Source organism: Dasypus novemcinctus, chromosome 15, assembly GCF_030445035.2.
Source record: "Dasypus novemcinctus isolate mDasNov1 chromosome 15, mDasNov1.1.hap2, whole genome shotgun sequence".
NCBI classification, from domain to species: Eukaryota; Metazoa; Chordata; class Mammalia; order Cingulata; family Dasypodidae; genus Dasypus; species Dasypus novemcinctus.
Window position 1 is genome coordinate 44,440,691 of NC_080687.1, and position 144,179 is coordinate 44,584,869.

Here is a 144,179-nt window from a genome sequence, read left to right on the forward strand (position 1 = left end):
AAGGCAGAATTCCTTTTATTCACAAGACAGCAGCCTGAGGAGGCTGGGGCTCCAGACAAAGGGGATGACTAGACAAGTGCAGAAAAGCAGTCGAGATCACTGGATGCAGAAGTTTTACATCAGGATTCTCCTCAGCTCTTTGAGGAAGAGAAATGAAAAGATTAAGAATTCATTCAGAGTAGCTTCTGCTGTAATGCATATCTTGGCACCCAGGTAGGAGTGAAGTGCAGCCACACAAGCCAAGTGGTAATGTAACTGACGTTTTATGAGTACTTGTGATGTCCCAGGCCACAGAGTTGGCAACTGGCATGTGTTTTCTCATTCCATCAGACTAATTCTATGAGATGAGATTAAAGTATTTTTATTCCCATTTTAACTGTCACCAATATGAGGCTATAACAAATTTATCCAAGTTCAAAGACAGTAAATATTATAACTTTGATTTGAATCCTGGACTTGACTACTGCACATTATTGTATCACAACATCCCCACTCCCTATGCCCACTTTGTTTTTGATCAATCAGAAAAACTGAATTTTAGTTATTTCCATTTATCAATCTAACTAAGCTAAATTGATTACAACATGAAATCTTTAGTATTTTTGGTGGCCATTTGATGTGCTTTATTTTTGGGGTGGGGGAAAAAAAGGGGCTTCTACCTTTGAGGAAATTCCCGCCTTCTTCCCCCATAGTTTATGAGCCATGGTAGAAACGGAGCCAGTTGTTCTCTCCCCCATTCCCTACAAGTAGCCATGAGGCCCAAGCTGAGCCAACGAGATGCTCTTCCGTGGGTCTTTGAACTTTTGACTCTTAAGGGGAAAAGTGACTGGTGAGAAATTTTTCACAGTAGAGATCGAAGCATTGGAAGAATTGAATATATATTGAGTGCCCAGTGTTAGTACTGTTAATATAAGAGCCTCCTAATCAGGGTTACAGTGGTGAGACTTTAGCTACCTCTCCTTTGCGGGCTGTCCACTGCCAAGAATCATTCTCCAGCCTCTTCTCCCCACATCAATGCTATCAGCTACTAGATTCTTCACTAATCTGTTCTTTGATTAATTAAAAGTTTATCTCTGTTGCTTGCCACCAAATACTGAATGCTACACTTTAGAACAACTTATAAACAGACTAATAATTATAAAAATATACAGACTCATAGACTCTTGATGCATATATAAATATATTTTTTTCTTTAATGGTTGTTATACATTTTAGCTCTCTCAAAATTTTGGTCATACTGTAGAAAAGATTTTTTCTTCTCTTTTAATCCACTTACATTGATCACACTCTTAAACTTTCTTTTTGATGTACTTTTCTGATTTATTCATTTCAGTGCTTCTCCAGATTTCTTTCCCAGCCAGGTGGGCCACATATGGAGTCTTTAATACTTCCGTTAGCTTTCTCTCTGGGTGTTCTGCAGCTCAGGTTCCCTAATCATAACCATGATTGCCTTGTACTTTTACAAAGCATTTGTTTATATAATTTATTTAGTGTACTGTTAGATTAGTGACTTAGTCACCATCTGCTTAAAAAGTTTCTGCAATTCTCTAACTTGGAAATAGAAAAAGAGACAGTATTTCTGGGAGTTTTTGTTTGTCTTGTTTATCACAGAATTGTTTTGATATAAACTGAAAATGAATACCTTAATTCTTTCATCATTTTTGTAGCTCCTATGACCCTGGGTTATGTTGTTATAAACCTTCTCTGGAAACAGCTTTAGGAAATTCATGAACTATTTTTAGTTATTCTGATACTGGCATAAAAGACTGCCTTAGTTATTATTGAATAAAATTAAGTAACAGGGAGGGAAAAAAAGAAGTGCTAGGTAAAACCATTTAACATAGATGCCTTGGCCCTCAGGAATTGGTATAACTTTTCTCCAGAGGCTTTTGTTTAAGAAAATAGTTAATGTTCCAACATTGGGAGTTAATGCTTATGTGATTTGGAAGGACATAGCAAAATGGTAAATTGGTAAACTGGCTCCAAGTAAAATGAAGAGATATCAGAGAGTGCGGAGTTGCCCAAAAGTAGGTGGGACAGATGAGGCCTTTTAATATCGTAGGTGGTGATCTGGTAGAAAGGACACAGTAAACAGTCTCTAGAGATAGGGATGGCCAAGGGACTTATAAGGGTGGAATATTCTTTGGTAAGGAATGTTACACATACCCTTGGTCTAATGACTTTTGGAGAGTGAATGGATGGGGGTGATTGCCAGCTAAGGAAGGAGAGGTATCAGATGGAGTAAAGAAATAGGCACAGAGTGAAATTGACTCAGAAGTGGACATGAAACAGCTTCTCTTTCCCAAAATTGGACAGAAGATGGGGAATTCTAAAGGAGGATGGGGGTGGGGTGGGGCTGAAAGCATTGTAATTGTTATTACACAGCTATAATTTTAGGGAAAGAAATTGGCCAACTGGGGACGCAGAAATGGAGATACTGAAGCAGTTATGGCAAAGGAAGAGTCAGCCTAATGAATAAAAACAGAAAGAAGAACTGGAGCTTCTCCTATTCCCCAACCCCCGCCGACACGCGCACAATCTTTACCAATGCTGCAATAGCAGAGCCTACTGCTCAGCAAGAACAGTGCGTAAGTATGTAACCAAGTGCAGTAACTCTGTTTAGCACCATAAAATGAGGTGAGCAGAGTAAAAGTGTTTTCTTCCAAGAGAATTATATGATTATAGCCATAAGTTTTTAATATAGCAGGATATGTAAATATCTTTAATATCAGAACAGCTTTCAAATTCAAAAAACTCCATGGAAACGAATAATTCTCCAGCTGGGAATTCTTCTGTCTAGAATAGAGAGATAAAATGGTTGTGAAGGGGTTTCTTAGAGAATTAGAATTGAAGAATCAAGACAAGGGTGGGAGGGAGCTGAGGTGGCGCAAGAGAATGATCGCCTTTCTCTCACTCCGGAAGGTCCTAGGATTGGTTTCTGGAGCCGCCTAATGAGAATACAAGCAGACACAGAAGAATACACAGCAAATGGACACAGAGAACAGACAATGGAGGGAGGGGGGAGAAATAAGTAAATAAATAAATCTTTAAAAAAATGGCAGGGTTGGGATAGAGAAGGAAAAGGTGTTGAAAAAAACTAAGTTAATGGGAGCTACTTTAAAAAGTATTGGAGAGAGGGAAGCGTACTTGGCCCAGGGGTTAAGGCATCCGCCTACCACATGGGAGGTCCATGGTTCAAACCCCAGGCCTCCTTGACCCGTGTGCAGCTGGCCCGTGCGCAGTGCTGATGCGCGCAAGGAGTGCCCTGCCACGCAGGGGTGTTTCCAGCGTAGGGGAACCCTATGTACAAGGAGTGCGCCCCATAAGGAAAGCCGCCCAGCGTGAAAGAAAGTGCAGCCTGCCTAAGAATGGCATTGCCCACACAGAGAGCTGACACAACAAGATGACACAACAAAAAGAAACACAGATTCCCGTGCCGCTGACAACAGAAGCGGACAAAGAAGACGCAGCAAATAGACACAGAGAACAGACAACCAGGCTGGGGGGCGGGGGGGAGGGGGGAGGGGAGAGAAATAAATAAATAAATCTTTTAAAAAATTATTGGAAATAATATATTCTTTCCAACTTGTATATTGTTTGAGATGAATTCTCACCTTTAGGAGGTACAAGAAACAAAATTTATATTTGAGAATTAAGAATGGCTATTGTATTCTGAGCTCAGCCATTACATTATGCAGTAACAGATCAATAATCATAAAAGGCTATGCTATAGTAATGGTATATAGCCACCATTGCAGAAAGTCAACATGTAGCTTATAGTAGTTTTGAAATAAATATTTCTGTTTAATATTGCTATATTTGAATATGGGAAGCTTAAAAAGCAATTCAGAATATGTAAAATATTCCTCACTCACTTCAGGGTTAAAATTTATAATTCAGATTTTGTCAGATTTTTAAGACCATGAAGATGGCTGTAGAATAGTGGTGGCTACCTAATCAGAGTCTTCCTACACATTCTCTGAAAAACCAGACATATCAAAATAAGAGCAAATAAACTACTCATCACCCATATCTAGAGCATTAGTAAGGGAAGGAAGATTATTAAAAATTTAAATTATATGCAAGAGAAGGGACAGAAATAAGTAGTTAAAGCCAGAAAAACCAGTCTCACAACCCACAGACAGACTTAGTGAAAAAGATGTCAGAGGCCTGACATAGATAAAGTCTTACCCAGAAAGAGAGAGTTACTTGAATATCTTTCTAAAAGAAGGAATTTAGACATTTTCAAAATAACGTTATTGTTCTGAAGCCAGGTTGTTATGTGGATTAGGTACTTGGTGAAAGGACAAACGACCTTTAAGCAGAAAATGATTGATCTGTATGAAACTGAAAGCTGTTCATCTTATTCAACATGCTGTTTTATTTCCTGTTTGTCATTTAAAAATAAATATAAAATGTGCAGAAAATAAACTAAAAAACAGCACATTAAAATGCAGGATTAAAATTTAAAGCAAGCAGATATTGTGAAAGGATAGAAATCCAAATTGGAGAGAAACACCAAAAAGGACCAGAGAAAAACTTGCGTATAAGTTAGACATAACTAAACAATGTGGGAAAGTGAGTGTGAATCAGGAAGAATTCTTGTAGGACAGGTAAGGTTTCCAAAGTTCACAGTTCAGGGATCCAGTCTAGTATTTCTGCTGAGAAATCAAAGGCTCTTAAAAAAATAAAATAAAATAAAATAAAGAGAGGAAGGAAGGAAGGAAATCCAATTGAAATGTAAGGCTCGAAAACTGTTGCTGATCATTTTGGTTGACAAAATTATAACTTCTGTAACCTGCAGGGCAAAATTGCTTGTTAGTTTCAGGTAAAAACAGTTGTTTCTTTCCCCAGAGGTAGCAGGGTCACTGTAATATTAGCACTCCAATTCCTAACTCTCAGATACCTGGACACAAACCTTGGTGATATCTCTCCTCACAGCCTTACCCTACACAGTCTCATAGGTCTTGTCTCCTGGGTCTCAGCTGTGACTTTCTCTAAGGAAGCTTTCCCAAAGCCCATTCTCACTCCCTCCTGTCCCCCATCCATTATCCACCATCCAAAACTGTTTTAGGTGACATTTCAGATATCTGGTGTCAATTGTGCCTACCCTGATCCTTACCCATTAATTCCATTATCGCTTCTCTCCCACTAGACTGTAAGCTCAACCTGTTCATGGTTATGAACCCAGTGCCTATCGTTGTACCTGGCACATTGTACATACTCAGTATCTGCTAAGTGAATCTCTATATTCTTCTCCATAGAAGAAATTTAGTATAAATTAAGGAATCTTCAGAGATATACAGTAAAATATGACTACACTTGTGATCATTCGCATGCATTGTACGCATGGATTAACCATCTACATTGTTCACCATGAGAGCCATTCCACTTGAGTTTCTTAGTCAACTTAGGCAGTATCATTCAATTATATGGGGAAATATCTGAAGTCATTATCTGCAAATTATACCCCTGCTGTAGATGGACTAGATGGTTTGATCTGAGTATATTATTTTTCTACTTCCTTTCCTCAATATCTGACAATTAGTCTGCCTTTTCATGCTAGTTACTAACTTTAGCCTAGTTTCACCTTCATAGACTCTTACAGAATTCTTTTTTGAGGTACAAGAAGGTAGTTCTGCTCCCTGTCTTCATCTAACCTCTACCACATGCTGTAGATGCATCAAACTTCCTACAGCACGGGGATGCTTAGGTCACTCTTCTAACCAAGAACTTTCAGTGACTCTTCCCAACATGCCCAACTTATCGGCAGTGAATAAAATGCCCACTTTTGTCTTTCCCTGTTCTTTTTATATCCTCTCTTATCCAGGTAAACAAAAATAAGTTTTATCCTAAGTAATTCTTTTCTCTAACCTTTATCTAGATTGTTTTTTATGTCTACAATGATCTTCCCCATCATCCCCACCTGGGCTTATGTTACCAGTCATCCAACATCCTGCACAAATGTCAGTTCTACATTGTATTTTCTTAAATCCCTGGATTCCCTCTCCAATTCCTACCCCATCTAAATTGTTAGAAATAATTTGTATTTTCTTTGAAATTCGATAACTTCCCTTATGGCACTAGTTTATTCATTCATTTCTACATTTATCCAAACAAATTTCCACACATTCATCCATTCAAAACAATTATTGGGCATCTTAGTGCCTGCTAAATACTCTATCCTTTTTAATCTCTAGCATATATTATTTATTTGGAAAGATGTCTTCTTTCCCCTTCTGGTGTGTAAGTTTTAATACTTGGGGACGTGCTCTCTCTATCCCTTACAGGTCCTAATGCACGGTACCCTGAAGGAATTAATGAACGCACAAATGCAAGCACTTTCTAAATATTCTACCATTGTTAATGTGGACAACTGCCTCTAACTCTTTGACCATCACACATCTTCAGCTAACATGAGGAACTGATCTCAGCTGAAGCCAGAAAGTTTACAGCTACATGTTTCCCCAAATGTATCAAATTTCCTATACCATCTCTCATTTGGCCCACTATTTTTCCTTTCCTCGTAAATAGGATTTTCAGTTTCTCTGGGTGGGAATTGTCGCAGCAAGATAACCATCAGCTATTTCTTGGCAGCAAAACCAGAAGAACACAGGACCATTTCAACTTACTTGCCAATAGATTTTATATAAATGCTTGTGCCAGACTCATTTGAAGTTTTAGTAAAGCCATTTAACAAAACGCCAATATAAGGAATGGTTTATTTCTTCACCAAATATTATTTAAAGACTAGAGAAAGTTGTAATACTCTTCTTTGTGTGTGTGTGTGATATGCTCCTTTTACCTCACTCATTGCTAACATTTTCAAAATTTTTTCCTAAATAGTCTTGAAGCAGTAAAAATAGCCATGGTGAATATAGGATTGATAGCTTCCAACATAGCATCTGACATTTTAATCACATCCCACATTGTATAAAGACACATTGTTGAATCTTTTCTAGGTCTTGGGTGTTTCTGAATTAATAGATTTCAATGACCTATTTTTTTCAAGCTCTAAAACAGGTAGAAAATTTCTTAATTTAAATGCTATTTGTTACACACTACTGATAAAATAAAAAACCTATTCTTTGAAAATGAGAAAAGATAGGGGTGGCAGGTATTCAGAAAATACTGTTAGTGTGCTGAAAAATAAGGTCCAGGAGCCATGATTTATTTAAATACTATATTCAGTTTAATTTAAAGTAAAATCCCGGTAACAGTTTTCCTAATTAGGTGGTTATTTTCAGTTTCTCTTGCTTTCCAGCATAACTTCTGCAGGCACTTGCCGATATTCAGCAATGCTTTAGATGGCAGTGTTCACATAGTTTACAGTGGCTCTCACTGCAGTCATTTTTATTGCAAAGAACCAAATATATACCTTCATTTTGGATTTTATACCACTCCAGCTCTGTCTCTAATACTGCTACTTTGCAGGACTCCTTTCAAACCGTTGGTGCAACCAAAAAAAAAAAAACCTTTTATAAGAATGTTAGTAACTGTGGATATCTCATGACAGACATAAAATCACATTCTATGTCTTTCTGAATCCTTTTAGATACATTATTTTAGCAATAAGGAAACATGGCAGATCATCGCTGTTTCTTATTCATGGCCATTCAAGTTTTGCAGAAATATACACGGCTACCGTTTGCTGATATAGAGCCTCCCATACTCCCCTAAAAGAAAAGAGATGTCTTTGTTATTAAGAAAAGTATAAGCTTTGAATCACATTCTTTATTTAAAAATTGTTCCTAATTTAAAGGCTTTATTAGATTTCACTATGTTTTGATTTTCCTTATTCCTCTTTCTTTTGCCCTTTAATTGGCCTTGACCTTTTGGCTTAGAAAAACAAAACAAAACAACAACAAAAAACTAACCGAACTTCTATTCTAACCCCCCTTACGATTCCATTTATTTTTATCCTTAAACCAATAAGGATAATTTGCCTGGTCCAAACCTGACTTAAATTTCTTGAGGTCTAGTCTATTTGGCACATGGACCAGTTATCATATAATTTAATGTATTAGATGCAATCAGGGAAATATCACAAAGGCCTAAATCAAGAAATACTTAAGTGACAAGCTTTTTAGCATTAGTGCAATGCTTCCTTTTAGAAATTAAGCTTAAGAAAAACAAATCTTCAAATCACTGTTTTTTCCCAAATAGCTGAATGGTCTGCCTTCTCCAGTTTCTACCACCCAGCAAAGTCTGTTTTCCAGTTTTCCAGAAACCCTGGGACCTCTTGACCCAGAAGGTATGATGCCATATGTTAAATCCACTTAGACTAAATTTAGAAACAAGTTTTCCCCCACTCCAAGTGAGATCAAGCAGTCTTCATGGAAAGATCGGCAGGACTTCAGAATCAAAGGCTGAAAGGTTGGAGGAATAAAGGGGGCTTTGTAATACCTGAGATTTAACCCTTCTTATTCTTTCAAGAAAAACCAGAGATTTTGGCTATAAGTAGTGATAATAAAGATCCAAATAGAATATAATGTTTTTTTGGGGGGAAAGAAATATCAAAATGTTTGTTAAAGGAATACAATCTGACTGGGTGTAATAATTTATATCTGATTATAATTACAAGGCTGTTATTCAAGGAAAGATAGGCACGATTCAGTCTGTTATCCTAAGTTATAAATGAGGAAGTTGAGGGTCAGAGAAGTACTGTCAAAGTTCCCAGTTCCAAGACTAAAACTCACCTCCTCAGATTCCTGGCCTATGTTCTTTCCCATCAGACTCTGAAAGTACAACCAAATTCAGTACATTTTTTTCTGCATAACAATCTGGGTTACATGTATGCTAGTTAAACATTGGCTTACATTTTTTTTAGAGTAATTATGCTTTCTTTTGGTCATGAAAAGATTTTGGGGGACAACTAGAAAGGATCTAGCGCTTCTTGGTTGGCTATTTGCCGGAAATAGCAAATCTAAGTACTTTAAGAACCACTTTCCTCTGGACTTAAGGAACTATTTTCCTCTGGACTTAAGGACTTTTGAAGAGCTTGACAAAGTATCTTAAAGAATTCATCTATTCAAGGATGTGTTAAGCAGAGAAATTCTCTTAAAGTGAGAGTTTCCATGCAAAACCAAACAAAAACTTAGGAAGTTGCGATAGACTACATTTGCTTTTTAATATCCACCATATGTCTGATTTTATTCAGGGACTAGTGGAGTGGGTTAGTGCTTATTTTCACAGATGATATAAATAACAGCCCTGCTATTGCTTATTCCTTCTAGGTGATAACATTTTGGATTGCATTAAATAAACAATGTGCTGGAAAAAAGTTAAAACCATCACTAATTATTAGTAGAGAGAGTCCACTAATAGGTCTTTGGTTAACATCTGTAATACTTTGGGCTATGGGTTTTTCGAGCATGGATATTGTGTCCCAGTCAGAGACAAGGGTGATTGCTTTTAAGGGTTCCAATATTAATTTTCTTATTCTTATCGTTTATATTTCCCTCTGATTTTTTTTTTTCTGGCTCTTTTTAATGGCCTATAAATCGAAAACTGAGTTTTAAAACAAGGATCTAGCAACATCCTTTCATATTTTTTTCTTCTGTATCTGTCCCCTTCTGTATAGGACCCCAAACACCAATTCCTTCCCACTCTTCTTTCCATCTGTCTCAGTGGTAGAAGTGCAAGTAGACCTTGCCTGGTCTTGTGCCCAGAGGGGAGAAAGCCACTAACATTTGTGGAGTGCTCTCCATGTCCAGGCTTTGTGCTAACCTGTTACATATGTGGTGGTATAATATTTCAAAGTGCTAATTGCCAGGCATAACTGCCAATTCTCCCCAGCCTGGCAGCTAAATGGAAGAGCAACATGGCCGTGGGGACAATTTACAGTGGAGAACAAAGTTCTTTAGCTTTTAAGTTCAAAGGGCACCATCTGGGTGTGAGACAGGAAAATTTTTGAAAAGGAATGCAGTCAGGGAGAACAGGTTTTTCTTTCTAATTTGTGACTAAAGAGATAAAGGAACCCATTGCTGGCAACCAAGTTATCCCCAAAGTCATCCAGTTTCTAAAACTCTGGACTTGCCATTATTTTCTACTTCCTCTCCTTGAAATGAGTTTGCTGCTGCTTTGTTTCACAGGCCACCCAGAATCAGCACTTTCTCAAAGGATAACAGACTGAAGCAACTTCTTTGGGATTTGTAAGAGAAAGGGAGTTAGTTCCAAGTAACCATCAAGTATAATGGACATTTACTGAAGAATTGATTAAGCGTTTTAGTTGAGGCATTTAACAGATATGCTGTTTGGTAGTGAGCCTAAATCCTTCTCTTCTTCCTTATTTGTTAATAAAGAAAAAAAAGGTCTTCCTTCAGCCCTACCCTTCTTGATCCTTCTTGCTTTTAGTTTCAGAGGTCTAATGTGCCTCTGCCATGATGACTTCATCTCCAAAGAGTATTGCTATTAGCTATTAGGGTTTTTTTGCCTTTGTGGCAAATCTTTCTAAAGTTCCTCTTTTTCATTAACTACATTCTTTTCTCAACTGCCTGCCATCTGGCTTTCAGTCTCTCCCTGCCCCCTTTCTTTTCTTCTTCCCTTTTCCTAGCAGGTGTGGCTTCTACAGCAAACTCCCCTGGGTTGCAATTCTTTCTCCATGTAGTTTTCTCGTAATATGCAGGATGGGAGGAGTCATTTATTTCCTGTAGAAAATTGTCATTTTGGAATGAAAAGTTGGACTTGCTGGAGTAAAAAGTTTGGCATAGCACTAGGAGAAACCCTCCTCACTTCCTCCTTCCCCAGAAAATAAGCCAAACAAACATTTCTCGTGACTTCCTGAGTTTCTAATTTTGAAGTGTTCCTGCATCAGCCATCTTCAGAAGGTCAGTGACCACCAGCCATTAGGATTAAAGGAGGGATATGGTCTTTAACACCCTATTGCACATGATAAGTTGATTATGTCAGTGGTGTGGCCACAGCAAGAAGGTGGGCCAGATGTTAGGGTCTTAGCTTCACATAGAGCACCTTGTGCTGATGTCACTTTTGGATAAATCATTTGCCTCTGTTTCAATTCTTCATCTGCACCATGAAGTTCTAACGCCACTGAATTTGTTAGGATAAAATGAGATAGAAGATACACAATCATTTTCAAGATAAAGACGCTTTTAAAAGGAAGAGTAGTGGTATTATTCTGTGAGTAAGGTGACAAAAAATACCCACTATCTCTTACTAAAGACTAAAAACCTCAAAATGATATGTGCTATTTAGATTGGATTTTAAAGCAAGTCTATTTTAGAAGACAGGTAAAATTTGAACTGTTTTTGACATTTTTATGCACATACATTATTTAAACCAAATAATTTTTGTAAAGTCGAGCCAATTGTGTTGATTACAAGTCAGATCCTTCCTTTTACTTTAAAAGCAGTGGCCAGAAAAATTAAAACTCACCGAGCAAAGAAAGTGAGTACAAAGAACAATGACTGTTAGATTCTTGCTACCGATTCTTGTTTGGTTCCATCCCTTAGAAAAAGTTACCGCTTTTTATATTCACTGGTGCCAATCAAGTGCAATTTTAAATAAAAAATCTAGATACATATTTTAAAACCTATATAGCTCCATTTTCATTTTCACAGATAGAAATATTGCAAAATTGGTTATAGTATAGTTTTTTAAAATTCAGAACAATCCCAGTTGAATCTTCTTTACAAAAAAACTGTAATTCAACTAAAATGAGAATGCTTTCACATCACGCTGATATCCTATGTGGCTTACATTTCAAAACTGATAAATGGTATACATAATCTTTCCTATCTTGTTAAAAACAAAAATCAAATTGTAAGTTTGTTTCTCTTCAAACATTGTGATGTGACAGGAAAAGAGTAGATTTAGTCAGGGATTAAAACTGAAAGATTGATATAGTCCAGATAGTTGCAGCATGAAAAGAGGTAAAAATGTGACTGAAGCAGATACCATCTTGCGTTTCCAAAGGGAAATGACAGAAAATAGACGAAAATCTCATTTGTCTCAAAAATGCAAAGAAACCTCAGGACTCCATAACTATGTTGCTGGAATGCAATTTAGAAAAGTCATATCTCTCATAACATCCTCTACCCACAAACATTTGCAAAACTGTGATGGAATTTTAAAGCTACCTGCATAATGTATCAATATTAAAGTTTGGAATTTTACATCTGGCTGAGGACCCAGCACTCCTTCCTTCTAATTTGTTCCACCTATGATGGTTCTTGGTGTGTGTGTGTGTGTGTGTGTGTGTGTTTGGTACATATGTCTATCTTTTGCACAGGATTTTGAATACTTTGTGTGAGGGACCACACCTTATTAATTCTATCTCTGGCAAGACTTAGCACAATGTAAGGCCTTAATAAATGCTTTTAATTAAAATTTAAGAAAAGCATCCAGTTTACATAGTGTTTGTTTACTGAACAAAAACTATAAACACATCTTCACAACAGATAGAATAATACTGATCATAGAACCAATTGGACAGAAACCTATAGTACAAATGAAAAAAATAAAGTGAAGATTTCAGAAAAGTCAATACAACTTTTAAAAGGAAAATCTAGCTCTGGAAAACATTAGAAGAAAGCGTTTGCATATAGCAAAGATGTGTAGTATTTGTCCATTTGCCTCCTGCTCCCCCATCTTCAGGGCTATTCTCTGCCCTGTCCTGTGCCCCAGGAGGCTGCCTATTATAAATACAGATTCTATGAGAATTCATGGACAGGTTTTTCTGTGACCATAAGTTTTGATTTCCTTGGGATAAATGCCTAAGATACAATTGCTGGGTTTATGTAAATGCATGTTCAATTTTATGTGTTGGCTCCATTTTAATCCTGACCCTAACTCTGTAAATATTCTCTTCGTGAAAACTATCTTCAGTTAAACCCTTTGAGTTAGCTCTCTCTTTCTGTTGGGATCGTGACTGAAGTCAGAAAAAAACAAAAGGTTGGAAATGTAGAAAATGTCTCAATCTTGTAGAAAATGTTTAGCCATGTGCTCTTTGCATATAGATATATATGTCACCATTTAATGACATGTTTAATTGTAAACAAAATAAAAAAAGAATGATAGACAAAGAATAATGCTTGTCTTCCACCACCTATCAGAAAATTCAAGATAACATTTTTTTAATAAAATATATGATCAAAAGCTTAATCTGGCTCTGGTTATATTTACTATTTATTGTCTCCCATAGGTCACACAGGACCTACATAATAAAAAATAAAACAAAAACATCAAAAGTCATAATAATTAAATTAAAAATTACATTGAGAATTGCCCACACATCTGAATGTGTTGCATAAGGGGTATATCTGACTTTGCCTAGCACAGCAACTGCATAAGCTGTTACAAAGAGCAGAAAAAAATACCTCATGTCCAAGGTACGAGTATGAAATCATGGATTACTCTGAGTCTTTCCCCAAATCAAAGTGCCACATGTCACTAATATGTCATTCATTAATACATTCTACAAATATTTTTGGCATTGGCTATGTAAAGTACATGGTACAAGAAAGCGTGTTATATTTCTGTGCTTCAAGATAATTCTCTGAGGATAGAGGAGTGCCTCAGGAGTAGCTTGGGATATCATTCAAACACTAGTAAATGTGTTAGCAAACTTTACAAGAGCAACTCAGTACTTCAATTTTAATAACTGCATGATTCTCCTGGCTCAATAGTAGAATCAGATAAATTCACTCTAAAATAAAAGTCTGATTTTATAAGATATAAAGGAGGCGATAGAACCAGACAGTTGCTTTTTGTAATTTTATTTTTCTTATTGTTTTTGCTGTATACAGATGACATAAACCCAGATTTTAAAAATTGCAAAAAATTTTGAATTAGTTTGAGGTAAGATCAGAAGCTTAGTATGCTCTATTCCATACTAGTGTCGATAAGGAAATAGCTCAAAGATAAAAGATAAAAAGAGATGCAAATGTCCATATAACTCTCCAGCATACACAGGGCAAGAGAAGTAAGCAGGAATCAGAAGACCTCAGGCCAAATTCAGCCACTAGCACTTCCTACCTGTGTGGGATAACCTCGGGGAAATCACTGTCTGGGTATCTACCCCTCTTCACCTCTCTCTTCCAAAACAATTAAAATGAAAAATTGGAGGATAATAATACCTACCTTCACAAATTAATTACAGTCCTTTCTGCACCAGAGTGTTGTGATGGCCAACATGAGTTAAAATATATGAAAACAGGTTGTTAAGTACACACATAAGTACTTATGTGAACAGATGGGCAAACAAATTTCACACAAATGAGTATTGCAAGGCAGACTGTCATACTGGTTTTCCATTGCTTCAAAGTTTTGGAAATAGATTTTTGAAATGATATTATTGTGACCACTTTCTGTGCCTCATAAAAGAATCACTCTTATGTTACAGCTGCATTTCCTTTTTCATCAGACCACCTTTACTTGGCTTAATCACCCACTCTGTTCATCAGATGGCTTCAAAATTACCTTTGCCTTTTCTCAAAACGTTGAATCAAATTCTCAAAGAAGGAACCATTTGCCCTTACAACGATATCTCATGCTTTTTTTTTTAAGTCAGCTTTTTAGTTTAAATAATATATACATAGGGAAGCTGCCTAAATCCTGTGAAAATTCACAAAGTAAACACACTGTTTAATCACAATCCAGATACAGAAATTGAACATTAGTAGCATCTCAGAAGCCCCTACAGTCATTAACCACTCCGTCCCCAAAGGTCACCACTATCCTGATAGCCATTAACTTAATTTATGTAGATGAACTTTACGTAGACAGAATCACAAAATATGTCTCCTTTACTCAAAATTGATAGTTATCCAAGTTTTTGCATATATTAGTAGTTCATTATTTTTAATATGCTGATATATTGAATGAATATGCCACCATTATCTTCTCTAATATTGATGATTTGAGGGGAATATTATCAGTTTGGCACTTTTTCAAATAGTGTCTCTGTAAACATTTTTGTTCCTGTCTTTTGGTGAACATATGTATACATTTCTGTTGGGTACATTCTTAGAAATGGAATTGCTTTATAATTGAACATGAATTTTTTTCAGTTTCTTTAGATGCTGCCAAGCAGTTTTCAATTGGTTGTACCAGTTTAGATGCCTACCATTAGTACAAGTTCCAGTTTCTTTTTGATGATATATTACTTTATTTCCAAACATGTGGGGGTTTCTGGTGATTTTGCTATTATTGATTTCTGGCTTATTTTCATGGCAGTCAGAGAAGCTATTCTGTCTGATTTAAATACTTTGATCTTTTTTTTTGTTTGCTTTATAGACCTGCATATGGTCAATTTCCCGCCCGCCTGCTGTTTTTGCTGTCTGCATCCGGTCGCTGTGTGATCTTCTGTATATATTTCTCTTTTTTTTGTCTTCTCTTCTCATCTTTCTCTTCTAAGATTCACCGGGATTCAATCCTGGGGACCTCTGATGTGGAGAGATGTTCCTTGTCAATTGCACCACCTCAATTCCTGGTCTCTGCAGTGCTTCACCTTGACTCTCCTCTTCATCTCTCTTTTTTTGTTGTTGTTTCATCATCTTGCTGTGTGACTCACTTGCATGAGCACTGGCTTGCCGCGTGAGCACTCGGCAGTTGCATGCATGGGCAGTTGGTTCACTGCATGAGCACTCAACTGGCCACATGGGCACTGGCTCACCGCTTGGGCACACTTTCTCTTCTTCTTTTTCACCAGGAGGCCCCAGGGATTGAACCTGGGTCCTCCCATGTGGTAGGCAGAGGCCTTAGTACTTGAGCCATAGTCGCTTCTCCATATGGTCAATTTTGATAAATGCTCAATGTTCTCTTGAAAAGTAATTCTGTGGTTATTGGACGCATTGTTCTTTATATATATCAATTAAGTAGGGTTAATTAAAAGTATTGTTGAAATTTTTTATAACCTTAATGAATTTTTCTTTTCATTACTGAGATAAGTATATTAAAATCTCTCACTATGTTTCTGGATATTCCTGTTTCTCCTTATAACCTAACAATTTCTGCTGTATATATTTTAAAGTTATAGTATTAGGTTCATACAAAGCTGGAATTGTTTTAATTTCCTGTAGAATGCCTCTTTTTATTTCTAGTAATGCCTTTTCTTCTCTTAAATTATGCTTTGATACTAATTAAATATCCAGCTTTCTTTGGATTAGTTTTTGCATGGGATATCATATTTTCATCTTTTTACTTTTGACTTCTGTCTTTTTAAAATATATATTTTTAATTTATTTTTAAAAGTTACTTAGATTACATAAAATGTTACATAAAAAATATAAGGCATTCCTATATGCCCCACTCCTCATACCTCCCATTTTCAGCCACATTAATAACTTCTTTCATTAGTGTGGTACATTCATTGCAATAGATGAACACATTTTGGAGCATTGCCACTAAGCATGGATTATAGTGTACATTGTAGTTTACACTCCCTGCCACTCAATTTTGTATGTTATGGCAGGATATAAAATGGCCTGTATCTGTCATTGCAATGTCATTCAAGTCAATTCCAAGTTCTGAAAATGCCCCCACATTGTATCTCTTTTTCCCCTCTCCCTGACTTCAGCACCTTCAGAGGCCACTGCCTCCACATTAGTGATGTAATTTCTTCCATTGCTAGAATCACAATAAGTCTATAGTAGAATACTAGTAAGTCCACTCAAGTTCATATTTTATTCCCCAATCCTGAGGATTCTGGGGTGGTGATGCCCACTCCACCTCTAATTGAGAGGGGGCTTTATCCCATATGGCTGATGGATGGGACTCTCTTGCTTGCAGTTGTAGACTTTCTCATTTCCTTGGTGTAGTGATTGTCCATCCTCACCTCCTTGTTGGTTGTCCTAGGTGAGTCCAATGAAGACTTCTGTTTTTTTTATTGTGTCTTCATAAATGTGTCTTAAAAGCAGGATATATTTGGTATTTTTTTTCCAGACTGGTAATTTTGTTTTTGTTTTGTTTTTAAATTTAGAGTAGTTAGCTCATTCACCTTTCCATGTGTGTTTTTGTTATTTGCTTTTTTTATTGAGACAAAATTTACACAAAGTAAAATGTATCTTGAGTGTATGATATGATGAGTTTGACAAATGCATACACCCATGCAAACAACACTTCAATCAAAATGTAAAACATTTCCATCCCCTGAGAAAGTTCTCTTGACGACTTTCCTGTCAATCTCCATTCCCATAGGCAATAATTATTCTGAGTTCTATCTTCCTAGGATAGCTTTACCTGTTTTGTACTCCATATAAATGAAATCACAGAGCATATAAGCTTTTCTGTATGGCTTCCTCTGATATATGTACTGTTTTATAGATTCATCCATATTGTCATCTATACCAGTAGTTTATTCTTTTTATTTATCTTTTTTAAAAATTGCTGGATCATCATTTGAGTTTGCTAAAGACTGACAATGTAAAATAACAGAAATTGGCTGGCTTTTATAATGAGAAATTATAAGGGTAAACTCTTACCATTCCAAGGCTCTGAAAATGTCCAAATCAAGGCATAATCAGAGATGTTGTCTTACCAAAGGCCAGCAGCTGGCAGATCCTAGACTCCTGCCACATGGCAAGGCAAAATGACAACCGGTTTCTGAGTTCTCCTCCAGCTTTTCTTTGTTCCTGAGCTCAGCTGTGGGCAATGGGCACATGGTCATCTCTCCCCTCTCCTCATTGCTTCAGGTTTAGCTGCTCTGCTGATTCCAGCTCCCTGCTTCTCTCTCATCCTCCCAGGGTTTCTCTTTTTGTACCTGCAGGCAATCCTGGAGTCTTTTCTCACAAGGCAGGGAAAAGTAGTGGCTTGCTTTCTCTGTGTGTTTCTTCATGCTGCCTCCACTTACATAAGACTCCAGCAAATGGGCTGAGACCCACCTGGGGTCATCCTCACTAAATAACTCCAATCAAAGACCCCCACCTGAATTCAATCCAATCAAAGGGCCCCATACCCACAGGAATGGATTAACTCCAAGAACATGATCTGTGCTGGGATTCACAAAAACTTAAAACTGTCACAGTCATCATATGACTATTTCACAATTCATATATCCACTCTCATTTCCTATTTTTCTATAGTGTGAAAAAAAGCTGCTATAAATATTTTTATGTGAGTCTTTGCATTTACATATATTTTTATTCATCTTGGGAGAAGTACAATGGAGTAGCCTTGCTGATTCATAGGATGGAAATGTGTTTACCTTTTTAAGAAACTACCAGAAAGCTTTCCAAAGCTGTTGAAACACTTTACACTTCTACTAAGGCCATTTATATGGATGTAATCACTGATATATTTGTGATTAAATTGATCATTTTACTCTTTTTCTATTTGTTCTCCTACTCTATGTTTCTTTTACTTGCTTTTTTGCATTCTTTGGGATTAATAATATATTTTAAACATTTCATTTCCTTTCTTTAGCTTTTTTATTACGTATTAGCTAGTTAGTTACATTAAATATCATAACTGGATTCTTGACCTGAGTCTAACACAAATCAATTTTGATCACTTTTTAGACAATATTAGAACCTTAGAATACTTTAATATCATTTATCATCACTCCTTGCTTTTTGGGTTGTCGTCATGACACATTTTTATTCTATAAATATTTTTTACCACATACAGTGAAATTATCATAATGTAATATTTATTTACATTAACCACATAATTAATATTTCATTTTTCAATATTTCCTTGCATTTTATGCTTCCATTAGTTATCATTTTTATTTTGCTGAAAAAATTATAATATTTCTTTTACTGCAGGTCTGTTGACAACAATTTGTTTATCTAGAAATGCCTTTATTTGCCTTCATTTTAGAAGGATATTTTCATTGGGTATATATTTCTAAGTTGAAAGTTTTCTTTAGAATCTGAAAGATGCCATTTCATTGTTTTCTGACTTTATATTTCTATTGAGCAGTCAACTATTGGAATTTCTTTTTCTTTTACTTTTACATTTACTTACTCTTATAAGTCAAAACTTACAATTTTTCTTTCACTGCTTTTAAGTTTATCTCTTATTTTCAACAGACTTTTATGATTTACTTGGTATGTTTTTATTTATCCTGCTTGGAGTTCATATTGCCTCTTGAATCTATGGCTTGATGTCTTTCATTGGTTTGCAAAATTATTTGGCTATTATATCTTTAAGTATTGCCTCTCTCTGTTTTATTCTTTTCCCCCCTTTTGGATTCTAATCATAGACATTAGCATCTTTTTTTTTTTTTAAGATTTTATTTATTTATTTTTAAAATTTTATTTTTCTCCCTTTCTCCCACCCCAGTTGTCTGCTCTCTGTGTCCATTCACTGTGTGTTCTTCTGTGTCCGCATGTATACTTGTCAGTGGCACTGGGAATCTGTGTCTCTTTTTGTTGTGTCATCTTGCTGCATCAGCTCTCCCTGTGTGAGGTACCACTCCTGGGCAGGCTGCACTTTTTTCGCATGAGGTGGCTCTCCATATAGGGCATACTCCTTGTGTGTGAGGCTCCCCTACGTGGGGGACACCCCTGCGTGGCACGACATTCCTTGTGTATATCAGCACTGTGCGTGGGCCAACCCACCACACCGATCAGGAGGCCCTGGGTTTGAAACTTGGACCTCCCATGTGGTAGGCAGATGCTCTATCTGTTGAGCCAAATCTGCTTCCCAACATTGGCATCTTGTCCTGCATTCTGTTAGACTGTTTTCTCTAATTTCTAGCTTTTTTTGGTATTCCTTTATATATTCTAGTCTTAATTTTTTTTCCATATCCCTATATCCCAGATCATTGTCCTTTCTTTAATTACGTCTACATGGACATTATAACTGTCTATTACATTCTTAATTCCAGTTCATTTTTCAATTCTTGAGATTTTATTTTGTGTGATTCCTTCATTGAAGAGATTTCAATTTCCTAATGGAATTCTTTATTTTGTCACAATTTTTCTTGAGTTATTTTAAAGTTTGTGCCTCATAATTCCATTATCTGGATTACATCTTCATCTGTTTCTTTTGCCTATTTTCTCTTCAGATATGGTCTCAGATCATTGGGTTCATTCCCCTGTGCTTATCTTCTCTCCAGAATCTTGGCCTCTGTGATTGGTTCAATTGTTTCCCCAAAAAAGACATGGTCTCAAGTCCCAGTACCTCAGAATGTGGCCTGATTTGGCAATAGAATCATTGCAGATAGAATAAGGTAAGTTAAATGAGTCCTTACTCAGGAAGGAGAGGGCCTTAAGGCAATATGACTAGTATACTTACAAGGAGGAGAGAGAAGACACAGTCAGGCACAAGTGGAGAAAATACCATGTGTTGTTGTTGTTGGAAGCAGAGATAGAAAAACTGCACCTGCAAGCCATGGAATGACCATCGCTGGATGTTCAGCAAATACCAGAAGTTAGACGGGTCAAGGAAGGATTCCCCCTACAAATTTCATAGGGAGTACAGCCTGATTTCAGATGTCCAGCCTCCAAAACTGCGAGATGAAAATTTTCTGTTGTTTTAAGCCACCTAGTTTGTGGTCCTTTGTTAAGGCAGCATTGGGAAACTAAGATAGCCTTTCAGCTCCTGAATTCCTGTTTTGGCTCTCTAGTCCTGTGAGACTGCAGAAAACTCTGCTCAGTTTCTCTGCCTCTCCACATCCACATTCTCCTAAACTTCTCAAACTTTTGGTCAGTGCTACTTTTGAAGGGCAAAAATAAAAGGCATGAAATGTCAGACTCACCTCAGTGAATTTGGCTCCTAAGTCTAGACTGCTTTGGTTGCTCTCCAAAACCTTCAAAACTAGAGAGCCAAAACAGGAATTCAGGAGCTGAAAGGCACGTTTTATTTTCTGAGGATTCAGGATTGTTTTAAGAGAATAAAAGCAAAAATGGAATTAGTATGACTGAACCACTAAATGTACAATTAAAAATAGTTGATTTCTATAATAAATCAGAATAACAGAATTAAACAATGTTCATAAAGAAAATATGGTTCACTCATTTACTTTCAGTTATAATGAACTTCATCCTTACACTAATACATTCTAACTTCTAAAATTTTTAATTTGCTAGATTCTTAAGATTAACTACACAATCCATAGAAAAAGAAAATGGATAGCTAAATTAAAATTTAAAACACTGTGACACTTTAAACTTTTAAATATGCTTTTGAAACAAGCGTTTACTAACAATTCAATATCCACTGTTTACAAGAAAACTGTTTTAGGATCTATTTCTGCACAAGTAATTTGATTCTTTTCTTTTTCTTTAAAAATGAAATCCTATTTTAATTGTGGTAGGTGCATTCTCTGTTCAAACAGTCTGACAGTAAATGCACAAGGGAAAAGAATAACTTTGGTAAAATCAACTCTTCCTTTTCATCTATGTTGCCCAAATTTGAAATATCCTATATTGGGTTTTAAAAAAGTGAATTATACCTCTTTTTGTGGACATTTAAATAAGGAATTCTGATGGTCTATTCAAGAAAATGGAATTGCATTTGAGAAAATATGAAAGATTTTGAAAACACAACTAGAGCCTTTGATAATATTTTCCTAAATACATACAAACATATATTGCACAAATTTATACTGCCATGGTTTCATAAATGAATATTTCTCTAACATTTGGCACGTCTAATCCCTCATGGGCTGGTTGTCCTACTCCATAGGAAGAATACCTGGCTGCCCATGGTTCTGAGAGGCAATCCTCAATACTCAAAATGCCCTTAAATGTTGTGATAATACAAACTCATGTTTTAATCAGAAGCGTAAATGTAGTTTTATAGGTTTTCTAAGTCCTCATTCTCTTTATTCACTTTCCTTTGGTAGTTGTCTAAAAGCCAGAACCCTGCAGGTTATTTTGCTCAGAAATGTTTGAACCTGGCTGCCAAAACCTTTTCCTACAGCTTTTTAAAAACCATTTTTTCAGATGTACAGGAATTCTTATTCGTCGAAAATCTGCGTGAATCTAAAATTAAACACAACACAAATTCACACAGAAAAGAATTATAAAGAAGGAAACCATGGCAACACAATCATTTATTTTTAACCACAACAACCCTTATCTTTACCTTCACCCAAAAACTAAGCACTCTTAAACCAGAACTTTTCCCACTGTTGCCTTATTTTCATTGTAATTCCACAGGAGTCAAAAATAGTGGCATTAATTGTCATATTTATATTGCTAAGTACTGCACAAGCCATGGTGCTCTTTGTATTTACTTGCTTACAGTATCCTGCACATGGCCTTTGAGGAACTTCTTTGGTTGTCAAGGGGAAGCTCAGTTATTACATACTGCAGGATCATTGCCTCTTCTAACTCCAGAGACAGGCTCTCCAATGGTAAGATTAAGGTCTTGATTTAATTACCTAAGGATTCCACATCTTATCAGAAATGAGCTGTCTACAAAGGCAAGAGCAGATGTAACTGCAGCATAGCTTCCCTTGGCCCCCTGTGCATGGTATCTGGAAATCTCTGTTCTTACTGCACCACTGCCTTATAGTCCAGATATTACCTTAACATGCCAGAGGACCCAATACTTATAATGTATATGCTTTCCTTAAGCAAAGGCTTACAAGCTTCAAAGATCGCTTTTGTTGTAATATTTTAAATTTTTCATGTAATCGATAACACCTCTGAAAAACAGATTATTTTTCTATTTATAATATTAACCATAAAAAAAGCACATCTCACTTTCAAGACAGTTACTGTATCTGAAAACCTAGTAGCCTCTTTAAGAAATTCCTTTGTCTACTTTGATTTCTCTAGGTCAGTTGCTAGAGGAACTCAGGCTATCCAAAGATAAGGATTCATTCCTCATTGATTTGGATGAGATATGTATCCCAGAGGAGCCCTAAGAGAAGTGCAGACTTTATTTTTGAAGATCAAAGACTTAGGTAATAGAAATAGGCACAAGAATATATTCGAAGGCATGAAGGGCAATAACCTAATAACCCAATTGAATCACATGAAGAATTGTTCTTATGTTTTCTGAAATAAATGGAAAATAAGACAGTGATAAGGATCCTGGCCTGGCTGCCTTTGAACTACGTGGGGGGTTAAATAAGATACTGTAGGAAGGTTATGTCTTATAATATACTGGTTACAAGACTAGAGCTGAGGCTTGGTTCTTCTCTGTTGCATTGAACTTCTCTCTTACTTGGTTCTTTTGTTTCTGTGGCCCAGTTCCCAGAATTTCCCTTTATTGGTTGGTCTATGGACAATTTCCCTAACACTGTTTCACTGAAGGTGTGAGTGAGCTCAAGGTTGCCAGGTATATTTGCATAAAAGCTTTGGCAAAATCTCATATAGAAAATAATGTATATTTACCTATGGCATTAAATGCATCATTTTCTCTGATGAAAAGGAAAACAAGAAAAACAAGGTTTAGAATTATTTATTTGAAATCCGAGGAAGCCAGAAGTATGTTCTGTTTCAGCTTCAGTACAGAGAAACAAAAATCTTCCTCTCTTTGGAGGAATTATGAGGAGAGAAGCAGGAATATCATGCAGTTTCTCTATTTCCACAGCTGCAGTTACTTTATTTTCTGTGATTGCTTCTTTGTTTCTAACATTTCCCATTTTTGGTAGCAGCCCTTAGGATTTATTCAGCAAATATTTATTTTGCCCCTACAAGGTATGAGTCACTGCCCATGATAAATGATATCTGTAGAAGTCTGACTGCAGAAACATGGAAACATGAGGGAGTCCAGGTGTAAATAAGGTTTTGAATAGCCATTTCTCACCATCCTGGGGAGACACACGAACAAAGAAAGCTGCATATTCAGCACGGGAAAAAAAAAAGCACAAAAGTAAAGGCTATTTTTTCCCTCCATTTTCTGAGTATTGCTAAATGAAACCATCCTAGAAAGAAACCAAATTTTGACACTGAAAAAATAAGAAAATAATATGAGATTATATTTTGTGAGCCTATTGAGAATTTTTCTACATAAATTGACCAGCTTTGTTATGCAAATCTTTACTAATTTGGATGCTTTTGCATGGAAGAATTCTTAGGAAGTTGACAAGATGCAGGCCAACAGTTTTTGTTCTTTGGATATGAAAATAGAAATCTGCAAAACATTATTTAGGTAAGCAAATGCCTTAGGAGGGGAGTGGGTGTAGCTCAGTGGTTGAGTGCCTGCTTCTCAAGTATGAAGAAGTCCCAGGTTAAAACCCTGGTAGCTCCTTAAAAAAAAATTCCAGGAGAATTTGCGAAATATCTAAATAAATTATTTTGGGGGCATAGTAGGAGAACCCATTCTTGTGAGGATGTAAGTATATAAACTTATTTCCATGGTATGCAAATACTGTAATGAAAAGAGTACTGAAGTTATCATGAGGAGAATTGGGGATTTCTACTTCAATATTTTGTTTCTACCCATCTTATTCTGAAAAGAATATTTTAAGATAATTAACATACAATAGAACAAAAATAACAAATATGCAAGGGAATTAAGGCAAAAGGAAAAGCAGAGTAGAAAAACAGTTGAGATTAAGTGAGGGGAGAGAGAATGTAAAAGGGTGTCTGGGGCCTCAGCCCACTTCTCAGGGGAGAGCCATAGCTTTGTGAGCTTTCTGGCTGCCATCCATGTCACAGACAGTTACGTGATTCAGAGTCCTCGAGCTGACTCCAGAGCAGTCGTCCAGAAGAAGCATAATTATTCCTGGTACTTAGACTTGAGAAAAATTCTCCTTCCCATGGGTCCTCGTAAAAAATAAAAAAAAAAAGCCAGTGAGTCATCTGGTTAAGCGCCTCCAGAACGTCCTCACAGAAGGCCTGGCACATTGTACCGAGCTCCTCAGATCACGTCCCTGGGGACTCCCATCCACTCTGCCACTCAGTAAATGAAGTCACTTAACCTCTCGGTGACCGGGATGCTTCAACTGGAAAACGAGGGCTTGGGTGACCTCTCCGGCTCCACTCCGCAGTGAAATTCTGTTTTCTCGGATTCCGATCATTACACTAGGTACTTAAAAAGCTCTGCTCCGTAACATTTTTCAGCTTAGAAATGCAAAATATTCTTGAAAGAGGACTGTGTATATGTTTTTGTGTGTATGTTTTCCAGCTTTGTTTACTCATTTATCAACTGTACCAGACAGGGTCACAGGAAGAAAATAGAATCAGCCAGAAATTCGAACAGGTACAATTTAATATAAAGAATTATTAGTTGGTAACAGGTGAGTAGCCAGCTGAGCGGGGGTGGGGGACGGGGGGATAGTAGGGAAGAGAATTCAAAGAATACCCTAGGGCTGACAGACAGTAGCCAATGAAGAAATAAACTTGTGCGGGGGTACTGTTCCCAAGGCTGAGGTTTAGACTGTTGGAAGTGATGTGGCTGTGCCCCACAGGAGCGCAGAAAAATTCACTGCATTTACTCTGGGCCAAATCTGGTCCATAGGCAGCAGACCAAGGCTGGCAAGCAGGAAAACCTGGGTAAGGCCCTGGCAGTTAGAAAGCCTCCAGACAAAATTTGCTGGAGAGCGTGTGCCACTGGGCACACACACACCCCTCCAGCAGCTACAGCCTAGGAACAAGAGCAGAGGAAGCAGCCTTTCAAGAGGAGAATCCGCTTCCTCCGGCAGTTCTCTCCAGAGTCCTGTACTGACAACGCTTAGCACTCTGCCTGCTGGTAAATGAGAAATGCTTACCGGGTCCAAATGTTTGCATCCCCAACCAGTGGCTCCCCAACCAGGAACAATTTTTTAGCCAAGAAACATTTGGGAGTCTCTGGAGACATTTTTGGTTCTCACAACAGGTGGGGTGGGGTGGCTTACTGGCAGCTAGTGTATAGAGATCAGGGATGCTGCTAAGTATCTGACAATTCACATGGCAGTCTTCCACAGCAAAGAATTATCCCATCCATAATGTTAATAGAACTAAGGTTGAGAAATGTGATCTATCAGAATGGCTATCCACTGAAATATTTTAAGCAGGAAGTAGGGGATTGGAGTGGTAGAAGGGGAGAGAAGGGAGAGTGATCTTTTAAATTTCAAATATATCTTCCTCTGGAAGAAGTTCTGGATGGATCCACAATGGGATTGGTGGGGTCTTAAGAAATACTGCTGCCGATAGTAACCTTTTTTTAGTATTATTCATAGTACTTTATTTTTCCTCAGGGCTACAAAAATTCTGGACCCCATCCTTCCAGAGGAAGGAGAAAGGAAGCGATAGCATTATTCAAATGGTCTAATATGAGGGAAACTTTAAAATATGTACAATGTTCATAATAATTGTCTCATCAAATGACATCTGTAACAGATTTCCATGATATTAAGAACCATTAATTAATTTCTGTGAAATGAAGAACAATTTATTTTATATTGACTCAACTTTCAGGCTTAAAAACATTTTCAGGTTACAAATGTAACAAATTTCCCCCAATTCCCTTATAATTAAGTTTTAATTGAAGCCTAACTGTAGGAAGTCATAAATATTCCAGTGCAAAGGTAATGAAAATTAAATTTTGAGAGTTTTAATTTGAAGCCTTAGGAGCCTTAGCTGAGATCTGAAGAGAAAAGGATCCTGCTTTGGTATTACAGTAATAAATATGAAAATTAGGAAGAATAAGATTAGAATCTCCATACTGGCTGGGCAATAACTATAAAATATTCTGTGAGTAGACAAATTCTAGGTAGATTAATAGAATTCAAGAAATTCCATCTCTTTTCAACTTGGTAAAAACCTGTAGGTCATTCTTTGTCATGTTGAACTTTCTAGAACCTTTCATTAATCTAGGCCTTCAGGATTCTTTTTTTTTTTTCTTCTTCTTCTATTTACATAAACAAACAAGCAAAGGAAGTAGGGCATTAGAAATTCTGTGAAAAATTATTTGATGTTACCAATCAGCGGTGTGTACTGAGTAGATTCTTAATAGTTGATATTATCATAAGGACCAAGTGAGAGTTAGGACTTAGACTTGTATACAAATAATTGACTATTCAATCCAGAGGTCATTCATTTGCATTTTATAAAAACATGAGTTACCTGACTTCCTCAATCTTTCCTTGAGCTGGCTCCAATGCTACATTTTACTTCCAATGTTTACACATGCTCACCTTTCACTCACGATCCTGATAAGAGGAATTGCATTTCTCTGGAGATAGAAGCAATCCAGATAGTGCTAAAAGGAAGTGTTGATGAGCATACAACTGCAGAGGTGATGTCTGCAATTTTTAATGGTGGTAGTGCAAAGAACCAGAAAACACAATTTATAAAAGCACTAATCTTCCTGCCTCTTGCTACATCACATTTTGTATCAAAGAAAGCAAAGATCTTAAAGGGTGAACATGTTTCCACTGGAGGAAACTTTAAAGGTTATAGCACTTTATTTCATTCAGTGATTTCTTCTTTTTTCATAATTTTTTTTCTTTGCCTTATTGTTGGCTGATAAACTATTTTCAAACATTTATATGACTTGTCCTTGTGTATTCCAGAAGGAAAAAGACCTTTTGTTGTAGGTAGTAAAAATCAAGTGAAACAGATAGTCAGGGTAGTGATTTGCTACAGGTCACAGGTCATGACAAATGAATGACTCTAGAGGCCTTGAGGTCAAAGGTGCAACCGGAATCCTATAACCTCCACTCTACTTTTTACATTACAATGGAGAGCAGTCTTTTCTAACTTCTGTGGAGGAATCTGTACACATGTTCACATTTTCCTTGAAATATTAGTTCAGATTGATTATGCCTATTATTATTTTTCCCCTTGAAATCAAGTGGCACAAAATAGGCTCTTATATAAATTGAATGTCTCCTTAGTCTTTTATTAGTATTCTATATCTGCAATCTAGAAGAGGAAGAACTGACAGAGATTAATATGTGTTTTTAAATGGAAAATAAGCACATTTATTAGAAGCTTAAAACCCAAACCAAAGAAGTATATCTATCTTCTTTTTATTTTCTTTTCTAATCCCATGCGTATATTTTGAATGTACCTAAAATTTTGTTTTTCTTGAAAAACGAAGAACCATAGTGATCTCTTTTGCTTGACATTTGGGACATAGCTTTATGCTAAATTCTTAATACAGGCCCACATAAGACTTTGTAGTAGGAACCATTCTGGCATGATTATAATTTTTTTTTTTTTTTTTTTTTTTGTGCTTATTTTAAACAACAAAAGCTTCAGTGATGCCAGGGCCACTGTTTAGGTCAGAAGGTCTGTGGAAGATTCCACGTTCTTATAAGAGCTACAGATATATCTATGCCATGTGGACTGTTGGAAAAATGCAGAACCTTATTTTTTAACTTCATTGGTTTCTAACCTCTCATGAGCACTTAATTCCTCATAGAGAAGGAAATAGTCACGATGTGGTATGGAATCCTGTGGCCCATGAAGGGTAATTGGATAACATCTTTTAGAAGATTTACAAGGCTGCCAAGGATTTTGCCAGCTTTAAACCTGATTGATTCAGTGTGAAAAGATCTGAACAATTCTGACCTAAGAGTTTAAAGACAGACCTTTCCTGTGAAAGTATAATTTAGAGCCTGTAATAAAATTGTATTGGAAAACACCACATTGAAGAACACAGCCATAAACTGCAAAATTTAGCATTATGTTAAAGGACATTTTTCCCCCTTAAGTCTTCTGAAAGAAGTCTAATTGTTCACCAGATATTTTAATAATGAGGTGTTTCCCCCACCCCCACCCCCTGGAAAAAGTCCCTAAAGGAAAGGGAAAATTAGCCTCCCTAACCAAGAAGTTTGACTTTTTGGTTAAACATACAGATGGAATTTACATAGCTTATTTTTTTATTGGATGAAATAGGAAAATGAAATCTCATTTATCTTGAACACAGAGTAGACCAAACGTTTAGACGCAATCTCATATTTTGGTTTTTCAAAATGCTGATTCTCATCATATATTAATTTCCAATTTGACAAAATATATACACTCATAATTAGTGCAATATTTTGTGGGTAGGCGCAAATATTGAGAGGACTCAGATAAATTAATGATTAAACATCTTCCGGCTAATTATTCCTGCCCATTAATTATTTATCCAAGTCCACAAGTCTTTTATCTATATGAGCCTTTCTCTTGTACTGCCCATTCTTGAAAAGGTAGGTTTAGAAAAACTAAAACAAAAATTTCAAGTAAGCAATGTTAAGTAGAGTGCGTCTTATTTTTTTTTTTCCCTTGAACCAGGGGGAAATAGAAACTATAGTATTTAAACAAAAGCTTATTTACTTTTAAACAATACCCCCTTTGTGACTAATTTAGACCTTCTTCAAATTTCAGTTTGAAGAGATTTAGGGAATAATGCCATGTGTCCACTTAACTGTGATTTGGGCGATAACCTATTTGCTTTTTGAAGCTTTGAAAAATGAACTCATCGTCAATGTTTAAAATAGGAATCTTGATTTATGAGTGTTTTTGTCACTTTATACATATTTAGAAGTGACCAGAAACGATTGCTTTTTATGTAGATTTGTGGAAATACTAACTTCCAACAAATTAAGAGTCTTTTTCCCTTCCATCCTCTATAAAAGATAACAAAACAAAAAAGAACCCAGAACAGTGGTTGCTAAAGGGGAAAAGTTTCAATTAAGACATGTCTAAAGGAGAGAGCCCTCTACAGTGTAAATTTTAAGGGGGAAACCTTCTTTAGTGCTAACTAGTTTGCGGTGTAAATGGCTTTCAGAAAGGAAGAGACAGAAAGAGCTGGGTTCTCACATTTTTTTCCCCAGAAGAATTGTTAGCTTAGACTTTCACTCCTTGCCATACTCTAGTTAAGCAATTTAACAGGCCACCTGAAAACCCTCTCCATCTCGTGGATTAGTCACAGTTCTCCCTTTATTGACGTATCAAGAGTCAAATAAATTCCACTGCATCATCTTCCAGCTAGTCGTTAGCATTTTCTGCCGGATGCTTTGTTTATTTTGTTGGTCTACAACACTTCTCTAAACTGGCATGGACCCTAGTTGCTCTTTGGAACACTGCGGTCAGGTAAGTTGAAAATTGGGACTACTGGAAAATTACCCCAGGATGAATGAAGAGGCAAATTAGGGGTTTGCAATAAAAATATTTTTTGAAAACGTTCTCATCATATCAAGTATCTTTATACAAATTGACCTACAATAAAGGCTTAGAATGGTTTTTCGGCAAGTCCTGATTTTGGGTTCTGGTGCCACCTAGTGGGAACGGGAAGGAAGGGAAGATGCAAATGAGGCCTGATTTGTGTTACCACTCAGTTGGTAAAGATTATAGTCTGATTAATTTCTTTCAAATCCCTTTCAATAAACATTTTTTATTGCTTTGCTAATAAAATTTTTTTCAGAACTCCTCATTAAAGAATAAAGACTAAACCCTCTTTTGCTGACCTTTAAGTTCTCCCCAGATCAGATTCTGGATTGTAGTATTACTTGCAGTTATTCTCCATGAAATTTTCACACCAGCCAGTCCAGTCTATTCGCAAAAAAAGTCCATTACCTTTGCTTATGTTATTTTCCCATCCATAATAGCTCATATCCTTATAGAATCTCATAGTTGGAAGGACCTTACGGTTGCATTTGACATCTTCAGTGCTTGTGTCTCCTATAGAACTTCCTTACAAGGAATCCCCCAATGTCTTCTTGAACATCTCCTGGGGCAGTGAATTCAATCTGATCTGACATGGCTCTCAGTATTTTCTTTTATTGGACCCATACCTCTGGTTCAAGGGCAGGGTGAGTGCTAGTTGTAGGTGTGTGGTAGTTCAGTGCAGACTCTGGAACCAGATGACTTGTGTTCAAATTCCAGCGGTGTAACTTTCTAGCTATGTGACATTGGCACATCACAGTCTCTGTAGCCCTCAATTTCATCACCTGCAAAATAGAGATAATAACAGTACCCACTACTGGGGTTGTCAATCAGCTCATATTTAACAGTACTTACAACAGGTGACATATATGAAAAGCTTTACTAGTATTTCACCTATTATATTTGTAGCTTTGAGAAGTCATCAGGATATGGAGGATGGTTGTAATGGGAACAGATGAAAAGAGTATATTGAGCAATATATCTCAAAATATGTTCTTGGAACACCAGACCTATAAGGTAGTTAAGATTTCCATGGGGACATAGTTTGGGAAATGCTGCATGCTATATGCAGCTACATGCTATATATACAGATATGATAATCAGCATAATCAAGGCTGCCAGTTCCTGATATGTAACAACCTCCCTAACTTTGTTTAATTTGTCATTTCCTGACCTTATTTGACCCCAAACACTTTTTAATGCATCATCTTAACATCTCATTACACATTTATTTTCAGAGACGGATTCTAACTCAAAGTGAAACCACCTACAATGCCTGTTTGTTGTGCCTCCAGACCTCTCCCCTTAACTATCCTGGCCATGTCTTGGTGGTGCTCCTAGCTGTCACCTGAGTCCTTAGTAGCTCCCTATCCTGACCAGTCCTGTATTTTTAAATTTCTGCTTACTGACTGGTTCAAACAGGACAAAATCAGAAAATTCTGGCTACCCTTACTTGTACAAGAGCAAAGCAACAAAGTTCTGACTTGAAGTTACTTACAGCTAATTATAATACTAACATCTCTGCTCCTTGTCAGGATAAGGCCACCATTTTTGATCATGCAGTGTTTGCTCTACCTAATCGTGCCCTAAATCCTACATTGCATCACACCACTTTCCAGAACTGCCATAACTCAGCTACCATAAAAACTCTGCTTTTCTTTCAATTGGGGAGACAGATTTGAGTTTTCACCTCCTGTAGTGGCCTTGCAATAAACTTTCTTTTCTTGAAATCCTGGTGTCATGCGCTGACTTCTGCGTGCATTGGGCGATGAGCCCTTCCTCAGTAACAAAAGTATTTAAGGTTAAAGCAAATAATGTAAATCAGGGATGTGAGCCAGGTAGAATAGAGGCTGAAAGGAGTATGAATTTCAGAAAAGAGAATACATGTTCTATCTAAGTACATTTCAGATCAGCTTTTAAAAAACACTGTGTAGGCCAAAGATGAAATATCTATAAGCTGAATCTGGGCTATGTTCATTAAATTTGTGATTCCTATAAGAAAAGAGAACTAACTATATAAAATATCTCAATTTTTAGAGATGTTAATAAGGTAGCAAAGAGATTTTGAAGAATGATGAGATGAAATAGATGGAAAAAGACCTTGACCAAAAGGGGGAAATATTAAAATCAAATGAGTTTTTATGGCTAAGAGATTTGAAGGCAAGACAAGGAGGCCGTTCCAGAGCTTATGCTTGTGCACATCTCAGCAGGATCTCATTGACTGCCACGATAAACAGTGCCTCAAGCAACAGGGCTCTAGAGACATATATAGACACTATAAACAGGGCAAACAATCTCAGGAATTCAGCACCCTGTCAGTGGGCCTTACTTTGGAATATATGCTCCCCAATGCAACAGAGTTAGACTCATTTATAATTTCCCTACATATGGCTCTTCTGCCCCTTTTATTTAAATCTGTAATTAGCACTATACTCATTAAATATATGTCCCAGAGACTTAAATCTTTGGTCTGTTCATATTCCAGTTGAGTCCTGGATCTCAGAGTTGCAATAATTACTCTCCAGTTCATTGGACTCAACCAGGACAACTAGTAAAAGGACAATGATGGATAATACCCATCCCCCAAAACAGAGAGTATCTACAACTACAAGCAAGACAATTCCATCCATCTGCCCCATGGGATCTAAGCCCCTTCTCAATCAGAAATAGAGTGGGTATCACCATTCCAAAATCATTAAGATTGAGATTCCTGCAATGGAAGAACTTGTATCATTGATATAAAAGCAGTGACCACCAGAGGTTCTGATGGGAGGGAAAGGGAAGAATAGGTGTAACATGGGAACAGTTTGGGGACATTGGAATTGTCCTGCATGACATTGCAATGATTGATACAGGCCATTATACATTTTGTCAAAACCTGTCAAACTGTGTCTGCAAAGTATAAACCATAATGTAAACTACAGTCCATGGTTAGTAACAGTGCTTCAATATATGTTCATCAATTGTTACAAATGTACCACACTAATGAAAGATGTAGTTAATGTGGGAAAATGTGGGAGGATGAGGGGGTGGGACATATGGGAATCCCCTATATTTTTTATGTAACATTTATGTGATCTAAAGCTTATTTAAAAATAAAAATAAATAAAAGTGAAAAAAATACTACTGAGCAACTAAAAAAAAAAGAGATGAATAGATTCAGGAAAAAGTAGCATTCTGGAAACAAAAAGAGGCAAAACAGGTCAAGAAAGAGAGGGTATATTAGTTTTCTATCACCACTGTAACAATTTACCACAAATTTACCACAAAATACCACAAATGAAGTTTATTATCTTATATATCTGCAGATTAGAAGTTCAATGCCAGTCTCCTTGACCTAATATCAAGATGTTTGTAGGGTTATGTTCCTTCTGAAGGCTCTAGGAGAGAATCTGTTTCCTTGTTTTTCCTTGGCTCATGACCTCCTTCCTCCAGCAAAGGCAGTTAAATCCTCCTGAGATGGTAACACTCTTACCTCCCTTTCTGCCTCTTTCCTTCACTTTTAAGGCCACTTCTGATTACATTGGGTCTACCTGGATAATCTAGGTTAATCTCTCTATATTAAAGTCAGCTGGTTAGTGACCCTAATTTCATCTCCAAACTTAATTCCCCTTTGCCATGTAAGGTAACATTCACAGATTCCAGGAAGTAGGATGTGGACGTCTTCGGAGGCCATTGTTCTTCAAAGAGAGGAAATAGGAAGAATACAGGAGAGGCCACTGCCTCTCTTCATCCCTCCCCTCATTTGCAGTACCTGGCCTCTTCATGTTCTCCTACTCCCTGAATCGCTGCCCATTCAGTTCTTGGTCTACAGGTAAAATTCGGCAAATGCTTTTTGGTTATTTAAAGATATTCTTCATTAGCATCTTCTCTATCCAGCCCCTGACATAATAATAATGGGAGAGAATGTTGGGAACGGAGAAGGAAATAGAAACCTGTTTTGTGTAAAATCATGCTCAGAATTCATGGTATATAGCTCTAAATAAGGGCAGAGTGTCTTCTGGTACAAAGGAAATGGTCAGGGCAGCTACTTATGGTGTCTGTGCCAATTAGAATAAAGGCATCCCTACAAGGTAGGTGGATTAGAAAAGGGGGCCTGGACCAGTTCTAGCCAAAGTACAAAAAAGCTTGCCTTCTCCCTCACTGGGGCTGGATGAACCAAGAAGACACCTGTCCTCTCTTGCCTTGCCAGACCTTGCCTGGAGTCTTTTGTGCCAGGCACAGCCTTCACAACCGGTACAAATGGGAGACAACCTATGTTCTAGGCTCCCCTGAGAACTCAGAGACATACTTCTTTCATGGTCTTCCCACAGTTCTTGGGGTTTTCTCATAACATTTGTATAGAGCTTTAGAGTAGCACATAGCACTTGTTATATGGCTTCTTACATAAATTATCTTTATTCTTGATAGTGAATTCCCTGAAAGCAAAAGACATTTTTAATTTTTTTCTATTCTAACTCAATATCACTAAATCATGTCATTATATTTACCACTAGCAAGGTATGTGAGATGATTTCTTGTGATTTGAAGATGAATTTTAAGATAATACTAGTTAAATATTTAAAAGTATATTAAAATGAAAAAATACATATGTGTGCTGTCTACTTAAAGTGTGTTTCTCAGTCTCATCTGAGAGCTTGTAAGAAATGTAGAAATGGGCCCCAACCAGACCCACTTCATCAGAACTGCAGTTTAGCTATATCCCCAGGTGACTTTTGTGTACATCAGTTTCCAGAAGCACTAACAGAGTATGATACCTATGATTTGACAGGAAATATTGTGTAGATGTGGCACATTTTAAAAAGGCAAGTCTATCTGAGGTTCATTTAAAGAAAAATAATACATAGGTGCTCCCTAAATAAGGCAAATGGTGAATGAGCCAACTAAGTGACTTAAGTGTGGGAAAACAGTGAACTAACACATAAATGAGAACAATAAATGCACGATGAATTTGTTGGATATTAATGCCTATACATTTTGGCTCCACATTGATTTACTAACCTAAGGTACCCAGTTCTTTTTTCCTTTCCTCCTTAAACCTGAGTTGTTTTCTTTTTTTTTCACATGTCTAGGTCATTAACTTCAAGGCTTTGCTTTATTCATGTTTTACCTTCGGCCAGTCAGTCAACAAATACTTATTGAACAATCATCTGGGCCTATTCTAGGTATTAGTAAATGATTACTATATATACATATGTTCCTATATATATAGGTATATAGATATTATATAATGCTACCCACCATAGCTATGATCTCCAAAATTCCTTTAGACACCTAACTACTGTATCTCTGAGTACTTAATGAAAAATAAACCCAACTGTGCTTAGTTTAAATAATGCAGCACGATGAACACATGCACATGCTACAAAAATTAAATAGTAAAAGAAAGTTAGCTTATTCAGATGACAAAACTCTAGCTGCATATAAAGCAAAATCAGCAGAACAAATGGCAAACCAAGCCTCCACTCCTATCCCACAGGTTCTAGGAGTAGAATCTGCAATTCATTCATTCTATCTTGATATGCCCTACCAACCACAGATTTGGGCACATTTTGGCAATTAACAGTAAGAGATTATAAATAAGCAAAGAGTCCTTTGAGAAATTCTGAATGGCTAATTGCTGGCTATTGCTTTGGGGCTGGTACTTTGTGCAATACAATTTTCATTCTTGGAATCCCAGGCATTAATCATTCAAACTTATCACCTTTAGTGTAACTCTGATTTAGAGAGGGCATATAGCTATGTATTTGTCTATTTATGAGTAAATGTTTTTATGATTTAACATAAGGGATATTCTTAAAATGCGTTATGCTGGCTTGACCCTTCAAAAAGACTAAACAGTGATTCACGGTTTGGACTGTGGAGTGTGCGGCCTTTGTATCCATAAAAGCATCACTCACTTTTTAAAAGTATACTTTATTTCAGCTTCTAAAGATAAAATAACAGACAAAAGACAGCTTAACAAATTATGGAAGCATAACTGTAAAAAGTTCTGTCCAGGCACATTTATCTAATTTAATTCTAAAAACAAATTCAATTGTTTCTTCTGTGCTCAGAAAGATGAACACAGGTTGTTTATTTTTTTTTCTTTTTTTTTTTATTGACTTTGTAATACTATTACATTAAAAAAAAAAATATATATATATGAGGTTCCATTCAACCCCACCACCCCCACCCCACCTCTTCCCGCCCCAGCAACACTCATTCCCATCATCATGACACATCCATTGCACTTGGTAAGCACATCCCTGGGCACCTCTGCACCTCATGGTCAATGGTCCACATCATGGCCCATACTCTCCCCCATTCCATCCAGTGGGCCCTGTGAGGATTTACACTGTTCAGTGACTGCCCCTGAAGCACCATCCAGGGCGCTCCATGTCCCAAAGACGACTCCACTTCTCACCTCCTCCCGCCTTTCCCCATACCCATCAGCCACCATGTCCACTTTTCCCAATCCAATGCCACCTTTTCTATGTGGACACTGGATTGGTTGTGTCCATTGCACCTCTATGTCAAGAGGAGGCTCAGATTCCACATGGATGCTGGATGCAATCCTCCCACTTTCAGTTGTAATCACTCTAGGCTCCATGGTGTGGTGGTTGTCCCTCTTCAACTCCATCTTAGCTGAGTGTGGTGAGTCCAATGAATCAGACTGTAAGTGCTGGAGTCTGCTGAGGCTCAGGACCTGGCCATCACACTGTCAGTCCAGAGATTCAAATCCCCCAAATATATCCCAAACCCCAACACCAACTGCACCTCCAGCACATTAGCATGAAAGTCCCATGAAGAGAGATCCCATCTGAGTCCAGATTCATCACACATAAACACCATTTCCAAAGAGGGGCCATCTGACCTGGTAGTTAACCCCATCGGCCATGACCATAACTCCCATGGGTCTCTTTAGCCCTCAAAGGAACCAATATCTGGGGGTTGTATCTGCTTTATCTGTCTCTCAGACCCCGCTCAGTTGTGCACAAGGGCAATCCTTCTGACAGCCTCCAGACTCTTTTTTAGAGACTCGTAGCCATATAAACTCATTTCTCCTTTCCATTTCCCCCTTACATTAGGTCAAACAGCATTTTAAAGTCATGTTATTTTATGTAGACAGGGATATTCTGCTGATCCGCATTGAACCTTCCGTATAAGGTCATTTTCCAGTTGCATCATCAGTTGGTAGTTGATAGTGGTCCCTCGGTGCCAGGGAGGCTCATCCCCAGGTGTCATGTCCCACGCTGGGGGGAAGGCATTGCATTTACATGCTGAGTTTGGCTTCGAGACTGGCCACATTTGAGTAACATGAAGGCTGACAGGAGGAAATTCCCAGGCACAATGCTGCTCTAGGCCTTGTTCTTATTTCAGGCCCATCAGCTCACAAGCATAGTCATTAGCGTCAGGGGCTCACTGTTGAACCCCCACTCCCCCCCGGTCCCGGCCGCTGCACCTGGGAGACTGTCGCTGCTCCCCTAGGGACCACGACAGAGCACCACTGGCCAGGAACCCAGTACCCCCCCTGCTGTGGTTTTTAATTGTTGCCACTATGAGTATATCCAAACATTACCATGCACCCTGGACATATGTTCTGTACAGCTCCCTGTCAGCCATATATCACCTGTCAATGGTATCCCATAGCAGTATCCCTCCATTGCCATTGTTGAACCACTCTGTGATCCAGAACTCCCTGAAATTTGAAGCCCAATATAATGTCAGGGTCCCTTACTAGGAAATGGCATATAGCGATGGGTTTAAAGGTTAGATAAAGAATACGTGTTGACTTGGAAAAAATTCTACATCCTATCCTTTTCTTTTTTTTTTTTTCCCCTAATTATTGAGCTTCTCTTCACAGGAGCCCTAGACCACAGCAATGCATATATATAATATACAGCACTCCCATACATCCACCACAAAACCTTTTCCCTTCCACAGCAATACTCTTACGCCCTATTCACATCATATTTACTTAACGTGATGTACAGAGTCTGAGACAATAGCTTTCTAACAAGGTGACATCTGTGCTTACATTGTGGTGCATACTTTAGGATACACAGTTTTTTACATTCTTAGTTATCCTATGTTTTACATTATGGTTTACATTTTCAGTCTGTCATCTCCTATATGTTATGGTGTAATATTACATGTTTTATATCCATCCTTGTGTACTCTCACGAAACTCCTCTCTTACCCCCCATTTACCTTGGTTCCACACATTTAACGTCCATTTTCCCTTCCACCTTGGTGCCCACAGTGACAGTCAACCTCCGTTTCCCGAGGAGCCACTTCCAGAGATAGATGGAATAGTGTTCAGGGCCTAACTTGCTCAACTGCCCCAATGCCCTGGGAGCCACCCTTTCTCTCGAGGGATACAGTTCCCTCTATTTGATGGCATTAGTCCTCCCCAGGATGTGGGTCCACCCCCACTCTCACTACTTGGGTTTCTACCCCATGGTATCACCCACTCTGGCAGAATGAGCATTTAGACATTCCCCAGGAGCCCGTCCTGCATCAGACCCTCCCCTCCGAGCATTCTAAACAGGTAACCCTCTTTATTATATTTTGATATGATTTTCTCGGCATTTTACTCTCCACCAACACCTGACCCTCTCCTGTGTTCGTATGCTACCCCTCCCTCCCCCCACTTTTGGGCAATGTTACCCATCTGCCCCTCCCCAGCCACCCTCAAACCCGCAAAGCCCCAACCAAAGGCAACCCCTTGCCCCCCTTTTATCTCTTTGTGTTCATACTTACCACCATCTCGTCTTAAATTCCACCCCTGCAGACATCGGCTCACATCCTTCCTCCACCCTCTGATTTCCTGTAAGCCTATTGTTCAGTCTCTTGCTATCTAGGGCAGCTTGGTTATTTCATATCATTGAGGTCATGTAGTATTTGTCCTTCAATGTCTGGGTTGCTTCACTCAACATAAGGTTCTCAAGATTCATCCATGTTATCACATGTGTTTGTAGTGTGTTTGTTCTTATAGCCGAGTAGTATTCCATTGTGTGTATATACCACATTTTATTGATCCACTCATCTGTTGATGGGCATTTGGGTTGATTCCAACTTTTGGTAATAGTGAACAATGCTGCTATGAACATTGGTGTACATATATCAGTTTGTGTCCTTGTTTTCAGTTCTGCTGGGTATATACCCAGCAGTGGTATTGCTGGGTCATATGGCAAATCTATGGCTAGTTTTTTGAGAAACCGCCATACTGTCCTCCAGAATGGTTGGATCCTTCTGCATTCCCACCAGCAGTGGATGAGTGTTCCCCTTTCTTCACATCCTCTCCAGCACTTGTATTCTTCTGTTTTTTTCATAGCTGCCAATCTTATGGGTGTAAGATGGTATCTCATTGTGGTTTTGATTTGCATTTCCCTGATAGCTAGAGATACAGGTTGTTTAAATGACATGACCAAGGTCTCCTTGTTATTGAAGAAAATGAGAAAAAAATTCTTAATCATATTCATATCTCATAACATTAAACCCCATATTCCTTTTCTTTACCTTTAGCATTGATATAGTACCTTCTTTGCCTTTGCTACCAAAATATTGCAATATTACTATCAACTACAATCTATTAATTTCATTAGTTGTATTTTTCCCATATATCACCATATTCTTAGCACCTTGTAGTTGGACATTCTTGTGTTTATATTGTTAACCACAATCCTCATCTATTGCCAAATATAACTATGTTATACAGTCCCCAGATTATCTTCTATCTGCCTTTCAATTAACATTAACCTCCCTGGACTACTCCATTCAGCCACAATTGCATTTATAAATTAGCAGTATTTGTTACACTCATTATAATGTGCTACCATCAACTCCATCCATTGAAATATGGTTATAACTGAACTTTTTAAACATTCTATATACATTCACCATCAGCTCTCCCTTCTCAGTCACATTCTGTTTCCTACTAACCTGTACTCTTAGTCCAACTCCATAAATTACTCATATCAGTGAGACCATACAATATTTGTCTTTTACTCTCTGGTTTATTTCACTCAACATAATGTCCTCAAGGTTCATCTATATTGTCATGTGTTCGTTTCTTCATACAGCTGAATAGTATTCCATCATATGTATAGGCCGCATTTTGTTTATCCATTCATTGGTTGACAGGCACTTAGGTTGTTTCTGTCATTTAGCAATTGTGAATAATGCCTCTATGAACACTGGTACACAAGTATCTGTTCGTGCCTATTTTAGTTTTCCAAAGGGCTGCTAATGCAACATACCCAAAATGGGTTGGCTTTTATAAAGGGAATTTATTTGGGGTAAAAGCTTACAGTTCCAAGTTCATGTAGACTCCAAATTGAGGTACCATAAGAGGTGCTTTCTCACCAAAGTCGCATATAGAAGCAAGATGGCTCCTGATCTCTGCCAAGGTTTGAGTTCAGCTGAGGTCAATCAAGTATAGGGTCTGTCTCTTTCCAGGTCTCCTGTATCAATCTCAGCTGCTCCGCATTCTTCTCAAGTTCAACTGCAAGCTCTTAGGCATATGGCTCCTGTCTCCCTGGGCCTCAGCTCTTTGGGCCTCTTGGGGATTTCTCTCCTCTTGAGTTGCTTCATGGGCCCAGACTCTTGGAGGCTTCATGCTTAAACAATTATGTAGTCCTCTCTCAGGTGACAGAGTGAAAAACAGCAGCTACCTTTTCCTGTGTCTCCATTTTTATCAGACTCAGCAAAGGGATAGAGTCTCAACCTGAGATACATCTTATTGACATAGTCCAATTGATAGGGTCTCACACACACACAGGAATGGATAGTTAAAAGACATAATCTTTCTCTTTTTGGGATTCACCAAATTCAAACTGCCACAGCATATTTGCTTTCAGTTCTTTTGAATATTCCTAGTAGTCGGACTGTCAGATCATATGGCAGCTCTACATTTGGCTTCTTGAGGAACTGTCAAACTGTCTTCCATAGAGGCTGCACCATTATACACCCCTACCAACAGTGAAGGACTGTTCTATTTCTCCACATCTTCTCTAGCACTTGTAGGTTTCTGTTTTTATTGTTAATAATGGTCATTCTGTATAAAAATGATATCTCATTATAGTTTTGATTTGCATTTCCCTAATAACTAGTGATGCTGAGCGTCTTTTCATGTGCTTTTTGGCCATTTGCATTTCCTCTTTGGGAAAATGCCTATTCAAACCTTTTGCCTATTTAAAAAAAGTATTTATTTTCATTGTCTTTTTTTTTTTTAAAGATACATGGATCACACAAAATGTTACATTAAAAAATATGAGGTTCCCATATACTCCACTCCTCCCCCTTCCCCCACTCCTCCCACATCAATACCTCTTTCATCAGTGTGGCACATTCATTGCATTTGATGAATAGATTTTGGAGCACTGCTACACCACATGGATTATAGTTTACATTGTAGTTTATACTCTCCCAGTCCGTTCGGTGGGTTGTGATTTGCCCATTTTTTAATTCAATTGCTTGTCTTTATGTCATTAAGTTGTGTGATCTCTTTATATAACATGGAAATCAAAATCTTGTTGGCTACGTGGTTCCTGAAGATTTTTTCCCATTGAGTAGGCTTACTTTTCACCTTCACTTCTAAGAAATTCTTATTATTCAAAGATTTAAGGAGATTGGAAATCACTATTTTATTCACTGAAAATTTGATTCAACAATCCAATGCAGATTTAGTATGAATTGTATATAACTGAAGTAGCTTTGCTATCTAAATGCAACTAAAAACATTCAATTGATCACTTCTGCTTGTTATGTTGATGCAAGAGCTACAGTTTAATGTTATCAGATGCTCTTAAATGCTTTATCTGTATGTTTTCATTTAATCCTCACAATTTCCTTTTTACAGGTAAGAATCTTGAGGAAGAGTTGGTAAAGCTGGGGTTTGAATCCAGGCAATCCAAGGATAAGGTCCAAGCTCTTAATTCCTGCAGTCCCTCCTTGTCATTAAACTTTTTTCCAGTTAATAACATTGGTGAGTCTATACTGTTAAGCAAACAAACAAACAAACAAAAAAACAAAAAACAAAGCCTACCTAATTTGAAGAAAAAATAAACTGAAATGGAAAGCAATTAATTTCTCTCAATGTGAATAAAGGATGCTTTAAGTACTTGCAGAGAAGTGAAGTAAGGAAATTTACAGGGAAAAATCCTCTCTTTTGAATATGCAATCATGCCATTAATCTCTCTCTTTTAATCTTTATATTTTCTACAATTTTTCTTTCAAAACTTGGTATTTTCTACCAAAACCACTGGTATACCATTATACATGTATATTTGATCCATGTATATTTATAGATGTAGAGATATGAGACACACATTTATTCCATTATAACTCATAAATGACTGAAAAATCTTTACATGAGATCTCTTTAACCCTCTTTATAAATCTTAGATCTCCAGGGTTTGGAAAGGAGGTATGAGATGTGGTATAAACCTTCAATAAAAAGCCCTTTTTAGTTGAAATTCTTGCCCACCATGTCTGACTGGCTGTTTGAGGCTCATTATCTTCATCTGTCATACAAGGACTATTCTAGTTTTCTAGGGTGCTCACAGCAGATACCATGGAATGCATTGGTTTTTACAATGGGAATTTATTAGCTTACACTTAGTTTTGAAGGCATGAAAATGTCCAAATCCAGGCACATCAAGATGATGCTTTCTTCCTGAAGACCTTTTGCTCCTGTCACCTGGCAAAGGTACATGACAGCTGATCTTTCTCTTTTCTTCCGGGTTTCATTGCTTTCAGTTTCTTGCTTTTGTGGTTTCCTCTTTTTCTTGCCACATTCATCCCATTTATAAAGGACCAGTAAAGAGGATTAAGACCCACCCTGAATGAGTTGGGCCACATCTTTTAGTTAAGGTCCTACTCACCAAAAGAGCCTACTTAAAATTGGTCCACACCCACAGGAATGGATAAACTTTAAGAACCTACATTGCTTGGGTACTTACAGCTTCAAACTGCCACAAAGACTATAACAGAACCTACCAAACAGGATTATTAAGAAAATTACTTACAATGAGGAGGAATGCCCATGGTAACTTCCTAATGCCCGAATCTTAAGAGTTCGGCCTCCAAGTCTGTTTCTTGATATGCTGGTGAAAGACTTAACCTGGATCATAGGAGCTGCTGTTTAAAATTCCAGTCCTCTTTGAGTCATTAGTAAGCCTCAGGGTAAGTCCCACACAAACTAACCTATCTGTTCTGTATCGCAGTCACAAACTGCACCTCTTGTAAAGACAGTTGTTTCCTCTGATGTGTGGTGAGTTTGAAGGGAGATTGAAGGATAGACAAAGATCTAGAAAAATTAAGTTGCTGTATATTGCTGAAGTTGTATATAGGGAATGATGTCATCATTGTATAGTAAAAATGTACATACATTTTAGTAAGGTTAGTATATCCATCTACCCAGATTGAAAAACATTTTCAAGCACAAGTTTTTCTTTTCTCTTATGGTTATGACCATTGTTGCAGTAATTTTTATGTGACCATGTGCCTTATAGCTTATTTAGGTTGCTTTCTTTTTGTCTTTCAGAAAATTAACCTTTATTCTTTTAGCATTTTAAGATTCTTTAGAGAAATCTGAAAAAGAGAGGTACTAAAATGTCTCAAGTAACTATTCTTCAGTCCTTTATTTTCTATAATTAGCATGTACTGGTTTGTTGATAATTTTAAAGTCTGTATTTTAAAAATACTTTAGGTAATGTTTTTTGAAATGACTTTTTTAAGTTCTTCTTAGAATGAATGTAACCTTGTAGAAAGCCAGGAATTAAAGAAGGATTTAACAGTTCAAAAAAAAAAAAAAACTTTAGGTAGGTGGAAAATCATTTACAATCACACCTCAGACTTTAGCAGTTAATATTAACAGGGATAGTTACAGATGAAAGGGTCCTTATATACTTATAAGGGAAGTTTCACTAAATGTAGTCAGCATTTAGGCGAAGTGTTGATAAGAAGTGTTGAAAATAAAACCTCAAGACTGTTTTTTAAATTTGTAATTCTGTTTTTTGGGTGAGTGTCATTTATGTAGAAGCTTACACTTTATCACAACATACTGCAAAAATGAGGAAATAAGCCAAAGAAAATGTTATTTAGCCCATTGTAGCAAGAAGTTCTTAAAAAAGACACAAAAGTAGTCACGAGTCAGCTTTAGGCTTTTATTTTGGTCACTGTATTGGTAATTTCAGCTTCCAATTTGTAGCCAATTTGACTGCAACACATCCTATTCTTATGGTTTCAATCAGATTACATTAAAAAATATCTTGTTCTGATATATAATCTGGATTTTCTTCATTATAAGTGTAATAGGGCTAATCTAATAAATATTATACCAGAACATTTTCATTTCTCACTGAAAACATGTCCCTCTTGAGGTCAAGGGCATAGGAGAAGGCAGATCTTTGGTATCTTTACCTCAATGACAGCTTTAAAACTATGCTATTTTCATGAGAGGATTTTTAAAATTTATGTATGTCTTCTATCAACATACCAAGAGATAAACCAGGAGGTCACAACTCTCAGAGTTCTTCTACAGAGAAGATAAACTTTCCAATGTAAAGACACAATAAACTCTTCTTTATTCATATTGTTCAAAATTCATAGAACTCAAAGAATTATATTTTTCTATTCTACTGAAGAATAACAATATTTTCCTAATTGCATTTAATCATTGAGAGAGGGTTAAAGTTGGTTCAGGATAAATTGAGTGATTACATTCCTCAGGTTTGGCTCAGTGGAATCTGGTATTCAATACTATTGCCACTGAATTTTATATATGAGACATTGGACAAGTTAATCTTCTCTGAGATGATGAAATGTATATATAAAGTCCTATTTCAGTCAGGGTTCAGAGAAAGCATTGGCAATTGACCAAAGTTACAGATACATAGTAGTGTTTAGGTAGCCAAAATAACAAATTAACCAAAAATATCCCTATGTTCTGCTTTTCTGGATACTTCATCATTCTCAGAAATATCCATAGGGTACTCTAATTTTTAGGAGCACAGTCTAGATGAACCAGGAATACTAGGAATTTGAATGACTGCAATGATAGAATTAATATGGAAAAGTACCAAATACTTGGACTTCATTCATTCTTTCTAATGTGTTCAATGAGCCTCTGTTTTAAGCCAGGAATGATCTGGGTAGTGGAGATACAATGGTGAACACAGTCCTTGCCTGTACGGAATTTACATTCTAGGAGGCAGAAACAGACAATACATAAGTAAACAAAGGATTGACAGAGATAACTTCAGATAATAAGTTCTTTGAAGAAATTCAACCAGGGTCATATGTTGAGTGATTGAGGGCTATATCTACTGTAGATTGGGAGACCAGGGAAATCCTGGCTGAGTTGAGTAATTGATATCCTGGGTGACAACTAAAGGACAAGATGGAACCAGGAAGAAAGGAAGTAGCAAATGCAAAAGACTCTAAGAGGGGTAGAAGCTTGCTTATTAGCAGAACAGAAAGAAAGCTGATAAAGCTAAATAAAGTATGGTAAGTTGAAGGGTAAGTGGGAGGAGAAGGGGAAGTTGGTGTCATGGAAAGCCTTGTTGGCCATGTTAAGATTTAGGATTTTTTAAGCAGTGGAGGAAAATGACCTGATTTGTGATTTGAAGATTACTCTGGTTGCTGTGTGGAGAATGGCTGCAAGGGGGTAAGGGTAGAAATAGGAGACCACTTAGCGTTTATTTGAATCCAGAGAAGACATAATGTGGTTTGAATTAAGGTAGTAGCTGTAGAGATGAAGAGAGCCTTTGTTATAGACCTGTAACATCTATTCCCCAATAGGGCATATTTCAGAAGTAGAGTTGGTAAGATTTTCATCTGAGGGGGTTTGGGAAAAGAATGAAGGACAAGGTTTTTGGCTTAACAGTTGGATAGCTTGTGATGCCATTTACTGAGATGGGAAATTTATGGTGGAAGATCAGGCAGGAGGAGATTTTTCAGAGAAACATAGCCAATGTAAGCATGGATGTAGTTCATTTCTTCAAATTTGGTAGGATTCCTTGAGAGCTGAGAAAAACTGCCATTTTATACATGCTTCTGAAACATCATTCAGGTTCTAGTGAACAATTAAAACTCTATGCAAAACTAGATACTTTATGCTAATATATGTCTACAACCATATGTTTGTAATTATTTCTTTAGATTTGAAAACCAAAAGACTTGTGAACTCACTTGGTGGCAATACTGACTTTATCTGATCTCATTTGGTAACACAATCCAGCTTGAATTTAACTCACTTGGTGGCAAAATGGACTTGATGTGATATCATCTGGTGACAAAATCCAGTTTGAATTTAAATGAGGCCATTTATAGCCTTTATTTATTCCACTTGGTAGAACTGTTCATACATGTCACTGCAGAAATATTAATTGATAACAGTGCGCTGCCCTGAACCCCATGGAAGTTACATGAGATATAACACGTGTGCCATATTGCCTTATTAGAATTAAAAAAAAAAAAAAGAATTCTGAAATGCATTTGGCCCAAGCTCTTGAAGAAGGAATTGTGGACTTGGACTCTGCAAATTTAAATGGGACAGTACATTATTATGATTTTTACTACTTGGTATAAAATTTTTGGTTTCTTTACTGAGAGAAGAAGATGGGGGAAGAGAAATTGAGAGAGAACTTTGCTGACATTATAAACTTATTAGATCCAGGCATGGAGGGCAATGTAGGTGACTCCAACATAATGGAGTTTGAAGGAAGGAAAGCTAGCGCACTTATGAAAGGAAAAGTCATATAGATAGAATGATTAAATTGATTGGCAGTTGTTTCACTTCAATGACTAATGAATTGTGTCAAAACTACTCATTTGGTTTGTCTAAAGTAATTTGGAGAAACTCAAATGCTTAATTTCATTGATTCTAAGGGGCATACTTTCTGTATTTTAACGTTTCTGAATGTGTCTTAAAATTGATGGAATCTTAAAATGGACTCCGAACAAGCAGAATTGTAGATATACTATTGTTGGCATATGCTATAACCATAGTTGCTGTTTGTGGCTGCACAATGGGACAATAGCAACCCTTGATATTTCCATTGTAAACTCTGAAGACCTTAAGAGGGAGATTTGCGCATCTTGATTTTCTCCTGAAACTTTCCATTGTCTATATTGGTTAAGATCAATGAAATGCCAGCATCAAAACTTAGAGAAAAGGCCCCAAAGACAATATTGTGGCATCTTTAAAAGAGCCTCACCCATGGTCTGGATGACACAGAGGGTGATATTTTATGGGAAAACATATGTATCAATGACTCGGAGCTAGAAGTGATTCAAAAGAGTAAGAGTGGGGAAATGGCTGTGGCTCAATAAGTTGGGCTCCTGTTTACCATATGGGAGGCCCTGGGTTCATGTCCCAGGGCCTCCTTGTGAAGGCAAGCTGGCCCATGCTCTGTGGAGAGCTGATGGCTCGTGCGCCATGGAGAGCTGATGGCACCGTGTGCCGTGGAGAGCTGGCACAGCAAGATGACTCACGAGGCAAGCCAAGCAGATACAAAAAAATGCACAACGAATGGACACAGAGAAAGAGAAAGCAAAGAAAGGTACAAGCTGCAAGGGGGGGCAGGAATTAAATAAAAAATAAAATTAAAAAAAAGAAAAAAAAGAGTAGGAATATTTTAAGAAGTTTGGAATACCTTGATCGATTTATTTTTATTCTATTTTCCTTTTTTAAGAGTACAAACAAGTGTTATATAAAAAACTTTATGTGCATATCTGTATAAAATTTTTTCCCAATATGTATGAAATAATAATTCTAAGTGAGGGAAGTGGATGTAGCTCAACTGATAGAGCATCTGCCTACCATATGGAGGTCCAGGGTTCGATCCCCAGGGCATTTGACCCGTGTGGTGAACTGGCCCATGCACAGTGCTGCTGTGCTCCAGGAGTGCTGTACCATGCAGGGGCATCCCCTTGTAGGGATGCCCCATGCACAAGGAGTGCACCCTGCAAGGAGAGCTGCCTTGCATGAAAAAAGTGCAGCCCACCCAGGAGTGGTGGTGCACACATGGGAAACTGATGCAGCAAGATGGCGCAACAAAAAAGAGATGCAGTTTCCTGGTGCCACCTGACAATGCAAGTGGACACAGAAGAACACAGAGCGAATGGACATAGACAGCAGACAATGCAGGGGGAAGGAGAGAGAAATAAATAAAATAAATCTTAAAAAAAAAAAAAAATTCTAAGTGATAAGAAAGCATTGTGCCATTGTGCCATAGCTTAATTGGCACTTTTTGGGGGGAAGCTACCAAATTACTTTATTTGAAGGAATGGTACAAATAAAAAAACTTGGTGGATTTTGATACAACTTATAGAAAAGGTAAAGGTAAACCCAATATGTATGTATTGTTGTGGTGACCACAAAAGTCACCCCATGGCTCTGGGAAAACTGACCTAAGGTTTAGGTTTTGTCTTCACTGTTTCCCAAAGTATGTGTGTCAAAGAGATACTCTGCCAAGCCAGACTCTGGGGCCCCCATCTTGTGCAAGTTGGTTACTTAGCCACCCAATTCTTTGGTGGCCTTCACCTAATTATTCAGTTATTGGGTCTCAATGAAGCCACATAAGTGGTTTTTTTTTTGTTTTTGTTTTTGTTTTTGTCAGTGGCCAGTTTGTGCAATTCCAGTAGGGACTGATTCACCCTTTTCCCAAGTGTAATGCACACGCCATTGCACTCAGCCCACTCTCACTGTCATCTTGTTCTGGTTTTGCAACCAGTGCAAAGGTTGGCTTTGCACTGAGCCAGTGATGGGTGGAAGAGGGACCTACCAGGGTACCACAAGATCCTACCACTTTTATGTAGCCTTTTTCTTCATTTGGTACTTATTCTATTACTCTCATCCTTTAACTCAAGAAAATGCATTTTGGGATAAAAAGGATTTGGATTTTTTTCCTTAGTGATAGGTATTATGCCAGGACTACATAACAAAAAATGAACAAAATTTTTAGCAATTTGATTCAAAAATAAATAGATTGGTGTGTCATAATTTCAACAAGAGTTTATTTGACTGCATTCACTTTTGTTTCTCTTGAATTCAGTAAAATTTAATTGTACGGATAGATATACCTGAAGTTATTAATTTATCTTATAGGGTTTACTATAATTCCTACTTTCCATTTTACTTGAAATTTAGTAAATATGGAATGGCTGTGGCTCAAGCAGTTGGGCTTCTGCCTTCCACATGGGAGGTCCCAGGTTCAGTTTCCAGTGCCTCCTAAAAAAGAAGACACATAGAACTGGCAAGATGGCAGCAGATAAGGAGCTCCTAGAGTCAGCTCCTGCTACAGGGCAGTTAGTAAACACCCAGCACTATCTATAGCTAGCTGAAGCACATGTTTGGGGGCCCCAGGGGGCTGGAAGAGCATCCTGCCACATCCTTGAAGGAGTGGAAGGAGGAGACTGCCCATTTGTAGAGAAGACTCGTAAGTAGAGCACTCCATATCCCGGAAGCTGGTGCCTGTCCTCCATGGAAGGCACAAGCCACTGCAGGAGCTGTTCTGTGGCTGGAATTGAAAGCTCTGCTTCCCAAAAATGTGGGAGGAAGAGACGGTTGTGCACCAACTTCAGCTACTGATGAACTAATTCAGTGGGCTAAAGTATAATCCTGAGAACAGCTGAAGTTTGAGCCTGTTCAAGTCAGATATAGGCCAGTAGCTGCCATCTTAACTTCAAGCCTGGCACGAGGGGAAGGGGGGTGGACTGATAATCACAGTGCTGTTAGGGACCAGCTTCTTCCCATCCAGGTCAGACTGCAGTTCTAGCCTAGGCCCCAGTGCAACCTCCAGCATGGAGGAAGCTTGGGGGACCTGCAACAGCCTCTCCAGGAAATTACTGGCTAACCCATGGAGGCTGGTAATTATCCTACTCTGGCGGCATAAGCCACCCCAGGAGCTATTCTGTGGTTGGAATTAGAAGCTCCATTTCCCAAAAACAGGGGAGGAGGAGAAGTTTGGCTGCTAATTTTGGCTACTGATTGGTAGACTCGGTTGGCTAAGATATAATCCTGGTTACAGCTGGGGTGTGAATCTGCCCAAGTCAGAAAGAGGTCAGTTGCTGCCATTTTGACTCCACCCCCAGCCTCAGAGGAAGCCAGGACCAAAAATCACAATGATGATAGGAACGAGATTCTTTATCCCAAATCAGCCTGCAACCCTAGACTAGGCTTCAGCTGCATCTTTGGCAGGGAGAAGCCTGGCAGGCCCTGCATCAGCCTATCCAGGTAACTGCCTACCTTTGGCTGGCACAGACTGAAAATCAGAAGTCTACCAGGGCAACTGCGGTCATCTTGGACCCATACTGCATAGATTGCTGCCCACACCTGCAGCTCCATCCCCACCCCAGGCAGGGGAGAAAGGAGGGGGCAGGGAAGCTTGATCAGGCTCACTGGGCAACTACAGTCCAGGCCTGCACGACTTGGATTATTACACACAGCTATGATTCTGTACCTACCCCTGGCAAATGAGAAACTTGGGGGAAGCTTCAGTGGTCCCTAGCACAAAGAGGGCAGCTTGAGCCTCCACACCTTATAGCACCAACTACATCCTTGGCTTCTACTACACAACCAGTGAGGGTAAAAAGACAGGAAGCCCTAAAGCAAAGAGAAAAATGACACCCAGAATAAATACTCTAGTAATCCAGATGCCAAGACACCAACAAAAAGTTACAATCCACACCAAGAAACAGGAAGCTATGGCCCAGTTAAAGTAACAAGATAAGCCTCCAGATGACATAAAGAAGTTGAGACAGCTAATCATAGATGTTCAAACAAATCTCCTTAATAAATTCAATGAGATGGCTAAAGAGATTAAGGATATTAAGATGAGCACAAACAAGAATTTGAAAGCATTCATAGAAAAATAGCAGATCTTATGGGAATGGAAAGTGCAATAAATGAAATTTAAAAAACATTGGAATCATAAAATAGCAGATTTGAGGAGGCAGAAGAAAGGATTGGTGAGCTTGAAGAAATGGCTTCTGAAAGTGAACATATGAAAGAACAAATGAAGAAAAGAATGGAAAAAATTGAACGAAGTCTCAGGGAACTAAATCACAGCAAAAGGAGTGCAAATATACATGTCATGGGTGTTCCAGAAGGAGAAGAGAAAGGAAAAGGGACAGAAGGAATATTTGAAGAAATAATGGTAGAAAATTTCCCAACACTATTGAAGGACATAGATATCCATGTCCAAGAAACACAACATACTCCCATATGAAAAAAATCTGAATAGACAAATTCTGAGACATACTAATAAGAATGTCAAATACCAAAGACAAAAAGAGAGAAATCTAAGAGCAGCAAGAGAAAAGCAATGAATAACATATAAGGGATACCCAATAAGATTAAATGCTGATTTCTCACCAGCAACCATGAAAGCAAGAAGACAGTGGTCTGATATAATTAAGATACTACAAGAGAAAAACTTCCATCCAAGAATCTTCTATCCAGCAAGACTGTCTTTCAAAAATGAGGGCAAGATTTGAATATTCACAGATAAACAGAAAGTGAGAGAATTTCTAAGCAAGAGACCAGATTTTCAGGAAATACTAAAGGGTGTACTAGAACCTGAAAATAAAAGACAGGAGAGAACCCGAAAGAGAGTCTAGAAATGAAGATTATTCAATAAAAGAAACCAAAAGTGTCAAAAGAGTGGTGAAAATAAAATATGACAGATAAAACTCAAATATGAATCTTAACCAATGATGTAAAGCACATGGAGGAACTGCAACTCAATGTTAAAAAAAATTAAAAAAGGCCTAAATAACTGTAATAACATTCCATGCTCAAGGACTGGAAGACTAAATATCATTAGAATGTCAATTCTACTAAAATTGATATAAGATTCAATGTAATCCTGATAAAAATTCCTCCAGCATTGAAAAAAAAATTGAAAACACGACCATCAAACATATTTGGAAGGGTAAGGGGTCCTGAATAGCCAGAAACATCATAAAAAGGAAAAGCAAACCCTCATCTCCAGACTTTAAATCATATTACCTAGCTCTAGTGGTACTGGCATAAAGACAGACAGATAGACCAATGGAACAAAATTTATGGTTCAGAAACAGATTTTTGACTAGCCTGTCAAACTCACACAGCTTGGACAGAACAGTCCATTCAACAAATGGTGCTGAAAGAACTGGATATCCATAGCCAGAAGAAGTAAAGAGGATCCCTATCTCACATCTTACCCAAAAATTAACTCAAAATGGGTAAAAAAACTAAAACTAAAAGTAAGAACCATAAAACTTCTAGGAGAAATTGTAGAAAAATATCTTCAAGACCTGGTAGTAGGTGGTCGATTCTTAAAGGAGATAAGAGGAGGACTGACTGGACTACATATGTTTAATGTATGTAGAAGTTTTAATTAGCTTTACTGTAAAAGTATGGAAATGTGTAGAGTGGATGGTAACTCATAGTGAGTAACAGCTAGTTTATAAATAGTGTTGTGAGTGAAAATGGTAGTCTAGTTATGTAAATGCCAATTGATAGAATATTAGAGAATAATCTAGGAACTGAATAGCACAGTAAACCAAGAGGTAGATGAAAATTGTGGTTGATGGTACAGATGCAAGAGTGTCCTTTGTGAGCTAGAGCAAATGTACATCACTACTATAGGGTGGTGAGAATGTGGAGAAGCATGGGAAAAATATAACTGGAGTAACCTATGAACTGTGGTTAGCAGTAATAATATAATGTTCTTGCATCTATGCCAAAGATGTACTGTGTTGATAATGAGGCAGTATGGAAAATGTGAGCCAAATGTACACTATGGACATGGTAACAATCAGATGATATTATCTTATCTGTAGTAAATGTTTCACCACAGGGTGGTATGTTGATGAGGGGTGTTGTTTGGGTATTCTGTATATGTGCATGATTGTTTCATAAGTTTACAACTTCTGTCATAAAACATATATTTAAAAAATTATAATAGGGTGGGTTGGGAGAAAAACACACCAAATGTAAGATTATGATTAGTTGTAAGATTTTGACAATGTTCTTTCATAATTTATAACAAACTTCTCATGACAATGCAAGGTGTTGGTGGAAGGTTGATGTATGGGGTCCCTGTATGATGTTATGCATGTTTGCTTTGTTCAGTTCACAACTTTTACTATACACTTAATTGTTTATGTATGTTCATATATAAATGATATAAAGATAATAATAATAGGGTTGGTTGAGGGAAAATTACTTTGGTTAATAGTAATATTTGACAGTGCTTTTTAATCATTCATTAAAAAGTTTTAACAACAATGCAAGTTATTGGTAGGATGAATTATGAGAGTCTTGTATGACGTTATATTTGTTTTGTAAGTTCACAACTATTATTACACACTTATTGTTTATGTATGTTTATGTGTGAGTGATATACTTCAGTAAATTAATTAAAAAAGACACATAGACAATGAGCAGATGCAGCAAGCAAACAATTAGCAGAAACAATGAACAGACAGAAGACAGAGACCTCTTGGTGGGGGAGGGGAATTTAATAAACACAAATTTTGGAAATCAAATACAAAGTCGAAGTCCTCTCATTCACTGTGTTTGGGATGGAAGTTCAACAACTAATGAAAAATAAAAACTCTTAAGCAAATAATCATTATAAGTAATTAAATTTCATTTTAACAAAAAGTGTCCACACATTTGCCTTTCTTTGGATGTTGTTTGGAGGCCTTTCTCTTGATTAGTAATCAACAGATTAGTATTCTCCACACACAAAAATGACCTATGTAAAATTACCGGTTTTAATTTTAAAGTGGTCCAAGAACAAAAATATGATAACAAAACAGTTGGAATACAGAGTATGTCAGTGGCTATTGTTTATCCTGATTGTTTGCAATTCTTGCTCACACCTAGAGACCCTTTCTTGGTGACTCACTGTATTTGTCAGCCAAAGGAGTGCTGATTTAAAACACGAGAAATCTACTGGGCATTATAAAGGGTATTTATTTGGGGTAGGAGCTTACAGTTACCAGGCCATAAAGCATAAGTTACTTCCCTCACCAAAGTCTATCTCCACATGCTGGAGCAAGATGGCTGCTGTCTGTGAGGGTTCAGGCTTTCTGGGTTCCTCTGGGCTCAGCTCCTCTGTTTCCTCCCCAAGGTCAGCTGTAGACTACGAGGCTGTCTAGGCTTTGCCTCTCTCCACAGCTGTAGACTATCAGGTAAAAAGCTCTGTCTCTTTCTCCAGCACTCAGCTTAAGACTTCAGCATCAAATTCCAAAATCAAAATCAAAACTCCACCATCAGAAACCCACAACTCTGTCTTTTGCCATGCCTTTTATCTGTGAATCCCCACCCACCAAGTGGTGGGAACTCAATGCCCTATTCATGTGGCCCAATTAAAGCCCTAATCATAACTCAATCAGGCCCAGGTACAGATCAGATTACAAACATAATCCAATATCTATTGGAATTCATAATTATATCAAACTGCTACACTCAACTTTAGTCTTTGCACAGTATTCAACATGTTTCTCATAGAAATAAAAGTAGGTTTTCTACTATATCTAGATATATATGTAGATGTATATATATATATGACATATAATAAATGTATATATTGTAAAATTCTAATCTTCTTATTTCTGTCCCCTTATCAATACCTCAAATGAGTAACTTATAATTTAATTTGTCTAAACTGATTTCAGCCCATTTAAGTTTTTAACATGTTCAGCAAAGTTGGAAGGATCAAAAAGTAAAATAAAATATATTGTGTGACTTTAACAATGTTATAATGAACAAAATCAAATATTATATACACATGCATCAATATGCTGGAGCCATCTCTTACGGGCTTGCAAGAGTTGACTTTTAAATTTCAGGAAGTTTGCAAGCCACTTGTTAATCATAGTCAATATTAAAGCTGTAATATATTCACACAAATAAGTTATATTAAAAGCAAAAGTAGTAAGTATTCAAAATTTTAAAGTTCCTAAATATATTAATGTATTTTACTATTATCTATGTTCTTAAGGTTATTTACATTTATTTGTAAGATGGAAATACTTCATAATGCTGTCCTTACTAATTATCTCTTCCCAACTCCATGTTCAGTCAAGTTATGTTGGTAGCTTGAAATCATCCCTAGGAGGAGTAGTTACATCATGGAAATCAGCAAAGGCAACAAATCACATTTGGAGGTGGGATTTTTTTGGTGGGGAGGGGTGGTTGTGGGAGAAGAAGAGCCAGCTGTTAAACATTTACCAGCACACTACTACGTAAGGGGCAAGTTACAAAAATATATACAACAAATATATTTTGGCTTGTCCTTAATGTATTGAAGTAATTTTTGGACACTGAACCTTCAAAATAGTCCTGTGGGTCATTTCTAAATGTCTTACCCTACTGTATTCAGGAAGAAAGAAGAGTACTTTGGCAGGCTCAATGAGAAATCAATAGAACAGCCTGCCTTCCAGTTCAAACTTGGCCCATTAAATTACATTCCATTAATTGTAAAAAATAACTGTCAGCATATATTTTCAATCATTGGAAGAGAGATTGAATGACTTCCTGTTCTAGTCTATATACACAAAGTAACCTTTTACAAATGAATTGAGAAACTTCCCACAAGAACACATACCAAAATGGACATGATGTAAAATGTAGGAAATAGCAGGCTCTCCTCAACACTACCCAGCCTCACACTTGTGTACCACTTACTTTCATTTCTTAGAAGAATACTCTATTTACCTGCTGGAATCTAGATTTTTAATCGGCTGACTAGTAATAATAATGGATGAAAATTTTGCTAATAAATTCTCAATTGGTTTATGTAAGAAAAATCAGAGCTACACTTGGGAGAAAATATTAAGAAAACAAACATATGCAGAAAAATAAGACCTGGAAAAAAGTGTGATAATGTGGTATGCTGGATTTTTGAGACACAAGGAAAGAAATCTGAGGAATAGCTTCTACTATAAAATGGATTTTAGGGATATATATATACATAGCTTTAAAACTAGTAACATATGTATTGATTATTATGTACCAGGTATGGTTCTAAGTGGTTTACATGTATGAATTCAACTTAATCCTCATACCAAATCCATGAGCTGGTAATATAATAATGTTAGCATCCTCCCCTTTACACATGAGAAAAATCTGGAACACTGACGATAAGTCAATCAGCTAAAATGTGGCAAATTTTGAGTGCAAACCCAGACAGTGTGGTGTGAGCACATTCATTTAACCATCATACTGTAGATATTTTACTTACAAAATAGGCTTTACAGTCATTGCAAAAAAAAAAAAAAAAATAGAACAAAAATAAATCTATTAAGGTATTCCAAAACCAGAAACTATCAACAAAGCTTGTAACTTAATAAATGCCCATTGTAAAAGCCAACTCATTTCTTGTATACTGCATTCTGGCAGCCTAGTAAACTAAAACTCTGTGACAGTCAAAGACAATTAAATATATAATGAATCTGCTACTTAATGTGCTGTAACTAAGAGCTAAAATTCAGCCACAAACTCTTTTCCAATGTACAGTTTTAAAACTTTATAGGTAAACAATTTTGCACGTCAAAAACATTTACAAATGGTTTAAACTCTTCTTTTAATAGTTGGATTACATGAGAAAACCTTTGTAGACTGGATAAGACCATAGAAAAATAAATTCCAAGTTTTTTTTTGCACTAGGTAAGAATGCCTCATGAAAAATAAGGTCTAAACTTTCTAGTATATACTACCATTGGAAAAGCATCCACATAAGTTGCTTGTGACCAAAAGTCCAGAGTCTTTGACCTGTATTCAAATGCTTCTATCATGGAAACACTGTGATTTAATGAAGTAGATTCTCTACTCAAGCATTAGCAGCAGACTACCAGGAAAAATTCCAATGGAAAGTGAGAGATGAATGAGTACCTGGGTTCAGAAAAAAGCAAACCAGAAGAAGACTAATCTGAAATTGGAATTATTGCCTCTTGAACAGTCACTTTCCCCACCTCCAAATCTACTTAGCCTCTATCTATAAAGAGGAATGGTGTTTCATCAAATCAAAGACAACATTAATTGTAAGGTGCACTGTTGGTTCATGTACAGCTTACCTCTCAATGTCTTACTACTTTGACTATGATGATGTGGCTTCAAAGAACTTTGCCAAGTATTTTATTCATGAATCTCATGTGAAGAGGGAACATGCTGAGAAACTTATGAAGCTGCAGAACCAACAAGGTGGTTTCGTGTCTTGGGGCCTCCTTGTGAAGGCAGCCTCACCAGCACACTGTGGAGCGCTGCCCGGTCCGCAAGCACCATGGAGAGCTGACTCAGCAAGGTGATGCAACAAGAAAAGGGAGACAAGTAAAAACACAGAAGAGCATGAAATGAATGAACCCAGAGTGCAGACAGCAAGCAAGTTGCAATGGGGAGAGGAGATAAAATAAATAAATACAGACACAGAAGAAAGCACAGCAAATGGACACAGAGAGCAGATAGCATGCAAAAAAAAAGCCACAAGGGGGGATTAAAAAAAAAAAAAAGGTCCTGAATATGCTCAAAGACCTAAAAGAAAATATGGACAAAGTAGTAAAGGTTATGTAGATGAACACAAGAAAAATATCAACACAGAGATGGAAATTATGAATAGGAGCCTAACAGAGCTAAAGAGCATAGGAACAGAAATGTAAAACTCTCTAGAGGTGTCCAAAAGCAGATTGAAGTTGGCAGAAGAATCAGAGAACTCAAAGACAATTGAAATCATTAAGTCTGAAAAACAAGAAAAAAGAAAAAGAATGAAGAAAAGTGAACAGAGCCTGAGGAACTTGTGTGACACATCAAGCATACAATATACACATTGTGGGAATCCCAGAAGGAGAAGAAAGAGAGAAGAGGGCAAAGATAAAAATATTGCATTAGTTTTGCCTCTGAAACCATGGAGGAAAGAATACTTCCATGTTTTCTGACATATTTAAAGTGCTGAAAGCAAGAAAATACCAACCAAGAATTCTATATCTGGCAAACAGTCTTTCAGAAATGTAGGAGAGCCCACCCTCCTGGCCGTCTCAAGACCTGCCACCCTGCCTCTACCTCTTTGTCCCTACCCCTTTTCCCGGTGGTGTGAGGGCTGTGTGATGGTGGAGGCCAGGGCAGGTTTCACCCAGATGAGCACTGGTTAGGTCACAGTAGGGAGTGGGGGTGGTACTGCATGGCACAAAAGAAATAATTTCAAGAGAAATTGACCTAGTATTTAAGGGAAGACAGATTTCAACTTTGGAAAACTCCATACATGGATGAAAATAAAGAAGTTGGTTTGGCATTGAAGGACCTTGCTAAGAAGCACTCTGACAAATCAGAATGTTGTGAAAATGAGATAGAAAAAATAAAAGAAGAAATATGTTGAAAAACAGTTGAATGTGAAACAGTAAATGAAAATTATAAAACAACAAAAATTGCCATAATTGAAGTATTCTTACCTTCAAGACTAAGAAAAGATAGGAAAAACTTGTTGTACACCCAAGTGGACATCACTGGCAGGGAATGGAGGTCTAAAATAGTTGAATCATTTGGATTTCAAGAAAAGTATATGAATGTTCTAAAAAATAAAGAACAGCTTTAGTGAAAACACTTGATGAACAAGGAATGGCAAACAATTTGAAAGTGATGGTACACGAACTAAAACAATCTGAAAAGGATGTGAGGAAAAATCTTTCAGGTAGAAGATGAAGAACCAAAAAAACTGAATTAAAAGGAAAAAGAACACAGAGGGCTAAGAGAACTAGAAAAACTGGCAGAGAAAGTTGAGATGGTGGTGGATCCAGAAACGACACCATATAGCAAACCAAACAGGCAGACTAATCAGAATTCCCCCATCACATAGAAAGCCCTTAGGTTAGCTATAGGATATCATGAGAAAGGCAGAGCTTTCTTCAAAAGAAAAGAATATGGAATAGCATTGCCATGTTTGTTGGACACTGACAAATATTTCTTTGAGTGTTGCAGAGAACTGCTGGATATGGTAGACAACCATGCAGTGCTCCAGCTGGATATAGTATGGTGTTATTTCCACTTGGGACAACTGAAATGTCTTGATGATGCAGAAAAAAAATTAAACTTAACCAAGAAATGCTTGAAAAATTGCTATGGAGAAAATCATCAAAGACTGGTCCCTATAAAAGGAAATTGTGGGAAAGAGAAGGCATTGTTTTTAAGACTTTTCTTGCTTTAGCTTATCTGAAACTATCACAGTGGAAATGGTGAAGAGGCTCATAAGTATCTCAACAAGGCAAGTCAATTCTTCGAAGAGTCATATTTTGATTCATCAAAAGTTCACAATTTGTTGCAGTTAGGCTTTACTGCCCAGGAAGCCTGGCTTGGCCTAAGAAAATGTGACAGAATGTAGATCATACGACCATTCATATCACCAACTACAGAGAAGTATTGGCTCAAATAAGGACAGAGGAAAAAAAGAAGAAAAACCGCTGCCTGGAGTGCATAAACTATTTGAGAGGAATGGGTTAGCCCATGCATGCAGACAAGCAGGCCTTCCATCAGTCAAGTGGATATCTGGATGAAGCCTTGAAGATCCTTCTGAGTAATCCTCAGATGTCATGGTTAAATGATTCAGAGTCTGAAACTAACAACCATCAAGAAAGTCCTTCCCAGGAAAACACTGACTAGGTAGTGTAAATGGGTTTTGATGCTGTAGCTGCCAGAGTGAAACTGAAAGTATTTAGGGGGAATGAACAGCTGACAGCTCAGATCCTGGCTCACAATGGAGGAAGTTCTTCTCCTGACCTATAGCTCCCAGTGGAAGATTCTTCATCAACCCCCTCCATATCCCCTTCAGGTTCTGCAGGACTTTCGGTGCCTCAACAGATGAAAACATGAAGAAAGATGCAATCAATGAAATATTGGAAGATATTCCAGAGCATGAAAAGCAATGGAGAAATTATTATTGCAGAGTATGAAATATAAAATCAGCAACAAAGAAAAATTAAATAATGAACAGAGAAAAAAAAGTGCAGGAGAGATTAATTCATTCCCAGGTAAAGAAAAGCTGAAGGAATTCATTACCTCTAGACTGGTCCTATAAGAGATATTAAAGAGAATTTTGCAAGTTGAAAGGAATCAAGTTGTTTTTAAGTATCATTAAATGTTCCAATGCTTTATCACTAGCATTTTGCTTATACTCTTAACTTTAAATCAAAGTGGAATTCAAATATTCAGTGACACATTTAAATTGGAATCAAAAAGCATTTTGTTATTTTAATGGGACACATTATCTCGAACATTACAAATAATAAAAATTAAGAGCCTAGATATCTTACTACACAGATATTAATTTACCACACTATTGTGTTTCATTTTACATCTTCCCTGTTTTAAAGGAACTTTATTTACTAAATTAACAATTGTAGCAATTTTGGGAGAAAATCGCTCAGTTGATTATAACTGTGAAATGATCAGAGACCTTTGACAGAATACTTACTGGACTTTCTTTTCATGGCAATAATTTTGGACACCCTAAGCCCTTTTTAATCTCTTGTATTTAGAGGACCACAGCTCTGCTAGCCCCAGAAGTCTATTTCCCAGGTCAATTCATAGAAATCTGTATGCCCAAGATGCTACATTATTTGGTTGGTGTGATAGTTTGAATTTGGTGAATCCTCCAAAAAGTCTATGTTTTTTAACTAATCCACTCCTGTGGGTGTGAGGTTCTTTGATTGCATTAGATTTGGTTAAGGGACCTTGATTAAATCACTAGACTAGATGGGTTTTGAACAGACTACACCAGTGACGCATGGCTCAGGATGGGTCACCACCCTCTTACTGTAGGCTTATATAAATGGAGACAGAGTGAAATAAGACACTCAGAGAAGGGAGTTCTGCCATTTTGACCTGGCCAAGGTGAAAGGACTCAAGGATCACTAGCAATCAATGCTGAGACATGAAGTCTTCAAGAGTTTGGGCCCATGGTTCAAGACTGAAGAGACAAGTCATATGCTTGACTGCTCACAACTCCTGGGGACAGTGAGCTTTGAGGGGAAGGCAGGACCTCAGCAGATGTCAGCTGCCAGTTTGCCTTGCTATGTGGCCGGATGCCAGGATCACCAATAGCTGATTTTGGTGAGAAAGAACTTCTGATGGTGCCTTGATTCTGACATTGCTCATGAAAATATATGGAATATAAATATAGTGTGTATGTAGATCAAATACAGGGTTGCAGCAGCAAACGCATAGTAAATACATAATGTGCCTGTGGGATGGAATATGACACATGATCGAGCCAAAAGGCAATCTGGTGAGTGCAAGGAAGGAGAATCAAGAAAGGGCACAGTATGTAATGAGGGATTATTTCAATCCCACCTTCATATTTATCTGTATTTTGATAGAAAATGGCTTATAAACAATCTGTCCTATGCTTTTGAGTGCCTCCACCCCAAATATAACTAGAATATTCATTACACAAATCAAAAATCAAATGGCAACTGTAACAGTTCAAAATACATTCATAAACCTTAAAAATATTTTTCTGTTTGCTGATGTGGTTCAGTGGTTGAGCACTGGCTTCCACATACAAGAAGGTCCTGGGTTCAATCCCCAGGCCCAGTAGCTAAAAAAATTTTTTTTTTCCCTTTGGTGAGACTTGGGGTGGGGGAGGCAAGTTTTCACAATTTGGGGCACCTAAGAAGTTAGTTCCACTAGTAAATCTGTTTTTAAAAAGGATTTTCAGAAACTACCAGTGCACTGAATTTTGTTACTTTTTATATGACTCAAGCAGTTATGTATTTCTTTGTGGCTATCCTTGCTAGCTATATAAGTTGCCCTATTTTTTGCTTACTTTTAAGATATTTTGCAACCAACATGTGCTTTTATCAAGGAGACAATTTACATGCCCATAGACCATGTCTATCTACACATATAAAATGAAGTAGAAGATTGAGCAATTTTAAGTCTAAACTTTTTTGTCTTCACAGCATGGATGTTTTCAGCAAATCAATGGCTGCATCTGCATTATGATTCCAATTACAACATTGTAAATGGCTTAGTTCAAAACTAACTTGCAAAATGCACAAGTGAGTAAAAATTAACTTTGAGGAAGAAAAAACAAACAAAAAACCCAACATTTTCTCTTTAAATAATTCCATGTTGTTGTTAACATCTGTTTTAACAACATCCCCTCATCCCATAGATGAGCTGAAAGTACCAGCTCAGGAAAAAGGATCTTTATTATTAATTTCATCTACATTTTATTTTTTCCTTGTGCAAAGAAAGTGAAATGCTCAATGGCTGTGAGTCCATCCACGACTCATGTCTTATGACTGGAAAATTTATGCTACCATAGAATCTTGCTGATGAGGCTGAAAAAGATTTGGAGCTTAAGAAAAATGCATAAACAAAAAATATAAATGTATGCACATGGCCATGTATGTGTCTGTGCATAAATTGTTGTTTTATGTTGTGTTAAATAAAGTGAAACAGCCACCCGTGTTGAGTGTTGCTTGGAAAAGACCTCTTTTCTCAGAAGGAATTCTGTTCTTCTTTAGAGACAAAGGCAATTGACCAGCAGGGGTTTTCCAAGAAAACAGAACGCACCACCCTACAAGGTTTCAAATAAGCACCGCCTGGTGATAAAACAGGTTTCAGTCCAGCAGAGATAGTTTATCAGAACAGAAAAGCCTAACCTACTAATCAATGTATATCTGTTTCCCACTTGTAACGACGCACCCCCCGCCATGTAAAACAGAAATTTAGTTGCTTCCGTGTTTACCCTATATGAGCTTCCCCTTTACATCACCTCAGTGGAGTTCCTCTCTTTCTTTGGATGAGATACTGATGGATTCATGAATTGTTAAATAGCTGTGAGATTCTAAATCACATTGTTAAAAGTTTTTCTTTCATCAGTTGAAAACAGCTAAAAGTCAAGGGGAACTCATATTAATATTACTTTGAAAACATTTTAGTTTTCCTTCAAAGAGCAAACAAATTTTCTTTCTGGGTAATTTCTTTCTTCCTCTCACTATACATTTCCCTGAGCTAGTGCAACTCTAGAATGATATCATCTATTTTTGTTACTTATTCGTAATGTAGGCCATTTTTCTAATGGTAAATTCCTCATATATGTATATGCTTCCCAAGAGCTTATTAAGGATTGTAAAATTATTAGAGGAAATTTAACAAGTAGGAGAGATCTATGTTACCAAAATGAAGAATTGAGAAATTTGTAAAAAGAGTTATGACTATTAGGGATAGGAAAAGAAAGAGAGGAGAATACTCTTACCTTAATTCAGATTCCAGGCAAAAGAAAGTCATTTATAGAAGTATGTGAAAAATTCTATAAATTCAGATGGTATATAAACTTTGGCTTCTTTGATATTTCATATTATGTACATTAAAATTATGATTAAATCCATTAAATCCACATTTTGGTAAAAGTGACATTGTGATAGAAACCTTAAATTCCATAATTTTCAGCATTTAAAAATAATCAACATTCTTTTTTTGTAATCACTGACTCTGTGTACTTGTCTGCTGTGCGTTGAATTCATATAGTGAATGTTTAACTGTGTGGTTCTAATCAAGTGTGAAATTAATAATGGAGCTGGGTTTGCTGTGTGGCCTTTGACTAGCTTTCCACAATTTGAAAAGGTATCAGAATTATGGCTTCTATTAACATTTCTTTTGCAAGGGATTTGTACACCAATAAGATTTGCTGCCAGCCTGAATATGTAGAAGCAAAGTAATAATTTTTGTTGTTTTTTATTTTGAAACTAAGAAGATATACTGATCTCACTACTGATTTTAATGTGTCTGCTTGATAGCCCCCATATACCCTCTGTGATTGTGGCTAAAATATCAAAGGGCTTAGAAAATAAAATAGAGCCTCTGAAACACACTTCACTAGGATGAACAATCATTTCTCAACTGGCAAATATTTTTTTCTCCATTTTCAAGGAAGCACAAGCTAATCCCATATTTACTGTAACCTGTTTTATTGCAGGAGAACACTTATTAAGGGATTCAACACTGTAGGTAGGTCAGTGATTTTGATAATAATTCATTACTGCAAATTGTAATGTGCCTTTTTGTCAAAAAATGGGGCATTTTTATTTGTATTTTATGTAAGCAAAGTCTAAAGTGTGGTGAGAGGACTATATGCTAAATGAATAAACTTTACAAAATAGGAGTGGGGGATAACATTATTCTTTCAAAAAATTATAAATTTTATACATCTGATCTGTTTTACTTAAGAAAAAAAATTCTCATCTGCCATATCCTGTGAAGCAGAGAAATGCAGCTCAGCAAGTCTACTTAACCAAAATTGTAGTGGGTTTTTATTGTTGTTTTTGTTTTAGCTGATGTTTCCCCAGTGAGAGCTATTTCGATCGGTTTTACTGTTAAATCACTTCAATGCAGAACATCTTCCTCTACTGAGAGAGCAATATTTTGATTGAAAAGCTCTTTCAACCTTGAAAGGGTTGGTTAAATTTTACCCCAACAAATGGCTTTATTGTCTGGGTTGTCTTGAACTGCTTCAAATAATGGGCCTCTGCTCTACTTTTAAATCTAGCACTTTCTAGTGTGTGTGGTTTTTTTTGTTCTTCCTAAGAGAAAAAGTCCTGAAGGCGATTTAAGAAGTAATCTCAATTCCTTTTTTCAGAATGAGAAAAATAAATACCTAAATATAAAACAGCTTTAAGCCTCATCATCATTATTACCCTCCAGGAAACACACTTTTCATTTATTTTGAAAAATAACCAATTTTGTAGGGAAAAAGCTTGATACCTCAGTTTTACCTTTATATAGAACTTAGTTGAGTCAGGGTGCTATGACTTTATAAACATTGAAGAGGATATGATAGGTAAGACATTTTATCCAAATTCGTATTCTGTGCTTCCAAAATATGTTTTTCATTGAAAATGTTTATATTACCCACAGTAGCAATAGCTCCTACTCCCTTCTCCATCGGCTTAATCCCTCCTGAAGGCAATCACTTGAAAGTCTACTGCTGATGGCTTTAATTCCACCATTGATGTTTTCATTGTCACCATAATCTTCCAAGCTTTGTTGAAAAAGAAATTCTTCAGGAAAATTACCTATGTCAGAATAAACTTTAGATACATTCATGAGATTTGTTGTTGATAAAAGAAGGAAAATAATGACCAGCGGAGAGTAGGAAAGATTGAGTATGTGACTTGAAGCTCAAAAGATCAACATTATCATTCATGATTTTGTTCAATTTTAGCCAGGAATCTTAAAACATTTACAGGAAAGATGCACAGCAGGGCTGTTTGCACAGAGTAAAGATTTCCTCTTGCTTAGGTTGTAGACTGGGCTTCAGATTTAGCATAAACTGGTGTCGCAGTTTGAAGCATTGGGGAATCCAGAACATCCTATTCTTAAAGCTAATCCATTTCTGTGTGTGTAAACCTGTTGTAGGTGGCACATTTTGATTAAATTTCTTTAGTTAAGGACCTTTGATTAGATTGCATGAACCAGGGTAGGTCTTAGTCTTCTTATTGGAGTCCTTAATAAATGGAGGAATAAAAAGTCACAGACACAGAAAGAAGATGGAGAGAAAAGAACCAAAAAGCTGGAATCAATGGAACACAGAGGCTGAGGGAAAAGCACTTTAGCCCCGAGCTGAAAGAGACACAAGGAAAAGGGAAAGATGAGCTATGCGCCTGATCACCCACAGCTGAGCTCAGAGAGAAAGTGAGCCTGCAGGTGAAAGCAAAGTGGCCACCATTTTGCCGTGCCATGTGGTAGGAGTCATCTCTGGTGATGCCTTGATTTGGACATTTTCATAGCCTTAGAATGGAAAGATTTTACCCTAATAAATTCCCATTATAAAAGGCAACCCATTTCTGGTATATTGCATAGGCAGCCTTTAGTAGACTAAAATAGCTGGCATGATGTTTCTTAATAAAAAGTTATGTTGGCAGCACCAAGATAAAACCTCAAATTATTAACCTTCTATTATTTTTCAGTCACTTATGTCCCCTAGTCAGTTAGCAATGAATCTGCTGGAAGATTCTTGAAGACTAGACCCCATTCCATGTTGTTGATCCTGTTTGGAAGGGTTTTAGGAGGTTCTGACTAGGGCAGAAACAGAACAATTTACAGAAATAGTCTTGTCATTTCTAGCTGCTGGAGGTATTTGTATCTTTTCTCTACCTTTGACACTTCTCTTTCTGGGTGATCTTACACATTTCCATTCCTTTAAATACTATATATGTGCTGATTTCCAAGTTATATCTTAGCCAAGATATCTCCTCTGATCTTGAAATTAACACATATAGACTTGTTCACTTGGGCATCTAATGGACACCTCCACATGTACCTATCTAAGTGGACTATTGATTCATATATTCACCCCAAACTTGATTTTTCCTCCTATTGTTGTCTTCTCCATCTCAGTATGCATGGACTTTTACCAGCTTCTCCAGCCAGGAGTTATTAAAGACTGGTGGGACAACGGGGCCGGGGGCGGGAAGGGGAAAGAAAAAAAAAGACTGGTGGAAACTTAATTGCATAATAAACACACTCCAGCAAAAATCAGACAACCAAAAACAAAAACAAAGCAGAACAAAACCCAGATAATAAAATCCTAAGCTTTTGAATTCTGGAATATCAAATTAATATTACTAATAAAAGATGTATTTAAATCTATCCAGGTAGAAACAAACTCTTCTGATCACAACAGTTAATAGCTAGTATCTTGTGTCTGGCTACTGGCTAATTTAATATCGCAAGTGTAAGCAATGTTTATTGAGCCAGTCATCAAACATGTATTAAACACATCCTGGGCATAGAGGAATTTGAAAATTTGGTAAGAATGTGTTTGTGTTTAGCTTTCAAAGCAATTTATCATCTCAAATATATGGATATGTTTACTTCCAATTTGTCTGTTTGGTAGAGTTATCAGCATTCACATTCCAAAGTCATGGAACTCACCTGAGATGGCATTGAGTGCTGAGATTTGAAAGAGGAATTTTATAATTTATCAATAAATATATTACAAACAGAAAACTCACTGAATAACTCCAATTTTCCTGTCCTTAAGAAATTACACTTTTCATAGGAGTTGTGATGAATGTCTGGAATTTATTTTAATTCATAAACTCTTTTTAAAAAATAACACCATAGGCAGACATAAATATAATCAATTCTCTATTTTGATATATTTTCCCCATTTTTATTCTTTGTTCTATATTGTACACTAGAATATTAGATGGTCTTGTAACAAATTCACATGAGGATAATTATAAAATAATTTTCCCTCCTTTTCTCTTTTCCCTAAAGGACAACATGGGTCCAAAACAGAGCAAACTTTTCCAGGAGGATCACTCATGAAATTTTATAGAACTGCTTGAAATAGAACTTATTACTTTGTACCAAACAACATTTTGCTGAAGCTAAACTCCCAGAATAAAGGCTTTGTTTGGAACTTGTGAACTTCAAGAAGAATATATTACTTTCAAAATTTGATCACTTTGAATTTAATGCAATAGAATGAAATTGTATTATTTTTGTCTTAAAAATGATTATTGATATACTTTGTACATTTAATGAAGAAAATTGAAAAGACTCATAAATTCAGTAAATCCAGTTTGCTGAAATTTTGAAGGCATAAAGCTATAACAAATAATTTGAGTTATAGTACTTTATTATGTAAAGTAATTATTATTTATCATTATTATCTCACTTTTGGGGGTACTTTATGAGCTCGTTGTGATATAATTTAGTTTAGAAGATGTGCAGCAAAACAAATGTTCTCTGTTACTATATAGCTAATCTATGCAACAGCTGGGCTTTTACCATCCTCAGCTGCTCCAGTTACAACAATCATCCTTTTATCAGCTTGACACCTGTCTCTTATTATATTTGAGAGCAATTGTTAATGTCCTTAAATTTCCCACCCAATTTAATGCCTTTGCATTGCTTTATTTCTCTGATGAACAGTTACACGGTCTATTATATTAATTCTTTCATTTAATCTTGAGAACCTAAAAATTATTAGGAAGTTAATTGTGCAGGGATCAGAGGTTTTTCTCACAGCATAACTTTGTTAAATGACACAGTTCCAGCTTCTTGCTGACACTGCAAGGGATTGTCTAGAATGAAGAGTTCAATTACTTTCACAGTGCTAATCATATATCATTATGTAGAAGCATGAATCCTTAATTCCTAAGCCACTGCCTGAAGCAACACGGCAGCAATAAGGAACACATTCCAAATTCCTCTGTCCACTGCAGCATGCAGGTAATAACCGAAGAATACAATAATTGTGTCTACTTGGCTATGCTCTTTATTAATTTGGATGTTCGATGCCCATAATGAATCATGTTCCATTAAATTTTATTCACCCACAGAAGTGGATTTTTGTCAGAATTGATTTGAATGCATTGTTGTTCAAGGCCAAATACATATTTACACTTATTTTGGAGAACTTTTACCCTACAATTTAGGAATGTGCTCATGTGCTCACTGTTTGGGCTCATGTGTTTACAACTTTTCAAGGTACATATGAAAGTCACTAAACAACCCTGAACCAGGTCTCATGGTGGAAAATACCTCAGCTTCAATTAAGCCTGTCTTCTCCTCCCCACTGCCTCCACCACCACCTTAGACACATAAATTAATGTGTAACCATGACCATACTCTAGTTCTACTTCCCCAAGGTCAGTGAAGAAATGGAAATGGGAAGACAGATATTTTGTTTGTGTCATGGGCAGGAAAATGGCTCACAAAATCTCTGAGCATGGTGTACCTCGTTCAATAATTTTAAAAATAATTCACCAATCCCAGGTTAGAGAAATAGGAAATCAAAGCCTGTGTATAACAAAGGCACTCTTCATTTCTGGTCATAAAACACCTCTGCTAACTCTTTTTTCTCTTACCTCTGGCACATTCGCCCAGGCAGAAAGCTTGTAGGCTCCCTCTGCTGTGTTGCCTGAGGCCCATTTATTCTATAATCTGCTCAATTGTGACAGGGGCTGACCCAGTGTCCCCTTCAGTTGCATGACTAACTTCCAAATCTGGGTGAATGTTATAATCAGTTTTGTCCTTTTGAATAGAAACATAGCATAATCCTTACTGTTAACTATTTTTTCTTACTAAAGCTGCTCAGGATTACACTATCTATTTTATAACCTCTCTTTTGTTTACTATACTTAAGAGTAAGAGCATTAAAGATTTTCTATAGTTGCAAACACCTCATTTCTGTACCACAAAACAAAAACAAAAACAAAAACAAATGAATTTTCTGATATAATTACTACAGTCAGGTAGTAAGGTTGGTAAGTAGTAAGTTTCAGTTTGCTTCACTGTTTTTATTTGCTTCATTTTTCCCAACTGATTGGCCTTATTTTCTTCCCTCCCCCTCCCTCCTTTCTTCCCTCCCTCCCTCCCTTCACCATGCCCCCCTCCCCCCACTTATTTTTTGGTAAAAGAGTCAGTCTTGCAGACTTTGTGTTCCACATACCTAAACACTATATCTGGTTAGTATATTTTCTGTGAGTGCTTTATAAATCATTTTGCAAACACAGCTGAAATATTATTTCTCATTTAAGTTAAAAAATGCATTTTATCTTTTAAAAGTTGAATGCATGACATAGGCGCTCTTTTCCATTGTTCAGTCTCTTCCATAGAGACTGAAGTTTAAATGTTTCATAAAAATGAAATTAGTACTTTTTGTGTAAATAATCTCTACACATACAGAAGACTTTTTTATGTTATCCACTGATCTTTTGCTTTTACTTGTTATATAATCCTCTTTGGCTACTTGAAGACATGGCTTGTCAAAATGTCACTCTCTTACTTTGCTAAATATTTTATAATGTGACATTCCTACAGGTTTTGAGTATCAGAGTACATGTACCAATTGGGTTGAATGCTATGAGACTAGGAAAAGCTGGGGATCTGGACAGTTGGTAGCCATAACAAATCATTTTGAAATAATTGACTTATGTATCTTACATTTTTAAATCACAAAGGCATGTTTTAAAAAATACTACTATGCAGGTGGCAACCAGAGCTTTGAAACATGCTCTTGGGTGGGACCTGGACTTTAAAGAACAGCTAGAGTGACTCTGATACAAGTGAAGGTTGAGAATCCTTAGACTAGAATCTCTTAATACCAATGAAAGAACAGCTTGGGGTACTTTGACTAAATCATCAAATGTTTCAGTTTTCCCCATCTACTCAGGACTCTCACTACTGTTTCCTTCCCTCCTTCCCTCCTTCCCTCCTTCCCTCCTTCCCTCCTTCCCTCCTTCCTTCCTTCCTTCCTTCCTTCCCTCCTTCCCTCCTTCCCTCCTTCCCTCCTTCCCTCCTTCCCTCCTTCCCTCCTTCCCTCCTTCCCTCCTTCCCTCCTTCCTTCCTTCCTTCCTTCCTTCCTTCCTTCCTTCCTTCCTTCCTTCCTTCCTTCCTTCCTTCCTTCCTTCCTTCCTTTATCCTTTCTCAGATTGATTGTTCTATTTCTTCAATTGACTCTAGAAATCTGCCTCCCAAACTGTGGAAGCTTAATTAATACACATAATGCACACTTTGCAGACAGTGACATTTTTACATGTAGAGGACGAAGAAAGGATGGCAGAGACTGTCATTTAAGAAAAGTTCCTATTTCAGTTTGGATGCATTTTATCATCAGATAAATTTCCTTGGTTCCCTCTTCTTCCTGCCCACAAATTAGAGGTCTGGTACATCTAAGTCTCATGCTATGTTTCAAGATGCTGGTTCTACTCAGGAAAAGCTATAAATGGCCGCCTTTTCTTCTTCCCTCTCCTAAATCAGAAATTGAAGTTTTTAAGTTAGAGAAGCTGTAGGTTTACAGAAAAAATCTAGCAGAAAACACTCAGTTCTCATAACCCCCTGCCCACAGTCACAGTTTTACCTATTATCACTTTGCTTTAGTGTGGTAACTTTGCTACAATTGATGAAACAATATCATAATTAACATAGTCCATGGTTTATGTAGGGTTCACTGTGTCCTATAGTTTTATAATTTAAAAATTTTTATTATAATAACATATTGTATTGTTTTTGTTTTTATTATAATAACATATTGTATTGTATTTTCACATGTTGGAGCAAGATGGCTGCAGATGTCTGCAAGGCTTCAGGCTTCCTGGGTTCCTCCCTTCCAGGATCTTGCTTCTCTCTCCTCTGTGAGCTTACTTCCTGGGGCTCCAGTTTAAGGCTTCAGCATCAAACTCCAACATCAAAACTCTAACATCAAAAGCCTCCAACTCTGTCCTTTGCCATGTCTTTTATCTGTGAGTCCCCACGCACCAAGTGGTGGGGACTGAATGCCCTACTGGCACAAGAGGTTTACCTGATTTCTTAATCAAGTAAATCTCTGAATCCAATAAAATCTAATATGCCCAGAGGAAAAGATCATTTTACAATAATCCAATATTTCTTTTTGGAATTCATCAGTAATATCAAACTGCTACACTCCACCCACTGAATTCCAAAAAGACATTACAATATTCAAAAAAAACCCTTAAATCAGTTACAATGCAAGTACTAAATCATATCACAATCAATTTAAAGAAATAAAGTTTGTCTTGGGGCAAAGTCCTGTCTGCTATAGATCTCTGAAACTTATAAGACAACTCATCCACTTCTGACACAAATGGACAAAAGATAAACATTTTTATTACAATAAGGAGAAACTGGGAGGGAACATGAGTCATGATTTCTCTACAGTTCAGTAGACCTGCAAGGAATTCTCTGTTTGATTTCAAAGCTGGGAGTCATTCTTAAGAAGATGGTTTGTTCTCTTTGGGACCATATGGGGACCCACCCTTTCCACATGCTTGCCCATTGGTCTTTTCCTTGGTTCCACCCTCATCAAGCATCTGGGTGTCAACAAAGCTCCAGACCTCTCCTTCCAAGAGTGTTTGGGTGAGATTGCCACACCTTACACAGTCTTTGGGTTAGGGTCTTAATCCCTCTAGCACAGTGATTTAAAGACAACAATCTCCCTAAACTTTGGCATACAGGCTCAACCCTCTCAGAGCAATGAGTTGACCACCTGGCCATCCCTAACCTTTGGGGGACAAGTCCACCCCTTTCAGTCCTGTGGGATGCTGACCTTAACTGCCCTAATCCTGGGGGAATGTGCTCCACCCTCTCTGTACCCTGGGGCAGCAAACTTTCCCAGGACAACAGACAGGAACATCCACCCTTTTCAACTGCTGGGGAAAACTCACCCTCTCTGTACACATGAGTGGGGTTTCTCTCTTGGCCTAAGGTAATGTCCTAATTCCAGATCTCAGCTTCCATGGTTTTCTTCTTAAAGCTGTTTCTCCTTCAATCTCTCCTCTCCATGTTCTTTTTATTCCAGGCTGACAGTTATTTTGTTCATACTGCTCTCTCAAAAACCTTGTTGGTTTAGCATGCAGGAAGCAAGGGTCTAAGCCATCAGACAGTAAGACTTTCCACAAGTTTTTCCTAGGTAACTGCCTTTTCAATCTTGATTTACCAGTTCCAAGTTTAGTTAAGTCCTCAAATGAGAGCACTTTCATCTGGGAGCTTGATTTCCAGAGGCTTGGAATTTCCAGAATCTGTTTCTATTTTCTTTGTGCCTGACAGTTCAGTCCTCAGCTTATCTCACTCATCTAGCATTTTGCTATAAACTGCAAGCAGAAGCCAAGCTGCATTCTTCAGATTTACTTTGGAAATTTCTTTAGCTAAATGCCCAGGCTTGCCATTTTCAAATTCTGCCTTCCATAAAACACCAGAAGTTAATCTTGCTATGTTCTCTGTAACTTTAAAACATAGATCACCTTTTCTCCAGTTTCCAATAATAGTTTCTGTACTTCTATACTTCTAAGGCATCATAAAAAGTCTCTTTAACATCCATATTGGTATCAACAGTCTCTTCAAAGCCCTGTATGTCTTTTCTTCCAAGCATCTCACAATTTCTCCAAAAAATACTCCTTACCCATTTATAAAACCATTCCATCATTTGGTAATAGCAAAAGCACTTCCCCACTCCTTGTTACCAAATTCTGTATTAGTCAGCCAAAGGGGTGCTAATACAAAATACCAGAAATTGGTTGGATTTTATAAAGGGTATTTATTTGGGGTAGGAGCTTATAGATACCAGGCCATAAAGCATAAGTTACTTCCCTCAGCAAAGTCTGTTTTCATGTGCTGGAGAAAGATGGGTGCCAACATCTGTGAGGGTTCAGGCTTCCTGGGTTTCTCTCTTCCCAGGGCTGCTTCTTTCCAGGCTTAGGGTTTTTTCTCTTCCCAGGGCTCCAGCTTAAGGCTTCAGCATCAAACTCCAACATCAAAATCACTCCAACTCTGTCCTTTGCTATGTCTTTAATCTGTGAGTCCCCTCCCACCAAGGGGGGCACTCAATGCCCTACTGGCACAAGAGGCTTACATAATTAATCAATCAAGTAAACCTCTGAATCCAATATAATGTAATATGTCCAGAGGAAAAGATCATTTTACAAACATAATCCAATATTTCTTTTTGGAATTCATCAATAATATCAAACTGCTACAATTAGCAATATTTTGTTGAGGATTTTAGCATCTAGGTTCGTTAGAGAGATTGGTCTATAGTTTTCCTTTTTGTGGCCTCTTTGTTGGCTTTGGTGTTTGGATCATGTTGGCATCATAGAATGAGTTAAGCAATCTTTTGTCCTATTCTATTTTTTGGAAGACTGTAAGCAGGATTGGTGTTAGTTCTTACTGGAATGTTTGGTAGAATTCCTCTCTGTAACTGTCTGGTCCTGGGCTCTTCTTAGTTGGGAGATTTTTGATGGCTAATTCTATCACAATACATGTGACTGGTCTGTTGATTTCATCAATTAATTTTTTTGACAATGTAGGCTGCTTGTTTGTTTCTAGGAATTTGTCCATTTCCTCTAAATTATCCATCTTGTTGGCATATAGTATTTAAAGTATCCTCTTATGTTACTTTTATTTCAATGTCTTCAGTGGTGATATCCTCTTCCTTGTTTCTTATTTTATATATTTTCATCTTCTCTCTCTTTTTTCCTTGTTAATGTAGATTATGATTTGTCAGTTTTATTAGTCTTCTTGAAGAATCAGCTTTTTAAAAATATTTCTAGTGCTTTCTTATTTTCTATTTCATTTAGTTTTGCTCTGATCTTATTTCTTTCTTTCTACTTCCTCTGGGGTTGGTTTGTCGTTCTTTTTCTAATTCCTCCAGGTGTGCTGTTATGTCTTTGATTTTAGCTATTTCTTCTTTTATATAATATAGGCATTTATGGCTATGAATTTCCCTCTCAGTACAGGTTTTGCTGCATCCCATCAGTTTTGATATGCTGTGTCATCATTTTCATTCATTTCAAGGTAGTTACTGATTTCTTTTGAGGTTTCCTCATATATATTTCCATATATTTTCCATATATATTTCATATATATTTCCATATATTCCATATATTTTTGCCTAATCTAGTTCTCTGCTCCTTACTCCTTTTCAGCCATATACTATTGTGGTCAGATAAATTACTTCGTATAATTTCAATCTTTCTGAATTCATTGAGAGTTGTTCTCTGGCCTAGCATGTGATCTATTTTGGAAAATGATTCATGTGCTTTCAAGAAGAATGTATATCCTGCTGTATTTGGGTGTAATGTTCTGCATATGTCTATTAGGTCCAGATCCTCTATTGTATTATTGAAAGTCTTTGTTTCTTTATTGGTTCTTGGTCAAGATGTTCTGTCTATTTGATAATGGTGTATTAAAATTCCACACGATATATGTAGGGGCATCTATTTCTTCTCTTAGTTTTTCTAGTGTTAGCCTCATGCATTTTGAGTCACCCTGGTTAGGTGCATAATTGTTTATGATTGTTCTTTCTTCTTGATAGAGTACCCTTTTTATTAATAGTGTAATTCTTTGTCTCTTGCAATAGTTTTTCATTTAAAGTCTGTTTTGTTGAATATTATTGTAGCTACCCCCACCCTTTTTTTGGTTATTGATTGCTTGTAAATTGTTTTTCAACAATTCACTTACAGCCTCCTTGCACCCCTGGGTTTAAGGTGAGTTTCTTGTGGACAGCATATAAATGGGTAATATTTCCTTATCCATTCTGCCAATCTATGTCTCTTGGCTGGTGAGTTTAATCCTTTAGCATTCAATGGTATTACTGTTAAGGAATTACTTACATTAGTCTTATTTTCTTTAAGTTTATGTATCCCATATGTTGTTTTTATTATTATTTTTATCTTCAGTTTTTCTTACACCCTCCTCCAACTCTCTCATCTGTTTTTCTCCTTTCAACCTGCAGAACTCCCTTTATTATTTCTTGAATAGCAGGTTTCTTATTGACATACTCTCTTAATTTCTGTTTATCTGTAAATATTTTGAACTCTCCCTCATCTTTTAATGCCAGCTTGCTGAATAGAAAACTCTTGGCTGGAATTTTTTTTCCTTTAGCACCTTATATACCACTGCTTTTTTGTCTCCATAGTTTCAGATGAGAAATCAGCATTAATCTAATCAAGCTTCCCTTATACATGATGGATCTCTATTCTTTTGTTCCTTTCAGTATTCTCTCTTTGTCTTGAACATTGGACAATTTGACAAGTATATGTTCTGAGTAGGCCTGTTGGGATTTATATTGTTTGCAGTGCACTGTGCTTCCTGGACATGCACATCCATCTCCCTCAATAAGGTTGGGAATTTTCAGCCATTATCTTCTCCAACACTCCTTCTGTCTCCTTTCCCTTCTCTGGGATGCTCATAATGCATATTTTTCCATGTTTCATGTTGTCATTCAAATCCCTAAAAGCCTACTGGATTTTATCTGTCTTTTTATCTATCTCTTCTGCTGTTTGATTTCAGATGTATTGTATTGTCTTCCACATCACTGATTCTTTCCTCTGCCTATTCACATCTGCTGTTATGTGCTTCCAGTATATTTTCAGTTTCTTGGATTGTGCCATTCATCACCATCATATCTGATATCTTTTTGTATAAGTTTACAATTTCTTCAGTATGTTCTCCCTGTGTCTTCTTAATATCCTTAATTTCTTCCTTCACTTCATTAAGTTGATTCATGATATTTGTTTGGACATCTCTGATTAGTTCTTCCATGTTCTGCATCTCTTTCTGGTTTTTAGTTTATTTATTGGACTGAGCCATGTCTTCCTGTTTCTTAGCATGACTTGTAATTTTTTGTTGGTCTAGGCATCTGTTTATCTTGATGGTTTTATTCATTTGATTAGTTTGCCATTGTATTCTATGGTTTTATTTTGTTGTTGTTTTTGTGCATGTGGTAAGGTTTCATATTGAAACTTCTTCCTCTTTTTCTGTTTCCTTGTTGTCTAAGTTCCCTTGGGAAAAAATTAGAACCTGAGAAAAGCAGAGATAAGAAGAGAAAAAGAATAATAGTAATAATAATAATTAAGCATAGGAAAGGAACCATACAAGACCTAGGAAATTGAAATATTAACACAAGTAAGAAGTACAGAGGATAAAATTAGAAATGTGGAATAGAAATAATGAAACAAGAAACAGAATAGATAAAAATATATAGAATGAATTACAAGGTCAGAATAATGAGAAGAGGGGAAAAGAAAGAAGAGAGTAAGAAAATAAGAAGTAACAAAAGAAAGAAAACAGAGAAAAGAGAGAGTGAAATGAAAACAAGAAAAAATGAAGACCAAACAAAAACAGGGGGAATGAAAGAACAACAACAGAAAACAGAAGATAAAAAGATGAAGAAGAAAAGGAAATATCATAGGTAGAGAAAATGTTAAATGAATGATAAAAAGAAAAACAAACAAACAAAGAAATAAAGAAAGGGGAAACACAGTACATTAGAAACAAGACAGCAGTGACTCGTTTAAAAAGAGGAGAAAGAGGAAAGAAAAAAATGATAAAAACAAAAACAAAAATAAACATGGAAAAACAGCCTTCTCTCTTAGTCACCCAAGAATCTTCTCAGGCTGCTGGTGTTCTTCAATCAATCACCCTGCAACCAGCCTTTTGCAGGTTTTGAAGTGGGTTTTAGTGAGTAAAGTAAGGAAAATTTAAAAATGAACTTTTTAAAAAGTAAGATATCCAAGAAAAGTTAATACAAAGAGAATGTCTATATGTACCCTGTCATAAAGTTTCAGCTGGATGCCTGTTCATCCAGCAGATCACATTTCTAAAGAGGGGCTGGGAATCAAATCAGGGACCTTGTTTAAGCTAGGCAGGAATTCTTTCACTGAACTAATCTATCTCCTTAGGTTAATTGCCTTTCAGAAGTTTGTTTGCCCCTTTTACCTTGAGCAGGTTAGATTCCCTGCAGTCTGCTGGAGTCCTGCTGATCAGTCCTGCCTCTACCTTCTCTCTGATGTAATTCCTCTTTACCTAGGTGGCTGGGTGTGACCGCCTGCCTGAGGAGATCCCCCTCCCTTCTCCCTGTCAAGTTGGGGTCCCTTCTGATATTTAAGGGGGGCACAGCTGAGTAAGCTCACCACAAAGAAACCACACTCTACAATCCCAGACTGCTCCCAGGGAATTTGCTGTCACCCTCTGTTCAAAGAAGGGAGCCAGCAGCTGCACCTAGGCTATCCATACTGAAAGCAGGTTATATGTGCCAATTCCAGTTCCAGTTATCATGTGACCCATGATTTCCTCCTGGCTTCCTTATCTGTCTAGTACTTTCCTAGATGACTCAGAGCATTTTACCATTCAATATATATCCAAAGGAGCTGGCAGGGAGGAAGATGCCCGCTCTCCTCTCAGTTAGATACAATAAACCAGGAGTTTTATCCTCACTTTATATCTATGTGGTGGGGGAGGGGAGCCCTTCCCATGGCTTGGAGGTCTACTAACTCACAGCCCATTGTTTCAGCTTCTTCATCTCTGTCCCTCACTCTCTTGGGAGCCATGAAGCAATGTCCCAGTCCACTGTACACAAAGCAGGTCCCCAAGGTAGCCTTTGGCTCCTTTCCATTGTTTTAGTGAGAGCTGTGCCCTATCTGCCTAACCCATCAGCCATGTTCCCACAATCCATACATGTCCTTTTTCATGTTGAGGAAGTTTACTTCTATTCCTAATTTATCAAGAAGGCCTGCTAGGTTTTATCAAATACCTTTTGTGTCAATTGAGATGATTGGTTTTTTTTTTCTCTTGTTCTATCAATGTAGTATATCATATTAATTTCTTTTACATGAATTGTTTTTATGTTGAACCACCCTTACATACTGGAATAACTTGAACATAGTTTGTAATTCTAATGTGCTGTTGTGTTTGGTTTGTTAGTATTTTGTTGAGGATTTTTTCATCTATATTCATAGGGGGTATTGGTCTTTTTATTTGTGGTATCACTATGTGGCTTTGCTATCAGGATGAATTTAGTCTCATAGAATATGTTAGGGAATGTTCCCTCCTCTTCAATTTATTGGATGCGTTTGAGCAGGATTTGTGTCAATTCTTGGAATATTTGGTAAAATTCACTAGTGAAGTCATCTCATTATTGGCTTTTCTTTATTTGCAGGTTTTTGATGACTGAGTCTATCTCTTTCCTTGTCATTGGTCTGTTGAGATCTCAATTTCTTGAGTCAGAGTAGTATTGTGTGTTTTTTGGAATTTGTCTATTTTGTCTGAGTTATCTACTTTGTTGGTGTGAATTTGTTCACAGTATCCTTTTATAGTCCCTTTTTATTTCTATGTGGCTGGTAATAATTTCCTCCCTTTCATTTCTTATTAACTTCAAATATATTTGATATATTTTATTTGTAGTTATAATGGGGCTTAGATTTAACATCCTAACAGTATATCAATCATAATTGATTTGATACCAACTTAATGTCAATAATATAAACACACACTGTTCCTATACTTCTCTATTTCTCTTTTTATTGTACTAGTTGAAAATTATATCTGTGCATTGTATGTCCAAAACCCTAGATTTATGATTACTTTTTATACATTTTAGAACCTGTAGGAAGTAAGAAGTGAAGATACATACCAAAAGATACAATACAATAATACTGGCATTTATAATTATCCAAATTACTGGAAGTCTTTATTTCTTTATGACATTTTCAACCACAGTCTAATATCCTTTTCTTTCAGTCTGAAGAACTCTCTTTAGTGTTACTTATAGGCCAGGTCTAGTTTTGATGAACTCACTTAGAGTTTTATTTTTCTGGGAATGTCTTTACCTTTGTTTTTGAAAGACAGTCTCACCAGATATAAAATTCTTGGTTGACAATTGTTTTCTTTCATCACTTTAATTATTTCAACCAACTACCTTCTTCCTTCTCTGGTTTCTGATGAGAAATTGGCACTCAATCTAATTGGGGCTTCCTTGTATATAAGACATTGTTTTCCTTTTGCAACTTTTAGAACTCTCTCCTTTTCCTTTGCATTCAACAGTTTGATCAGTATTTGACTGGGTAGATTATTTTTCATATTTATCCTGTTTGTTATTCTCTGGTCTTCTTGGATGTGCATATTTATGTCTTTTGTGAAGTTTGGGAAATTTTCTGTCTTATTTTAATATTCCTTTTGCCCTTTCTTTCTTCTCCTCTGGGACACCCATTATGCACATATTGGTATGCTTGATGACATCCCAGATGTGTCTTAAGCTATTTCCACATTTCCACTATATATATATATATATATATATATATATATATATATATATATATATATATAACCTTTCTCCTCCTCAGCCTGACTTATTTTAATTGTCTTATTTTCAGGTTTGCTGATTCTTTCCTCTGCCAGCCCTAATCTGCTGCTGAAACCCTCCTGGTATTTTTCATTTCTTCTGTTGTGGTCTTCAAGTCCAGTAGTTCTGCTTGGTTCCTTTTTAAAATTTATATCTCTTTATTGAGATTCTCATAGTTTCCATTCATTGTTCTCCTGAGATCCTTACTTCTTTCTCTACATTTTCCTTCATCTCTTGGAACATATTACATATGATTTTTTTTTTCTGGTTTATTTGAAGGTATAGAAAATAATCTCACAAGAAAACTTATCTTTAGCAGATAGTATCATAAAATATGATCAATGTTTTTGGGAAATACTGCCTATAAATAGAATAGAAGATAAGGTTTTCCAACACCTGTTTCCAAACAGTTGTTTTATTGGACAGAGCTGGTCTAACCATAATTAACAGATTGTATAGAAATATTTTTTAAAAAAACAAAAAACAAGGTCCTGTCCATTTGGAAATAAGTGGAAATCTTTCAGTATTGATTATACCAAGGCCACCTATTCAGGCAATTTAATAATATATTTAATATAAACCAAAATGCTTTATAAACATGATCTTTTATTTTAAAATTCTATTGTTAAAAATTCATCAGTAAGTGTTCTGGTACCCATCACAACAACTTTGTTAGTTACAAGGGTAAACTAGATTAAGTGAGAAAAATATGTGATTAAACTATGGATAATATAAAGAAAGAATTAAAATAGATTATTCTTATTTTGATTTTCTTATTCAGAGACCATTCAAGTCAAACACTTCATTTTCTATAGATGTGTAATACTTTATTCTCTACAGAACTGGATTACTAAACAGAAAGTGATTCTGCACAATAAGCAAAAATATGTATAGAGATTTCTAATGTTGCCAGTTATTTTTGTAAAACTTTAAATAGTACCTAAGTTGCCTTTACGAGCCATTAAGATTTTAATTCAGTTCCTTGAATTACATACCAAAGCTTCTCAGTGTCATTTTGTACAATTTTGTTGGATGGATCAGTTAAGTGCAGTTTCATAATCCTGTCGGCTTTCTACATAAAATTTTAGTTGACAGAATGCTGTTCCACGTTCTACATGTGTTTTCATTCTTGAATTAGCATTGACTGCAACAGGTGGTGTCAATAATTCTAGTGCCTTAGAAGATCTTCAATGGCCTTGTGTAAGTTTTTTAGTTTTAGGTGGCAAGCAGCCCAATTCAAGTACAGCAGAGGAATTTTAGTATTCAGTCTTATGGCTAGGTTGTACGTATTAATAGCTGTCAAATTGTTTTCTGTTGCAAACAATTTGTTTCCTTTGTTCTTCAACCATTCTGAATTCTTTTCTTCTTCTTTTAAATCACAAAGTTCAGGAATATCAGTATTCATTGTTCTTCATGCCTCTGCCTGTTTAAGGCTTTGTCTATTATGTCTGCGGTATGGTCTCCTTCATTGTTTTCTAGATTTTTATCCTTTTCCTTTGGATGGGCCATCATTCTCTGTTTTTCTATTTGTCATGTAAACTTTTTTGCACACTGTACATTTTAATATTTTAAAATAACTCTTTTTAAAAATTATTCCATGAGATGACTATGTCTTGAATCTGTAACCAGCTGGTGATATGACAGAGATTTTCTTGAATGTCAGACCTAGTGAGAAGGACTGCCCAAAGCAAATGCAAAGTGCAGAGTCCTCCTTGTCTTTTCTGGGTCTATGTTTTGTCCAAGGCTTGTTTTTGCTTGTGATCTTATGAGTTCCCTGTTTATAGGAGTTGGAATACCTATTCTACTTCTTAGGGAGAGCCTTTCTCTTGGGAGTTGCACTCCTGGACTTAAAGCAGATAAACCTTTTTTCCCAGGCTGTCTTCCTCAATTATTTCTTACACTACTTTTGTTGTTTCAAGCTGTTTTTAATGGCAAATTCTGGGATCAGGGTAGGGGAGATACATGCCAGAGAGGAGTTTCCCAAGTCATTCTTTCCCAGCCAGACCAAGGTCAGGGGCCTACATAGGGATCACCTGGAGTTGGGATGAGGGAGGTGCCAGGAAAGGTGCTAGGAATGTCTTCCGTGGCTCCCCAAAGCTGAACTTTCTTGACTTGGTTCAGGCCCAGCCAATGTAGCCCTTTGACTGTCCTCTGCAGCTCTGGAAAAGTATATTATCTTTAAGTCTCCTCCACTGCCTTTGTCTAGGGAAGATTGGAACAATTGCTACTATCAGAGCCAGGCCCCAGGCAATCCAAGGTAGTTAATCAAAGGCAGTGATCAGCAATTGGTCCATATCTTCCTCACTGATGGCCAGTCTTGGGAAAGTGAATATTTATGTCCTTCCCTGGTGCCAGCAAGTTATGCCAGGAGCCAGAGGGCAGTAGCAGTGATGGGGGATGGGTGTTGGTAACCACCATATGGAGAGAGCAATTTACTGATATTTACTGTAATTTACTAGCTTCTTCCTTCCAGTCTTCCCTGTGTGCTGTACAGTGTTATACTGGCCTCTGGAGTTTTGAAATAGCTGATTGATATATTTCCTGATTGTTTAATAGTTGTTCTGGTGGAAGAACTGATTCCTAGAGTTTTCTACTTTGCTATCTTCCTACAATCCTTTCATCTTTTTTTTTTAAGAGATAAAGTTTATTGCTAGTGCACAGCAAGGAGAAGCAGGTGGTCTAATGGTCTAAAATCTGTCTTCCTGAACTGCCATAATTTTGATAGTTTTGTAGTATCCAAGGACAGGCAAGGCAGTTTTATGCTAATAAATAATTGGGGTGGGGCTGGCTCAGGTTCCTTCATTAATAAACATTAAGGGGTGTCTAGTGATCATAAGATTTAAAGTTGAAAACCAGGATGGGTGGTACAAAACAGGGTCAGTCACAAGGTTTTTATAATCAGAATATAAAAGTTACAAAATTTTACAATTATTATCAGAGACTGAGGAATCTGGATTCTAGTTCAGCAAGTTTCAGTAATTACAAATATTTACTTTTGGCCATTCTATAATATTCTAGAAAGTAAAACGGCATCTATGTAATGATTTATTAATCATAATCATTTGGTAATTCTTAACTCTTGGTTATAATTTTCCCTCTTGTTTTGTTAATTTCTTCAATCTTGAGGGACATTTTTGGAAAAAGGGTATTGACATTATAGGGTGGAGGAATGAAACTGGCTGTTATTCTTGAAAAGACCAGTAACATTGGGTTTCATGATTTATTTGGTATAGGAACAATATGGAGTCTTTAAGTTTTAAATTTTAATTTAACTCATAATTTTCACTCTTTTTTGCTATGACTTGTTTCCAGGTTTTCTATCAGTCCACACCTCTGGTTTTTAGAGCTTTTAAGATTTCCCCAGGGTACGATGATTTGCTTATTTTAAATAGTGTTAATTGACATGTGCAAGTTTTTCATGGAGAAACCATTTGTTGTAGTCTTTTTCTAATTGCCCTTGATTCATTAGTTTTGAGTAGTGCTGTTTGCCGTTTGAAGTACCAATCTTCTTTACCCTTTTTGCTCCAATTTAGCTGTTTGGATTCCATTCAAGATTCCTTACTGGTACAGCTAAATTTGCTCCAGCATACACTGTGTTGCCAGGATTTTCTCCTTGTTTTTCATCTGCTTCCTGCCCTTATTTTCAATTACCATTCTCCTGTAGTATTTATAAAGGCCTGAATACCAACCCAATTTGGGTTATGAGGCTGCAAATATTGAAGCAATTAAGCTTTCTTTCTTTGGGTCTTCTCAATAGAGTGGGATATTATTTTTCAGTAATATAAATATGGGGAATGGGGTATGTATATATACATTTTATTTTGGACCTCCCTGTTCCCTTTTTCCTGGAGGCACTTCCCAGAGAAGTAGAAATTTAGTCAGATCAGCTGCTGATTTTACAGAGCAGCCCTGGCCAAATTGGATACCTTGTCAATGAGGGAGGGCCAGGTGAGGTGAGTATGAGAGGGGTTCACTTTCAGTGTTAAATTGAGCCATTTTCACTGGATAGAATTTGAGGATGTAAGTTATTTTCTTTCTTTGTGTTAAAGATGCCATTCCATTCTTTTCTGATTTCCCTGGTTCCTGTTGAGGAGTTTGTGGTCATTCTTAAGTTTCTTCCTTTGAAAGTAATATCTGTTTTCTGTAGCTATTTTAAATATCCCCCCTTGTCTTTGTATTTCAGCACTTTTATTATGATGTGCCTATGGATGAATTTCTATGTAATTAACTTGCTTCAGGTTTGTAGAGCTTCCTGAAGGAAAAACACATGTAAACTCTCAGCTATTGTTTCTTCAGGTATTTACTCTATTCCATTATTTTAGACCTTTCACTATGCTTTTTTTGCTTCTTATGAGTTTTCTTTATTTTCCAATCTTTTTTACTCCCAGTGCTACTATTAGTATATTTTCTTTTGATCTGTGTTCCAGTTTATTAATCCCATCTTTACTGTGTCTAATTTGCCAGTATACCCAACCAATGCTTTCTAAGTTTTGGATATTACATTTTATCTAGTTCAAAAATAACTTTGTTAATTATTTATTTTAGATGAATCTCAATTTTCTGATGAAATGAAATTCTTTATCTTTTTACATATTTTGTCCCTTTTTTTCTCTATATTCCTCAACACATTAGTCATTACTATTTTAATGTACTTATCTGCTAACTCCAATAAATGGATAATATTCTGAAATTTCATCTCTTTGCAATCAGATATTAATATATCAATTAACATTTTTGAATTAGAGAAGTTGTGTGTTTACACAATATCATGCATAAAATACAGGATTCTTATATACCACTCCCTTATTAACACCTTGCATTGGTGTATAATTGATGTGAGCACATTTTTATAATTATGCTGTTAACTATAGCCCATGTTTTAACTAATTTGTATAGTGCAATTTCATGGATTTTTAAAAATCTCTATTCTATATGTAATCAAATGACATATATTGAATAAAAACCCAAAGGCACCAGGTGAGATTACCCTCTATGAGACACAGCAACATTTTCCCTGTTTAGCAGAATCTTCCATTTCTAAGCTGAAATTGATTTTGTAAAAATTCATTCCCCCTCTGGTTTGTTCATTTCAATTGCCCTTAAATTTCCAAAGTTTTCAACTGAAAATCAATTTTGCTGTTGGAATTCTTACCCTTGAAGGGTGTTTCTGTCCTTCACAATAAGAAGATAAAAAAATTTCTGTGCATTACTTTTAGCTTTTTTCTTCAGACATCATCTGAATTCATCAGATGTCTTATGGGCAAAACAAATTATGTTTGGAACACCTAAAATCTTCAGTTTTGTCACAGCAGCCATGGGTGACCAATAAAATCTCTGCTAGTGTCTCTCCCTCAGATATTTGTCTGCAATAACAATGAATTCTCTGCCCTTTCCTTCCCGATTTAAAAAAAAATAAAAAAAGGAAAGTACAGCCGTGGATCACTAATGCATCACTCCTTCCAGGACTTGCAACTGAAAGTATTGGGTTCACTGGGGCCACTTCACTTGCAGAATCTTTCCCATTGAGCATCACAATACTGTGGAACAAATTGCTTTGCTTTTCATAACTTTATTGCTTAGCTGTATTGCCTCTTTTTTATGCAGTCTTAGAACTAGGCAAATGTTTTTTAGGGAAACAGGCTATATGTTTGAGACCAGTTGAGTCTACAATACTGTTTTCTCAGTCCCATACACTCACTAAAATATCTCCACTGTTTTTGCCCTCTTCATAGTGGCTCTTTGCCTAGACTAGGCCAAATTCTAGCTCTCTCTCTGTCACCCCAAATTTGCAAATGCCCCAAAGGCAAGAATGGCTGCAGATCATTCGCTTACTTCTCCATGGTTCTCCCATGTCTGATTGATTAGTTGCCAGTTTTTGTTCCATCCATGGAAATTGAATGCTTTAAACAAATGATTCTTGCATTTTACCTGCCTTTTCTATTTCTTTGTGGGAGCATTGGTCTGAGATGAATAACTCAATCTTTCTCTTAATTTAGTCTTCTAAGTTTCATTTCTTTTTAGTCAGTGGGTTTTCAGAGAATAGAGATTAGGACAAAAACACCACATGTTTAGAAATAAGATGGTGAATTATCATTTGTAAAATTATTTTCAGAAATAAAAAGAATAAGAAAATCTTCATAAAGCCCTGAAAATGTATAAATATTTTAATAAATTTTGTGTGTTATCTCATTTTTTAAGGTAAAATTCGATAGTGCCTTTTACAGAGCTGTGTGCCTTCCTCTGTGTAACAGGGAGTGAACTAATTAGGACCACAAATGTGAAAGAACTTTTATTTTTGCAGTTTTATTACTGTTGTTTTGCAAGCTTTCCTTTTTAGGCATTTTGAACTTGCTCCATATCTGCCAATATGTAGGAGGAATAAAAGCGCCCAAGAGCACCCTGTGCACAGCAGACCAGGCATAGCTCATCAGTTGCCGACACGCTGTCTCTAAGGCAACCACACAGCTAAACAAAATGGTCGCTGACCACGAGGTCAGACAGAATGGCAACCAGGCCCTGTCCAGCTACACCACGTCTTCTTCCTCCTCTCCGAGCCCCTCTCCCTTTGTTTAATCACCACCAATCAGGCAGTATAGCGCAAAAAAGCTCAGCCTACATGATCAACCTAACCGTCCCCCATAGCTTACCCTTCTCCTTGTTTGGACATATATTCACCCCCACCAATCTAATACCGCCTAGCCCCCCTTCCCTATTGCCCTGAACTATAAATTGCTGTTCCTACGTAATAAAGTTAGACTTGGTCCAGAACCCTGCCTCCGGAGTGTGCATAGTCTCCGCATCCGTCCTCACTCCCCTGGGGCCAACTAGTTCAAGCCCACCGGCCTGAGGGACGCCTCAGTCCGGTGAAAAACGGTAGCAGTGTCAAATTGCGACACCAATGGCTATCTATTCTCAACTCTGCTACTTTGTCTTCATTATCCTCATTTTTTTTTGCCTGGTAACAAAGTTTATTCATCAAACTAATAGCTATGAATTGCTGTTGATTAACTGAAACATCAGATTCACGTGTTTTAATAAAAAAGAGTCCACATTTGCCTCTTAAATCACTTTCAGATGTAGTTAATTTCTTCTATTTATGTTTTTATTGCCTCTCTTTCTATCTTTGTATGAAAATAACTAATGGAAGTTTGATTCATCAGTAACAACCAAATGGTTGCATTTCCACAATCAATAAATGAGATGATATTAAATCCCAATATTCTTTTTAGGTGATATCATTTTAAAATGCTTTTTATAATCAAGATAAAAATATTTTGAAAAGGTTTTAATATCTTTTTTCAGTTTTTGAGATCAAATAGTAACAATGTAAGGGAAAGTCAATTTAAGTTTATGAAGACCTTAAGTATCAAGACAGTATCATGTAGTCTTGAACTATTATCTCTTGTCTTTATAACAATAATTTAAATAAATTTCAAATATACAAGAAAAGTGCTTTAGATGTAACACAAAGGATCTTAATATATGTGTATGTATATTTATATTAAAAATAAAAACCAATGATATTCCATTATAATCACTAATAATAGGAAATATAACTTTTAATCACCTGATATCTTATATCCTTGAGAAAGAGTGGTTTTCATTTTGTGGTCAGTTTTTAAAGTGAATGAAAACTTACTTAATAGTTACAGTGCTTGAAATCTTGTGTAGTGAATTAGGTTCTACAAAGCTTCCATGTATTTATTGGAGTTTAACAAAATTGCATAATTTTACACTACTTGGGTACCAGCAGGAAGCATCCCCTAGAGAATGAATCACAGTTGGGAGCAATTAAGACTGATTAGTTCATGGCTGAGAAAATCAAAATGGAAAGAAACTTTTCTTTAGGGGAATTATGGAGCTGTATTCTCAAGGATTTAGGACTTGAGCAAGTCTCAGAGAAATTTGGGACTGAGAAAAGGTGAATTTCAAATAGCTGGAGGTTTTCTCACCTTAAATATTGCCTGCATAACCATTATGTGTTGAATCCATTGGATGTTTGCAAGAAAAATAAGTTCAAGTAAATGACCAACTTTTCACTCATTTCCTTACTTTTTCATAATTCCCAACATTCCCCTAATATTTTCATTTGACCTTGTAGATCCAGATTGTAGATGGTTTTTATAACATCTTACTATTCATTTTATAGAGATTGGGATAGCTGTGGTTTCTGAGAATTTGGCAAAGCACAAAAAAGATCAATTCTTCTGGAAAAAAGTACATATTAGTGTGTATAAGGTTGGCCTGAATTATCTTTTAGAATCTGTAAAATAGTCTAGTTTGATTTTTCAGCAAATAATATGCAGAAACTTTATACATAATTCCTCAAAATTCCTGCTTAAAGAATTGGTTACGAAAGAGCCATATACAGTTGTGCTTAATAGAGAGAAAAAAAGAAATGAAATGACAATAGAATGTCTCACTTTTATGAGTCTTTTGCTTTTCATTTGAATTATAGATATGCATTAGAAACATTTATTTCAATAGTCTAAATTGGAGTACTAACAAATTATAAATATAAATGAAATAGAAAATTGTTTTTAAGACTATTTTAATAATCTATCAGAGATTCATTTATTCTCACTTCTATTTGTCACTTGATGCTTACTTTGGTTTATGTGGAGATCCTTGTTAGTATATTGAAGGCTTGTAGCAGGAATATTTTGAATTGATATTAAGATGTTACATGTAATAAGATTCTATTTTTCTTTCTCTTAACAGGTAGAATGTGTTATCCTGTATGAAATGATTTATCTAGCATGTTATTTTCCTCTATCCAGATTTTCACAATAATCCTTATCACTTTTCTTTCTTTTCTCCTTTCTTCTTTCCTTTTCTCTACCCCTTCTTCCTTGTTTCTGCTCTTTTCTTTCCTTTCTCTCTTTGTGATGTTTGTAAAGACAAGTGTCAATTTGGCCAGGTTATGGTGTCCAGTTGTTTGATCAAGCAAGCACTGGCCTGATTGTTATTGTGATTTTATTTCTTAGATTAAATAATCAGTAAGTTGATTGTGTCTATTGCTGATTACATCTACAATCAGCTGAGGAAATTGCCTTCAACAATGAAAGAAGTCCCATCGATTCGACTGAAGGCTATAGAAGGAGAAGGGGCGATTTCAACAGTCAGAAGAGAGAGTTTCCATCTTTAGTTCAGCCAGCCAGCTTCTCCTGAAGAATTCATTAAAAACCTTCACCTGGGTTCCCAGCTTGTGACCTGCCCAGCAAAATTTGAAGTTACTCATACCCACAGTTGTATGAGACAGTTCTTACAAAAATCTCCTAATATTTACATATCTCTTGTCCATACTGTTTCTGTAGAGAAGGTTGCCTAAAAAAATTTCCCTTTCTCTTCCTCTATTTTTCTTTCTTTCTTTCTTTCTTTCTTTCTTTCTTTCTTTCTTTCTTTCTTTCTTTCTTTCTTTCTTTCTTTCTTTCTTTCTTTCTTTCTTTTTCTTTCTTTCTCTTTCTTTCTTTCTTTCTTTCTTTTTTCTTTCTTTCTCTTTCTCTTTCTTTCCTTCCTTCCCTCTTCCCTCCTCACTCCCTCCCTCCTTCCCTCCTCCTCCTCCTCCTTCTTCTTCCTTCTTCTCCTTCCTCTCTCTCTCTCTCTCTCTCTCTCTCTCTCTCTCTCTCTCTCTCTCTCTCTCTCTCTCTCTCTCTCCCTCTCTCTCCCTCTGTCTCTCCTTTCTCCTGATCTTTTCACTTTTGGCTACTCCTGAACATCAAGTATAGTGAACAAGTTGAGGGCCAATTTTTGAAATATATTCCAAATCTATCACTTTGCATGACTGATGACTCAAAAGGACACAAACAATATAAGACTGGGGAGTCATCATTATTAACTACAAAATATGTGGCTTGGTGGGATGATTAATTATTGAACCATATGTTGGCTTAGACTGTATTTTTGCGTAAATCAATATATCTTTGTGTAGCCTCAGTTAAGTTCCTTATTTCATTTTACTACTTTAACCACTCTAGAGAGTGAGTATACTAATTCCAGATGTCAGATGATTGTATAGCCTTATTATTACACATTTACAAAAACTTCATTAGAAATATATTAAGAATAATATACTTTATTTCTAGTTTTGGACCATTATTACCTAGGTTGTAAAAATTCATGGTCCAAATTTTAGCAAATACTGACCAGAGGTTATAGGAAAGGGAGTGAAGTAAATGGTTTTCTATTTCCTGAACTAATATTTCTCAATATTTCCCCTCTTAAATCTCATGAATTCCTCTATAAAAGAGCCCTAGTTTGAACATAATGGATGCAAAATTCTGTTTTTTTCTAAGTTGGATTGCATGTATTGGCATGCTTTGTATGATGCTATTCACAGTAAATTTTAACAACAGAAATTGCTGCATTAATGTTGGGAATGAATGTTTTTGTCATTATAGATTTTACATCTAATAGTATTGTATATCTTAGGCTGGGTAATTTTAATTTTTTCTTTGACTTTTTTATCCTATTTTGAAAAATGCAACACTATTAAAGGAGATTCTATGAACACAAAATTAAGAAAATATCAGTAAGAAGTATTAAGCAATAAAAATGTTTTTCCCATGTATGTAAAAATAAACAATTATTTTCTACTGTATTTAATATTCATCTTTAGAAATTGCGGATATCTAGGAGCAAAGCTTTGCTGTCTGCAGGACATACCATGCATCTTCCAGGACTGTTAGGAAGCAGTATTTCCAAATGAAGAGGGGGCATTTGATCTGTTACATAGGAAAATTTCTGGTGCTATGTGTGCATGCTCAGGACAAGACACATGTACAGAAAAGATTAGGGAAGACCCTACACTTTTGTCTTCAGCTATTCTTTAAACTCATTGTATGGCTAAGCCCTGAAGAAGAGTAGTGCACAGGCCAATCCGCAAAGATTGGTAAAGATCTTTTCTTTTTGTTAGCTCCTGGAATTCAGAGAAATCTCAGTCATACTAGGCGGATACAAGTTTTAGAAACAGATGTCTCAGAAGTTTCATCAAAAGATTACAAAACATGCGAAGAAAAAAGGAAGCAAAGGTCCATGCAAAGAAGAAAATTAAAGCTTTAGAAGCCACCAATGAAGAGGATCAGGTCTGATACACACCCAAAAAAAAGACTTTAAAAAATTGTCCCATATATACTCAAAGATCTAAAGGAAAACATGGACAAAGAACTAAAGGACAAAAGGAAAATGATAGAGGATCAAAAACAGTATGTCAGCAAAGAAATAGAAATTATAGGAGGGGGCAAGATGGCGGCTGAGTGAACATCCCTGTTAGGGTCTTCTGCAGGGAATCGGCTGGGCGGTGTTGGAGACTCTTTGGGACCGGATTGTTTCAGGATTTTTGCTGGTCCGGAGGTGTCTGGACATCGATTTGGAGGGAAGGTAACAGAGAGGATTCGTCTGTGAAATATACACGGAGATCCCAGCTACCTGTAGAGGATTCCCTCCTTGGGTAGGCGGAGACGAGGCATCTAGCCCCGCTCGGTGGGGCTGAGCCAGGCCGGGCCGCAGCGGCGGACGCCGGAGCCGGGCCGGGCTGCGCCGGCGGCGAGCGGGGCCGGGCGGGGCCAAGCCAGGCCGAGCCGGGCCGCGGTAGCGTTTGGAGCCGGGCGGGGCCGGTTCAGGCCCCGGCTGCGGGCCGCGGTAGCGTTTGGAGCCGGGCGGGGCCGGTTCAGGCCCCGGCTGCGGGCCGCGGTAGCATTTGGAGCTGGGCGGGGCCGGGTCAGGCCGCGGCGGGTACGGAGCCGGGCAGGGCCGGTCCAGGCCGCGGTGGCGGGAGGTGGACGCCGGAGCCGGCTGGGCCGCTGTAGCGAGCGGAGCTGGGCGGAGCCAGGCCAGGCCAAGGCGGCGTGAGGAGCCGGGCAGAGCCGGTCCAAGCCTCCGCGGCGGGCGGAGCCGGGCCTGCGGAGGGGTTTCTGTTTTTTTTGTTTTTTTTTGTTTTTTGTTTTTTTTTTTTTAATTTATTTTACTTAATTTTTTTTTTTTTTTTTTTTTGAGCATCTGCAGTACTGGGGAGTTCGTGGGCCCTGGGCGGCCTATTGGGGGTTTGTGGGAAGGGAGGTGCTTGCAGACCCATTTGGGCAGACAGACAGGGTTTTTAGGGCAAAGCGGGGGGAAGTTGTTGTTTTAGATAGTGTTGCAATTGTGACACGTGTGTACCTGTATCTCTCTTCTCCCTATCCGTTCCCCACCGTTTGCCCATCCTCTTTTTCTTTCTTCCTTTCTTCTTGCCTTTCTTTTTTCTTTATTATAATTAGTTTTTTTTTTTGTTTTTTTTTTTCGGTTTTCTCTTTCCCTCTTGTCCCTCATCTTCCACTTATTTTTATTTTAATTCAAGTATACAATAGGTGCTACAGGGAACACCTCACATTTGCTGGGTTTTCCCATCCTCCACTGCCTCATTTCTGTGTGAACTGATTTAGGCTACCTACACTATCCCCCTTCCCCTGCATCTTGATATCCACTATCATCTACTGTCTCTCCTATATTCCACCCCCCACCTCCCGTTCTTTGATCCACAAAGTGTCTAACTCTTAATTTCTAATACCTTTGTTCTGTTTTCTGTCTATTATCCACTCTTGAAACTATTACCTTTCTTTTCTTTTCCCTCTCTCATGAAAACAATAGCTGTGTAGTTCATACCATATTCCTCCCAAATTCAGTCATCTACTTCATAAAAGGTACTCTACCTACAGCTATAACTCTATACAATCTACATGAATCTAACCTCCATCCTTCCAGATCTCATATTCTTGCTTTATTAACATACATCACCAATACAACTTTACACTTTTCCCTTGCTTACACAATTGCCTTTCCCCAACACTAATACTTTCCTCTAAAGTGAACTTAACCAACAACAAGTAACTAGAATAAGAAGAAAAAAGTGACAAAGAGAAGATATAACACCTGTGCAAAAATAACAACTAATTAAACTCCAAGAGCAGACAAAGAAGCTAAGGAACTGATTAAATTCGTCAAAATAAAGAGATGACCAGAAAGCAACAAAAATCTACGAACCAAACCAATAATCAGGAAAACATGGCTGAATCCAATGAACAAACCAATAATCACGAAGGGGAGCAAAACTTGGCACAAGCAATGAAAGATCTCAGAACATTTATCACCGACAAATTTGATGCAGTAATGAAAGAGGTTAACAACATGAAGACATCACTTGGAGGGGAAATTGCAGACATACGCAAAAACATAACAGATATGATGGGAATGAACACCACAGTTCAAGAAATCAAAAATACACTTGCAGCAAATATCAGCAGACTAGAAGAGACAGAGCAGAGAATTAGTGATGTGGAAGACAGTACATCAGAAATCAAACAGATAGTAGAAGGGGTCAATAAGAAGATAGAAAAAATCCAATTAGGATTTAGGGACCTGAATGACAATGCAAAACGTTCAAACATACGTATTATAGGCATTCCAGAAGATGAAGAGAAGGGAAAGGGGTCAGAAAGAGTGTTGCAGGAAATAATGGCTGAAAACTTCCCAAATCTACTGAAAGAGACAGATGTACATATCCAAGAAGCACAGCGCACTCCACAAGTCATAAACCCCAACAGGCCCACCCCAAGACATATACTTGTCAAATTATCCAATGCTCAAGACAAAGAGAAAATCCTAAAAGCAGCAAGAGAAAAGAAAACCATCACATACAAGGGAAGCTCAATTAGATTAAGTGCTGATTTCTCTTCTGAAACCATGGAGGCAAGAAAACAGTGGTATGATATAGTCAAGGTACTAAGGGAAAGAAATTTCCAACCAAGAATACTTTATCCAGCTAAACTAGCATTCAAATATGATGGAGAGTTCAAAATATTTGCAGACAAACAGAAACTGAAAGAGTATACCAACAAGAAACCTCCCCTTCAAGAAATTCTAAAGGGAGTGCTGCAGGAAGAAAGGAAAAAACAGGAAAGGCAAAGTTGGAGGAGAGTATAAGACCAACAACAACAACAAAAAAGACAAAAAAAAATATACAAACAAAATATGACAAACACAAATCCAATCAAAGTATGGCTAACACAAATAATTCCTTGATAGTAATAACACTGAATGTCAATGGATTAAACTCACCTATCAAAAGATTCAGACTGGGACATTGGATAAGGAAATATGACCCATCCATATGCTGTCTACAAGAGACACATCTTAGACCCAGAGACGCATGGAGATTGAAAGTGAAAGGCTGGAAAACAATCATACAAGCTAACAATAACCAAAAAAAGGCAGGAGTAGCTATATTAATATCAGACAAAATAGACTTTAAATGTGAAACAATTGTGAGAGACAAAGAAGGATACTACATTTTAGTCCAAGGGAAAATCTGTCAAGAAGATCGAACAATCATAAATATCTATGCCCCTAACAAGGGTGCCTCTAAATACGTCAGGCAAACGCTGGAAAAACTAAGTGAAAGAATAGATACATCTACAATTATAGTGGGGGATTTTAATACACCACTATCAACTCTGGACAGAACATCTCAAAAGAGAATCACCAAAGAAACAAAACATCTGAATAGTATATTAGAGGAGCTCGATCTAATAGACATATATAGATCGCTACACCCAAACACAGCAGGATATACATTTTTCTCAAGCGCACATGGATCATTCTCCAAGATAGATCATATGCTAGGCCACAAAGAAAGGCTGAATGAATTCAGAAAGATTGAAATCATACAAAACATTATCTCTGACCACAGTGGCGTCAAGCTGGAGATTTGCAAGGGAAAGAAGCCCAGATTTCACACCACGATTTGGAAATTAAACAACACACTCTTAGAAAAACAGTGGGTCAAAGAGGAAATCTCAAAAGAAATCAATGACTACCTTGAAACAAATGATAATGATAACACAACATACCAAAATTTATGGGATGCAGCAAAAGCAGTACTGAGAGGGAAGTTTATAGCCATAAATTCATATATCAAAAAAGAAGAAAGAGCAAAAATTGAAGAACTAACTGCACATTTGAAGGAATTAGAAAAACAACAACAAAGTAACCCAACAGGAAGAAGAAGGAAGGAAATAACAAAGATAAGAGCAGAACTAAACGAAATAGAAAATAAGAAAGCACTTGAACAGATAAACAAGACCAAGAGCTGGTTTTTTGAGAAGATTAACAAAATTGACAAACCTTTAGCAACACTAACAAAGAAAAAAAGAGAGAAGATGCAAATACACAAAATAAGAAATGAGAAAGGCGATATCACCACTGACCCCACAGAAATAAAGACTATCATAAGAGGATATTTTGAAAAACTATATTCCAACAAAAATGACAATCTAGAGGAAATGGACAAATTCCTAGAAACACATAAACAGCCCATATTGACAAAAGAAGAAATTGATGATCTTAACAAACCAATCACAAGCAGAGAGATAGAATCAGTTATTAAAAATCTCCCAACTAAGAAGAGCCCAGGGCCAGATGGCTTCACAGGTGAATTCTACAAAACATTCCGGAAAGAACTGACACCAATCCCGCTGAAACTATTCCAAACCATCGAAACAGAAAGAACATTACCCAACTCCTTCTATGATGCCAACATTACCCTAGTACCAAACCCAAACAAAGACATCACAAGAAAGGAAAATTACAGACCAATTTCTCTAATGAACCTAGACGCAAAAATACTTAACAAAATACTTGCTAATCGTATTCAACAACACATTAAACGAATTATACACCACGACCAAGTGGGATTCATCCCAGGTATGCAAGGATGGTTCAACATAAGAAAATCAATCAACGTAATACACCATATAAACAGATTGAAGGAAAAAAATCACATGATTATATCTATTGATGCAGAAAAAGCATTTGACAAAATGCAGCACCCTTTCTTGATAAAAACACTCCAAATGATTGGAATACAAGGAAATTTTTTGAACATGATAAAGAGTATATATGAAAAACCTAAAGCCAATATTGTTTACAATGGAGAAATCCTAGACTCCTTCCCTCTAAACTCAGGAACAAGACAAGGATGCCCACTGTCGCCGCTCCTATTTAACATTGTCTTAGAAGTACTTGCTCGAGCACTGAGGCAAGAACCAGAAATAAAAGGCATTCAAATTGGAAAGGAAGAAGTCAAAATTTCATTATTTGCAGATGACATGATCCTATACATAGAAAACCCTGAGAGATCTACAACGAAGATTCTAGAACTCATAAATGAGTTTAGTAAAGTCGCAGGTTATAAGATCAATGCGCAAAAATCAGTAGCATTTCTGTACACCAATAATGAGCAAGATCAGGAGGCAATCAAGAAACAAATACCATTCACAATAGTAAATAAAAAAATCAAATACTTAGGAATAAATTTAACTAAAGAGGTAAAGAACTTATACACTGAGAACTATACAAGATTGTTCAAGGAAATCAAAGAAGACCTAAATAAATGGAAGACTATTCCTTGTTCATGGATAGGAAGACTGAACATTATTAAGATGTCTATCCTACCAAAATTGATCTACACATTCAATGCAATCCCAATAAAAATCAATGCAGCCTTCTTTAAGGAACTAGAAAAACTAACTATGAAATTTATTTGGAAAGGAAAGAGACCCCGAATAGCCAAAGACATACTGAAAAAGAAAAACGAAATTGGAGGAATCACACTACCTGACTTCAAAACATACTATAAAGCTACGGTGGTGAAAACAGCATGGTATTGGCATAAGGAGAGACATATAGACCAATGGAATCGAATTGAAAGCTCTGATATAGAACCTCACATATACAACCACATAATATTCGATAAAGCCACCAAACCCTCTCAACTGGGAGAGAGTGGCCTATTCAACAAATGGTGTCTGGAGAACTGGATAGCCATATGTAGAAGAATGAAAGAGGATTACCATCTCACACCTTATACAAAGATTAACTCAAGATGGATCAAAGACATAAATATAAGAGCCAAGACCATAAAAACCTTAGAAAGCAGTGTAGGGAAACATCTACAGGACCTTGTAATAGGTAATGGATTTATGAATATCTCACCAAAAGCACGAGCAGCAAAAGAACTAATAGATAAATGGGACTTCCTCAAAATTAAAGCCTCTGCACCTCAAAGGAGTTTGTCAAGAAAGTAAAAAGGGAGCCCACACAGTGGGAGAAAATATTTGGCAATCATATAACTGATAAGAAACTTATAACTTGCATATATAAAGAACTCCTATATCTTGAAAATAAAAAGATAAACAACCCATTTAAAAAATGGACTTAAACAGACACTTCTCCGAAGAAGAAATACAAATGGCAAGAAAGCACATGAAAAAATGTTCCAAATCTCTAGCTATCAGGGAAATGCAAATCAAAACCACAATGAGATACCATCTTACACCCATAAGATTGGCAGCTATGAAAAAAACAGAAGAATACAAGTGCTGGAGAGGATGTGAAGGAAGGGGAACACTCATCCACTGCTGGTGGGAATGCAGAAGGATCCAACCATTCTGGAGAACAGTATGGCGGTTTCTCAAAAAACTAGCCATAGATTTGCCATATGACCCAGCAATACCACTGCTGGGAATATACCCAGCAGAACTGAAAACAAGAACACAAACCAATATATGTACACCAATGTTCATAGCAGCATTGTTCACTATTGCCAAAAGTTGGAATCAACCCAAATGCCCATCAACAGACGAGTGGATCAATAAAATGTGGTATATACACACAATGGAATACTACTCGGCTGTAAGAACAAACACACTACAAACACATGTGATAACATGGATGAATCTTGAGAACCTTATGTTGAGTGAAGCAACCCAGACATTGAAGGACAAATACTACATGACCTCAATGATATGAAATAAACAAGCTGCCCTAGATAGCAAGAGACTGAACGATAGGCTTGCAGGAAATCGGAGGGTGGAGGAAGGATATGAGCCGATGTCTGCAGGGGTGGAATTTAAGACGAGATGGTGGTAAGTATGAACACAAAGAAGAGATAAAAGGGGGGCAAGGGGTTGCCTTTGCTTGGGGCTTTGCGGGTTTGAGGGTGGCTGGGGAGGGACGGATGGGTAACGTTGCCCAAAAGTGGGGGGAGGGAGGGGTAGCATACGAACCAGGAGAGGGTCAGGTGTTGGTGGAGAGTAAAATGCCGAGAAAATCATATCAAAATATAATAAAGAGGGTCACCTGTTTAGAATGCTCGGAGGGGAGGGTCTGATGCAGGACGGGCTCCTGGGGAATGTCTAAATGCTCATTCTGCCAGAGTGGGTGACACCATGGGGTAGAAACCCAAGTAGTGAGAGTGGGGGTGGACCCACATCCTGGGGAGGACTAATGCCATCCAATAGAGGGAACTGTATCCCTCGAGAGAAAGGGTGGCTCCCAGGGCATTGGGGCAGTTGAGCAAGTTAGGCCCTGAACACTATTCCATCTATCTCTGGAAGTGGCTCCTCAGGAAACGGAGGTTGGCTATCACTGAGGGCACCAAGGTGGAAGGGAAAATAGACGTTAAATGTGTGGAACCAAAGTAAAAGGGGGGTAAGAGAGGAGTTTCTTGAGAGTACACAAAGATGGATATAAAACATGTAATATTACACCATAACATATAGGAGATGACAGACTGATAATGTAAACCATAATGTAAAACATAGGATAACTAAAAATGTAAAGAACTGTGTATCCTAAAGTATGCACCATAATGTAAGCACAGATGTCACCTTGTTAGAAAGCTAATGTCTCAGACTCTGTACATCACTTTAAGTAAATATGATATGAATAGGGCGTAAGAGTATCACTGTGGAAGGGAAAAGGTTTTCTGGTGGATGTGTGGGAGTGCTGTATATTATATATATACATTGCTGTGGTCTAGGACTCCTGTGAAGAAAAGCTGAATAATTAGGGGGGGGGGGGGAAAGAAAAAAACAGGATGTGGAATTTTTTCAAGTCAACATTCTTTATCTAAGTTCTTTATCTAACTTTATCCAAGTTCTTTATCTATCCTTTAAACTCATCGCTATATGCCATTCCCTAGTAAGGGACCATGACATTATATTGGGCTTCAAATTTCGGGGAGTTCTGGATCACAGAGTGTTTCAACAATGGCAATGGAGGGATACTGGTATGGGATACCAATGACAGGTGATATATGACTGACAGGGAGCTGTACAGAACATATATCCAGGGTGCATGGTAATGTTTGGATATACTCATAGTGGCAACAATTAAAAACCACAGTAGGGGGGGTACTGGGTTCCTGGCCAGTGGTGCTCTGTCGTGGTCCCTAGGGGAGCAGCGACAGTCTCCCAGGTACAGTGGTGGGGACCGGGAGGGAGTGAGGGTTCAACAGTGAGCCCCAGATGCTAATGACTATGCTTGTGAGCTGATAAACCCAAAATAAGAACAAGGCCTAGAGCAACTTTGTGCCTGGGAATTTCCTTCTGTTAGCCTTCATGTTACTCAAATGTGGCCAGTCTCGAAGCCAAACTCAGCATGTAAATGCAATGCCTTCCCCCCAGCACGGGACATGACACCCGGGGATGAGCCTCCCTGGCAACGAGGGACCACTATCAACTACCAACTGATGATGCAACTGGAAAATGACCTTATATGGAAGGTTCAATGCGGATCAGCAGAATATCCATGTCTACATAAAATACCATGACTTTAAAATGCTGTTTGACCTAAAGTAAGGGGGAAATGGAAAGGAGAAATGAGTTTATATGGCTACGAGTTTCTAAAAAAGAGTCTGGAGGCTGGCAGAAGGTTTGCCCTCATGTACAACTGAGCAGAGTCAGAGAGACAGATAAAGCAGATACAACCCCCAGATATTGGTTCCTTTGAGGGCTAAAGAGACCCATGGGAGTTATGGTCATGGCCGATGGGGTTAACTACCAGGGCAGATGGCCCCTCTTTGGAAATGGTGTTTATGTGTGATGAATCTGGACTCAGATGGGATCTCCCTTCATAAGACTTTCATGCTAATGTGCTGGAGGTGCAGTTAATGTTGAGGTTTAAGATATATTTAGGGGATTTGAATCTCTGGACTGACAATGTGATAGCCAGATCCTGAGCCTCAACAGACTCCAGCACCTACAATCTGATTTATTGGACTTACCACACTCAGCTAAGATGGAGTTGAAGAAGGACAACCACCACACCATGGAGCCTAGAGTGATTACAACTGAAAATGGGAGGATTGCATCCAGCATCCAGGTGGAATCTGACCCTCCTTTTGACATAGAGGTGCAATGGACACAACCAATCCAATGTCCACATAGAGGTGGCATTGGATTGGGAAAAGTGGACATAATGGACAAAGGGTATGGGGAAAGGCAGGAAGAGATGAGAGGTGGAGGCGTCTTCGGGACATGGAGCTGCCCTGGATGGTGCTTCAGAGGTCATCACCGGACATTGTAAATCCTCACAGGGCCCACTTGATGGAATAGAGGAGAGTATGGGCCATGATGTGAACCAATGTATATGAGGTGCAGAGGTGCCCAAAGATTTACTTACCAAATCCAATGGATGTGTCATGATGATGGGAACGAGTGTTGTTGGGGGGGGGGGAGAGGGGGGGTGGGGGGGTGGGGTTGAATGGGACCTCACATATATATTTTTAATGTAATATTATTACAAAGTCAATAAAAAATAAAAAAATTAAAAAAAAAAAAAAAAAAGAAATAGAAATTATAGAAAGGAACCACATAGAGTTAAGACCATTGTAACAGAAATTCAAAATTCCCAAATTTCAAGGAGGGGTTCAAGAGTAGAGTGAAGCTGATGAAAGAAAAGATGAGGGATCCTGAAATAAGACAATTGAAATCATTCCATCTGAAGAGCCTAAAGACAAAAAGAAGAGTGAAAACGGAATATAGCCTGAGGAACCTGTGGGACACCACCAAGTGTATCAATGTATGCATTGTGATGGTGTTTGTTACCACTAGACCTGCCCTGAAAAAGATAGTAAAGAGAAATCAGCAGGTAGAAAGGAAAGGACGCTATTAAACTGAAGCTACATGAAGAAATAAAGATCTCTGGTAAAGGCAATGACATGGATAAATATAAATTCCATTACTCTTATAATTTTGGTTTGTAACACCACTTTTTAGTTCCTAGATTATCTAAAAGACAAATGAATAAAATGTAATCATATTCCAGTGGCTTGGGCCTCATAATGTATGAGTATGTAATTTTTGACAAGAACTACAGAAGGGTATTGGAACATAGTTTGCTTATGCTATTAAAGGTGTTTGGTATTAAAACAAACAGATTGTTATAGATTTAGGATACTGAATATAAGTCCCATATAACCTAAAAGAAAATATTGAAGAACATGCAAACTCAGAGTGACAAAATGTAGAGTACAGGTTACCAGGGACAAGGGCAGGAGGAATAGGGAGCTAACACATAACGGTTTTCTTTTTTGGGGTAATGGGTTTCTTTTTGGGGTAATAGGAAAGTTCTAATAATGAATGCTGGTGAAGGCACCACAACATTGTGAATGTGATTAATCCTCCTGAATGATATGCTTGGGAGAGACTGAGATGGGAAAGTTTATTTTGTATATTTACTACCATAATTAAAAAAAGAACAACTAAAGAGACAGTAGCTATGAAATGCAATACATGACCATGGTCAGGAGTGAAAAATGGAGGAGAAATTGCACAAAAGGATATTATTGGTTAACAATATCTGATAAATGAGAACTCTGTATATTATGAATGATTTTCCATAAGCCTCCAGCTACTCTCATAAAAACGACATTATTAGATCATAAAAAACTGGAATATAGACAGTAAGCTTTATATCAACGTAAATTTCTTGAACTTGACAACTGCCCTTAAGGTGTTTACATAAGTGAATATCCTGTTCTTAGGAAATGTATATGGAAGTATTAAGTGATCAAAGAGCATGATATATACAATCTACTCTCAAATATTCTCTCCTCTTCCCTCACCCCGTTGTCTGCTCTCTGTGTCTATTTGCTGTGTGTTCTTCTGTGTCCACCTGCATTCTTGTCAGCAGCACTGGAAATCTGTGTCTCTTTTTGTTGTGTCATCTTGCTGCATCAGCTCTCCATGTGTGCAGCGCTACTCCTGGGCAGGCTGTGCTTTCTTCATGTGGGATGGCTCTCCTTACGGGGTGCACTCCTTGCATGTGGGACTCCCCTATACAGGGGACACCCACGTGGCAGGGCACTTGTTGTGCACATCAGCTTTGTGTGTGTGGGCCAGCTCACCACATGGGTCAGGAGGCCCTGGGCTTGAACTTTTTTTTCTGGTATCAATAGTCTAAACATGAACCCTGGACTCCCATGTGGTAGGTGGTGTTCTATCAGTTGAGCCAAATTTGCTTCCCAAAGCATACTTTTAAAAATGGATAAAGGGGAGTGGATGTGGCTCAAGCAATTGAGTGCCTGCTTCCCACACAGGAATCCTGGGTTTGGTCCCCAGTTTCTCCTAAAAACAAACAGAGAATTAAAAAAAACAGAAAAAATCAAAATGTACAGGATTTTAAAAATTATCAAAAAATGATGCTTGGAAAATTCTGTACTATGAAGTAACTTTTTATAGTACAGAATTAACTTACATATATTTTTTCAAATCTTTCTAGTATTATCTTTTTCTAGCAATAGGCCATATTTATTCAGTGATACATGACCTAACTATGAAAAAGTCCCAATTTTCTCTTTAAGACATGCATTTCTAATAAAATTTTACTTTCATGTTTAATATTTATTATAGATTTTATAATGTATTCATATTATTTACTTAAACTCATTTGAAAAAATTTGGACGTTGTGGTGCTTTGAAGCTGTATGTACTCTAGAGACATGTTCTTAAATTTAATCTCTTTCTGTGGGACCATTTGTAAGTAGGATCTTTTGATGAGCTATTTTAGTTAAGCTATATCTCACTTCAACAGAATGGGTCTTAATTCTGGAGTCCTTTATAAGAGAAGAGAAGAGAATGGAATTCAGACAAAGAGAGAGGAAGTCACAGAAGCAAGCCGAGAGAAGGGAAAGACCTGAAGATACCACCATGCACCTTGCCATATGCCAGAGAAGTCAACGATTGCTGGCAGCCAGGGAACAAAGCATGGCCTTGATGATGCCTTGATTTGGACTTTTCTTTCGGGCATCATTAGTCTAAACATGATAGCATTACATATATTTCAAAGTAATTTTCTTATATTAACATGTTTCAATCAAATAAGATTTTGATGAGGTAAACATGAATATTGAACTACTTCTTGTTAGGAAGGCAGACATGAAGTTCAAGGAGACTAAGTAACTTGTTCGAGGTTGTCCCACTACTCATAGTAAGTAATGCAGGGAGATTGAGAATTTAGGTCTTCTGACTTCTAATTAAGTGTTCTGATCAAAGGCTGGCTTCCACAAAATGAGAGGATCAGTTTAGAATCTTGATTTCTAAAGGGATTTCCAAGTTCTCTTTTGCTTCTTCCTCCCTATCTTCTTCTCAGGCTTCTGTCAGAGTTAAGTGCAAGATTCTTTATATAGGTCCCAACCCTGGCAGGCTGTTGTTCTCATTTGATGAGGGGAGATAAAGGTTTCCCAGAGGCTGCCACTGGATGGGACCTGTCCCCTGCCTGAGGTACATTTGCATCTACTTGCTGGTTGTTTTATCTTCTCCTGACCTCTCAAGGTTATGATTTAGAGAGCTGAGATTTTGACTTGGGCTTGGAGGAAAGGAGAAAAGGCTCTGCTTAGCTTGTAATGGACAGTGGCTTGCATTTAGCCTAGGATGGAGTTCCAGTTTGTGCTTGCCTAGCTTGCCTCATAACTATAAAAATTATAAGACACCAACGCCTACCTGGCTTAGTTTCTGTTCAGATCTTTTTTGAGGAATCTCATGGGGTAGGGTGACTATAAAAGACACAATCAAGAATTTAGGGGCAAACATTTCTGCCTGGGCATGATTGTGTGGGGCTCCATGTGGATATTTGTGCTTTTTATCACGTGAAAGCCTCAGTAAAATAATTTTGCTTTTAACACTGGCACACCTTTGAAAGATTTGTCTGTGATGTGTCTGTGTGTCTGTATGTGCGATTATGTACTGTGTTGAGAGGAAAGCAAAGGGGAACCTTGAACTCCTTTTAGATAGCAACAATCAAGTGTACTCCTCTAGACAAATGTACCTATCTTTGTGTTACGTATGCATAAACAAGAATCGCATATATGAATCCTTTTGTTTTCTTGCCATGCCTTTGTAAACCTTCATTTAATAAATATTAACACCAGGTATGTCCTAGACCATATACTTGCTGCTTAGGATAGAATATTAAATGAGGCATCACTCTTACCCCAATCGGTTAAAGCTCTGTTGGGAGAAATAGAGAATGGGATTGTAATAATTGATGTGATAATATCATGAACAGGAAAATGTGTGTTCACTAAATGGGGACACCTGAATTCCAAAGGAGTTGGTAGAAAATATGGGAAAAGAGGCAGTTAGTTCACAGTTGGGCAGGGCTTTTTGAAAGATACTTAGCTTACTTGCTCTTCTTCTTTAAAGGTTACTCTCCATCAATCTGACCCCTGTGTCTGTCTTTTCTGATCCTGGGAAAATAGGAGAAGAATGTTACTTATAGACCAAGTCTACCACCCCAAATTGATTTAATGTTAATTAGTAGGAATACTAGATAGGTTACTTCATGTCTTCCAAAGTTCAGTCCCTGAGCTTAACATTAACACAGACCTTGAAACTCAAAGTAATGCTGCAATAATGTGAACTTTCTGAAATTCATTCCCTAGCTGTGTATTGAAAATCAGCACCATTTGCCTCTCAGAGCACATCAGTTGTTACTAAGTTCTTCCTCTGCCTTTGAAGGTAACAGGTCAAGGTTGCACAGCAGCAGTCTCTTTCCTGGTAACCCAATGTCAGGCTTTTTAATTGTGTCACTGACAGATCCAGACTAACTCCTGCACCTCAATTTGTACTCTGCACACAGTATAAATGAAACCTTCAGTGTTCAGTGAAGACAAGCTTTTCCTTTGAAGCATAGAACTTTTTAATTTATTTTTTTTTTAGCAAGAGAGTCTTTATTTTGTGGGAAAATAGAAGTGTCATAACATGGAACATTATCAGATCCTTTTGTCAGTGACTTCAAAAGCTAGACAAACTACCACATACATTCCGAGGTTGAAAATTCTTATTTTAAAATAGTACTGATGCCATTCTGAGATGACAGAAGTGTACTGGCCTCTGAAAAAAATTAAGTGGGCAATTTCTTCCCCCCACTCTCTTGTAGAGCCCTTCCAGCACTCTCCAGTTAGCATCCTTGTTCTTTCTCTGATACAAGCCCATAGAATGTTTCTAAAACTTGTTGACTAATCTAATAAGCTATATAGTTATTTGTCTATTCTTTTAAATTCCCCACCTTATTCTAAGTCGCCAACTGTTTTATTATGTTATATCACCTCTTTCTGTTTTTTAACAGTTGCCCTTTACAAGGATCTTCAATGGTATAGCCAAAGTAGTAATGAGTGGGCTTCTGGCACTAGAGTAGGGTTTGGATGAGTGACTTGGTGTTCTACGAGCCCCTCGGATAACACTGTATAAACAGTTTCTTGCATTGTAAATGTCAGTTTCTAGAACAGCATTTCTGAATTTCTTACTGACATAGAATTTGGGTATTTATGAAATGAGGCAATAGTATGTTTATATTATGTAATTGGGTATGCTGTGTGTTGTTTTATTCTGGAGGGACATTAGTTCAACAGACATTTATTAAAAGCCTATTATGCACTGGGAATAATAATAGTAGTAAAAGCATATAATCCATTTTACTATGAGCCAGGCATTTTTCTAAATATATTGATTCATTTTAATCCTCTCAGTAATGCTACGAGGTAGATACTATTATAACACTTCCATTTTACAGATAAGGAAACTGAGGCTGAGAGGTTAAGTAACCTGCCTAAGGTCACACAACTAGTGAGAGCTAGAGTTGGATTTGAACTCCTGCATCAACCTCAAATCTCTGCTGTCGGGTTTAATGTTGGAGGAAACTAAAAAAGATTCCATTTCAGAGATAGGTCTGTGTTTGCATATAACAAAAACAACAAACACATATTAACTAATATTGTGCAGAATGGTGATATTATGAAGTGATGGATTTCCAGTAGTATCATTTTGTTCACACTTTTGGGTCTTTATTCCTCCCCAAATTGCCTACTCCTTTCATAACTTCATCTGGCAAATAATGTAAATTTTGGATGTAGGTAGAAGCAGATTTTGCCGAAATAGAAGGTGCAGATACATCACAGGGCAGTATGACATTTTATTATTTTAATTTGTAATTACTTTAAATCTATTAACAGTGGCTTCTTTTCTCTTGGAAAGGAAAATATTACAAAAACTAAAAACCTGTATTTAAATTTTGTATGCTATTCAAATTGATCAAAAAGTACAATCAAAATGTGATACCTTTAAATGCTTTTGTAAAATATCTTTGAATATTAAGATCTGCAAATAAACCACCACACATTATTACTTTTAACTTATAGTCATTTAAATGCATGTAAACTTACTAGAAATGTTTTTATAAATATGTAAAACCAAAACTAAAATCACATACACTATTCATAATAAGTAAATGCCAGGGCTCAGAGAGAACTCATTTATAGATCTTACATTTTCTTATTAGAATTTGAAAAATATAGCAATGATGTACCAGTGAAAATAATTTAGATACATGGATTTATCTGACTATTTTTTAAGGCTACATCAGCATCATTTCTTCTGTAGGGTAGAAAGAATGCAATTACTTTTTCAATTAATTCATTCTAAATTGAGAAGCTGCTTAGAAGTAAAGAAAATCATTCTTTCCACTCTTAAACAAATAAACAAAAAATAAAACAGAGAAGAAACGAACTGGTTCCCTTCCCTGACCTAAAGCTTTTTTTCTTGACTTGAATAAATGTTTGCATTTTGTTATAAAACATGAGTTTTTATGTTAAAAATTCTCCTCAGAGTTGTGAATTTGTTGGTAATATGTGGCTCCCTTACTGGAGGGCAGGGCAAATAACAATGTAAGACTTCTAGTAGAAATTGGTGGGTGACCCACACTCTATAGCCCTCATTTTTAAGCCAGCCACATAATGAAGAAGATAAACTTTCTAATGATTACGAATAATTAACCTCAATCTTCTTAGATAATGAAATTAACCATATTGTTGCCCAACTTTCTGATATAATTGCAACAATTATTTGAAAAAAAATCAAAACATGAACAATTGAATTTGCATCTTTCTCAGAATCTTGAAAAACATGTATTTAAATAATTCATAAAGTAGAATAAATACTACCAGCGGGGGAAACACACTTAACTAGAACTCTGGGTATAAGTCCCTGCTCGTCCATTAACCAGTTGAATGGCTTTGTATAAACCACTTGAATATTTGGGATTTGGTTACCTCATTTATCAAAGTAAAGGCTGGAATAGGAAGATAATGAACCATGTCTTTTTCTCTCTCCATTACTCTGATTTTACAACGTTGCCTGTTCTTTTGAAAGGTTAAAGAAGAATTGGGTCTGAAGTCCTTCAAGTATGGGAAAATGGGACCAGGACCCCTCTCAAAGTGTAACTAGTACATTGAGCACCTACTTCCCAGGCCTGTGGTGCTGTGAAAAGTCAGCAGAATGCTACCTCTTTACCTGTGGCAGTGTCACACCCACACGTCATGGATAATGTGAGGTATCAGAGTTCATGATTTTAGAATCTAATTTAAACTTGGAAAGGTGTCAGAAAATGAATTGGTTCTTCCCCAAGCATCAATTTTTAGAAAATTCTGATGTTAAATATTACTAAATTATCATTGATAAAAATTCTAACTTAACATAGTTTTCCTTTAGGTATGTATCTATTTGCTTGTAACGCTTAGGAAGAATTTAGTTCTTTTAATATTTTCTAAAAATTTATTTTCTGATACATTTCATGTGGTTCCTGACTTAGAGTGACTTGCCCTGCAGCAAACCTTGAGATAAGAATTTGGGTAAAATAATTTAATTGAAAATATACCCAGCAAAAACACAGAGAGTGGGAACCTGAAACAGGGAAGGGAAGAAAAGGAAAGAATCCAAGGTTACCTGTGACATTAAGTTAAATCCCTTGGAGAGCAACTATAGCTCAATCCAGTAGGAACTCTGTGGACACAGAGTAGGGCACATCTCAGATTTGTCCCCGTCAAGAGTGAGGGAGCTAAAGTATTTATACCCCTACACCTTCAGTCATTGATTAGCAGGTGCTGGGGTAAGGGTGTGGGGGGAAGTAAATTTCTAGCCACTTCCATTTTTTTCCTGTGTACAGACAAATGAGGTCTGATGGCCAGAGGACAGTCCTGCTGGCTTAAGGAATAACAATGAAAATGGAAGAAATTTGCAAAGCGATGGATGGAGAGAGATACTCAAGGTACTGATAAGGTCAGCTGCAGGGCAATCCTCCCTCTCCCTCTCCACCCATGGCTCCTTCATCTGTTTGTTCCTTGTCTATTTTTTCTTTAGAAGGCACCTGGAACCTAACTGAGACCTCCCATATGGGAGTAGGGTGCTCAACTGCTTGAGCCACATCCACTCCCCCTGCAGGTCAGTTTTGTGATTACATTCTGTGAGCAACTCTAAAGCTGATGAAATATATAGGGGTGTATTGTTCAGTTTCCACACACTTGTGAATTTACTTTTTTCCTGTCTGTTATTGATTTCCAGTTTCATTCCGTTATGATCTGAAAAGGTGCTTTGTATAATTTCAATCTTTTTATATTTATTGAGAGCTGCATTGTGCCCCAACATATGGTCTATCTTGGAGAATGATCCATGGGCATTTGAGAAGAATGTATAACATGCTGAGTTTGGAAGCAGTTTTCTGTGTATGTCTGTTAGGTCTAACTCATTTATCACATTGTTCAAGTTCTCTGTTTTCTTGTTGATCTCCTGTCTAGTTGTTCTATCTAATGATGTGAGCGGGGTATTGAAATCTCCAATGATTATTGCAGAGATGTCTATTTCTCCCTTCAGTTTTGCAGAGTTTTTCTCACATATTTTGGGGTACCTTGGTTAGGTGCACTGATATTTATTTATCTTCCTGGTGGATTGTCTCTTTTATTAATATACAATGGCCTTCTCTTATAAATTTTTTGCATTTAAAGTCTGTTTTGTCTGATATTAATATAGCTACCCCTGCTCTTTTTTGGTTACTATTTGTATGTAATATCTTTTTCCAGCCTCACACTTTCAGCCGTTTTGTATCCCTTGGTCTAAGGTGAGTCTCATGCAAGCAGCATATGGATGGCTCATGTTTTTAAATCCATTCTGTCAACCTGTATCTTTTGATTGAGGATTTTAATCTGTTCACATTTAATTATATTTCTGTAAATGCATTATTTACTTCCACTATTTTATTCTTTGGTTTTCATATGTCATATTATATTTTTGTCTGTCTTTTTACTCTTTTGGTTATCTTTTTGCTATTCTTTCTGCTATATTCTCCTCCAGGCCTTTCTTTCTTATCTTTTTGCTTCAGGTTCTAAGGCTTCCTTCAATATTTCCTGCAAAGTTGGATTCTTTTTTGCAAACTCTCAGTTTCTGTTTGTGAATATTTTATACTCACCTTTATTATTTGAAGGACAATTTTGCTGGATAAAGAATTCTCAGCTGGCAGTTTTTTCTTTCAGTATCCCAAGTGTATAATACCATTGTCTCCTCACCTCCATGGTTTCTGAAGAGAAATCCATGCTAAGTCTTATTGGGCATCCCTTATAGGTGGTGGTTTGCTTCTCCCTGCTGCTCTGAGAATTTTCTCTTTATCTTTGACTTTGGACATTCTGCATAGTATGTGTCTTGGAGTAGGTCTATTCAGATTAATTCTGATTGGGGTATGGTATGCTTCTTGGACATGTAAGTTCATTTCTTTTGTGAGAGTTGGGAAATTTTCAGCTATGATTTCCTCAAATACTCTTTCTGCCCCTTTTCCCTCCTCTTCTCCTGGAACTCCCATGACATGTATGTTGTTGTATTTTGTGTTGTCATTCAACTGTCTGAGCCCTGTTCAAATTTTTTTTCCATTCTTTTCTCTCTCTTTTTTTCTTTCTACAGTTTCAGCTGTTATGTCTTCTGTATCACTTATTCTTTCTTCTGTCATTTGAGGTCTGCTGTTGTATGCCTCTAATGTGTCTTTGAAATCACCTATTGTGTCTTTCATTCCCATGAGCTCTGTTACTTTTCTGTTCAGGATTTTAAATTTTTCTTTGCATTTGCTCAATATTTTCTTGATGTCATCTATCTCTTTAACCACATTGTCTTCCAACTCATTAATTTGATTTTGGAAATTTGTGCACATCTCACTATTAGTTCTCTTAAATCCTGTGTCTCCTCTGGGGCTTTGGTAGATTCCTTTCCTTGGGCCATGTCTTCTATTTTCTTAGTATGGCTCATAATTTTTTGCTGATGTCTAGGCATCTGATTATGATGTAGTTTACTCAGATGTTCAGTTTATTTCTCTTTTGTAGGATTTAGTGGCAGAAGGCTGTGTGTTACCACTGCTCTTTGATTCTTGGCTTGACCTGGATTGTTAGGATTGTCCCTGCTAGTTGCTTAAACCTGGGCACTGGATCCAGTTATTGGTTGTAGACTTGCTTCGTAGGGCCTTGGGGAGGGAGGCTATAGAGACCATAAAAAGTTTATCCTATTTATTTTAAATTTTCTAGTGTGCACTTACTCGGTCTGCCAGCAGATGGCACTCTTTGACAGTGCCCAGTTCAATGCCTGGTCAGCGAGTATTTGTTGCAACACAGGTGGGATCGATGTGAGAAAACTTCCTGTCTGGAGGCTAGGAACCTTGTAATTCAAACTTTCTCTGAGACAGCCTTCTCTGGCAGTCCCCTCCCTTTCTCCAACTAGGAAATATTTCCACTCCCCTCTGAGTCCTCAACACTCAGTCCCAGTTAGTAGAAGAGGAGACCGGTAGGGTTGTGTATATTTAGCCCCTTGCTGGCTCCCAAGGCAAACAATGGTGCAGACCCACCCGGCCTGGACCGGCTCCTGGGATGAAGCAGACCAAACTTGTGAGTCAAAAGCTGAGTCACTCCTAGGCTGTGTCCTTCTCTCTCCCCTTTCCTGGGATGGTAGGTCCCTGGAACCCCCTTTGTCTGTAGCCAGACTCAGAGCGCTGAGAATTCTAAAGTGTCTTTAGTGTGGGGGATGGTGCTGGCAGCAGCAGACACTGGTTTCAACTCACAATTTTGTGTCCCAATCTCCCTTCTTTGTATCCTCTTCTTTGGAAGGTGTCCAGCCTTCGCCTGGTGTCCTAAACTCTAGAAGATCTTTTTCTAGGTTGTTTCAGCCTGTCCTCTAGTTATTTTTCTGGAGGAGAAGAAAGTCCTGTGTCTTCCTAGTCTGACATCTTCCCGGAAGTCCTGATGAAATATTATTTAATGAAGTAGTTTCCTGTAAAGAACAGAGGGGTGGATTATGATAATCCATTTTACTGGTAAGTGTTTACATTAATGAAAGTCCTGCTGGAAATAGATGGCATACTACAATGGGTAATTTGAAAGGGGTTTAATAAAGAAGCAACTTTAAAATGTTAGGACAGAGTAGGGGACCCACATGGGATCAGTGCAGTTGTAGCAGTGGGGTATATTTTTGCCCCTAGGCTTGCAGAAGTGAGGGGAGGAGCACAAAAATTCTGTATGAAGAGAAGCTGTGACCTTTGGTAAGCGGAGAGAAAGGTTGCATCTGGAAGGAATCCCATGGCTTCACCTTCCCACCTCCTCTTTCCCAGTGCTCTGCTTCAGCCAAACAAGGAGCCAGAGGACCAGGGGTCCTTGCTTTGGTTCCTACTGGAACTGCAGAGCACAGAGAAGGGTGGAGAAGAAGGCAGAGGGGACATGAAGATGAACAGGGATGATCTTTAGCACACTGTGTGAAAGGTGAATTATTAAATTAATTAACAGCAAGATAAATTGCCTTAGGCCTCACTGCAAGACATTGCTATTAAACCCCCCCCCCCACCAAATAAAATCATCAAAAAACTTTCTTCAAGATCTTCAAGATTTGATCATTAAACTTGAACTTCTTTTTTTGCCCCTTACCAGACTGCTCTATTTACCATTCTTGAATAGCAAAAATAGAGATAACCTAATTCTTAGTAGTTTATTCCCTCTACCCAGAAAGACATCGTTTTCCTGCATCTCAAGATTTGGTCTTTCTCTCTATTTCATCTTCATCTTTTAATGCTTGAGTGTCTGTGGTCCCTTTCTCAGGATAAAAATCTTATCATGTGCACCTATTTTTTTTTTTCTCAGAAGGAAAATTGCTTTATTTCCTATAGTTATGTATGCTTTTATAAATATTGCAAATAATACCAAATTTTTTAAAATGTCAGTAACAATTTACTTACAACCCACCAACCAATGAATAATAATTGTTAACACATTGGTGTATATCTATCTAATGTTTTTAAAGCACACATATACATACATATTTGTAAAAATGGGATCATATACAAAATAATTTGTAGTCTTTCCTTTAATAATTCACAGAAAATCTTCCACATCTAGATAGATCTCCATCATATATTTTTATCATTGTATAGTTTTTATTATATGAATATCAAGTAATTTATAGTAATTAATGAATACCACAATGATGAACATGTAGATAATTTCCAATTTTTGGCTATCCTTTGCTATTATAAAAAATGTGGCTTTGATATCCTTCTACATATATATTTATGTATTCACTGCTGATTTTCTTGGGCTAAGTTTCTAAATTTAAATCTTTTGCTAGACAGTTGGTATTAATGGATTTTCTTCCCTTTCCCACAATCTTAAACTTCTTTTTCAAATGCCAGTTCCAAGTAATATTTTCAATTTGGCCCAAACTTTATTTCATCTATTGGACTGTTAATTACAATGACAGGAATATTTCCACTATATATTTATTGATCTCTTCTGGTTGAAATTAATAAAACCCCTTGAGGCTAACAGAAGTGAAAATGGGGCATGTATAATTATATTACAGAGGTGTCTCATGTAATCCAAGGTCAGAGTTATAGTAGGACCATAAGAACAGCCTTAGCTGGAGCTAGATTACAGGAAAATCTCTTTGACTTGCTTGTGCTTGTTCTCTTCTTCTGTATGTAAGCCTGATGAAAGCCCATCTTCCTCAGTTTCCCAGTCTTGGTGTAAGGCTTTATTTGTTCAATTGAAAAAGAATGTTGATACTTACCTGGCACTATTACTTATCTCCTCAGTAAAGGGGTTAATTGACTGGACAACTTTGAGTTCATGTGCTTATCTTGATCTCTCCCAATCTGTAGGTGGCAAGTGGAACCCAGTGACTTTATACAAACATGGACACTAGAAGCCCCATTCCTATAACCATGTGGATTATGGGTTATGATAGTTCTGTGACAAACTGATGACAGGGCAACCAGACCAAAAATATTAATTGGAGACTTTAATACCCCACTTTCAATAATAGATAGAATAACCAGGAAGAGTATCAATAAAGAAATAGAAGACTTCAAAAATGCTATGAACCACCTAGACCCAATACAGAGAACCCTCCAACCAACTGGAGAAGAGTAGGAAAAGAAAGGCAGGAAAATCACATGATGGAGTATAAAAGGGTGAGCATTTGATTATGTTATAAACTCTTCAGTGAAATTTGAGCTGCATTTGCTGTACTGTAGACACTTGAAAAAAAATCCACAACTATTGTTTCAGGCCCCTGAAAGATATTAACCATGTTTCAAATCTAACATTAAAATAATATTTGAGGTCTCCTTTTTTTTTAGCCAACTAAATGCTAGTCTCTGGTATTACTCTTTCAAGCAACTTTATCATTCTATTTTTCTCTCCTTAGGGAATTAAACAAATTCTTCACATGCGCTGATTATATATTCATTTTAGAATCATTTATTTTACTATTTCGGAAATTATACCTTGAACTAACACAGTAAGAATAAAAATAATGGATGACAAAAAAATTAATGATTATCAAGGACAGGTTTTTTTTTTCTTGTGGCAAGTAAAAGAAACTCAAGTCAAATTAGGTTAAACCCCCTTAGAGAGGGATGTAATTATTGCTCATATAGCTAAAACATCAAAAGGTACAGATAACTGAATGTTTGAATTGTTCTAGTTCCTTATAAATGTTATCAGGGGCTTCTCTACCTCTCAATGGAGCTTTTGTCTATATCGGATTCACTTTTGTTTATATTGGACTCACTGTCCTCAAGTGGTAGCAAGTTTCTCCAGTCACTCTAGGCCTATCCTTTACCAGCTTAGCCACAGAAAATAGGCTATTTCCCATTTATTAAAATCCCCTTTGACTTTGCTTACTGGTCTGGCTTTGTGCCTGTTTTTTCTCTGAAGCATGTAGTGACACTTTGACCACCTCTCAATCATATTTTCACTTTGGAGTCATGGTATGGAATCAGTCAGCCTAAACCATGAAACGTGCTAGTTGGAGAGGGGTGTTCCCAGATGGTAAGTACAGGATAAGAAGAAAAACAAAACAGAAGAAAATAAAACTACACGAAATGTTAAATGAATGAGTAACATTTATAATAATAAAGGATGCAATCCATAATGAATATATGATATTAAGAAGGTGCCAAATAGCAGCAACATACATATAGCAAATCCTTAAGGAACTACAGGAGGAGTTAAAAAAAACAGTAATGTTAAGAGGTTTTTATTCATGCTATCCCTTCATGGCAGATAAGCCAGGATAAGAAAACTTATAAGTAAAATGATTAGTGACACTCTGAAAGCAGAAGGAATATAAGTGCCCTTGGAATAATCACAAAATTAACTGTTTGGCCAGGAAAAAACATTAATAAATTCAAAAAATTGTGTGATCATAGTATAAAGTAAACTAAAAATTAATGAGTAGAAAATGGACAAAAAAAGTAAAAAAGTAAACAACTATGCCACATGAAATTTAACAACTCCTTTTTTTTTTGAGATTTTTTGTTTTCTTTTTATTATTATTATTACTATTATTATAATAATGAAACCACTCTAAAAATTACTGAAGTGATGAATGCACAACTATGTGTTTCTACAAGTACCAATAATGAATACTTTGATTTATGCTTTAGTAATATGTATCAATAAAATTGATTTGTTAAAAAAAACTACAATGAGATATCATTTCACACCCACTAGGATGGATACCATCAAAAAGTCAGAAATCTCTAAGTGTTGGAGAGGATGTGGAGAGACAGGAAAGTTTTTCACTGAACAACTCCTTCTTAATCAACTTTTCAGGAATAAGAAATGACATTGCGAACAACCTACAAAATATAATCAATGACAATTATAAGAATTTTTTTTGTATTTTATTGGTTATTTTAAAAATTATTTCATTTTCTTATTAATTTTATTTGGTTATTTTGTTAGCCTCTTTTGGAGAGGTTTTGGATCACAAAAGAGTCACAACAGTGTCAGGGGAGGATCACTGGTGTATGGTGTCAGTGATGGAGGAATGCACAGGAAGGGGTTGACCTGGGGCAAGTCTCTAAGACATATGAATATGTTCAAGTGCTCATGAGGTATTGCCTTTGTGGGGAGAGATCCACACAATAACTGAAAGAATATTGAATTCCCATCCTGGGGAGTTCTACTACATTCTCTAATATGATAGTAAGAATCCCCCAAGTGCAAGGGCAGTGCCTAGTGAAGGAAGCCAGACCATTATGCCAGGATCTTGATATTGATGACTATACTTACGAACCAGTTTGTGTGTGTGTGTGAAATTGAAACTTAGCCTAGTATTATATATTGCCTAAGAGTTACCTCCTGAAAGTTTCCTTGTTGCTCAAATGTGGCCTTTCTCTAAGCCAAACTCAGCATATAAATGCCCTACCCTCCAGAGGTTACTCTTACACACATCTCAGCAGGATCTCATTGACTGCCAAAGTAAACAATGCCTCAAATAGTGGGGCTCCTGAGGACGCTAGAGAAATCCAGAAACTGTAACAGGGCAGACAGCTCGGGAACTCAGCACCTAGTCAGTGGGTCTTACTTTGGAATTTTGTTTTTTAAAGATTTATTTATTTATTTATCCTCCCATGCCCCCCCACCCCTGGTTGTCTGTTCTCTGTGTCTATTTGCTCAGTGTTCTTCTTTGTCTGCTTCTGTTGTTGTCAGCAGAAGGGGAATCTGTGTTTCTTTTTGTTGCGTCATTTTGTGGTGTCAGCTCTCTGTGTGTGTGGCACCATTCCTGGGCAGGCTGCACTTTCTTTCGCGCTGGGTGGCTCTCCTTACGGGGCGCACTCCTTGCACGTGGGGCTCCCCTATGCGGGGGAGACCCCTGCGTGGCACGGCACTCCTTGTGTGCATCAGCACTACGCGTGGGCCAGCTGCACACGGGTCAAGGAGGCCCGGGGTTTGAACCATGGACCTCCCATGTGGTAGATGGACGCCCTAACCACTGGGCCAAGTCCGCTTCCCTTACTTTGGAATTTATGTTCCCCAGTGTCAGAGTTAGATTCATTTATAGATTCTCTATACTTGGCTCTTCTACCCCTTTTATTTGAACCTATAATTAGCACTACACTTGATAAATATATGTCCCAGAGGCTTAAATTTGATCTGTCCATGTGCCAAGTGAGCTCTGAATTTCAACAGAGTTGCAATACCTACTCTCCAGTTCATTTAACTCACCCAGGGCAGCTAACAAGGAGATGATGATGGACCACATCCATCCCAAGGAACAGAGTGTCTGCAACTGCAAGTAAGATAGTTCCATCCATCTGCCCCATGGGATCTAAGCTCTCTCTCAATCAGAAGCAGAATGGGCATTACATCTCCAAATAATCAAGTTTGGAAAATGAACAATGGACTAAAGTAGACTTACTGGTATTCTACTATAGACTTATTATCTAACAAAAGGAAAGCTGTTATAAAAGCAAGGACCACAAGAGGTTCTAGGTGATGGAATTGGGAAGCATAGGTGTAATATGGGGGCATTTTCAGGACATTGGAGTTGTCAGGCATGATATTGCAGTGACAGATTCAGGCCATTGTATATTTTGTCATAACCTACAAAATTGTGCAGGACAAAGTGTAGACTATAATGTAAACTATAGTCCATGATTAGCTGTGATGCTTCAAAATAGGTTCATCAATTGTAATAAATGTACCACACTAACAAAGGATGTTGTTAATGTGGGAAAGTGGGGGGTGGGGAGGAAGTAGGGCATGTGGGAATCCCTTATACTTTTTATGTAAGATTTATGTAATCTAAAGCTTCTTTAAAAATTAAAAAATATTAATACAAAAAAGAACCTATGAATACAATCAAATCAGTGCTCATAGGAAAATAATCTATTGGTACAAATATTTATATTAATTGACAAAAACTTGTAACTTAATCATTTGATGCAAGAAATTACAAAAATAAAGGAAAATAAGAGTACAAGAAGGAACAAATTAGGATAAAAACATAGAAATCAAAAAAAGAAAAATTGTAGAACATTGCCATAATTCCAAGGGCATGAAGAGGAATTATTGAAGCATTTTTCTTTAAATCAGGAATAAGACATTCCCATCATATATCACACACTCTAAATGGAGACACTAATTAATGCAAGGAGAAAACAAAATTAAGGAAGATCTTATCGTTCTTGTTGGGGGAAAAGTGAAAAGCTTAAGAACAGAGCCGACATAATTCTGTGTCCCTATGTTAAACAATACAGGAACCAAGCAAAAACAATATATTTGCTTGCTTTGAGAAATATTTTCTTTTGGAAGATAACACCATGAAAGAACCATGAAAGAACTGAAGAGCTTACTAATCAAGAGCATTTGCCTCTTGAGATGGCCTTCAAGAACTATTCTTGTTAGTTATACCAATCTAAATAAATTCCCCCCAATTCCAGCAATTCTCCACCTTGCAAGATCTTCCTTAAAGTCACTCAGTTCATGCCCTAGAACCCTATAACTATTTTTTCTATGTTACCCTTTTTTTTGAGATAATACTAAGATTCTTACAGCAGTAAGTCTAATAAACAGTTTAGCTCCTTCAACAGGCTTTTCTGATGGTACTTTCTGGTGTAGTCAACAGGCTTAACAAAGGGAATAACAGTTAACTGGTGTTTCCTGCTTGCCTCATGGTCATTTGGGTTTTGTACAATCCCAACTATATCATTAGAACAAAATCTTCATACTTCATTCAATTGGAAAAGAAACTAGATTTAAAAAAATGCCTGTTATACATTGTCTAGAATTGTGTTAAGCATTTTTATGCAGTCCTCTCATGTAATTCTCAAATCTTCTCTACTAAGACATGCATATCATCCTCTATTCAGAGATTATGAAACTGAGGCTTTGAGAGTTTAAATTACCCAAAGTCATGACCTGTAAGTAGAAGCAATAGATTTTTAAAGGTTTGACACATGCCTGAACTTCTGCTTTTTCCATTACTCTAGGCTGCCTGCAGTTTGTCACCACCATTTCTGCATTTTGTTGGGAGAATCCCATCTAGAGTCCTATTAGTCTGTTCTTTTCCTTCAAATTATCTCAGTGGACGCTCATGAGGAAAACCTGTCAGTTGCTATTTTTATTATTTCAATTGCTGTAGAAATTATGTCCTTCCTCTCATTTTACCAGAATGATCATTGAAGGATCAAACTGATTGAATTTGAGAAATAGAAGTAATATAACATCATATATTATTTTATTTATTACACGTGCATTTTTCAACCTGAAAAAGATTTGACATTTTTTTCTATATTTTCTTTTAAATGTTAGATTAAAAAAATATGAGGTCCCCATATTACTCCCAACTCCCTCACCCCACTCCTCCCACATCAATTGGAGATTTTATAGTGCATCAACTAACTTTACATAGATTGTCTTACTCTGAATTTGATTTGATTCAAGTCTGAACTTATTCTCAGTAAGTAACCATTCACACTTATTATAACCTTTATTATTGTTTTATATTGTATTTTCCACTTTTAGAATGTATAAATTCTTTACTGTTGCTGTATTGATCAAAGTTCATTCTGTAATTTAACCTATAGATTTGTGTATATATTAACATAGTTCTTTGATTTACATGTTTTTAGACTATTGGTATTCCTGTGAATACTTCCGCATGTGATTATGTATATTGATTCACTGACCAATGACAATGCCAGTACACTCTTTCCATTCTTAAAATTTCAGGACTTTTCTGGTTATGGTGACAGGTCCACTTTGAATGTATGAGGAAATTGTCTTGCTTGTATGAGCAAGCATTAAAAACTAAAACAAAAACATATCACTTATTCAGTTTTTAATGTCCAAAAGCAAGCAAGAAACTATTAGGTATTGCAACATTTCCTTTCTCTCTCCTCTGTCCCTTTGGCCTGAGATAAATTTCTGTTACATAAACCCTATTTCCTGTTGCTAATCACCTACTCTAGTCAGTATTCTTTAAATAGTTATTAAGGCTGGGATGAGATTTCTGTCATTTCTGAAAGTACGAGAAAATCTGGAGCAGCCCATTAACAGAGTAGGAAATTCCCTAATTTCCTCAGGATATGTATAGAAACACATAAGGATTAAATATAAGAGGAACTAACAACTCCTGGGGATATTTATTAAATAAACTTGCCTAAATATGCCCAAGAAATACATTATCTTTCCAAAAAAGTCTAATTACCAAGATCCATTTATCTAATTAAGTGACCTTCAAATACCCTAATTTTTCTTTGAAATTTCTCTATAATAATGAAACCAACTTGCTCAAATGGTTACCAAGAAAATCAACTCATTTATGCAGCTTTTATATTTCCTATGCTAGATAAAGGCATTCAGAGAAAGGGGGGAGAAAGCCATAATTCCACTCTCCAATACTGAATAAAGTACCTTTTCCCAAACAGTGCTTCAAGGAAAATGAAAAGTATTATTTACCTCATTGTTATTTGTAGCAGTAGCAACGAAATGAATGAAGGAAATGAACATTAAAAAATATGAGTTATATTTGTAAAAGAAAAGGAATTTCAACTTTTTTTTTCTTTAATGTGTAGTAACAATAGCATATCATTATTCCAGATAATCAAATAATAAATTTCCCATAAAGGGAAGAAAACATCTATCCATAAAACTAAGTCTTGCTTTACCAGGTTGGAATTTGGCCAAATGCACTGGGGGCCCATCCAAGGGATGGGACTAGTCATCATACTACAAGAAACACCTTTCGTTGTCAGGGTTTTTCAATTTAATCTCATAATTTCTTCTTTCCTATACAAACCCCCTGCCTTTCCCTAATCCAGGCTGTCCTTTATACAGAATTCTTTTCCAAAAGTTATTCTTCTTTCTTGCTTCTGTACCACTTGCTCATGTTTTTGTACTCTCCCCATCCTTTCCTTGGTTGGTCTAAATCACAAGAGACGATTATAGAGAATAGGAAAGGCAAAGATGTGGAAATAAGGAAGCAGTGGGTTTGAATCAAAGCTCGACATCTGTGGTGGTTTGAAGTTGCATGTACCCCAGAAAAACATGTTCTTAAAATTAATCTATTCCTGTGGGTACAAACCCATTGTAAGCCAACATTTTTGGTGAGGCTATTTAATTAAGATGTGACCCACATCATTCAGGATAGGTCTTCCTCCTCTTACTGGTGTCCCTTATAATTGGAATGAATACAACAAGAGAGAGGAAAAAACCTCATGGAAACAAGAAATTGAAAGCAACAAAACCCAGAAATGAAGGGAAAAACCAGCAGACTCTGCTGTGTGCCTTGCTGTTGTGGCAGAGGAACCAAGGATCACCAGCAATCAGTCTTCAGAAGAAAGCAATGCCTTGATCATGCCTTGACTCAGATATTTTCCTTCCTAGACTCTAAACATGAGTGAATAAATTCCCATTGTTTAAGACAAAACTATTTCATGGTATTAGTTTTAAGCAGCCTAGGAAAATAAAACAACCTTTTACAGGTGGTTCAACAGTGGGAAAATGTGAACTTCAGTGTTGTTTTCAGTAACATCAAGGTATCATCTATCTCATTCTGATCTGAAGATTAAATGAGGTAATTGATATTTTTTAAAAAGTCTGTCGTATGGAAAGTTCTCCATAAATCCTACCTCCTCCATTAGATATTTCTAGCAATTACAGCCACAATGATGTCACTTTCTTAGACATTGGTACAGTGGTTTCTTATTCATTAGACCAAGGTGCCAATCACTTGATCTTTTTTACATGCCTAATGATTAATCAACTTTTAATGTTCACTGAAAAACAGTTACTGAACACTTGTACAGAGAGTCAGACTCTGTACTATATATTGGTGAAGAAAGGAAAATATCCATGAGCAGCTTTTGTTCTATGTTGACTGAGGATTCAATAATTGGTGGCTTTGCAGCGCTAAAAGAAATGATTTCATCTTTACTCCAAATTGAAGCAGTTGTAAAGCATGGCTTGGAGGAGGTATCTTTAGTAGGAAAAAGGACCATGGTCCTGAGATTTTTCTCTTGTTATATATTTTTGTTAGTTAATGACAAAGATCAGATTATAGAGATTGCCTTAATCCTGGAGACAATTCTTTTTAGAATCTATAGTTTCCCACAATTAGGTTGAGAGAAGATGAAGATTGGAAGGCCAAAGAGGCTACTAAGTAAAAGTCTTCAGGCTTAATATTCTAGAAATCTTGTTAATGGATATGAGCACAAGAAATGGACTATAAACAAAAAACTCACCGTCCTATCCCATAAAAAGCCTATAATTATTTGAACTCTAAAGTAACCCTCATGGGCCCAAACCTTCATTAACAGGAAATAGGCTGCAAAAGCTGGGTAGACCCTAAGAAGGGTATACTATCTCTTTTATGCCATTTTTGATGAGTCCACAGAGAATACGGACAAGGAAGAAGCTCAGAAGTAAAGTCAGGGGTGGTAGAATCAGGATCTTCCAGATAAATTTACCAGGCCAGGAACTATGACTCTGTCTCAACAGGGAATTTCCCCAAGTTCCTGTCCAACAGGATTTGATAATTGCTGTGGACCAGAGATAATGGCTCACTTCCTATTCTTCCCTTTTCTGGACAGAGGTCTTATTTATTTATTATTTTAAAAAATAAGTTATCCAGTTCCTATGACATCATTTGTGTTGGGTTTGTGAGCACACTTCATAGTTTCTTAGTTTCCTAGTCAAAAGAAGCAACAGGAGGAGCTAATGGGGAGGAACTAGGGGGTTTGTTTCCCCATGGGAAAGAGGTGAATGCATTTTTCATATGAAAGGAAAGATGCACAAAGATATTTTGCTGGTTAAAGGGACATACTGTGTCAAAAACTGCTAGTTATTCCTCTAAATGCCTTGTTCCCATTTTTGTCATTTAAATATTTTTATATTATTATTTAAGCAATGAAAACTTGGTTTTTATATTTTCTAACCTCCCTTGCAGCTAGTGGAAGTGATGTGTGAATTAAGGTTATACCCCTAAACAGAAAGAACATACTCACTTCTCTCAGTTTTTCTTATCCTACTATCTAGAATGTGGACATAGTGGTGGTTGATCATCTTAGACCATGCAGGAAACCCTCAGTTTCATGATGCACAGGAAGGAGCCCATGTTTCTGAACCTTGGATCTGTCATACTAGCACTGGACTACTTGACCCTAAACTGCCGTGGAGAGAGATCTTTTAAAGCTAGTGTCATATTTTGTATTTAATGTCATGGGTTGGATAAGTTCATTTAGGGCATTGTTTCTCAGTGGGAGACCATTTTGTCCCCAAGGGACTTTGGGCAAGATATGGAGACTTTTATTGATCATTACAAATGGAGGGGAGAGAAGGAGGTGCCACTGTCACTAAGTGGGTAGGGGCCAAGGATGCGGCTAAACATCCTATAATGCAGAGGGTGGTCACCACAGCAAAGAATTATCTGACCCAAATTAGTGTCCAGCTTGAGAAACCCTGACTTTTGTTAAGTGCTGATAAAGTTGGGAGGATGTAGATAGACAAGTAAATGTTCAGTTTGCTTGAGCTTACAGTGTATGTCAAAAAATAACAGAAAGGGAAACTGGATTATTAGTCAGGTCTCAGTTGTGAAGGTTCTTGTAAGTCCTGCAAAGAAGTTTACACTTCACACTAAGGGTGACTAGAAGTCATTGAGAGATTACAACAGGAATTTAACATGTGAGATGTGAAGTTTAATGAAACAAATGTGGCTGCAGTGTACAGAGTGGAGTGGAACTAGCTGGTCTGGAGCTCAGTGGAACAGTTGGGGGATGGGCACCTTTGGCTTAAGGTGAGAGAGAATGCCCCTGGTTAGGGTAGTATAATAGGAAAGAAGAAAGAAGTAGACAGACCCTGGAGACTTTTGCAGGTAGTAGCAAAGAATTTGGCAATTGCTTTGACATGTTAGGTGAAGGAAGGAGAGAATTTAGGGTGCACTGTTCCTGGCTTTGACAGGAGAAATGGAAGTGGCACTCACTAAGAGGAGGAACATTTCTTTGCCTTGTATATTTTCTCCAGTGAAGAGGAGACACTAGAATTATGAAGCAAGGAACCTAACAAATATTGAAATCATCATCAGGAATTTGTAATGGGTATTAGGAGTTGAGGAGAAAGGCATTATTTTTTACACTTAGTGGAACAAGCAAATAGAAGTTGTTTTTGAAGAACAAAATTCAGGAACTAGAATCCTGGTGAATAAGCTCTGGTAAACCTTTTACTGAAGGTGACAATTTTCAAAAGAAGTAAGTACATTATGTCATGTGAAAGATGGTCTCAAACTAGGAGCATTTACCTTGAATCACATGTACTTGCCAACCCTTAGTAGCTAAAAATAGAAGCATTACAGGCTTGCAATTCTGAGTTGCTATGGTTAAATACATCTTTGCCACAAGAAGCAACTTCCTTAAGGTTTGCAAGTGCCTTAATATCAATACCAGAATTGGTGAATCAGCGTCAAAGTTGAAAATTGTACTTTCAAAAAACAGTCTTGTTCTTATAACATGCAAAAAATATATAGGCTATGTGGATCAGTTGCTTCAAGAAATCCAACATATCAGTTACAGACATATTAAGAATTTTTAAATACATACAGACATATTAAGAATTTTTAAATACTAAATATACCAGGTACACTTAGAAAAATATGTCCTTTAAGGACGGAAATTCATATTCATTATTTTTTTTTAATTCTGCCCCCTCCCCCCGCCGTTGTCTGCTCTCTTGTGTCCATATTAGCTGTGTGTTCTTCTGTATCTGCATGCATTCTTGGCGGCTCTGAGAATCTGTATCTCCTTCTGTTGCATCATCTTGCTCTGTCAGCTCTCCATGTGTGCGATGCCACACCTGGGTGGGTTGCACTTTTTGCGCGGGGTAACTCTCCTTGCATGCGGGCTCCCCTATGTGGGGGACACCCCTGCGTGGCATGGCACTCCTTGAGCATGGCAGCACTGCACATGGGCCAGCTCCCCACACTGGCCAGGAGGCCCTAGGTTTGAACGCTGGACCTCCTACTATCTCCATGGTAGGCAGATGCTCTATCAGTTGAGCCACATCCACTTCCCTGGAAATTCATTCTTAAAGCCTATGATAAACTTTCAAGACTTACTAGGCTCTCTCTGAATAAATTGTCATTAATTCTTGACTAAGACCATGATAAAAAATAAAAAAGTAAAAACAACTCATTTAGGAGTTTGCATTTTATCAATTTAAATTCTAAAGGAATTTTTAATTATTTAAATGACATGGGATTTAATGTAAGAGAAAATTACACCCTAAGCATTGTGAATTTGAGGCCTCAATAATTAAATCATGATATTCCAATGTGAATTCAACAGAACATAATTCACAAATATAGTTTGCCCCACAATGTCTAACAATCTTTTCCCCAGTATTTATTTAGCATGTTTCTACTATTACTATTTTTCTAAAAGGTAGGTAAAAAACCACAAAACCAAAATGCCCTAGAACAGATTATTGTTTAAAATGCACTATATGTGTTTTAGTAATTTAAAAGCTTAAAAAGAATGCCTTCTTTGTTTTAGCTTGGTTAATATTTAGTATTAAAATTTCACAGATACAGTAGGACTTACTAATATGAGTATTTTATAAGCATATAATATATGCTATAAAATTTACATGAATACATTTTAATAAATGAATTTTATTCTTTAATATAGCTTCTTATTCAAAATGTTTTGACCAAAAGAACATTGTAATTCAGAAAAGTTCTCTTTGGCAGAAATGAAATGTGAAAAAAAAAAAAATTGTATTTGCTCCCTCTGCTGGAGAAATGGGTGTTAATTCAAACAGACAATGTGATTTTGAACTCTGAAAAGCAATGCATATGTTTTATTTCTTAAATTCAAAAAGTGGCTAAGTAAGCAAATGTAATGGCATCTAGAGAGGCAGAAGTAGGCACATTTTGAATTTGCTTAGTGTATTCTATTTTAAGAGACAAGTAAAAAGATGTGCTTTTAGAAACATTAACTTGAGAATGAAGATTTAAATGTTTTTTTCCTAAAGCTTACTTCCTAGAATTATCTGTCTCTTTATAAAGATAAAATGAGTATTTTGTATACCTTTATAGATTATGTGGATCCTTTAGTATTATGTATTTATAACAGAAATACCCAAGTGAATAAAACAACAGATCCTCCATGACTTTAGCATTTAGATTAAAAATTTTTTTTTTTTACTTTTCTCTTGCCTTTGATCTTCAAGTAATCTCTGACCAAATTTCCTATGTAATTATCATGAAAATATACTTGCTAGTCTGATGGTATATCCAATTTAATAATAACAATAGCAATAACAATAACAACAACAATAATACAACATAAGTAGGAATTCTGCTGAGTTCATTATGTGAATGATCTTTCTCATCTTTCAATTATATGGGGGTAGATATTAAAACTAGCCCCAATCTACAGATGAAGAAACTGAGGTCTAGTACATAAGAAACTTGTTTATGTTCAAAACCTGAATAAGTGTCTAAGACAGATTTTTTTTTTAGGAGGTACTGGGGATTGAACCCAAGACCTTGTATATGGGAAGCAGGTGCTTAACAAATGAGCTACATCCACTCCCCCAAGACAGAATTTTAAACCAGGTTGTCTGACTACAAACTGGAACCTGCACATTTAACCATTGTAAGTATGTTTGAACCATGTCTATTGTTAAATGTCATAAGCAAATTGTATGGCTATTTTTAAACCGAATAAAAATTTATATATGTGACATCAAAGCTGTCATTTCTTCTTGCCAGGCATTATGTTAGTGCAAGTTACTATGAAATATAGGTTTTTAGGAGCTTTATCATTCCTTTCAGACTGAGGCAGTAAAGACAACATAATAAGCTTTAAGGTGAATATATGCATTGAACTTGCTGGATAAGAAGTTTGCTTTTAAGTGCTGATTCTCACTGTAAAAAGGTCAAGTTTTTTCAGATTTTCTCTTTGTTAAAATGCATGTACCTCTTTCACGGAAGTCATAATAATAAATTTGAAAAGATTTGTGTGATGTGCTAAGCCATACAACATATAATAATTTGCCCCATAAATACTCCATAAAAAATCTATCAGCACAGAACATGATTTGAAGTGTAGCTATATTCTTGTGCATTACACATGGCAATGGTATAGAAGATTACATGGAAAACATCTTTTATGCTACTGAAGAGTTAATTCAATGTCCTAAAGTTGAAGAATTTTGAATTAGAACATTAATACCTTACTTAATGATTTGAATGCTGACTTTTCACCAATTTAAAGAAAATGTAATAATGCATCTGTTGGTCTTTGAGGATATAGTCAAATTGTAATACAAGACCATTGAATATATTGTTTCTTGAACACATTGATATTTTCTAAATAGGTTAACTGGTGATTGTTGAACTGTTTGAATAGATATGTATCCAATTATATTTTGGATAAAAATTACAGAATGGGCATTTTTATTATGACTATGCAGCACATAGTTTAAAATACTGAAAATATGATAATTAATTGATTAATTACTAATCATAAAATATTTTAAGTCTATAATTTTTAAATGATTACTTGGTTAACTAAAATTGTTCACTGTATGTTGGACCTCACAGACAGATCTTTAAAAACATAAAACCAATTCCTCAGTCAGAAAATAGTAATTCTATTTCTAATATCAAAATATTTTCAACAGAATATGATGACATTGGCACAGAAAATTCTCCTTTTCTCCTTTTCAGGAGAAATTGTTCCAGTGATATTAAGAATCCTTCAAATGGCCCAGTGGACATCAGACACATCTGCCACATTACTTCAGGAACGTAAAGCTAGATGAGAAGAGAAAATTAGTTCCTGCCATATGATTGCAAACAGGGCTGTGTTAATGAACACGTGAGACAAAACAGGGGATATTGAGAAAACATACATGTGGGGGTAATTTAAAAGTTCCAAAATAGTGGCTGCTGTCAGATGCAGCACAATGCTGTATTGCTTTTGATATGACTATACTTTCATTTTACAGCTAGCGTGTCCTGAGAAAATAAAAGTTACATTGCACAAAAGAAAACTGAGGCCCAAGGACGTAATGGCTTTTTCAAGAATATCGCTTTTATTGGTGAAAATAAACTCTAAATACTACTTTAGGAACAAAAAAACCCTGTTAATATATTGAATATCATAATTATAACAGGTCTGAAGTCACAGATGCCAGATCAATTCAAAGAACGAGGCTACCTTTGTGAAGAAGGAATGTTATAGGGGCTAATTAATAAATTCTGGTACATTCTATACAATGAAATTCTATGCAGCTGTTAAAAATAAGTGGCAGAAATACTCAAAAACACTATAGATCAAAATGGAATTCTAAAAATGTTCTAGTAACCCACAGGTCGACAGGAAAACAAAACCATAGAAACGAGAAACAGAGAAGAAACATTAAAAAATGGCAGACTTACTAACATATTAATAATTGCATTAACTATAAGTGGTCTATATACATCAATGAAAAGACTGTTTGGCAGATTGGATTAAAATATGACCCAACTATATCCTGTCTACAAGAAACTCACTTCAAATATAACAAGACTGGGGTCACGCCATGCGGCCTTGACACTTCCGGGTGGGACGGAAGTGAGGCGGCGACGCAGGGGCTGGCAGCTTCGGCAGCAACCGTGGTGTATAATGGTCTTACTGTGCCCTCATCATGATGAGCGTGTTCTGGGGCTTCATCGGCCTCTTTGTGCCCTGGTTCATCCAGAAGGATCCTAACGGGGGAGTTATAATCACCATGTTGGTGACCTGTTCAGTTTGCTGCGATCTCTTTTGGCTGATTGCAATTCTGGCCCAACTCAACTCTCTGTTTGGACCACAATTGAAAAATGAAACCATCTGGTATCTCAAGCGTCATTGGCCTTTAGGAAGAAGACGTTGTCTGAAGTGCTCAAGTCATTGAGGTCATGAAGAGAATTCCTCTACATGCAAAATCACCTCCAACCCCAGACTACCTTCCTTGATTTGCCCATTTGGGCAGCAGCTGCCTGAAACGTCCATGCCACGTTTGGGTATCTTATTCTAAAATACAGTATTTTTTCCTATCACCTTTTTTTACACTTTGATGAACAGTGTGCCTACTTAACCTAAACTGTGCTGACTCTACAAATTGTGTATGTGGTCTTCTGAGATGAAAGGTACTATTATTCCGAGAAGTATGGTACTCTCTTCTTGGAATTTGTGGGTTTGAGGACAGCTTCTGCCTGTTCACACCATGAGAATCAATGAAGTGTTTAAGACCAGCCCAGAAACTGCTGCAAGACAACTAAGACTCCAGTGGGGCGGCCAATAATGACAGCATGTTCAGAGGGAAGATCTGTCCCCACATGATAGAATTAAACCAAACTGTATTTTCAGGATGAATTTCTTATTTCTGCCATCTCTTGGAATAAATTATTTTTCTGCTTTCAATGGAAAAAAAAAAACAACAAATATCATAAGACTGGTAGATTGAAAGTAAAATAATGGATAAAGTGTGTTTAATATGAAAATATTAATCAAAAGAAAGCTGGTGTGGCTATATTAATATCAGATAATATAGGCTTCAGAGCAAGGAAAATTACCAGAGAGAAATATTACATAATGATAAAAGGTCAACCCACCAAGAAGGCATAGCAATGATAAGTGTATATGCACCAAATAAGCTTCAAAATATGTAAAGGAAGAACTGATAGAACTGAAAGGATAAATAGACAAATCCATGATTACTGTAACTGGAGACTTCAATGTTCCTCTTGCAGAAATTGCTGGAACAACTAAACAGAAAATCAATGAGAATATAGAAGAAATCAACAACACCATCAACTGGCAGGATTAAATCAGCATTTATAGAAGACTCCAATAAATGAAAGCAGCTTTTCATGTACCTATATACCAAAATAAACCATATCCTGAGCCAGGAAAGAAACCTCAACAAATTTAAAATAATTGAAATCATTTCTGATCTCTGACTATAATGGAATCAACAATAGAAAGATACCAGGAAAATATCCAAATGCTTGAAAAGTAAATTACACACTTTAAATAGTTTATGGGTCAAAGGGGAGGTCTCAAAGGAAACAAAAAAACACATTGTAAGAAAATGACAGTACAACTTATCACAATTTGTGGGACACTGCTAAAGTAGTGGTGGCAAGGAAATTTATAGCACTAAATACATTATATAAGAATAAAATTCTCAAATCAATTATCTAAGCTCTTACTAGAAGAAATTAGTAAAGGAAGAGCAAAAGACATCCAAAGCAAGTGGAAGGAAGAAAACGATAAACACAAGGGCATAAATAAATAAAATTGAAAGTGGAAAAACATAATAGAAAATCAATTAAATAAAAAGCTGTTATTTTGAAAAGATTATTAAAATTAACACACCCCTGGAAAGACTAACAAAGAAAAAAAATAGCAAAGAAAAAAATTATTGATATCTGAATTGAAACAAGGCACAGCACTACAGACACTGAAGCTATCAGAAGGATAATAAAGGAAAGCACAAATAACTTTCCTTCCAAAAAAATTACAGCTTAGGTGAAATGGGCCACTTCTTCAAAGGAAACAAATGAACACAACTCATCAATATGAAATATGTAATTTGAGAAACCTTATACTGATTAAAGAAATATGATTTGTAGTTATAATAAGAATCTCTTGGAGAAAATATATCCAGGTCCACATGGTTTCATTGGAGAATTCTACCAAATGTTTAAAAAATTATTAACAATTCTGCACAAATGCTTCCAGAAAGGAGAAGAGGAGGGAATACTTCCCAACTTATTTTATAAAGCTGTCTGAAGCTGGAACTAAAACCAGGAAAAGATAATATTGAACTGAACAGAGAAAATAACCTAAAACTACAGACTAATATCCCTCATATATAGATGTAAAATTACTTAACAAAATATTAGCAAATAGAATTTAGCAATATATAAGAAAAGTATACATCATGACAAAATGGTGTTTATTCTTGTGATGCAAGGCTGATTCATTATTTGAAAATTAATAATTGTCATCACTAAATTACCAGATTAAAGATGAAATATCATATGATCATATCATTTGATTTTGAAAAAGCATTTGACAAAATTCAACACCAATTTATAATAAATATTCTCTAAAAAGTCTAGAAATAGAAGGAAAATTTCTCAAGTTGTTGAAAAACATCTACAAAAAGCCGACAGCTAACTTTCTAGTTTTGGCAAGGAAGTGTATGCTTTCCCCCTTACATCAGGAACAAAGCAAATATTTCCACTCTCCCTGCTGCTATTCAACATAGTACTGGAAGTTCTAGCCAGAAAAATAAGGTGAAAAAAAAAGGGAAGAAAAAGTACTCGGAGCAGAAAGAAAGAACTAAATTGGTTCATATTTGCAGATAAAACAATAATCTATTTAGAAAATCCCAAGGGTTCTACAAAAACAGAACAAAATAAGCTAAAATGCCTAGAACTAATACGTGAGTTCAGCAAGGCTGCAGGATACAAGAAGACAACATTTAAAAATCAATTTTATTTCAAGAAGCGTATGTTGCTCAAGTGATTAAGCTGCCATTTACCACATGGGAGGTCCCAGGTCTGGTTCCTGGGGCCTCCTGGTGAGGGCGAGCTGGTGCATCACACAGGTGTTGCAAGCTGATGCAACAAGATGGTAAAACAAAGAGACACAGAGGAAAAGCAATGAGAGATATAACAAACCAGGGAGCTGAGGTGGCTCAAATGATTTGAGTGCCTCTCTCCCACATCGGTGGTCCCAGATTCAGTTCCTGGTGCCTCCTAAAGAGAAGACGAGCAGACAAGCAGCACAAAACAATGGGGGGGGGGGGCGATAACTAAATAAAACAAATATTAAAAAAACAAAAACATTGGTTTAAAAAAAAAGATTGCTATGGCAGGAAGGACAAGGAAAAAAAATCAACCTTAAAAAAAAATCAATTGTATTTTTACTTACTAGCAATGACTATGTTGAAATTAAAATATTTAAATTACAGAAAAATAGATATAATCACTGAAAAAATGAAAGACAGGTGTAAATCTAATAAAACACATGACTTACATGCTGAAAACTAGAAAACTGATGAAAGAAATCACAGAAGATCTAAATTAATGGAGAGATCTCCATATTCGTGGCTTTTGGAAGAATAAATATATTAAAGAATTCTTCCCAAATTGACATATAGGCTTAACACAATTCCTGTAAATATCTTAGTGAGTTTTTAAAATATATGTAGCCAAGATTATTCTGAAATTTATATGAAAATGCTAAGAAACCAGAATAGCTAAACTATGTTGAAAAAGAAAAAGTTGGAAGAATCACTCAAATAACTTCCAAGAATTATCATCTAGCTACAGTAATCAAGACTGTGTGGTATTAGCAGAATAGAGAACCCAGAAATAGCCCCATTCAAGTATGGCCAATTGATTTTTCACAAGTGCAGCAATTAAGTGGAGGAAGGATCATGGAAATAATCTCTGATACTAACTGCAATGTAATCCTGACTCTACACAGAACTAGGTCAGATTCACAAGATTGCTCACTTCAGACACAATTTCAAGTTTGGCAGTTCCCAGGCCACTTTCATTTCTGACTACCTGGCTACAAATTTGGGGGTCCCCACCACTCCCTAGGGTTTGAAAATTTGCTAAAAAGACTTGGAGAACTCAGGAAAGCACTATACTTAACAATTAGTTTATTTTAGCAAAAAGAATACCACAAATAAGGAGAGAGACACAGGGAGAGTTCGATGAGGATTTCAATTGCAAATCTTCCATGTCCTGTCTATGTGGAGTCAACATGCATCACCTTCCCAGCATAACAATGCATATGACCAATCAGAGAAACTCTCCTGAGCTTCAGTGTCTAGAGTTTTTATTAGAGTCTTAATCCCTAGGCATGATTGATTGAACAGTCACCCTAGTTGTTGGACTCAATCTCCAGCCCTCCCCTACAGAAAGTTAGACTGATATAACAGTACAAAGCCCCAATCCCTTAATCAGGTGGTTGGTCTTTCTGATGTGACCAGGTCCCATAGTAAGACTACCTGTGTGACTGGCTCCAACCTGAGTCATCCCTTAGCATAAACTATTAGGTGTGGCCTGGGACCCCTCCCTTGAATAACAAAGACCCAGATCACAGAAAATTTGAAGACTTTAGAGGTTACTCCCAGGAGCCAGGCCTCGTTTTTGAGGACATGTTCTTTACTGTACCATGGTGTTTTCAACAAATGCTGCTGCAGCAACTGCATATGCATAGGTTAAAAAAAAATCTTGAACCAATCTGCACCTTACACAAAGAAGTAACTCAAAATGGATCATAGATTAAAAAAATAAAACATAGGAGAAAATTTTACCCCAAAAGATGACTGTTTAAACAAACTGTAGTACATCATATTGTGAAACACTACTGAGCATTAAGTGGAAAAAAATATTGATACATGTAATGTCTTTGATTGATCTCAAGTGTATTATATTGGTAGAGGGTGTGGCTCAAGCAATTGAGCACCTGCTTCCTACATGGGAGATCTGAGTTTCAATTTCTGGTGCCTCCTAGAAAAGATAAAAACAAACAAAGTGAAACAAATGAAAAAAACAACTCTGGCTGGTCAGTGTGGCTCAATGGTTGAGTGCCTGCTTCCCAGGTTCAATCCCTGGTCCCCAGTACCTCAAAAAAAAAAAACTAAGAAAATAATAAAGTGTATTATACTGGAAAAAAGCTAATCTCAAAAGGTTATATACTGTGTGATTCCCCTTATATAACAATCTGAAAATGAAAAAAAAAAAAATTATAGAGACAAAAGAAAGTGGTTTCCAGGGATTAGAGATGGGGATTGAGGAGGAATGTGTGTGACTATAAAGGGACAGTATGAGGGAGCCCTCTGGTGATGGAACAGTCCTATATCTTGATTGTAATGGTACTAATAAGAATCTACACATGTGATAAAATGACAATGAATTATATGCAGACATTGTATCAATGTCCAAACTCCTGGTTTTGCTATTGTATTTAAAAATGTAAGGTATAACCATTGGGAGAAACCGGGTGATGTATATAAAGGACTACTCTCTACTATTTTGGCAATTTCCTGTGAATTAATAATTACTTCAAAATAAAAAGTTAAAAAAATGAAAACATGACAGGTTTTTGTTTGGTGTTTTAGATGATCTTCTAGATTTATTAAGTGAAAAGCACAAGGTGCAGAGCAGTGCCCAGCATATGCATACCCATTGCCTTATTAAAGGATTACATAGACAGATACCCTGACCCCATACACAGACACTATAAAATATTGAAGGAAACATAAGAATTGATAATAGTCTGCTACAGTTTGAAATTATTTTATGAATCCCCAAAAGAGAAAGATTATGTTTGCAAACTAATCTCTTCTTCTGGGTGTGATACCCTTTGATTGCAACAAATTCAGCTGAGAGCCTTTGATTAGATTACCTGATGAGATAAATTTGAGTTTCCACCCTCTGGTTGAATCTAATATAAATGGTAGCACAGAGCAAGACTCACTCAGACAGAGGAAAAGAGAACTCTGACATTTTTGATCCTGGGTGTGACTGATAGGAGAGGCTCAAACAGCTGAGGCCCTGAGATGAGCCATTTGCCTGATAGCTTGCAGTTGAAACTGGGAAGAAAGCAGACCAGTTGAGCTTAAGACAAGAGGCCCAGTAAGAAAAAGGCCCCATGCCAGGTTGTCCTCAGCTGAGTTCTGGAAAATAGCCCAGCCTGGAATGGAATGTAGAGACTAGGCAGAGATCACCCACCATCTTGCTTCAATACATGGCCACTGACTTGGATGAGAAAGCACCTCTTATGGTGCCTTGAAGTGGACTTTTTATGGCCTTGGAATTGTACACTTTTATCCCAAATAAATACACTTTATAAAAGTGAACACATTTCTGGTCCTTTGCAACAGCAGCCCTTTGGCAACTAAAACAGTTCTTATGGGCAGTGGATCTAGAAAACTAGAATACTGGGACTCAAATATTGTATTTAAAAAAAAATTTGCATATATTAGTACTTCAAAAATTATAACCACAGAGATTTAAAAGAAAAAAAAATGAATATAAAGATTAAAATATTCAAGTCTCCTCCCTTGAATGTGAACTGGTCCTAATGACTCATTTTTCATGAGTAGAATATGGTGGAAGGGATGGTGTATTATTTCTAATACATAAAATGTGGTGTATACATACAATGGAATACTACTCAGCTATAAGAAAGAATACAGTATTAACACTTGGGATAGCATAGATGAATCTTGAAGACCTTATGTTGAGTTAAGCAAGCCAGACATTGAAGGACAAATACTACATGACCTCTTTGATATGAGTTAAGCAAATCAAGCTGTCTCAGAAAGCTGGAGACTGGAAGGTAGGCTTACAGGAAATAGGGGAGGGAGGGGGAGAGAGGAATGTTGTGATCTAATACCCAAGTGGGCAAAATCTATGATAAAGTGGAGATAAGTAGTTGTGCAGTGAAGGGATAAGATAGGGCATAGGGATACTATTGGGTTGGGCTTTGCAGACCTGAGGGGGGCCTGGATTGGGAGGATGGGTCAGATGGTCTAAGGAATTGGGGGGAGTGGTAGGGGAAACAAGTGAACATGGGAGATTGTTGGGTATGTGGTTAAAACTACAATGTTGAGAAAACTCTAGAAAATATAATAAGGAAGGATTACTGGTTTAAGGTGTTTGACAGGGGGCATCTGGCACAGAGTTTACCTGGGGCAGGCTTCTAGGGAGTGTGTGAGTGCTCATTATGTCATAATGTGTTCTATCAGTGGGTGGAGGCCACACAATGAGAGGGAAGGTGTTATGCCCCCATCCTGGGGAGGCCTGATGTTCTCAAACAGAGGGGAGGGTGTCTCTTGAGAGTATGAGTGACTCCCAATGGGGGAGGACAGATTAGTGTGTCAAGCCCTCAGCATTGTTGCAAGTATCTATGAATCTTGTCCTTCAAGCAGTGAAGGTTGGTTGTCACTGTGGGCCCTGAGAGGAGGGGGAGAGAGGAATAGAATAATTGGAAGAGGGGGTAACTGGGGGGCAATGAAAGTGTTCTGCATGATCCTGCAATGATGTATATAGGCCATGTTAAATATCATGAAAAATTTATAAAGGTGTATAGTCTAAAATGTAAACCATAATGTAAACCATAATGGAACCAGGTTAGTAGATATGTTTCAATATCTGTACATTAGCAAATGTAATATCCACATGTAAAAAGATCATTGCTGGGGAAGGGGGAAAAAGGGTGTATGGAAGTTCCTTGTATTCTATATCTGACTTTACTGTGATCTAAAACTTTTTTGAGGACATAATAAAAAAAAATAGGATGTAGACACTGAGGAAGAAATGGAAGAGATTGCCTTGCCACTGTACATACAGGGCAACACCTATTACAGTGATGAAAGGTAAAACATCAAAAAAAAATTTATGATATTTTTCATTGTTTTAATACCCCAATTTATTTTTTTATTTTACTTTTTCTGAATTATATGTATTCTATTTCTAATCTTTAAACCTATCATTACTATTTCATTTCCCTGTTAAATGAATTTGGCAATATATTAGACTTTATTTTTTAAGAAGTTTTGGATCATGGAGGGGTTCAGTTATGGCACAGGAGGAGCACTGATGTAGGGTGTCATTGATGGGGGATGCATGGGTGTGAGGGAATTTTCCAAGGCATGCATATATGGTATACAGATATGCTTGAATAGTCATTGGGTATTGACATGGGGGTAGAGATTAACATGATAATTGAGGGAGTGCTGAGTTCTCATTCTGGGAAACTCTGTCACACTCCCCAATGGAGCAGCAACAATCCTTCAAGTTCAAGGGTAAAGACCAGTGAAGGATGATACAATGATGGGCTCTTGATACTGATGACTATGCTTATAAGCCTGTGTGCTAGAAATTTCAACTAAGCCTAGAGCTGCAGGGTGCCTAAGAGTTACATCCTGAGAGCCTCCATGTTGCTCAAATGTGCCACTCTCTAAGCCAAACTCAGTATGTAAATGCATTACCTTCCCCCCAGCATGGGTCATGTCTCCCAGGGATGAGCCTCCCTGGCACTGAGGGATTACTACCAAGCACCAGCTGGTGATGCAACTAGAAAAAGACCTTGAATAAAAGGGGGAAATGGTAAAGACAAATGAGTTTATATGGCTAAACAACTTCAAAATGAGTCAGGAGGTCATCAGAGGGGTCATATTTATGCATATCTCAGCAGGATCTCAGAAATAGCCAAAATAGATATAACCCATGTAGTGGTGCTCCTGAGGGCTATGGAGACACTCAGGTCCTATAGTCATGACAGATGGCTCTGGAGCTCAGTGCCTTGCTAGTGGGCCCTACTTTGGAATTTGTGTTCCTGAGTGTGATGGAATTGGACTCAGATGTGACCTCTCTATGCATGGCTCTTCTGTCACTTTTACTAAACCTATGGTTCGCATTGGGGTTGGTGTATACTTAGGAGACTTTAATCTCTGGACTATCTATGTGCCAGGTGGACCCTGAGCCTCCGCAGAGTTGTAACACCTACTCTCCGGTTCACTGGAATTACCCAGGTCAGCTAACCGGGAGGTGAGGATGGCCAACCACCTGGTTGGGGACATAGGTATTTCCTATGTCTATGTCCAGGGAACTGAGGGAGTCTACAGCTGCAAGCAGGAGAATTCCATCCATTAGCCATGTGGGAATCTAAGCACCCTTTTGATTTAGAGGTGGAGTGGATATTGCCATCCCAGGATCCTCAGGATGAAGGAATAAAATATGGATTAGAGTGGACTTACTGGTATTTTACTATAGAGTTATTATGACTCTAGCAATGGAAGAAATTGTATGATTTATGTGGAGACAGTGGTCATAGGAGTTGCTGAAGGCAGGGCAAGGGAAGAAGAGGTAAAATATGGGGGCATTTTCGGGACTTGAAGTTGTCCTCAATGATATTGCAGGGACAGATGCTGGACATTATATATCCTTCCATAACCCACTGAATGGACTGGAGGAAAGTGTAAATTACAACATAAACTATAATTCATGCTGTGTAGCAGTTATCCAAATTGTACTCATCAAATGCAATGAATGTACCACATTAATGAAAGAAGTTATCAATGTGGAATGAGTGGGGCATATGGGGAATGGGGTATATCAGGCCTCTTATATTATGTAGTGTAATATTTTGTGATTTATGTATCTTTATAAAAAAGATAATTTAAAAAAGGGAAAAAGTACAGTGAACTTCACTTTTCTCATTCTTGGATTATTCACCCTGGTGGAAATCAGCTGCCTGTTTTAAAGATATTAAAGCCAATCCTGAGGCATGGTTTCAAGTAGCTGGGAGTTCCTGTCAAAAGCCTTCAAGGGATTTCTGCTAACAGCCACATGAGTCAGTTATCTTTGAAGCAGATTCTTGAGCCCCACTCAAGATTTTCAATGTCTGCCACCCAGTTTGATTGTCACCTTATGAGAGCTCATGAGCTGGAACCACCCAACTAAAACCTTCTAAATCCTGAACCACTGAAATGGTAAGATCCATCAATGTATATCATTTAAAATTACTGGGTTTTGGAGTAATTAGGTACTCAGTGATAAATAACCAATGTATATGCAAAGAGGTTTATTCTCTGATTTCACATCTGTCTAAGGACTTCCCTACTCTAGGTTATATGGAACTCTGGTACTGATACTGTGTTACATTTTCAAAAATCCTCTAAAGATTTTTTTTTTTTCCTCATAAAGTGATCACCAACCCAAGATAGAAATGCCCAATTTTCTTAGCATCTAAGAGCCCTTTGTTTATAGAAAAACGAAATGCCTAAGTCCCCAGCCTTCAATTGGAGGGGTAATTTCTTCTAGAGAGTGGTTTTACTTATGAACCAAATCTCTGAATTGACTTTAACATTTTTCAGCCCATACTGTAAAGAGTGTATGCAGATAGATAAGCACATTTTCTGCAGAGAAGTTTTCCAAAGATAAAGTGAGAAAGATGAGAAAGCACATTTATTCTTGGACTATTCCATTTGAGTGAAGCATCACTGTTGATGCAAATAAATTTGCTCAAAGGCTTTGCTGGAGAGAAAAAAATGTCAAAAGCTAAAATCCACATAGGGAACTACTGATGTGGGCTATGGGTGGGAGGCTGTTCATCTCTTTGTAGATAATCTGAGCTGTATGTGTCCTGAGCTGTGTGTGTGGGATAGTAAGAGCTGCAGCCCTACCTTTGCTAACCATGGCAATGACTCCAGTCCCGGAAAAACAATTTAGCAATGCAAACTCTATAAACTTTAAATATTCAGGGAAAATGTAAATCAAATGTGCTAAAAGCTTACCTAGAATGTAAAAGATATATGTTAATTCAGTCTTACTGAGCACTGAAACAAAGAACCATTTGGCTCTTCCTCTGCATAAAAAGAACTCAAGAATCTTGTTTGGGACTCGAATTTTGAACAGAAAGCTCTCAAGTCTTGCCAGCCATAAATAAATTACTTTTTCCTCCCAAAAATTATGAGTCCTGGCCTTTTCATATGCAAATAATTGAACCTCTCTCAACATCTACAACATTTGGGGGCTCGTCTGGGATTTGCAAATGAAGACCAGAGATAGTAGGATTTTGCTACCCCTTCTGGATCCCCAAGGAAACCAGGAGGACTCAGATGAACCCCAATCTGGGTGCCCCTAGATTATATTTAATCCTGAAAAGATGTGGGCTCCATTGGAATCTTCCTAGTCAAAATCAGGGGCAATGGAAAGTCTGGAAAAAAATTCTGGGAACGAAAAAGACTCCAAACACAGAAAAAGGTAAGACTCCTGGGGAGCATAGTCAGGAAAAACCCTAGCTTTAATTGCTAGGAAAGGGAGCCTGATCACCTCCCAGGAGGCTCTATTACCTCCAGAAATTTGGGAGGAAGCCATCTCCTCCAGGTCTGAAAGGAAAGGGAAAAAAAAAAGGGAAAAGCCTGGTGTTTGGGTTTGTCTAACTGTATGTTAGTATCTGGTTCTGCTCTTTGTCTCCACTGAAGTAGTGAAGGCTTGATTATAATAAGAAAGAATGTCTATAAGTTCAAGTTCTAGCATCCTGGAAATTGGTCTGGATTTTGAAAAATTTGGTTACAGGAAAATAATTCTGCTTTCTAGTGATGCTAGGTCTGGGTGTAGAGTTAAATAGTGAAAAGATCTAGCTGGAATCTTCTGTTATGGTGCTGAATTGCAAATGAACTCACTTTATAGATAGCAAGTATAAGGAGGAGATCCAGTTCAGATGTTAATGTTAAGTGTTCTCTCTTTCTAAAGTTTGTAATGGCTGCAGGGGCAGCCATGCCCAAGAAAATATACATAAAAATTGTGATTCAGATTGATAAGTTTTGTGCTTCTGACTGTCTGCTAAATGCTGGTGTTAAGATTGTGTAATTATATAAAGCAGTAAAATTTGGTTAAGCTGGAATCCTCCCTTGCCATTGGTAAAGGAGTGAATTGATTGTAGTTTATGAAGCAAAACTGCTGCATTTGAATGTGTGTGCACATGCTCTGCTGTCTTGCCTCTCTGAGTCTGTCCTATTTGTAGGAGCTTGGGATTGTCTGTGTCCTTGTCTGTGCATCACACCCAAGTTTATTAAAACTGGCCCAGTCAGGGTAGCTGATGGAGCCAGTAACTTAAATCATAGCCCTGCCGGGGGGGAGGGGGGGGCCCAGGAAAGGCGCCACATTTGAAAATTCTTTCAAGCCATTTTAGTAGCCTGGAACTTGCTATCATCTTCTCTCTCTTCCTCTCTTTAGGGGATTGCGTAACAAAAGTGAAGAGCTGGAAAGGGGGAGCAGCTTGCCCCCTTCCAGTAAGTCCAAGCCTTCTATTCATAAGCCACATTCCTATTTAATTGCTATGCACTCAACTGCCTGGAAGGGGGGAGGTAAAGGAGATGTAGGGTCAGAGTCAGGATAAATGCAATAAAATGCTTTAGTGTCAAAGGCCAAAGTAAATTGACTTCTGTCCAGGTTCTGCTTTTCTGAATCTCTCTCTTTGTAAATCTATGTAGAAATGCTTTGAAATGTTTTAAAGCTGTAAACTTGTCTAAAGGAAGGAGGCTAATGCTTGTAAATAATAAACCTCAGGAAGCAGACTTGGCCCAATGGATAGGGTGTCCACCTACCACATGGGAGGTCTGTGGTTCAAACCCCAGGCCTCCTTGACCCGTGTGGAGCTGGCCCACGCACAGTGCTGATGCGCACAAGGAGTGCCGTGCCATGCAGGGGTGTCCCCCACCTAGGGGAGCCCCACGCACAAGATGTGTGCCCTGTAAGGAAAGCCACCCAGCATGAAAGAAAGTGCAGGCTGCCCAAGAATGGCACTGCACACACGGAAAGCTGACACAACAAGATGCAACAAAAAGAAACAGATTCCCGGTGCTGCTGATAAGGATAGAAGTGGTCACAGAAGAACACACAGTGAATGGACACAGAGAGCAGACGACTGGGGGGGAAGGGGAGAGAAATAAATAAAAAATAAATCTTTAAAAAAAAAAGCCTCAAACTTCTCAGTTTAAATTCAATTGTGCCTATAAAATGTGTAAATAGTAATCAAAATAAGACTCTGTGTGCCATCAGTTAGGGCCAGGGAGTTCCTTAAAATGCTAAGATGTGAAATTTGTTTTTAATCTGTGCTTAACTTTGTGTTCAACTTTAAAATCTATGTTTGGGTTTTGTCAGTTTGCTTGTACCTAAAAATCATGGTAAAAGGTAACTTAAAATGAATCCTTAAATGCCAATATTGTACTGCTGGGGAATTAAATGCATAACCTACAGATGAAATTTTTTCAGTTACTAGGAAGAAAACAGGAAAGCATCAGTGTTGTTACTAATAAGGTTCTTGTAATTTAATTAATAAAGGTATCCAATTCATCTTAGAATATGTAACTAAGAATTAAAATCATTGTATAAGTACCTTTATATATATATATATAAATCTATCACTAAAGCTATCACAAAAGAGTAAATGTGGCCTGGATTTCGGCCATTGTAATAGTGATATTGAATTAATTTGCCTACTGTGATGGTAATTACAAACTGTGTTTGCATTTACTTAAAGTTCCCACAGGTCTGGCCCACTGTTAACAAACCAATGTAACAATTAAACTTTAAAACTTACAGTTAAATTAAAAAGGGGAGTTTATGCATATCACTTTTGTGCCATTCTAAATAATTTTAGTCTTCTCATTTCCTTTTTACCTTTTTAAAGGAGAAACTTTCTTTTACATTGACCTTTAAAATAATATAAATTAATTTCTGATTGGCTGTTTCTACCAGAAATCAGAAATAACTGTTGCCAGGTTTTCCAAGAGTAAACAATACTCTTCTCAGTGTACCAGGCCTTACTAAGCAACCCCCCATTGTTCAGACTGTCTAAAAAAAGATGAGTAAAAGCTACCCAGTTTCTTTCCACTCTAAACAGAAGCCCAAATGCTTGCCAGGTTCCCTCCAAACAGCAATGTAACTAGGAAAGTCAGTGAGAGAACTATATTTTGAATTAACCAGCAAAGAAAAAGGTTTAAATAACTAAATGGTGTTTCTGTATCAAACTGTTCATGTCTACCTATTTGCTAAAGTTAAATATGTAGTTACATAAGTAATATATATTTTTAAAACCTGAATTAAACCAAATGGTATAAAAGGTCATGTAAAACAATCTAAATACAGAACTGTTAAAAGCTATGAAATTCTTATTAATTCATAATTAAAACAGGTTAAATAATTGCTTTAATTCCAAAGTCTAAAAGTTAGTATGCTTTTGAAATTATTTACAGTTTTAAAATTATTGAAAGCAAAAGGATTTAAGCTCCTGTGATAAAGAAAAACAACATTCTTTGTTTAATCAATAACAATTTCAACTTGTTTAGCTTAAATATTATCTCTTGGGTTTATGATTACCAGGCTAATAAGTTAACATTGTATGTGTTGAATCTTTAAAATAATGGAAACTGTAAGTTTATGTTTAATGAAATTAAGTATAAAACTGCTCTCTCTTAAATGCATGAGGTAAATTCCATTGGTTCCTAATTGTAATCTGAGTAAATTTGCCAGTCTATAATTGTGATCAATTGTAAAAAGTTTGTAAAAACATCTTCCAAACTGAAACATTTAAATGGTTCTAGTTCTAAAAACCATTGTTAACTAAAACCTGGATTGGTCTTGATGGCAAAAAGTAACCATGTTGTAATAAAACCTGTCTGAAAGTCACCACAAGGTGCATATTTAAGTAAATGGTAATGGAAATTTACCTTGATACCCTTAGGAATCTTCTGTTTTCATTTTAACAATTAAAAATAGTTTTTTTTCTTCTATTACTAAAGTAAAATACCTACTAATATCTTCATAGTTAAATTGTAGAAGTAAGCAAAGTAATTTGATATGTAACACATTGCAATGGAAATGTTTAAAAGGTATAGAAAATCAAGAGATAAACTTCAACATTGTCAAACTTTCTGGTGCATTCAAACCAGGCCTTGAATACATTACAGGTTGCCTCTTCATAGGAGCTATTGGCCAGGCTTGTCACTGACCTGACAAACAATAGAAGTATTTACTACATCAGGCCTTTGGTTGTGTTCCTCAGGTTGACAGACTACACTGCAGTTTCAAACTCCTGCAGCAGCCAATGATGGCTCAGTACAGCCAAATATACAATGGATATTGCTTCCAGACTGACATTTTTCCATAGTGCCAGAGAGCAATGGGCACCAGGCCAGTAAAATACTGGAAACTACCTCTCTCTAGGATCAGTGATGTTGCGACTTGCTCACTGTGTAAAGGACATACTAAGTGGAACCATGATTACCAGAATACTCTAAGTAAAATTAAACACAATTGGCATTATGTCCTCCTTCCATGGAGAGATAACATGTAAAGTATTACAAACCTGAAACTTAAAACTATTAATTGCAACTCAGAATCCTTATGCATTAATACATTAATTATTATTAAGTGCTGTACCTTAATCCTGTTCTAAATATATGCCTAATAATTACAATGTTATCTTTTTTATTCTAAATCAAGTAAAAAAGTACATTAGACATGTTAAATTCCTGGTAAACTTCATTTTTTAAATAGTTAATAAACATGTCTATAAAATAAGGTAGCCATCTTAGCTAAAAACCATGGGGCCACTAGTGGCTTACAGGTAGCCGGTTAATTGGTGCCAGGTTCAGCCACCCTACTACTCTACTGTATTTTACTGGGTAACAACATGAGGCTTGCTTGCTAGTGATGAGTCACCTATTGAACAGTCAAAATTACCAGGACTTGTAAATTAAAACGAAAATGTAAAAAAAAACTTTATTCTGTAGTTCTGATCACTCCCACAGCTAAAAACTAAGAGAATTTCCAACTTGGTGCACTAATCCTGAATGAAACCAATTGCCCAAAAGGTGCCAATTCACCAGAAGCACCTGATGCCAATCATTAAACAGCCTGAAATGTGTCTTTAGAACAAAGCTAAATACCTAATACTGTTATCTATCACAATTTCTCTGTGAAAATAACTTTAAAAAAATATATATATATATGTATATATATATACACTGTTCTCCACCAGCTTTTAAAAAGGGTGTCATCTTTATAGGCACCTAACTTTGTCTACCTCTGTAATCCAATGTCCTCTTTTAAAAAAAAATGTATTGCAAAATTTTAATTAAGTTTATTTCTTTCAGAATGAACATCTTATGTGGTTACATGAAAACTTCGTCCAGCTTCATACAAAATGCCAGATCCATCTTCCTCCAGTCAAAATAAAATAACAAAGTTTTTACACCTTGGTAGATAAGGACTACAACCCATGACCAGGAGGAAGTAGTGACAGAAAAGAGATCATCTCCCTTCAACACCCCTTTAAGATTAAAGGTGTAAACTCTAAGGGTAAAATAAAATTAATAGATGGATCTGGAGCCTTGCAAGAATTCCATGTAAGCACCAATAACCCCAGGATGACTGCTAGGGGGAACCCAACCCCAGGATTCTATTGTCCAAGACAAGAATGTCTTCTGAAAACAGGGTAAGCCCCGGATGCTACCCAGGAATTTTGTCTTTAGGTTCTCACTGAAAAATTGATAAGTGGAGTAATCAATCAAAATCAC

The 144,179-nt window shown here is 37.0% G+C and overlaps 1 pseudogene; it reads left to right on the forward strand.

The window, feature by feature from the left end:
• The first annotated feature begins 56,959 nt into the window (after positions 1-56,959).
• On the forward strand, positions 56,960-59,905 carry LOC101433428 (NEDD8 ultimate buster 1 pseudogene; annotated as a pseudogene).
• The last annotated feature ends 84,274 nt before the right edge of the window (positions 59,906-144,179 follow it).